This window comes from Salvelinus alpinus, chromosome 6 (assembly GCF_045679555.1).
Source record: "Salvelinus alpinus chromosome 6, SLU_Salpinus.1, whole genome shotgun sequence".
Taxonomy (NCBI): Eukaryota; Metazoa; Chordata; class Actinopteri; order Salmoniformes; family Salmonidae; genus Salvelinus; species Salvelinus alpinus.
The window spans coordinates 40944674-41064007 of record NC_092091.1 but is presented as its reverse complement, the minus strand read 5'-3'; the positions used below and the strand labels follow the sequence as shown (position 1 = coordinate 41064007).

At 43.4% G+C, this 119334-nt stretch overlaps 6 protein-coding genes, 1 non-coding gene and 2 pseudogenes across 12 annotated transcripts; 5 read left to right on the top strand and 4 right to left on the bottom strand.

The window, feature by feature from the left end:
• The first annotated feature begins 6761 nt into the window (after nt 1-6761).
• On the top strand, nt 6762-21068 carry LOC139578699 (fibronectin type III domain-containing protein 7-like). Its single transcript, XM_071406648.1, has 12 exons — nt 6762-7014; nt 7360-7620; nt 8314-8571; nt 8839-9093; nt 9562-9816; nt 10197-10454; nt 10641-10898; nt 11088-11342; nt 11632-11892; nt 12223-12252; nt 12415-12452; nt 18306-21068. The coding sequence occupies exons 1-11, from the start codon at nt 6795-6797 to the stop codon at nt 12444-12446; spliced, it is 2343 nt and encodes a 780-aa protein (XP_071262749.1). The 5' UTR covers nt 6762-6794; the 3' UTR covers nt 12447-12452; nt 18306-21068.
• A 4483-nt stretch (nt 21069-25551) lies between these two features.
• LOC139578698 (coiled-coil domain-containing protein 17-like) lies at nt 25552-40927 on the top strand. Its single transcript, XM_071406647.1, has 13 exons — nt 25552-25957; nt 26024-26161; nt 26289-26484; nt 27608-27752; nt 30779-30886; nt 31152-31288; nt 31536-31658; nt 31853-32061; nt 32157-32233; nt 32399-32614; nt 35353-35575; nt 35829-35939; nt 40601-40927. The coding sequence occupies exons 1-13, from the start codon at nt 25769-25771 to the stop codon at nt 40745-40747; spliced, it is 2019 nt and encodes a 672-aa protein (XP_071262748.1). The 5' UTR covers nt 25552-25768; the 3' UTR covers nt 40748-40927.
• Nucleotides 40928-45983: 5056 nt separating this feature from the next.
• On the bottom strand, nt 45984-55514 carry LOC139578696 (histone-binding protein N1/N2-like). 4 transcript variants are annotated; one of them, XM_071406640.1, is made up of 15 exons: nt 55310-55514; nt 53838-53882; nt 53556-53669; nt 51649-51729; nt 51141-51259; nt 50430-50783; nt 50040-50083; nt 49866-49933; nt 49690-49763; nt 49270-49458; nt 48640-48809; nt 47317-47421; nt 47109-47186; nt 46522-46647; nt 45984-46184 (listed from the first exon to the last, which is right to left on the bottom strand). In XM_071406640.1, the coding sequence occupies exons 1-15, from the start codon at nt 55366-55368 to the stop codon at nt 46146-46148; spliced, it is 1665 nt and encodes a 554-aa protein (XP_071262741.1). In that variant the 5' UTR covers nt 55369-55514; the 3' UTR covers nt 45984-46145. The 4 variants fall into 4 exon arrangements, with proteins under 4 accessions (XP_071262741.1, XP_071262744.1, XP_071262742.1 ...); XM_071406643.1 differs by lacking the exon at nt 55310-55514 and adding an exon at nt 54852-54987; XM_071406641.1 differs by lacking the exon at nt 46522-46647.
• On the bottom strand, nt 48912-49047 carry LOC139579895 (small nucleolar RNA SNORA16B/SNORA16A family). Its single transcript, XR_011675903.1, has one exon. It is a non-coding gene; the product is annotated as a small nucleolar RNA SNORA16B/SNORA16A family (small nucleolar RNA).
• Nucleotides 55515-61951: 6437 nt separating the features above from the next.
• Nucleotides 61952-74394, bottom strand: LOC139578697 (aldo-keto reductase family 1 member A1-B). 2 transcript variants are annotated; one of them, XM_071406645.1, is made up of 9 exons: nt 74250-74394; nt 73076-73177; nt 72795-72914; nt 66244-66395; nt 65792-65987; nt 63646-63845; nt 63016-63088; nt 62604-62690; nt 61952-62298 (listed from the first exon to the last, which is right to left on the bottom strand). In XM_071406645.1, exons 2-9 carry the CDS (start codon nt 73169-73171, stop codon nt 62233-62235), a joined length of 990 nt encoding a protein of 329 aa, XP_071262746.1. In that variant the 5' UTR covers nt 73172-73177; nt 74250-74394; the 3' UTR covers nt 61952-62232. The 2 variants fall into 2 exon arrangements, with proteins under 2 accessions (XP_071262746.1, XP_071262747.1); XM_071406646.1 differs by lacking the exon at nt 74250-74394 and adding an exon at nt 73569-73758.
• Nucleotides 74395-85503: 11109 nt separating this feature from the next.
• Nucleotides 85504-97741, top strand: LOC139578694 (uridine-cytidine kinase 2-A). 2 transcript variants are annotated; one of them, XM_071406638.1, is made up of 8 exons: nt 85539-85696; nt 89903-90062; nt 90640-90736; nt 90817-90959; nt 91164-91261; nt 92716-92811; nt 96791-96839; nt 97305-97741. In XM_071406638.1, the coding sequence occupies exons 1-8, from the start codon at nt 85592-85594 to the stop codon at nt 97439-97441; spliced, it is 885 nt and encodes a 294-aa protein (XP_071262739.1). In that variant the 5' UTR covers nt 85539-85591; the 3' UTR covers nt 97442-97741. The 2 variants fall into 2 exon arrangements, with proteins under 2 accessions (XP_071262740.1, XP_071262739.1); XM_071406639.1 differs by lacking the exon at nt 92716-92811 and having other exon boundaries at nt 85504-85696.
• Nucleotides 97742-105523: 7782 nt separating this feature from the next.
• Nucleotides 105524-108838, top strand: LOC139578693 (protein mago nashi homolog). Its single transcript, XM_071406637.1, has 5 exons — nt 105524-105823; nt 106223-106281; nt 107824-107934; nt 108290-108372; nt 108616-108838. Exons 1-5 carry the CDS (start codon nt 105733-105735, stop codon nt 108713-108715), a joined length of 444 nt encoding a protein of 147 aa, XP_071262738.1. The 5' UTR covers nt 105524-105732; the 3' UTR covers nt 108716-108838.
• A 1554-nt stretch (nt 108839-110392) lies between these two features.
• On the bottom strand, nt 110393-116104 carry LOC139579690 (carnitine O-palmitoyltransferase 2, mitochondrial-like; annotated as a pseudogene).
• Nucleotides 116105-118219: 2115 nt separating this feature from the next.
• On the top strand, nt 118220-119039 carry LOC139579689 (uncharacterized; annotated as a pseudogene).
• The last annotated feature ends 295 nt before the right edge of the window (nt 119040-119334 follow it).

The following is a 119334-nucleotide window of genomic DNA, read 5'->3' as shown; positions in this document are numbered from 1 at the left end:
AGCAGGTAGAAGTAGAGAGGAAGGCGAAGGCAGCAGCTAAAGCGGAGCGGCAACCAACGTTATGAGGGAACACGGCTGGCAAGGAAGCCCGAGAGGCAGCCCCCCCAAAAAAATTGGCGGGGGCCCCCGGGGAGTGTGGCAGAGTCAGGTTGGAGACCTGAGCCAACTCCCCGTGCTTACCGTGGCGGGCGTCGTACTGGTCAGGCACCGTGTTATGCGGTGGAGCGCACAGTGTCTCCAGTACGCGTTCTTAGCCCGGTGCACTACATCCCAGCTCCTTCCTGGACGGATTGTGCCAGCCCTGCTCTCCAGGCCTCCAGTCCGTCTCCTCGGGCCAGGATATCCTGCGCCGGCTCTGCGCACTGTGTCTCCAGTGCGTCTGCACAGCCCAGTGTATCCGGTGCCTCGGCCAAGGACAAGGCCTCCTGTATGTCTCCCCAGCCTGGTGAGTCCTGTGCCTCGGCCAAGAACTAATCCTCCTGTATGTCTCCCCAGCCTGGTGAGTCCTGTGCCTGCTCCCAGAGCCAGGCCTCCTGTGTGTCTCTCCACTCCAGTGATGATCCATGGCAAGAGCCCTCCAGTGATGATCCATGGCAAGAAGCCTCCAGTGATGATCCATGGCACGAAGCCTCCAGTGATGATCCATGGCAAGAAGCCTCCAGTGATGATCCATGGCACGAAGCCTCCAGTGTTGATCCATGGCACGAAAGCCTCCAGTGATGATCCATGGCACGAAGCCTCCAGTGATGATCCATGGCACGAAGCCTCCAGTGATGATCCATGGCAAGAAGCCTCCAGTGATGATCCATGGCATGAAGCCTCCAGTGATGATCCATGGCATGAAGCCTCCAGTGAGGAGTCATGGAACGAAGCCTCCAGTGATGATCCATGGCATGAAGCCTCCAGTGAGGAGTCATGGAACGAAGGCCTCCAGCGACAGCCTCCAGTCCGGAGCCTTCAGCGACGGCCTCCAGTCCGGAGCCTCCAGCGACGGCCTCCAGTCCGGAGCCTCCAGCGACGTTCTCCAGTCCGGAGCCTCCAGCGACGGCCTCCAGTCCGGAGCCTCCAGCGACGTTCTCCAGTCCGGAGCCTCCAGCGACGGCCTCCAGTCCGGAGCCTCCAGCGAGGGTGCCCAGTCCGGGGCCCGCAACGAGGGTGCCCAGTCCGGGGCCCGCAACTAGGGTGCCCAGTCCGGGGCCCGCAACGAGGGTGCCCAGTCCGGGGCCCGCAACGAGGGTGCCCAGTCCGGGGCCCGCAACGAGGGTGCCAAGTCCGGGGCCCGCAACGAGGGTCCCCAGTCCGGGGTCGGCGGCGAGGGTCCCCACACCAGAGGCGCCACCAAAGTGGGGGGAGCCAGAGGCGGAGGGGGGTCTACGTCCCGCACCAGAGCCGCCGCCGTAAAGGAAGCCCACCCGGACCCTCCCCTTTAGAGTCAGGTTTTGCGGCCGGAGTCCGCACCTTTGGGGTGGGTACTGTCACACCCTGGCCATAGAGAGGCTTTTATTCTCTATTTTGGTTAGGCCAGGGTGTGACTAGGGTGGGCATTCTAGTTTCTTTATTTCTATGTTTTCTATTTCTTTGTGTTTGGCCGGGTGTGGTTCTCAATCAGAGGCAGCTTTGGCAGCTTTCTATCGTTGTCTCTGATTGAGAACTATACTTAGGTAGCCCTTTTTTCCACCTGTCTTTGTGGGAAGATTACTTTGTTTAGGGCACATAGCCTGTGAGCTTCACGGTTTGTTTTTGTAATGTTTATTGTTTTGTTCGGTGTCATTTTGATTTATTAAAGAAAATGTACGCTCACCACGCTGCACCTTGGTCCTCTTCTTTAAACGGCCGTGACAGTCTCCTTCAAGGTCACCCAAGTTGAGGTAAACGTCGAAGGTATCAATGTCAACAAAAGCGAATCTTAATCAAACCTAACCTACATGGATAAAAAATATAAACCATGGAAGTAACTGAGACTGTCATTATGCGTAATATACTTTGTAATATTCATGTTATACCAGTGTAGTGGTATATTTTTATATGACCAAATACCGTACCGATGTTAGCATAGCGTTAATTAGCACCGATTTGCACGTGAGCTAGCTAATTGCTCACAATGAGGGAATCATATTTGGACAAATTTGCCTACTTGAGCAGTAAACCTAGGTTTACATGTACAGTTATGTTATTGATTTGATTGTTGATTTTCTGTGTTTCTTCAATGTATGCCTTGTTGTGTTTGGCTGGCTCTAAATGTTTATCGTTGATGCCATTCCCTTAGTTACACAAAAACTTCAAAACATATTTACGAAGAAAGCAAACACATTGCTTTGAAACAGTGTCCAATGAAAGAATTTTGGCATGTATTGATGTGAGAAATGGTGTGTTTGCAGTCAAAAATAAATGTTCTGGTCCAGCAACATCCATACATGTTGTGAAAAATACTTGGGCTAATTCAGTTCCAACAGTGTTCAAAACTGTTATGCATGCTGGAGTATAAAAAGCTGTTGAATTGTACTTTTTCTTTACTTTCACATACACTGTGTTCACAGAAACATTGCTCGGATCTTGTCCCCTGGACCTTGGAGGACTTTTGGTGTGGATGATGTTCAGGTTAGATATTCCTTTAAATTATTCCACTGAACTGTACCATTTGATTGTCATTATTTTATTGAAAATTGTACCTTGTTCACACCACAGGGCCTACCAAGGCAAGGTTTCTCAAACAAATGTGGGGTGTTTGTTTTGATGGTAAGACGCCGGCTATTCAGTATATTATATTAGTCCTATTTTCTGTTATAACATATAAAAAGTTATTATTATTTATGTGCTTGCAGCACGCAAAGCACACTTGTTATTGCTCATAATTTTTCTTGTTTATTATTCTTGACACTTTTTGGGACCTATTTCCTACAGTTTTTTCACTACATACACAATTCATACATCAAACTCCTGCAGAGCTGGATGCTGATGTGACATGCTGTGACTTCTTGGGGGGATGTCTTCTACATCCTGAAATATATTCCTGATATATTCACTGAGGTATGTATAAATTATGAAATTCTCATCACTAGTGGATATAATGGATTTTGGGATACCCATCTGATTGTGTGATTTTCTTTTTCAAAGGAAAACATGCAGCAAATTAGGCAATGGTGGTGCCTAGTTCTCCTGCAGAACTTTCCCATGCCGCAAGTCTTGAACATTATAAAAACGTTTCATTTGCATCCTTAAAGTCACTTGTTAAAATCACTTGTAGAAGTCACCCGAGTCTCTGATCTCTTTACTGGAGCTGGTATAACTTAATGTACAAAGCACATTCAACTTGTCAGTATGTCTATATGGTATAGTCTGTCTCCATTCTCATGATGAAAGTAAATAACACAAATCAGAATAGGTAGTAACTGTATGTATATATATGCTCAATGAAATACTATAATTAGAAAGTTATAACATTTATCAATGCAATTTTAACAGTACATGACATACATAACAAGTCTGTTGTTCACTGCAACAATATCAGTAGCTTGTCTCAAATATAGCATGAAGCAAAAAGTGTTACAACACATCTGCTGTTACCACTTCATATAATATTTCTTAAGATCTTGAAAAATGAAATACGTTTGTATTCAACGTGTGCCTTGCGCAAACGACCTCAGATGGACAAAAAAAATGTAGGCGGGGTCAAACGTGGGCGGAGTCAAACGTTTGACTCCATCCACATTGAGCCCGGCCCCGAATTGCACACTGCAGTCAGGGGTACTTGACAAATACAGCCTCTTACAAGGCACGCCTTCAAATATTTTAATGAGGCAGAGACTCTTTACCCACCAACAAAATTTTCCCACAATGCACCATAATTAATACTGTAAAACACATTTACAGTAGTTTACTGTTCAGTCTACAGTGTTTTACTGTTGAAATTACAGAAAGGTCTTACAGTGTTACTGTAAAACAAATGTATGGTATTTTACTGTGCAATCTACGGTAATCTACTGTGTTCAGTTTATACAGTTGATTAATACAGTAAGTTACTGATAAACTTGCAAAAATGGCTAACAGTGTAGCTACGGGGAAGCAAGAGAGTCACCTGCACAATGTGTATAGTCGGAGGCGGAGGTGGCACCCGTCTACTTGTTTGCACACTCATCGCTTGCTTCCCCGCAACTCACCAGCTGATGTAGGCTGTGTGTGCCGGGTGTGGCATGTCCTTCCCACTGCTGAACAAAGCTGCGCATCTGTACTGCTAATACTAATTGTGCTTATCACTGAAAAGCTCTCAATCTCTCCAAAAACTCTCTAGTCAGATTTTTGTCACAGAGGTAATTTCCTCTCGTCTCGTTTTAGTCAACTGAAATGAAAACTATTTTTGTTTTTAGTTTTCTTTGGGCCTACATAGTCAGTTATAGTCTTCTCAATTGCCACAGAAAAATAGGTGTTTAACGAATATATTTGCCACTATTGTTGTTGACGAAATTAAACACTGCTTTGTAGAGCATGTCTTTGCGATGTGGGAGTTGGCCATATCCCCACATGTGAGATATCAAAACGAATAATTGAAAGAGAACTTAAGGTTACTTGTATAACCCCAGTTCTCTGATATTAGGGGTGAGATATCTCACCGTATTCCCCTGCTCACGAGAGCATGAGGAAGAGAAGCATGCTTGAGAATAACCAGAAGGCGGGAAAATGCCTCCTTTTAAAGGATGTGTGGGACAACCTAATTCACCATTCTACCTGTCTGTCTCCAACAAATGCTTTTGAAAGGTTATTCCCGGGAGTAGGTGATCCTAGCGAATCCCCACATGTGAGATATCGCACTCATAATTAAGTGATAATGCCAGAGAAGCCGGTCTTTGATGGATATACTGTAGCGGCACGTTTTGCCAGGCCCGAGACGAATACAGTATTTTCCAAACACTGACTTCGAGAGCATTATCACTTTTATACAACGGGTTACCAACATATTAAAATAATGATTTACATATTTTCATTAAAAAAAAATTGGGGATGAATTTATTCATACTAATTCATCCTTTCACAAGAAAAAGTCCCGACACGTATCTAGGGTTGCTACCCAAGCCGGGTGGTCGTTCGTTTTCTATCCGTTTGCCAGAGACGCGAACCAGTAGTTCAGTCTTGTTGTTTCGTTTCTTAATGTTCCATTGCCAAACTGGCTGGCAATGTTCTTATCCCTTGCTTGCTAGCTAGCCAACTATGGCTAACTTATAGTCACGTCAAACAGTGCAGCCAGAATAACATCAGTAGCTGCATTTTCAATTGTTTATGCTGTTTTCTTGTGACATTTATTTGGATACATCAATAACAATGAGCCAATGAGGCGCGATTTCGCCTGGCAAGAAAATGTGCTTTCTCGTCAGGACACTGTTGTTCAGAGGAGCTAGCCAACAACATAGCTAACACAATTACTTCAAACTGAAGATGGAAAGACTGCAAACTAGCTGCACTTTGTTTCGTTTTTACCTTTTTTCAATTGACATTTCTTTGTATATATCCATAAAAATGATGCCAGCTGATTCATGATTTCGACTGGCTGCGAAATTCTGCCTGCCTGTCTGTCTCATCCCGACTCCCGACACGTTCATTACTATGGACAGCTGGAGATCAATTTGAATATTGAAACAATGTTGCAAATGTCAGAGAGACATAGTTGGCTAGCTAGCAAGCAAGGGATAAGAACATTGACAGCAAGGTTTATACAAATCTCCGCTGTTGAAAACTAAATGTTAGTCTAAAAGAAATGTGAGCTAATGTCACACCCATATGTTCACACCCATATTGATCAGGCCACACCTCGCCACACCCACCAAACGGGAGCAAACCGGAAACGTACCCGTGCACCGTTTTGGGGGAAATGTGTCGTTCAATACAAACGTAGCAAACGTTGGAGCAAACTGAACACACCACCTGCCTGCAGGTAGCTGTTCTGGCCCTGACAATGATTGGCTGCAGTGGGCGGGGTCACATATAGGTATTTCAGTCAACACAGACCAGAAATGTGTTAAAGAAAATATAAACGTAGAACGTGAAGCAATTCTCAAATAGCTTCTTTCAACTAATCGAGAGAAATCCCAGAGTGCAAAACACAACAGAAAAGGATAACATCAAGAAGAAGAAAACAGAATGGGATTTATTAATTGGATGGTGCTTTTTGCCTTGATAGGCATAAGCTTTCAGGTAAGAAGGATGCTTTTTTATTTTTTACTGTGAAGCTATTTGTGTAGGACATAGCATATATTTCAAATACATTACTATTGCAATAACATCAGAAGAACATGAATAGTCTGTTGGAGGAAAAGGAATGAGCTATCTAGAGAGAACACTGCCTTATTGACTGGCATACCTGTCATCAGGTGTAAGATTAACCTTGAGTAGGGAACATTTTATAAAACTTCTCATGGTATGAACATTGTGTCATGTAATTTTTTTTACATTCCCTTAAATTATTATATATATTTTTCTTCTGTTTTTACTTCCTTATCTGTTTTTACTTCCAGAGTTCGGCTTCATCAGGTAAAACATTTATATTTTTGTCACATTACATGTACATTGCTAAACAGTCTACATTTTTCAACTGCAGAAAATGATGGTCGGATGAAAGTGGATTAAAATATGATTATTATGATTATTACACTGGAATGATCATGTAATTGTAGGTCATGTATGCAATAGTAGTGCTGTAATAGTTTCTAATTTGATCCAGACATTAACCCAGTATTTGACAATGATTCTGTCTCTCACATCATATAGAAATCACAGTGTCGATATTCACCGTAACATCTAAGAGTATGACCGTGCAGTGGAGCAGATGCTCAGGAGCCAGTTCCTACAAGATCACAGCAACCTCCAAGAACTCCCTGGATGCCTCAGCCTTCGCCCAGTTCGGTGCCAACTCTGTGATGGGCTCCATCAACTCTCTAACCCCCAACAACATGTACATCATCAGGGCTGAGGCCATGGATAACAGCCTGAATGTTTTGAGCCAGGCTGAAGTAGAAGAGACCACCGGTAAATCAGTGTCTCCTATGTGACCCTAAGGAGATGATGGTGAAACAATAGGCTATACATTATGTTGTGATCTCGTAACATTCTGTTATTAATCTCCGCTCCAGGGCCAGTTCTGTTTTTCTCTCCCATCAGAGCTATAAGGGAATATAGAAAATCTGTCCTTAGAGCAATGTTAAGGGACAACCTCTCATAAGAAATCTGAAGTATATTATAACAGTTGGCTTATAGTGAAAATTAAAACCAGTTATGATTATTGTGGTGTAACTGGTTACAATCCTTACATTTTCATGTGGGTGTCTCCTTAAGTAAGTTTCAACAATTCCCTCTTCTTGTTTTTTTCTGTAGCTTCTGAGGTGCCCACCATCAACATGGCAACATCAAAACAGAGTGAGAGCATGACCGTGGAGTTCACTCAGGTGTCCGGTGCCACTTCCTACATCCTGCGTGCCGAGACCGCCGACATGTCCTTCTTCTGCGAAACCAAGGTGTCCTCTTCCCCTGGGACCGTGCTCAACCTTCAGGCCTACACCGACTACACTCTCAGTGTCATGTCCGTCAACAGCGGAGGCAGAAGCCAGCCTTCCCTCCCTGTGGTAGCAAAGACAGGTATTGTCCCTTGTACCTCACATTCACATTCACCGTCTGTTGGGGAAAGAAAAAAAACACAAGATTATGAAAGCCTAGTATAAAGAAATGAGTCATTGATAGGGAAAACAGTAACAACCTTTATCTCCAGTGCCCCCACCATAAGTCACTCGATCTCTTTGCTGAAGTAAATGAACCAAAGCCAGGAAGAGGATTGTAGCTACATACCTGACCTTAAAAACCTGATTTCAGATGAGGTATTGCAAATCCGGTACTTTCCTCTATTAGTGAGATGCTCTTGCTGCCCTGAGGAGGGAGGTATCCGCTGTAATTATATCTGACCCCTCTCCATACACAAAGAATAAACCTAACTGGGTTGACAACTGAGAACACTGCGTTGGTTACCCTGGGAGTAGGACCTGAGTTAGTCAGCCTATCGGATATCTTCATGTACCAAAACAAGCCACCAGCAGTTTCATCCTATTGTGTTGTGGTTTGACCTTCTTTAGAAGGCAGCGGAGAGGAAGAGAATTTTGATCGTCTCAAATCTCAGTCATATAGTACATTGTAATGTGATCCCACAGAACAGAAAATACACTTTAGAGCTTTCTGAATGATATCACACAATTAAAAGGCAAACCATGAACACCACCAACACAGACAAACAAATACACTCTCTACATAACATGTCTCATTGCTGTCTCTCTCCTAAAGTGGTTGCTGCGCCCAAGCTCAACTCCACCTCTCCCAGCAATGACACCATTGTGGTGGGGTGGGAGCCTGTGGACCACGTTTTCCTGTACACCATTAGCATCATCATGGAGGGCTCAGACAGCAGGGTGAAGCTCAACACCACTGACACCAGCGTGACCTTCTCTGGCCTGGAGGCTGGGACAACCTATTGCATCAAGGGCAACGCCTGGGACCCCGAGAAAAGACAGGGAGACGACTTCACCGTCTGCCAGATCACACGTAAGGAAGAGAGGGGGATTTTTGGTTAGCAAGTACACTCTTCAGTGTTAGACTGCACTGTTACATTTTCTTCAGAAAATTTACCTTATCTAGCTTTATTTAACTTTCAGTAAATGAGGCTTTTTCAAGACCTGATGGGGATAGGGTGGAGCAAATGGCAAGCAAGAGCACCAATTTGTGCAGTATATTTGTAAGCACGTTTAGGATTCATCTAGGTCTGTACCTAATTGTGTGTGTGCTCATGTTGTTTCTCTCTCCTCCCTCCAGGTCCATGCATCCCTGTGCTCACTGAGTTGGAGGTGAGGATGGTGGGCTCTGAGGCTGGTCTGTCTGTGTCCTGGGCTCCATCTCAGGGGGCAGGGGAGTACCTGGCCTTCAGCTCCGAGGGGCTGAACTGTACCTCTACCACCGGCACCTGCACCCTGGCCCCCGTGGGGTGTGGCCAGAGACACACCGTCACCGTGACAGCCATCAACGAGGGAGGACCCAGCATCCCTTCTGCTCCTGAGGAGTTCATCACCTGTGAGTAGACATATCAATCAATCAGTCAATCAATCAATCAAACAAACAAATCGATTGTTTGTTTTATGGCAGGCTTGTGACATCTAGTAATAGAAGACACAAACCTGCTATGTAAAGCACAGCATATTGATACATTTGAGATCATTCTACTATTTCATCAACACGTGAGATGCATATGTAAGGTACTAACAACACAGGAATTCATTTCTACCAACTGAGCCTGTGTGGCTCAGTTGGTAGAGCATGGCGCTTGCAACGCCAGGGTTGTGGGTTCATTCCCCACGGGGGGACCAGGATGAATATGTATGAACTTTCCAATTTGTAAGTCGCTCTGGATAAGAGCGTCTGCTAAATGACTTAAATGTAAATGTAAATGAATAACTTGACCTTTAGCCACTATTACAGACATGTACTAACCATATAATGAACATCTAATAACTGCACACCCTGCCGTGTGTTTCCCTTCAGTCCCCTGCCCACCAGAGCCTCTGCGTGTGGAGGAGACCAAGGCAGGTAATTGCTCTGTGTTGTGGGACGCCATTCCCTACACCGACACCTACGTGGCCTTCATCAAGAGGGATGATGGTCAGGAGGAGAGGTGCAACACCAGCTCCACCAGCTGTAACTATCACTGCCAGTGTGGATACACCTACCTGATGACTGTGTTCGCCTTCAGCCCGGCTGGATCCAGCCCACCGGGCCCCGTGCTCAACTACACCACCTGTAAGTAGAAGCTTTACCTCTACAGTCTAGCGGTGTGCCGGTTCGAAGCCAGTCATTCACATAACCACACACTCTGCCCAGAGACCCAGCACACATAATGTGCCTCTGAAATCACGCCATTAAAAAAAAAAAAAAACAGCTCACCCAAGTCTCATTCAGCTCATTGAATGGGGGATCTTAATAAATATGAATGCTGATCGATGTTCTTCAGATAGCCCACGTCAGTTCATATTGACAATGATATAAATACTGAAATAAATATATTCCATGTCTCTCTCTCTCTCTCTTTCTTACTCTCTCCCTCTCTCTCTTTCTTTATGTCTTTTTACTCTCTCTCTCCCTCTCTCTCTCTCTCTCTCTCTTTCTCTGTCCGTCCCCAGTACCCTGTTGTCCCGAGGATGTGTTCATCTCCCTGGCCTCCCCCGGCACCCTGGAGATCATGTGGTCAGCAGTGCGCGGGGCTGAGGTGTACGAGACGCGGGCGGTGGAAGGGTCAGAGGTCATCCTGTGTAACGACACGGCACCCGTGTGCGCTCTCTCCGACCTCACCTGTAACAGCCCCTACAGTGTGGTGGTGATCCCCTGTAATGAGATTAGAGGGTGCAACCACACCTGCAGATCACACACCAAGGAGACAGGTAACACAAACATATATATTTTTTTAAATGCCACATAGACAAAGTGTCCGCTAACTAATCACATCATCAGTTTATTTGGATGAATGGGAAAACATGATGTGTGTCATTACACCCACAGGTAAAAGATCACTATGACGCTAACCCTCCCCATGCCACTTCCTCTCTCCTTTACTTTCTCTTTCTCAGCTCCCTGTATGCCAGAGATCCTGAATGTGACCCAGATTAACACCACCAGTGTCAATGTCAGCTTTAGTGCTCCCAACAGAGCAGGTGCCACCTACAAAGTGAGCGTAGTGGCCCAGGACAACAGAAACACCTGCACTTCCAGAGGAACTTCCTGTGAGATACTTGACCTACCCTGTGGCGAGGTCTATGAGGTCAGCGCCATAGCAACCACCACCGTGGGCGACAGTTTTCCCAGCTACAGTGTTCCACTGGAAACAGGTAGGGAACCATGGAAACCATATGGAGAAAGGGAAAGGTTTTGGTTAATTTGTTTGGACTACTGGTATCACTTGTTACTGGTGATGTTGTGGTGAACATTTTATAAAGTTGTTCATTCAGCTATCTGCAGATAGATTAAAAAAAATAAGTATACATTTCTCACAATTGTGCTTTCCATTCGTCCCGTAGCACCCTGTTGCCCGGCAACCCTTAACGTTGAACAGGTGACTCAGGCCATGACCAATGTCACCTGGTCGATGGCGAGAGGCACACACACCTACATGACCTCTCTGACCTCACCGAAAGGCAACGCCCGCTGCCACACCCTGGACACCCACTGCCTGATGGGATGCATCACCTGCGGAACAAACTACACCGTCAGCATGGAGGCCATCAGCCGCACTGGACACATGTCTGAGTGCACCTATCATGGCTTCTCATCCAGTGAGTGACAGATAGATTAATATATCCCAGCTTCTCATCCAATGAGTGAAAGACACAAGCACCTATCATAGCAACAATGGGACCACTGAGTCAGTGGAATGGAAAAATGGAAAACGTTCTAGGTGAATTACTGACTCTAGATGAATTACACACAATTCATTTCTATAGCATTAAGTTACAGAAGAGTGTCAAAGTTTGATCATAGCCAAGTACATTTTAACATCCACATACCATTGCGCCCTGCACAGTTGCCACTCTAGTGCCTTACTGAACCATCTTTCCCTCCCAGGTGCTTGTTGTCCATCGGGCGTGAAGCTGTACAGGATGGCCAACAACACGCTGCGTGTATACTGGCGTTCCACTGGCGGTCTCCATAACTACACGGCCAAGATGGTTGGTAGCCAGTCCAACTACACCTGCACCCCTCCCCCCGGGGGCAACACCTGTGAAGTGCCGGAGATCATGTGTGGGGACGTCTACAACGTAGTGGTGGCCCCTCTCACCCAGGACGGAGCCATGGTCCAGTTCTGCCCCCAGAGGATGTACTCAGGTAGGCTACTCAATACCACAATACCACTTGAAAGATCTACATAGATAATCTAAAAGGAAATTACATTAAAGTCAAGTTCATTTTTCTTTGTTTGTATAGCATGGTTTTACAAAGTCATTGGCATATACCAGATTATTATCCTCTCTAGGTTTCTTCCTAGGTTCTGGCCTTTCTAGGGAGTTTTTCCTAGCTACCGTGCTTCTACACCTGCATTGCTTGCTGTTTGGGGTTTTAGGCTGGGTTTCTGTACAGCACTTTGTGACGACAGCTGATGTAAGAAGGGCTTTACAAATACATTTGATTGATTAACATATTCTTGTCTGATTTCAGTTTCCTGCTCGGGAAGCAATGTTGGAATGGGTATGTTTTTGAGTACTTTTTCATAAATGATCTGTAGCCTAGTATTGGTTTTCACAGACTCAAGCCTATGGTATTTTGTGGGATAAAATGGAGGGGAAATTATGCATCAGTGCAAAATGTATTCACTTCTCTAACATTTCTCAAATATATTCTTTCCCACAGTAATCTATCGAGGAAAGAGAAGTCTGGACTAGCAGATGGTATGTATCATGCAATTTCTCATCAGCTTGAATCAGAGCACCTCTAGTACACAATCCAAACATACACTCATAATAATAGTAAGTCGCTCTGGATAAGAGCGTCTGCTAAATGACTTAAATGTAAATGTAAAATAATACTATAACTACTGCATTTACCATTATCTCCCAAAGTAGCTCCCGTGTCATCCCAGCTGAACACACTCTAGGAATAAATAGCCTTTGAGTGGCGGATCGAATCACAGCAGAGCACAACAGGAAGCATTAAACTGAATTTATGGGTCAATAAAAAACGTCCCCACCATGTCAGAGTGAATAGGGTTTTCAGCCATAGACCTTTATATACAGTATTTATATGTTTTATTGTCACATACACATTTCACTGCACCTATCCAGTGTACCAGGTATGAAGGTAAAACCCAGATGCAGAAGGCGTTGAATTAACAACGGGTTAATAATCCAACAGGTGCAGGCAATAGACAGGTCAAGGCTGGCAGGGGTCAGTAAACCAGAGGTGGGGCAACGGTACCGGACGGCAGGCAGGCAAAGGTCAATAAGGCTCAGAGGCAGGCAGAGTGATCAGGCAGGCGGGCTCAGAGTCAGGACAGGCAAGGGTCAAAACCAGGAGGGTGAGAAAAAGACAGACTGGGAAAAGCAGGCGCAGAGAACAAAAACACTGGTTGACTTGACAGACAGACAAACAGAGAACACAGGTATAAATACACAGGGGATAATGGGGAAGATGGGCGACACCTGGAGGGGGGTGCAGACAATCACAAAGACAGGTGCAAAAGATCAGGGTGTGACAAGGTGTTATTTTACAGAGACCGCCATAGTACAGTTGAAGTAACATAATCGATACAGGGAAAATGAAACTTTCTATGAAATAGATAGTTGATATAAAACACTATTATGAGAATTATAAAAACTGACTCAGATAGCCACCTCCCTACTACAAGTCTCCACCTTACAACAGGAGCAGACTGGCCATCTGGCATTTCGTGCAAATGTTTTGCCCAATGGGCCTGTCTAACTTGTTTTTTTGGGGGGTTAAATTATAATTATCTGGCTAATAACACAGGCCTCAAGGGGAAAAAATGGTCCGGTGTGAGGGCCTTGAGGGGAGAAAATGGTCCAGTGTGGGTGCCTCAAGATAAAAATGGGCTGGTATGTTAGAAATGCCATAGCCAATTTCTGGTCCTGCCTTACAATGACTAATGTGTGTAGGATGGGTGCCCAACAAATATACTCATATCTTTAGAGTGTAAATGTGAGTCCTATGGAGTGCATTGCTGTAATGGTTCTCTCGGGATTAAGAGCAGCAGTTTCCCTCTGTTGATCATACACAGACATTGCAAGGAAGGCAACATTTTCACATTACATTTGAGTTCACAGTGAAATTTTCACTTGACTCATTAAAAGTCAACTGCCCCTTAGAACAGCTCCGTGAAATCAGCAACATCGTGCAAAAAGCTTCAAAATAAAATTCCCTCCTCTACTTGAACACAAGTTCACAAATCGTAGTATATTTTGCCTGTTTTAAAGGGCTAATCAGCACCTGCTACATCCATTTTTGGATATATAAATGAATTGTATGTACCCATTGATACTTGAAGAATATAACTTATAAATGCCTCATAAGTTTAGTTCAAATGTCTTACCCCATCAGAATCCAAAATATAAGCTTTTTTTTACTCCAATGTTAGTAAACAAAGAAAATGTAAACAAATAAAATATAGCCTCAAAACATGGTTAAAACTATAACATTGATATCATTGATGGTCAATCCTTGCATCCATAGCTCTGTCTATGAATTTGAGTGATACAATTTCTCCAGCCCCATACCTCAGCTTTTTACTGAACCAGGGGCGGGGAAGCCGCTTTGCTGTTGTTTCGACTGCTGATTGCTGCTTTAAGATGCGTTCTGTTTCTCTAATCCTACCCTCTACCTTTCATGCTATTTCAGAGCTATTGAGGCTTATTGTTGAGTTCTAGTGGTTATTTGTAAATAGGCGCTCTGCCAAGGTGGGTAAATGAAATAAAATATGCAATCAGTACATGTTCAAAAACGTAATTAACATTAGGTAAATCAGGGGACAACAAAATGTGTATTAAAAAAGCAATGCTAAATATGTTAGTTGAAAAGGAATTAATGATTGGAAGTTCAATAATCTTCATTAAATAATATCTGAGTAATAGTTGAATTTCTATTCCGCTAGATGACACTGTCCCCCATGCTCCTCCCAGTCAGAGGTCTGAGGATTCAGAAACAAAATAGTTTATGCTCTTGAAACGCATCTGTGCATTGGTAGATCAGTTCTGTTACACTGCTATAAACTTATTATTACTGTTACAGAATGTTATGGACACTTTTAACATTAGAAATTGTTATTACATTGTTAAAACGACAGACCTACACTGTGAAAGTCTTTAGATTCTTTCAAATGAATATTTGTTTGAAAAGTTTACATCAATTGGACAGACAGCACTTACACTACCGTTGAAAGAAAAGCAAAACATTTTGTTCATTAAAATACAGTGTAAACATTGTTAATGTTGTAAATGACTATTGTAGCTGGAAACGGATGATTTTTAATGGAATATCTACATAGGTGTACAGAGGCCCATTATCAGCAACCATCACTGCTGTGTTCCAATGGCACGTTGTGTTAGCTAATCCAAGTTTATCATTTGAAAAGGCTAATTGATCATTAGAAAACCCTTTTGCAATTATGTTAGCACAGCTGAAAACTGTAGTGCTGATTATAGAAGCAATAAAACTGGCCTTCTTTAGTTGAGTATCTGGAGCATCAGCATTTGTGGGTTCGATTACAGGCTCAAAATGGCCAGAACCAAAGCCCTTTCTTCTGAAACTCGGCAGTCTATTCTTGTTCTGAGAAATGAAGGCTATTCCATGCAAGAAATTGCCATGAAACTGAAGATCTCATACAACACTGTGTACTACTCCCTTCATAGAACAGCGAAAAACTGCCTCTAACCAGAATAGAAAGAGGAGTGGGAGGCCCCAGTCGAAGGCCTTAAAGACAATTTCAGTATATTCAGAGACAATGATCAGCACTACAACGTTTTTATGGTTATTACTTGGCCTTGGTTATTACCTGACCTTACTGGTAATCTCTGAACATCTTGACTGATGATCTTGCCTTAATGGCCACACGTACTCATGAAATCTTCACCCGGCAAAGCCAGAAGAGGACTTTGCCACCCCTCCAAGCCTGGTTCCTCTCTAGGTTTGTTCTTAGGTTCCTGCCTTCTGGGGAGATTTTCTTAGCCACTGTGCTTCTACATTGCTTGCTCTTTGGGGTTTTTGGCTGAGTATCTGTAAAGCACTGTAAAGAGCTCTATACAATTCATTTGATTGATTGATTGATCTACACGTTTGCTTCTGTACCATTTAAACTAAATAAGTTATAGCACTATACAGCTATTTGCTACTGTATTATTAATTATATACATTTGTTGCCACTAAAGCGGGCGATGTAGAATCTCCAGACACTCTGTTAACAGGATCTGGTGTCATACTATGAAGATTTATGTAATTCGCTCGTTTTTTTGAGGAAAACCTATTGTCAACTGTTCCCAAAACATTTTCATTATAGCAATATACAGCTATTTGCCACTGTATTGTTAATTCTATAGAAGTTGTCTCCAATAAAGGGGGGTGATTTGGAGTCCTCAGACACCCCGCTAATCAGATCTGGTGACAAACTATGAAGATTTGCAATCAGTGATTGATATGGAGGGGGACTGGAAGGCCTTCATGGCAAAATCACTGATATCAAATAATTTGACAAATGCTCCAACATCCTCTTCTATACACGTGAGAGAGAGCAAGAAAGAGAGAAAAGGTTGAAACAGCAGGTCCCAGACAAGGTATCCACTGGGCACAGACGTCAATTCAACATCTATTCCACGTTGGTTCAACGTAATTTCATTGAAATGACATTGAAACAACGTTGATTCAACTAGTGTGTGCCCAGTGGGTAGCATGCCCGGTGAAACAGGTCAGGGGTCCACAGCGGCAGGCAGAACTGGATCCACAGATCACGTGAACATAATGTTTTTAGGTTCTAAGAGGCATTGTGAACCTAACTTCTCTTATTTTAAATGGTTATGAGTCAGAAACATGAATTCTAGTGTCAAAATGTGCTACAAAGTGTTAATAGGATAATTTGGGTCATAAAGTCAGTCTTGTCCAAAACTGAGTTTTGTGAGTTCGTCACCACTTACTGGAGGGTTGGGTATGGATTACGATCATGTCCACTTGCCCAGTGTCCACTAACACAAGAGAAGCAGTTGTGCTGATTGCACTCCATCTAGCCTCTGCTGAGTCTCCAACAACCAGATGTTCCGGCTTTCAGAGGAAGTGGAAAGAGAGCCTGTGACTTGACTTCCGCTTTGGGTAGTGCTAAGCAATTAACCAAAATGTTGGTTATTTTAACTTTTTTAACCAATGTGCATAGGTGCTTGACTTGGACTGAAATAGTTGCCGGTACAATTTTTTGGTGCCAGTACCGTTTATATTAAAGTGCAGGAGCTCCTGCCCAAGTCAAGTACTGTGCTTAGGTAAAAAGACCAATAATGTCCATTTGGAACACAGACAAGTAGACCAAAATCTGATTGGGTGCCCACGCCCCCTGATATTCACCTGCAATTCTACATCATGAGCATTGTAACTGTGGCAGCTACAACAGGGAGCTCCATAATCTTTCTACCACCGCGGCAGAATGAAGTTTATGACTGGTTTAGTAAGGGACCGGGACCAAGGCGATTGGATGCACTTTTGTAAAGAAACGCCCCTCATGATTAAAGGGGAGTGCAGCCACGGCACATTGGACAGGCACAGCATCATTTCTCAAAGTTTGTACAGACAGATTGAATTTCATTATAGAAGAGGTGCATAAAACGCATCCTCCAATTGCAACATCTGCTTATATGCCCACACATCTTGTTAAAAAATACATCTAAAATGTTTAATACCTTGACACCAAGTTAGGCATACCTAATTTCAAAATAGGCCATTGTCACTGTAAATCGTGAATGATAATTCTTCACGTTTTACCGGTGAAATAGCCAAACTGCATGCCAATCATTTGATCTCAATCAGTTTAATGGGAATATTCATTTAGATCTTCTTGAATAACTGTTTCATGAGCAAATTAAAGCGCGTGGAGTTAACAAACTATTACCATTTCTTGTAGGCCTATTTTGTTTCAATCAAAGCCTGCACGCGTTAAGTTTTGGCTACATCAATCCACCAGTTCCATTCATAACCGCGGGAAGTAGGGGTGCTGAGGGTAGGGGTGCTGACCCCTACCCTCAGTAGGCCCCTACCCTAGTTTTACAGCTTGCCGATGATGAAGTTGTAGACATGTTATTGTTCTCAGAAATCAGTCCTGAGCACACAGCCAGACTTTCCCGACTAGATAGAATGCTAAGCAGTTCACTGACCAGTTTTTCATGCACATGTTTTAACTTCAGAAATACTGCACCAAAGACCTTAGCTCGATGTCAAATTGCACTACTAAGACCTCTAAAACGTCTAAATTAGTTACAGATTTTTTGACTGATCTTAAATTAATTCAGACTATTTTAAGGAAATGGCTATGCTGTTGCTATCGTGACTCAGGAGGGACAAACAGAACCTGCCAGGGTACAATATCCAAACATAACACACCCACATCAAACCACACCACCAAACTCTCGTTTGGCTTCAGTTCATCATTACTTGATGAGCAATCTTCAAAACCGGGCCAAATCAGGAAGTGCAGTTGCCCTTTTAACATGCATAATTCATTTGATTGTTTAAAATGTTATTCTTCTCTGCTTTCACAGTTCCCAGTCCCGTAGATATCAGGAGGAGCAGAGACAAGCTTCCCATCCTCATTCCCCCAACATGTCTACCAATCCCCAAGAGGAAGTGAACCTCTCTACAAAATATCCCAGCCTAAATTATAGCTTCGTTTAAGACCTGTTTTTTGGATGTGCAAAACATCTACAGTTACTGATCTGAACAAATATACTGAATTTAACAACAAATTCATCCTGAATAAGTAGCTTTATTTTTATTTTTATCTAACACTTTTTTTATTAAGTGTTTTCATCATTGTTTTTAATAAGAATGAGAAATTAAATGTTTTTATTTGGATAAATGTCAGCAAAATGCAATAAAAAGTACCAACTATTAATGCTACTTAAAAGATAAGTAGTTACCAGACTAAATGTGGATTAAATATATTAAAGTAGATGTGTATTCAGAATGTTCCACATTTAAATCCATGTATTGATTGTACAAAAGTTTACAGAATTGTACATCATGCACAGTAATTGAAATGTTTGATATTAAAACTGAAACTCAAATGGCAACTATCGATCATTAATTGGAAATGTAAAAAACAAAGATGAACAACATTTAATAATTGAAGTAGAGTAGCCTTTCCTGCAGTCAAATGACCAAATCGTCCTCTAATGGCCTCATGGGTGGAATGTTATTAATATTTTTTATTAAAAAATTGAAGTCGAAAATCCAGTGTTTCTATGTCAAACAGTTTCGTTATATTTTTGTCTTCTGTGATGTACAGTGCATTCGGAAAGTATTCAGACCCCTTGACTTTTTCCACATTTTGTTACATTACAGTCTTTTTCTAAAGTGGATTAAATAAAATGTTCCTCATCAATCTACACACAATACTCCATAATGACAAAGCTAAAACAGGTTTTTAGAAATGTTTGCAAATGTATTAAAAATGAAAAAGTATTCAGACCCTTTGCAATGAGACTTGAAATTGAGCTCAGGTACATCCTCCTTCCATTGATCAGCCTTGAGATGTTTCTACAACTTGATTGGAGTCCATCTGTCCATCTTAAATTGATTGGACATGATTTGGAAAGGCACACACCTGTCTATATAAGGTCACACAGTTGACAGTGCATGTCAGAGCAAAAACCAAGCCATGAGAAATTGTCCGTAGAGCTTTGAGACAGAATTGTGTAGAGGCACAGATCTGGGGAAGAGTACCAAAACATTTCTGCAGCATTGAATGTCCCCAAGAACACAGTGTTCCCATCATTCTTAAATGGAAGAAGTTTGGAACCACTCTTCCTAGAGCTGGCCGCCCAGCAAAACTGATCAATCGGGGGAGAAGGGCCTTGGTCAGGGAGGTGACCAAGAACCCGATGGTCACTGATTTAGCTGCAGAGTTCCTCTGTGGAGATGGGAGAACCTTCCAGAAGGACAACCATCTCTGCAGCACTCCACCAATCAAGCCTTTATGGTAGAGTGGCCAGATGGAAGCCACTCCTCAGTAAAAGGCACATGACAGCCTGCTTGGAGTTTGCCAAAAGGCACCTAAAGGACTCTCAGACCATGAGATTGAACTCTTTGGCCTGAATGCCAAGCATCACATCTGGAGGAAACCTGGCACCATCCCTACAGTGAAGCATGGTGGTGGCAGCAGCATGCTGTGGGGATGTTTTTCAGTGGCAGGGTCTGGGAAGACTAGTCAGAATTGAGGGAAATATGAACGGAGCAAAGTACAGAGAGATCCTCGAAGAAAACCTGCTCCAGAGCGCTCAGGACCTCAGACTGGGGCTACGGTTCACCTTCCAACAGGACAACGACCCTAAGCACACAGCCAAGACAATGCAGGAGTGGCTTCCGGACAAGTCTCTGAATGTCCTTGAGTGGCCTAGCCATAGCTCGGACTTGAACCTGATCTAACATCGCTGGAGAGACCTGAAAATAGCTGTGCAGCGATGCTCCCCATCCAACCTGACAGAGCTTGAGAGGATCTGCAAAGAAGAATGGGAGAAACTCCCCAAATACAGGTGTGCCAAGCTTGTAGCATAATACCCATGAAGACTCTAGGCTGTAATCACCTCCAAAGGTGCTTCAACCAAGTACTGAGTAAAGGGTCTGAATACTTATGTAAATGTGATATTTCAGTTAAAATTGTTGTATACATTTTCAAAAATTTCTAAAAACCAGTTTTTGCTTTGTTATTATAGGGTAATGTGTGTAGATTGATGAGGGGAATTGAAAAAAAATCAATTTTAGAATAAGGCTGTAACGTAACAAAATGTGGAAAAAGTGAAGCGGTCTGAATACTTTCCGAATGTACTGTATATAAAATATAATATTGGGATGCAAACTCAAAATTGAATGCATTCCAACTCTTTTTATTAATTTTTTATTATCCCATAACCATGTGAGGTGTATACTTTCATTTCAAAGTAGATTTGTTTAAGACTACCAAGGAATACTCTGTGTGACCCTGATTTAGCCCACTGCAGTAAAAGATTACTCCCAAGTATTCTGCCTCCTGGGTGTATGTTATGGGTGTTGAATTGTGCAAATTAGACAAGAGGAGCAACCCAACAAACACACAACCACGACACAATGTTGCCATAACATTACCTCCATGTTGTGTGGTGGTTGTACACTATTGCATGTTCCACCTGTCTGATTGTAAGCCCTCTCTGAGTTCTGTCATTTATTCCCAGGATGAACCATAAGAATAAAACTGTTTGGAGTATGTATTTTTGGATTGTATAAAACTGTTGCATATTCCTTTCAATAAAACACATTCCTTACATGAATTATTTGTTGTTTAGATATTTGTAATATAATTGGAGAGATTGATAAAAAGAGGTCAGGCTGTTACAGAAAATGACTTTCCAAACCTAACCCCATCATGCTTCACTTCCAGCACCACACTCCTTGATGGACTTGCAGACAATCCAATCACCACTCATTTCCCTTACACTCCCAATCAACCGTGGCTGGACTTCCTCTCACACTTCCTTCAATAAATGCACACATTTCTGAAGGTCCTATGGGTACTCAACTTTGAAGCTCTCGAAACCACAACCTGGCTGCAACCAATTCCAATATGTTCTTGCTGTGTTGTTCTTCATACAGCGTGAAATCTATTTAATTACATAATCAAATGCAAATTAGCATTTCGTACAAACATTAATGCAGTAACTCCTAAGAAAGCGTATTCTGAAGTGATGAAACCTTTTTAACAAATGAATAACGTAATGCATTCATCATCTCTAGGGCCAGTAACCGGAGGGTTATCGGTTCAAATCCCAGGGCTGACGGGGAAATTTGGTGGGAGTGAGCTGGCAACCAGTGGGTTTCTGACATCGGAATCTCAGGTGCCACCTGCTGCCGTTAAGCCTTTGAGCAAGACACTTATAACCCTTAAACTGCTGCTCTGCCGCTGATTTTTTTGCTGCCTCCAGGGCTGTTAAATTACAGGCCAGAAAGGCCAAAGACTCTTCTGTTTTTTGTTTCTACCTCGTAGTTAATTACACTCACCTGGTGTCCCAGATCTGAATTAATCCCTTATTAGAAGGACAGGATGAAAACCCGAAGTGTGTCGGCCCTCCAGGACTGACATTGAATAGCCCTAGAGCCTCTCGTGTGTGCATGCGTGGTGCCTGGGGAATAGCATACATTTCCAATTCACATTGGACAATAAAGTTGTATTCTACATTGAAGTACGCTGGTCACAGAGGAATAGTCCTTTTGTATTCCATTCCAGGAGGAACATGTGCTGCCTATTATCTTTTCAGGGAGTAAGTTTTGATTGGCATGGGTGGTTCCTGTTATGAACCTCATAACTAGCCTACATATATTGTTGCACTCGCTTTGTCTAGGGGTCCTAGGCCTAGTGACATGGTCTGTAACCTAAATGAATGTGTGCTTTTACAGTGAAGTGAAAAAGTATTTGCCCCATTTTTATTTTCTAAATTTTTGATATTGAATGTTATCAGATCTTCAAGCAAAACCTAATATTAGATAAAGGGAACATGAGTTTTCAAATAACAAAAACAAAGTACACTTATTTTATTTAGTTAATTAACAATGTGATAACCCAATTCTGTGGTATCCAATTGGTAGTAGTTACAGTCTTGTCTCATCGCTGCAACTCACGTACGGACTCGGGAGAGGTGAAGGTCGAGAGCCATGCGTCCTCAGAAACACAACCCAACCTAGCCGCACTGCTTCTTGACACAATGCACATCCAACCCGGAAGCCAGCCGCACCAATGTGTCGGAGGAAACACCGTAAACCTGGCGACCTGGTCAGCGTGCACCGCGCCCGGCCCACCACGGGAGTCGCTAGTGCGCGATGAGACAAGGATATCCCTGCCGGCCAAAACCTCCCTACCCGGAAGACGCTGGGCCAACTGTGCGTCGCCCCATGGACCTCCAGGTCGCAGCTGGCTGCGAAAGAGCCTGGGCTCGAACCCAGAATCTCTGGTGGCACAGCTAGCACTTCGATGCAGTGCCTTAGTCCACTGCGCCACCCGGGAGGCCTCGCCCCCATTCTCGCCGACACAGCTGCAGTGGAGCAGGTTGAGAGGTTCAAGTTCCTTGGTGTCCACATCACCAACAAACTAACATGGTCCAAGCACACCAAGACAGTAGTGAAGAGGGCATGACAAAACCTATTCCCCCTCAAGAGACTGAAAAGATTTGGCATGGGTCCTCAGATCCTCAAAAGGTTCTTCAGCTGCACCATCGAGAGCATCCTGACTGGTTGCATCACTGCCTGGTATGGCAACTGCTCGGCATCCGACCGCAAGGCACTACAGAGGGTAGTGCGTACTGCCCAGTACTTCACTGGGGCCAAGCTTCCCGCCATCCAGGACCTCTATACCAGGCGGTGTCAGAGGAAGGCCCTAAAAATTATCAAAGACCCTAGCCACCCCAGTCATAGACTGTTCTCTCTGCTACCACACGGCAAGTGGTACCGCAGGGCCAAGTCTAGGTCCAAAAGGTTCTTAACAGCTTCTACCACCAAGCCATAAGACTCCTGAACATCTAATCAAATGGCTACCCAGACTATTTGCATTGCCCCCCCCCCCCCCCCCCCCCTTTTGCACTGCTGCAACTCTCTGTTATCTATTCATAGTCACAGCCACTTTAATAACTCTACCTACATGTACATATTACCTCAACTAACCAGTGCACCCGCATCATTGACTCTGTACAGGTACCCCGCTGTGCATAGTATCGTTATTGCTATTTTACTGCCGCTCTTGAATTAATTGTTACTTTGATTTCTAATTCTCACTCATATTTTTTTTAAACTGCATTGTTGGTTAGGGGCTCGTAAGTAAGCATTTCACTGTAAAGTCTAAACCTGTTGTATTCGGTGCACGTGACTAATAAAATTTGATTTTGATTTGACATTCCTTACATTAAGCAAATAAGACGCCACAATTTTCTTGTTTTTAATTTACGGATAGCCAGGCCAGATCAGAGGCAGAATGGATGACCAGGGATTCTCTCTTGATAAGTGTGTGAATTTGACCATTTTCCTGTCCTGCTAAGCATTTGAAATGTAACAAGAATTTTTGGTGTCAGGGAAAATGTATGGAGTAAAAAGTACATTTATTTTCTTTATGAATGTAGTGGAGTAAAAGTTCTCAAATACAAATGACAGATACCCCCCAAAAAACTACTTAAGTAGTACTTTAAAGTATTTTTACTTAAGTACTTTACACCACTGCGCCCAAGAGGCAGCCCTGTTCCAAAACTAATATAATCAACTTTCACCCGGTGCAAAACTGTCTGTGTTTTCTAGTTGAAGAGGAACAGGTTTGGCCAGAACGGTGTTCACCTAAAGCCTCTTCTCAAGGGCCTGCCCCTGCTGTTGTCCTTGAAAAACCCTTTAGAGCCTGAATTTAGAAGAGGTTACAGAGACCGAGAGCACCAGTAGCAGCCAGACATCAGATGACGACACAGACACCTAGCGTGGCTTGCACGGATTGCACTCTTCTTGCTCATTCACAAGAGACTGGTCATACAGACACTGGTGTGACAGAGGGTTCAGAGGTGACGCCTTCCTGAGGGCTTTTCTTTCTTTCTGCTTTTTCTTTTCTTTCTTTCGATACGTTTTTGTCTTTTCCCAGGAGCTAAAATGTCAATTGAACACAAAACACATCAGAATTGTTATTTTGTTTTGGCAAATCAACAACGACGATTTAACTGGCAAATTACTTCATCAATCAATAGTTTATTTTGAAAAGTGGCTTTGACACCTGCTCTTGCTGAAACAATTTGTAGCATTTGTGTTGGGGAAACTATCATTGTGAGCAGTTGATATTGACATTGCTTCCAGTCCCCTAAATAACCCTTCTATAAGGATTTAGGTTTGTTTTGGTCAATTTTAAAAGTTGACAAATGTTAATGTCTCTGTCTTATTTGAACAGTGTAAGGCATGCATTTGCTTATCATCATATTTCTCGTAAGCGGTAGAAAAACTGTAATTTGCAGTAAAGGACAAACATTTTATTTGAATACCATACTGATTTGGGGCATAAACAATAAAACAAAAGTTCAGAAGTAATGTCAGTTCCATGTTTAAGTCACACTTAATGTTGGTTATCTCATCGTAGCTGTTGTCTTTTTAATTTTCAGACATGCAAAATGAAAGTTCTTTGGTTGATAGACTGTTAACTTAGTCCCCCAAATCCCCGTACTGCTTGTATTAAGATACAACTTGTTTGCTTTCTTACATGAGGAACTGCTGTTGTAAAATGTATGCGTTTACAGTAGTAGATTTTGAAATTGAAAAACTTTTCCTGGCTGGTAGAATGTTCAGACAGCTTTACCACAAATGTAAGGCTCTTTGTTTTATTTTCTAATTTGGTACCGTTGTGTAAAACATTAATTTATTTTGTTTGCATATTGTTCTTGCAGTCTTTATTCAAGGTGGATTGTAAAAAATATAAAGTGTGAGTTTTGAAAGATTTCAGATGATTTTGATAACATTATTTACAGATTTGGCGTCATGTACTGTACGAGAAAGAAACTACTGCATCTTGGAAAAAGAAAATTGTAATAAATATTTTGCATCAGATTGCCAAAAAGTTGTCTGCTTCTCTGTATCAAATAATTAATCACACAGAAGTGATATGTTTAGTACTAGACTTATCCAGTGACACCTGTAAAAGCAATATGCGTTGTCAGAGACTATAGAGCTGATTTGAGAATTACGTGTTGTTGCCGTCCGTCCTCCACTCCCTCACAACACAGTCGTCGACATGGTGACAGGAACCAACAAACAGGGAAATCACCAGAAGCATATCCAGTCCTGTTACGCACATGAGAAAAGTAACCGCATACCTATCTATGTTTACTTGGTGGGGGGGAAGGGGTAAATAGTCTAATGATTATCTTTGAGCTCATTTAGGAGTACATGTAATGTTTCACACTTGGGACATGTGGTGTTTGCCTTTTGTTGTTACCCTGCGAAATTGACTAAAACGGACGCAGTGATGGAGTCATTGGGAGAGTTCCGTTGTCGGGAGTGTAGTATGGCATTCCGCTCCCTTGGGCTTCTGGAGAAACATAAAGCATTATTCTGTATCGGGAGCAGCATTGGAGACCCTATGGTGCTGAGACAAGAGCAGCCTGAGCGAAAGGGACTCTATCCAAAGCCGGCACGCACCCCTGATCTTATAAGGGTAAGTGTGTTAGCTGTTATAGTGGCTCTTGTAGTGTGTCTGTCTAACATTGATTGTTCCTGGTAGCTGAGAGAGCAGCGGGGTACGCACCTACAGAATATGCAGGCGAGGACCATTGACACAGAACGGAGAGCTGGGAAAGAAGATAAACTACTACGGGGCAGTGTGTCAGAGAGCCCAGCCTTGAGGAACCTTACTAATGAGGTGCCTACCAACGCTTAATCTGAACCATCTAGACATGCAATATAACCTATAGCCACCTTTGTAGTCCCTTTGATATTACATAATATTAATTAACAGACTCGGACAAATGTCATGCTTGAAATTATAGTTTCACAAGCTGAGGATGTCGATTGAGGGGAGTATGCCCAACCTGCCTACTGAGACCGAGGGTCTGGAGGACCAGGTCCAGGTGTTGGGGAGAAAGTGTGCCCACAGGGAGAGCCTGAGAGAGATGGCAGAGCAGCACGACCAGCAGCTGGCAGAGATACAGACCCACAACCACCTCCTGGAGCAACAGAGAGAGGGTAAGGGGCCATAGAGATCCTCCAACACAAAAAGATATGGAGGAATGAATCTCTTATACAGTTTTTCATGTAGAAAAGGTTAAATTGGCTAATGTAATCAGTTACATGTAATCTGATTACAGATACAATAACAAAAAACTAGATTACTGCCTCCCGACTGGCGTAGCCGGTCTAAGGCACTGCATTGCAGTGCTAAAGATGTAACCGATGTGAAATGGCTAGCTAGTTAGCAGTAGTGCGCGCTAATAGCGTTTCAATCGGTGACGTCACTCGCTTTGAGACCTTGAAGTAGTGGTTCCCCTTGCTCTGCAAGGGCCGCAGCTTTTGTGGAGCGATGGGTAACGATGCTTCGTGGGTGACCGTTGTTGATGTGTGCAGAGGGTCCCTGGTTCGTGCCCGGGTCGGGGCGAGGGGACGGACTAAAGTTAAACTGTTACAAAGGCGTCACTACAGACCTAGGTACGATCCAACTGGCTGTGATTGGGAGTCCCATAGGGTGGCGCACAATTGTCCGGGTTAAGGGAGGGTTTGGCCAGGGGGCTTTACTTGGCTCATCGCGCTCTAGCAACTCCTTGTACTGGGCCGGGCGCCTGCAGGCTGACCTCTGTCATCAGGTGAACGGTGTTCCACACATTGGTGCAGCTGGCTTCCGGGTTAAGCGGGCGGGTGTTAAGAAGCACGGTTTGGTCGGTCATGTTTCGGAGGACGCATGACACGACCTTCGCCTCTCGTGCCCGTTGGGGAGTTGCAGCGATGAGACAAGATTGAAATTGGGGAGGAAAAGGGGGGGGATTTAAAAAAAGAGATTACTTCTTGTATCATTTTTTTATTCAGAAAGGATATTTTCAAAAACAAAATACATTATGATACTTTTCTGTTTTCTCAATGACATTCAAGTGAAGTTTATTCCACCTGAGAAAGTCTGACCACAAGTCAGAGACCACTACACCAAATGTGCTTGATGGTACATTTTTGTGTTTTTCTTAAGGGGAAAGTAATCCAAAAGTAACAGTATTCAGATTAAGTAACTGAGTTTGGGTAATCCCAAAATTAAGTTACTGATTACAATTTTGGACAGGTAACTAGTAACTGTAATGGATTACATTTAGTATGTGTATGTCAGACATTGCATGGCAGCTTGGGGCCCTGGCAGGGCAGGGCAGCACGGCCCACCTGGAGACTTTGCTGCTGGAGCTGAGGGATCGGGAGGAGAGAAACGAAGAGGCTCTACAGCAACTCAAAGACCACATCACTACCCTGCAGCCTGGGTGAGTCCACTAGACGGCAGCAAATGACCATCTCACACACTCACAGTACATACAGTCGTGGCCAAAAGTTTTGAGAATGACACAAATATTAATTTCCACAAAGTTTGCTGCTTCAGTGTCTTAAGATATTTTTGTCAGATGTTACTATGGAATACTGAAGTATAATTACAAGCATTTCATAAGTGTCAAAGGCTTTTATTGACAATTACATGAAGTTGATGCAAAGAGTCAATATTTGCAGTGTTGACCCTTCTTTTTCAAGACCTCTGCAATCCGCCCTGGCATGCTGTCAATTAACTTCTGGGCCACATCCTGACTGAAGGCAACCTATTCTTGCATAATCAATGCTTGGAGTTTGTCAGAATTTGAGTGTTTTTGTTTGTCCACCCGCCTCTTGAGGAATGACCACAAGTTCTCAATGGGATCAAGGTCTGGGGAGTTTCCTGGCCATGGACCCAAAATATCGATGTTTTGTTCCCCGAGCCACTTAGTTATCACTTTTGCCTTATGGCAAGGTGCTCCATCATGCTGGAAAAAGCATTGTTCGTCACCAAACTGTTCCTAGATGGTTGGGAGAAGTTTCTCTCAGAGGATGTGTTGGTACGATTCTTTATTCATGGCTGTGTTCTTAGGCAAAATTGTGAGTGAGCCCACTCCCTTGGCTGAGAAGCAACCCCACACATGAATGGTCTCAGGATGCTTTACTGTTGGCATGACACAGGACTGATGGTAGCGCTCACCTTGTCTTCTCCGGACAAGCTTTTTTCCGGATGCCCCAAACAATCGGAAAGGGAATTCATCAGAGAAAATGACTTTACCCCAGTCCTCAGCAGTCCAATCCCTGTACCTTGTGCAGAATATCAGTCTGTCCCTGATGTTTTTCCTGGAGAGAAGTGGCTTCTTTGCTGCCTTTCTTGACACCAGGCCATCCTCCAAAAGTCTTCGCCTCACTGTGCGTGCAGATGCACTCACGCCTGCCTGCTGCCATTCCTGAGCAAGCTCTGTACTGGTGGTGCCCCGATCCCGCAGCTGAATCAACTTTAGGAGACGGTCCTGGTGCTTGCTGGACTTTCTTGGGCGCCCCGAAGCCTTCTTCACAACAATTGAACTGCTCTCCTTGAAGTTCTTGATTATCCGATAAATGGTTGATTTAGGTGCAATTTTACTAGCAGCAATATCCTTGCCTGTGAAGCCCTTTTTGTGCAAACCAAAGATGACGGCACGTGTTTCCTTGCAGGTAACCATGGTTGACAGAGGAAGAACAATGATTCCAAGCACCACCCTCCTTTTGAAGCTTGCAGTCTGTTATTCGAACTCAATCAGCATGACAGAGTGATCTCCAGGCTTGTCCTCGTCAACACTCACAGTTGTGTTAATGAGAGAATCACTGACATGATGTCAGCTGGTCCTTTTGTGGCAGGGCTGAAATGCAGTGGAAATGTTTTTGGGGGATTCAGTTCATTTGCATGGCAAAGAGGGACTTAGCAATTCATATGATCACTCTTCATAACATTCTGTAGTATATGCAAATTGCCATCATACAAACTGAGGCAGCAGACTGTGAAAATGTATATTTGTGTCATTCTCAAAACTTTTGTCCACGACTGTACAGTTGAAGTCGGAAGTTTACATACACCTTAGCCAAATACATTTAAACTACGTTTTTCACAATTGCTGACTTTTAATCCTAGTAAAAATGCCCTGTCTAAGGTCAGTTAGGATCACCACTTTATTTTAAGAATGTGAAATGTCAGAATAATAGCAGAGAGGATGAATTATTTCAGCTTTTATTTCTTTCATCACGTTCCCAGTGGGTCAGAAGTTTACATACACTCAATTAGTATTTGGTAGCATTGCCTTTAAATTGTTTAACTTGGGTCAAATATTTCAGGTAGCCTTCCACAAGCTTCCCACAATAAGTTGGGTGAATTTTGGCCCATTCCTCCTGACAGAGCTGGTGTAACTGAGTCAGGTTTGTAGGCCTCCTTACTCGCACACACTTTTTCAGTTCTGCCCACAAATTTTCTATAGGATTGAGGTCAGGGCTTTATGATGGCCACTCCAATACCTTGACTTTGTTGTCCTTAAGTCGTTTTGCCATAACTTTGGAAGTATCCTTTGGGTCAAAAAGTACGATCTTTGTCCCCACGTGCAGTTGCAAACCGTAGTCTGGCTTTTTTAATGGTGGCTTTTGGAGGGTTAGCTTCTTCCTTGCTGAGCAGCCTTTCAGGTTATGTCGATATAGAACTCGTTTTACTGCGGATATAGATCATTTTGTACCTGTTTCCTCCAGCATCTTCACAAGGTCCTTTGCTGTTGTTTTGGGATTGATTTGCACTTTTCGCACCAAAGTACATTCATCTCTAGGAGACAGAACGTGTCTCCTTTCTGAGTGGTAGGACGGCTGCGTGGTCCCATGGTGTTTATACTTGCGTACTATTGTTTGTACAGATGAACGTGGTACCTTCAGGCGTTTGGAAATTGCTCCCAAGGATGAACCAGACTTGTGGAGGTCTACAATTTTTTTTCTGAGGTCTTGGTTGATTTATTTTCATTTTCCCATGATGTCAAGCAAAGAGGCACTGAGTTTGAAGGTAGGCCTTGAAATAGATCCACAGTGACACCTCCAATTGACTCAAATGATGTCAATTAGCCTATCAGAAGATTCTAAAGCCATGACATAATTTTCTGGAATTTTCCAAGCAGTTTAAAGGCACAGTCAACTTACTGTAAGTAAACTTCTGACCCACTGGAATTGTGATACAGTGAATTATAAGTGAAATAATCTGTCTCTGTTAATAATTGTTGGAAAAAGTACTTGTGTCATGCACAAAGTAGATGTCCTAACCGACTTGCCAAAATGAGTTTGTTAACAAGAAATGTGTGGAGCGGTTGAAAAACAGGTATGTAAACTTCCGACTTCAACTGTAAGTGATGAGTTATAACAAGTTATAAATAGACATGGTTATAAACTAGAAGAAAAAAAGGAACATACAAACAAAGATGTTCTTCTGTGCTTTTCATAGGGTCAAAGAGGTCACGTTTGACTCACCCAACCCTGACCACAGGAAGGGACATAATGTCAACTTTGACCTAATATCCTCTGTGGATGGACTCCTCTCCACCCAAATAAGGTAAGTAATATTTGTATGTCTTAGTGTAGCTACACCTCATAGAACAAAAAGTACACATTATTATTAGCACCATTGTTGGTGATATTAGAAGCTGTAATCATAGAGCAAGTAGCTGGCAGGTCATTATTCAAAAAGAAAATGTGTTCTCAATGACTTACCTGGTTAAATAGTTGCTGTAGTGTTAGTAGTAGCAATGTACGGTATTACTATCCTGCAGCATATCTGTATCTATGTCTGTGTTTGACTGTGTCTGTTGGTGTGACAGAGCTCTGAGGCTGGACTACATGCAGTCAGGTGGTTCTGATCCGGCTGTCCTGGCCCAGATGCATGACATGCAGGCAGAGGCCCACACTATGGAGCAACAGGCCCAATCTGGGGCTGACAACAATGGCAGGAGGAAGAGTGAGTGTCAATCCTGCATGGTCCTTCATTGGGGTATGGAGGATGTCACATTTGGTGCTTTGGTGCCACCTAGAGTGATTTGTTTCTACTGTGCATGTTTATGTCTGTGCCTGCACCTATTTGTCTTTCTGTTGTCTTTAAGAGACAAAGAACTGTATACCGTTTGTTTTTTAAAGAAGAAAGTACTGTATCCTCTTAACTTTGGTGCCTCTCTAACCACCCCTTCTCTCCCGCACTCTCTGCCCAGGGATGAAGCCTCCTCAGCGGGCTGGGAACTCAGAGGTCCTGGCTGTGGAGCAAGAGAACCAGAGACTGGAGGACGAGATCTTCAGAATCCAGTTGGCCAGAGACAAACACCGTCAGGAAGATGGTGGGTTGTCCTCTCCATCTCATCTCTGTGATTAACATGCACATAATTATAGACAAGCAACATTGCTGATAAACAATGGCAGTTAGGAGTAACCACATTCACAGTGACTACTATGGGATGTGTAGAATTAGAATCCATTCCAATGCTTCTAGAATCATTCTAATTCGATGGGATTCTATATTCCTCTGATCCAGTTGCAGTGGGGTCTGAGCTCCATCAGATCCAGAGAGAACACACCCACTACATGGCCAGCATTCAGGCTGAGCTCGAGAGCCTTCGCAGGGAAGTAGAGCGAGCCAGAGAGGGCCCTAGGGACAGGAGGCTGCCCCCACCCCCTCCACCTCTGTTCCCTGCCCCACCAGCCATGCATCCCCTTGCCCAGATATATGCCCCTCCAGCCCTGGTAAAGCTATGATGTTAATATTGCTGTTTATATATCTGGTTTTCTCTGACGACATTAGGCCCATATTGTATATCCCCCATATGTTCTTGTTGCAGACCCAGCCCAGGCCCCATTCCTCGCTCAAGGAAAGGCATGTACTCGACTCCCTTGGGCCTGCGCCCTATGACCCTGCGTGAGTCCATTATGACTAGCACATCTATGTTGGCCATTTCAGTTTCTATATGATTAAAATTAAACATTACCTTCACATACATTATTAGAGACACATGTATGTAACTAACTCAGATGTGCAGGTATGAAGTATCTCTAAACTACTCTAAACCCTGTTGATTTGCAGGGCTGGTTTTGCTGTCTTTTATGACTTGATGCTTGGGGTAGATGCCACACTGAGGGTTCTGCGTCTGGTGGCTGGTCTCTACTCTGGAGGCCAGGAGATGGGGCGCCCCACCCCATTGCCCCCTACACAGTGCCAGCCTGGAGGGGGTCAGCCCTACAGCCAAACTGTGCCCCCTGGGAACTATGCCCTACTGGCAGTCAAACAGCCTATGCCCAAGTAAGCAATGCACCCGGAGAAGAAAAAGTACCTGTGAAACTCATCCATAGCATGTTGGCTGGAGTCTATCGGTGACAGCCCACCTTCCCTGAGATCAAAAGGCAATTGTTGCTCACTGAGTGACAGACTTGTCTCGTGCTCTGTTAGCTAAGGTTTCCTTTGAGTTGTGTGTGGTGTTGTTCAGAAGGTTGCATGTTCACTACAACTTAGGGTGGAATGAAAATGCACTATTTACATTTGTCTAAGACAAAACTCTGCCTCCCGAGTGGCGCAGAGGTCTAAGGCAGTGCATCGCAGTGATAGAGGCGTCACTACAGACCCGGGTTTGATCCCGGGTCTGTAGCCAGCCGCGACCGGGAGACCCATGAGGCGGCTCACAATTGGCCCAGCGTCGTCCGGGTTAAGGGAGGGTTTGGTCTGCCGGGATGGCCATGTCCCATCGCGCTCTAGTGACTCCTTGTGGCGGGCCGGGCACATGCATGCTGACTTTGGACACCAGCTGGATGGTGTTTCCTCCGACACATTGGTGCGGCTGGCTTCTGGGTTAAGCGAGCAGTGTGTCAAGAAGCAGTGCGGCTTGGCAGGGTCATGTTTCAGAGTACGCATGGCTCCCGACCTTCACCTTTCCGAGTCCGTACGGGAGTTGCAGCGATGGGAGAAGACTAACTACCAATTAGATATCACAAAATTGGGAAGAAAAAGGGGTAAAAAAAAATGATATACAGTATATGCATACAGTGGCAAGAAAAAATATGTGAACCCTCTGGATTTCTGCATAAATTGGTCCTAAAATTAGATCCGATCTTCATCTAAGTCACAACAACGGACAAACACAGTCTGCTTAAACTAATAACACACTAATTATTGTATTTATCTTGTCTATATTGAATACATAATTTAAACACTCACAGCGTAGTTTGGAAAAAGCATGTGAACCCTTAGGCTAATGACTTCTCCAAAAGCTAATTGGAGTCAGGAGTCAGCTAACATGGAGTACAACCATTGAGACGAGATTGGAGATGTTGGTTAGAGCTGCCCTGCCCTATAGAACACACTCACAAAATTTGTGTTTGCTGTTCACAAGAAGCATTGCCCGCCTCGAACTCTAGAGATCGAAGACCCAAGATTAAGAATTGTGGACTTGCATAAAGCTGGAAAGGGTTACAAAAGTATCTCTAAAAGCCTTGATGTTCATCAGTGACCTCAAGAGAGCGGTTCCCACCAGACATCCCGAGAATATTGCTGAACTGAAACAGTTTTGTAAAGAGGAATGGTCCAAAATTCCTCCTCCTGACCTACAGAAAATATTTGGTTGAGGTTATTGCTGCCAAAGGAGGGTAAACCAGTTACTGAATGAATGTTTCCACTGTGTGTTCAATAAATACATGAACACGTATAATTGTTTGTGTGTTATTAGTTTAAGCAGACTGTGTTTGTCTATTGTTGTGACTCAGATGAAGATCAGATCAAATTTGATGACCAATTTATGCAGAAGTCCAGGTAATTCCAAAGGGTTCACATAATTTTTCTTGCCACTATATGTACACACACTACCGTTCAAAAGTTTGGGGTCATTTAGAAATGTCCTTGTTTTTGAAAGAAAAGCAAAAAAATGTATCCATTAAAATAACATCAAATTGATCAGAAACAGTATAGACATGGTTAATGTTGTAAATGACTATTGTAGCTGGAAAAGGCTAATTTTTTATGGAATATCTACATATTCATATGTCTAGTTTGAGAAACAGATGCCTCAAGTCCTCAACTGGCAGCTTCCTTAAATAGTATCTGCAAAACACCAGTCTCAACGTCAACAGTGAAGAGGCGACTCCGGGATGCTGTCCTTCTAGGCAGAGTTGCAAAGAAAAAGCCATATCTCAGACTGGCCAATAAAAATACAAGATTAAGATGGGCAAAAGAACAGACACTGGACAGAGGAACTCTGCCTAGAAGGCCAGCATCCTGGAGTGGCCTCCTCACTGTTGACGTTGAGACTAGTGTTTTGCGGGTACTATTTAATGAAGCTGGCACTTGAGGACTTGTGAAGTGTCGTTTTCTCAAACTAGACACTCTAATGTACTTGCCCTCTTGCTCAGTTGTGCACCGGGGCCTCCCACTCCTCTTTCTATTCTGGTTAGAGCCAGTTTGCGCTGTTCTGTGAAGGGAGTAGTACACAGCATTGTACGAGATCTTCAGTTTCTTGGCAACTTCTCACATGGAATAGCCTTCATTTCTCAGAACAAGAATAGACTGACGAGTTTCAGAAGACAGGTCTATGTTTCTGGCCATTTTGAGCCTGTAATCAAACCCACAAATGCTGATGCTCCAGATACTCAACTAGTCTAATGAAGGCCAGTTTTATTTATTCTTTAAGCAGAAAAAAAGTTTTCAGCTGTGCTAACATAATTGCAAAAGCTTTTTCTAATGATCAATTAGCCTTTTAAAATGATAAACTTGAATTAGCTAACACAACGTGCCATTGGAACACAGGAGTGATTGTTGCTGATAATGGGCCTCTGTAGATATTCCATAAAGAAATCATCCGTTTCCAGCTACAATAGTTATTTACAACATTAACAATGTCTCCACTGTATTTCTGATCAATTTGATGTTATTTTAAATGGAGAAAAAGTGCTTTTCTTTCAAAACAAGGACATTTCTAAGTGACCCCAAACTTTTGAACGGTAGTATATATATATATATATAATAATAATAAAGACGAAACACTCTACCTCCAGGATGCAGCCGTCTCCCTCCCTGTCTCTGGTGGTTGAGCTTCAAGCTGCCGGAGGTCTGGACACCTACGGTCAGGAGGTCCAGAGGCTGGTGTCCCGGGGCTGGGCACGGCTGGAGCTCTTCGACCAGCACAACCAGGTCCAGAGCGGATACTGGAGAGTGCCAGTACGTGCCCTCCCCATCCGACCATCCCTCAGTCCAGTCCAGCTCAACTCAGTCCCCCAGGTGAGGGTAGACACCCGTCTGGCTGACTGCTAGTGGTTAGAATGAAGCTGGATTGAATATCCATTATACATGATGTCTTAAAAATGACAATATCAGTTGAGGATGATATACATATACCATTTCTCCCCACAAATAAAATACTGTTATGTGTTAGGAAGTCATGAGGTGTGAAAGCCACGTGGAGATGACATGACACATGATGAAACACACACTAAGGGGTCAGACGTCTAAGTCGTGTGTCTGTGTTCTCTAGGTGGGCAACATGGAGCTGTGTTTACGGGTGGTCAATGCTCGGGACCGGGACGTGCAGTCCCTCGCTAAGATTGACCCAAGCAACACCAGCCACTATAAGTACCCCTCCATGGTACATTTCATTATGTTCTCCAAAAATCACCCTTCTCTGACCACATCATTGTACTGTTTCAACATGACTCTGTTTGCCAGTTGTGTGGTAACTTACAGCGCCTTCGGAAAGTATTCAGACCTCTTGACTTTTTCCACATTTTGTTAGGTTACAGCCATATTCTAAAATGTATTACAATTATTTCCCCCCTCTCAATCTACACACAATACCCCATAATGACAAAGCAAAAACAGGGTTGTAAAAATAAAAAACGGAAATATCACATTTACATAAGTATTCAGACCCTTTACTCAGTACTTTGTTGAAGCACCTTTGGCAGCGATTAGAGCCTAGAGTCTTCGTGGGTATCACGCTACAAGCTTGGCACACCTGTATTTGGGGAGTTTCTCCCATTCTTCTCTGCAGATTCTCTCAAGCTCTGTCAGATTGAATGGGGAGCATTGCTGCACAGCTATTTTCAGGTCTCTCCAGAGATGTTAGATCGGGTTCAAGTCCAGGCTTTGGCTGGGCCACTCAAGGACATTCAGAGACTTGTCCCGAAGCCACTCCTGCGTTGTCTTGGCTGTGTGCTTAGGGTCGCTGTCCTGTTGGAAGGTGAACCGTTGCCCCAGTCAGGTCCGGAGCAGGTTTTCATCGAAGATCTCTCTGTACATCTTTGCCTCGATCCTGACTAGTCTCCCAGTCCCTGCTGCCACCACGCTTCACCGTAGGGATGATGCCTGGTTTCCTTTAGGTGCCAAGCGGGCTGTCATGTGCCTTTTACCGAGGAGTGGCTTCCGTCTGGCCACTCTACCATACAGACCTGATTGGTGAAGTGCTGCAGAGATGGTTGTCCTTATGGACGGTTCTCCCATCTCCACAGACGAACTCTAGAGCTCTGTCAGAGTGACCATCGGGTTCTTGGTCACCACCCCGACCAAGGCCCTTCTCCCCCGATTGCTCAGTTTGGCCGGGTGGACAGCTCTAGGAAGAGTCTCGGTGGTTCCAAACTTCTTCCATTTAAGAATGATGGAGGTCACTGTGTTCTTGGGGACCTTCAATGCTGCAGACATTTGTTGGTACCCTTCCCCAGATCGGTGCCTCGACACAATCCTGTCTCGGCGCTCTACAGACAATTCCTTCGACCTCATGGCTTGATTTTTGCTCTGTCATGTTGCACTGTCAACTGTGTGACCTTATATAGACAGGTGTGTGCCTTTCCAAATCATGTCCAATCAATTGCCTGCAGAGTTCTGTTTTACTATCCAGGTCTGTTCCCAAACAATTTGAACTTCTACTTTTAAAAATCCACCTCTCTAAAAACAAGTCTCTCACCGTTGCCGCCTGCTATAGACCACCCTCTGCCCCCAGCTGTGCTCTGGACACCATATGTGAACTGATTGCCCCTCATCTATCTTCAGAGCTCGTGCTGCTAGGCGACCTAAATTGGAACATGCTTAACACCCCAGCCATCCTACAATCTAAGCTTGATGCCCTCAATCTCACACAAATTATCAATGAACCTACCAGGTACCACCCCAATTCCGTAAACACGGGTACCCTCATAGATATCATCCTAACCAACTTGCCCTCCAAATACACCTCTGCTGTTTTCAACCAAGATCTCAGCGATCACTGCCTCATTGCCTGCATCCGTAATGGGTCAGCGGTCAAACGACCTCCACTCATCACTGTCAAACGCTCCCTGAAACACTTCAGCGAGCAGGCCTTTCTAATCGACCTGGCCGAGGTATCCTGGAAGGATATTGATCTCATCCCGTCAGTAGAGGATGCCTGGATATTTTTTTTAAATGCCTTCCTCACCATCTTGAATAAGCATGCCCCATTCAAGAAATTTAGAACCAGGAACAGATATAGCCCTTGGTTCTCTCCTGACCTGACTGCCCTTAACCAACAGAAAAACATCCTATGGCGTTCTGCATTAGCATCGAACAGCCCCCGTGATATGCAACTTTTCAGGGAAGCTAGAAACCAATATACAGAGGCAGTTAGAAAAGCCAAGGCTAGCTTTTTCAAGCAGACATTTTCTTCCTGCAACACAAACTCAAAAAAGTTCTGGGACACTGTAAAGTCCATGGAGAATAAGAACACCTCCACCCAGCTTCCAACTGCACTGAAGATAGGAAACACTGTCACCACCGACAAATCCACTATAATTGAGAATTTCAATAAGCATTTTTCTACGGCTGGCCATGCTTTCCACCTGGCTACCCCTACCCCGGTCAACAGCACTGCCCTCCCCTCTGCTACTCGCCCACGCCTTCCCCATTTCTCTTTCTCCCAAATACAGTCAGCTGATGTTCTGAAAGAGCTGCAAAATCTGGACCCTTACAAATCAGCCGGGCTAGATAATCTGGACCCTTTCTTTCTAAAACTATCTGCTGAAATTGTTGCCACCCCTATTACCAGCCTTTTCAACCTCTCTTTCGTGTCGTCTGAGATTCCCAAAGATTGGAAAGCAGCTGCGGTTATCCCCCTCTTCAAAGGGGGGGACACTCTTGACCCAAACAGCTACAGACCTATATCTATCCTACCCTGCCTTTCTAAGGTCTTCGAAAGCCAAGTCAACAAACAGATTACCGACCATTTCGAATCACACCATACCTTCTCCGCTATGCAATCTGGTTTCAGAGCTGGTCATGGGTGCACCTCAGCCACGCTCAAGGTAATAAACGATATCTTAACCGCCATCGATAGGAAACAATACTGTGCAGCCATATTCATTGACCTGGCCAAGGCTTTTGACTCTGTCAATCACCACATCCTCATCGGCAGACTCGACAGCCTTGGTTTCTCTAATGATTGCCTCGCCTGGTTCACCAACTACTTCTCTGATCGAGTTCAGTGTGTCAAATCGGAGGGTCTGTTGTCCGGACCTCTGGCAGTCTCTATGGGGGTGCCACAGGGTTCAATTCTTGGACCGACTCTCTTCTCTGTATACATCAATGATGTCGCTCTTGCTGCTGGTGAGTCTCTGATCCACCTCTACGCAGACGACACTATTCTGTATACTTCTGGCCCTTCTTTTGACACTGTGTTAACAACCCTCCAGGCGAGCTTCAATGCCATACAACTCTCCTTCCGTGGCCTCCAATTGCTCTTAAATACAAGTAAAACTAAATGCATGCTCTTCAACCGATCGCTGCCTGCACCTGCCCGCCTGTCCGACATCACTACTCTGGACGGCTCTGACTTAGAATATGTGGACAACTACAAATACCTAGGTGTCTGGTTAGACTGTAAACTCTCCTTCCAGACTCACATCAAACATCTCCAATCCAAAGTTAAATCTAGAATTGGCTTCCTATTCCGCAACAAAGCATCCTTCACTCATGCTGCCAAACATACCCTTGTAAAACTGACCATCCTACCAATCCTCGACTTCGGTGATGTCATTTACAAAATAGCCTCCAAAACCCTACTCAATAAATTGGATGCAGTCTATCACAGTGCCATCCGTTTTGTCACCAAAGCCCCATATACTACCCACCACTGCGACCTGTACACTCTCGTTGGCTGGCCCTCGCTTCATACTCGTCGCCAAACCCACTGGCTCCAGGTCATCTACAAAACCCTGCTAGGTAAAGTCCCCCCTTATCCCAGCTCGCTGGTCACCATAGCAGCACCTACCTGTAGCACGCGCTCCAGCAGGTATATCTCTCTGGTCACCCCCAAAACCAATTCTTCCTTTGGCCGCCTCTCCTTCCAGTTCTCTGCTGCCAATGACTGGAACGAACTACAAAAATCTCTGAAACTGGAAACACTTATCTCCCTCACTAGCTTTAAGCACCAGCTGTCAGAGCAGCTCATAGATTACTGCACCTGTACATAGCCCATCTATAATTTAGCCCAAACAACTACCTCTTTACCTACTGTATTTATTTATTTTGCTCCTTTGCACCCCTTTATTTCTATCTCTACTTTGCACCTTCTTCCACTGCAAACCAACCATTCCAGTGTTTTTTTTTTACTTGCATTATTGTATTTACTTCGCCACCATGGCCTTTTTTTTATTTTTTATTTATATATATATTTTATTTGCCTTCACCTCCCTTATCTCACCTCACTTGCTCACATTGTATATAGACTTATTTTTCACTGTATTATTGACTGTATGTTTGTTTTACTCCATGTGTAACTATGTGTTGTTGTATGTGTCGAACTGCTTTGCTTTATCTTGGCCAGGTCGCAATTGTAAATGAGAACGTGTTCTCAATTTGCCTACCTGGTTAAATAAAGGTGAAATAAAAATAAATAAATAAAATAAATTGAATTTACCACAGGTGGTCTCCAATCAAAATGTAGAAACATCTCAAGGATGATCAATGGAAACAGAATGCACCTGATCTCAATTTCGAGTCTCGTAGCAAAGGGTCTAAATATTTATGTGAATAAGGTTTTTATTTGCAAACATTTCTAAAAACCTGTTTTTGTTTTGTCATTTTGGGGTATTGTGCGTAGATTTTTTTTTGTTTAATACATTTTAGAATAAGGCTGTAACGTAACAAAATGTGGAACAAGTCAAGGGGTCTAAGTACTTTCCGAAGGCACTGTATGCCTTAAAAAAAATGCTGTAGATCCTGACCTGGTGTATTCAGTCCATCATAAAGCTTCAGTTTATTCTATTGATAGTGGTTATTTTGTGTACTCTGTCATTACAGGTGTCCAATATCCCTGCAACTCTTCAAGGAAATAGACCCCTTTCCATGTCAACATTACAGCCCTCCGCTGCCAATCACTTTCTCTCTCTCCTTCCCTACACTGATCACGAAGACCCTCCCCCCATGGAGGAACCCAATCAGAGGTGATTGATGATGATGCTGATGATTTTAGTGCATGGAAATCAATCAAATAATCCCTGTGATTATTTAGGAGAGAGAGAGGTGTACATGTATGTTACTTCATTTGACCTTTTCCATTGATTGTTGTTAGTTGTCTGGATGTGTTGTTCATTTACAATGTGCAAATAAAGACACAAAAGCCCATGACACATTTTTTCATTGTTTTCAATGATGGTATTATGACCAAGACCATTAACATACACTACACAAAAGTATGCGGATTTGGCTATTTCAGCCACACCCGTTGCTGACAGGTGTATAAAATCGAGCACACAGCCATGCAATCTCCATAGCAAAAACATTTGCTTTAGAATGGCCTTACTGAAGAGTTTCAACGTGGCACCGGCATAGGATGCCACCTTTCCAAGTCAGTTTGTCAAAATTCTGCCCCGGTCAACTGTAAGTGCTGTTATTGTGAAGTGGAAACGTCTAGGCTGTGAAGTGGTAGACCACACAAGCTCACAGAACAAGACCGCCAAGTGCTGAAGCGTGTAAAAATGTCTGTCCTCGGTTTTAATACTCACTACTGAGTTCCAAACTGCCTCTGGGAGCAACGTCAGCACAAGAACTGTTCGTCGGGAGCTTCATTAAATGGATTTCCATGGCCGAGCAGCCACACACAAGCCTAAGATCAACATGCACAAAGCCAAGCTTTGGCTGGAGTGGTGTAAAGCTCGCCGCCATTGGTCTCTGGAGTGATGAATCACCATCTGGCAGTCTGACGGACGAAAGTTTGGTGGAGGAGGAATAATGGTCTGGGGCTGTTTTTCATGGTTCAGGCAAGGCCCCTTAGTTCCAGTGAAGGGAACTTTTAATGCTGCAGCATACAATGACATTCCTGGTGGACATTCCTGCAGTCAGCATGCCAATCGCACGCTCCCTCAAAACTTGATACATCTGTGATATTGTGTTGTGACAAAACTGCACATTTTAGAGTGGCCTTTTATTGTCCTGTGCACCTGTGTTATGAACATGCTGTTTAATCAGCTTATTGATATGCCACACCTGTCAGGTGGATGGATTATCTTGGCAAAAGAGAAATGCTAACAGTGATCTAAACAAATTTCTGGTCGAAATGTTTTTTGTGCATATGGAACATTTCTGGGATCTTTTACTTCAGCTCATGAAACATGGGACCAACCCTTTACATATTGCGTTTATATATTTATTCAGTATAATTTAGCTGGAATCTAATATATTTCCACAATACACACCAACCAACCCTGCTCTGTTACTGCACGTGGGTTTCAGTGAGATTGATCCCCTGCTTTTTGGAGGACAAGGAGGTAGAGAAGGGTTGGGTATCCCCTCAGGGAGAAAGAAGCCTTTGACTGATGGGCTACAGCCAAAAGACTAGAAAGGTGAGCGAAGGTGTTTCTGTCTCTTCAGTCTACTAGTCAGACAGTATATCCGTCTATCAGGCAGGCAGTTGTGACTTTCTCTTCCCTCCCTGTTGCCTCACAGATCTGTGGGCTCAGTATTCCACTGCTGCACTTTCACAGCACGCTCCTCCATCACTCATGGCGACTTCATTTTCAGCAATGTGCCAGTACCTACTTTGAATCGCGCTTGGTTGACTGTTTCATACAGAGCTCCTTTCTCCCCCCCCCCCTCAGATTAATTTTGGTGGGCTCTCACCTGGCATGGGCATGGTTCTGATTCTGTGCTTCTACCACTGGCCAGCAGGGAGCAGTGTTTCCTGGAGTGGGATGGTCAAACAAAGAGGCTCCTCCATGGGAGCAGGAGGTACTAGGTTCGGGTCAGGTTGGGGCGCACCTAGTCAGTTGTACAACTGTATGCCTCTTGCATTTAACCCAGGGAACCTGGCCAAGAGGGGGGAGCTCCTAACAGTTTGGGGGGGGGGGGGGTCCAGTGTCCCCATGCCATGGCTCTCACTACTCTGGTAAACCTCTCTCACACATATTGCCCCAGTTAAATATTGTCTGTAAGATGGCCAACCATTCCATGCATAATATTCTAATATTTGGGTGTCTGCATCAGCTTGTTAGCCTGAGGACTGCCTGGGGAATCCCTTTGAGCCCTACAGTGATGCTGTGGCCAAACAGCACAGCTAGTAGAGATGAGGCACCCCCCCCCCCCCTCTCTAAGTGCTGCTTCCAGGTCAGCCTTCTCCACAGTTCCTTGTTTATTTCCATGGTTAATGTCACACTGAGAAGCGATCAATCTATAAATCATAACACAGAGTCTGGTAGACCATCGTTGGGGACTCTGTAGTAGTTGTTACTGTTTTGTGACAGGTGTCTGTGAATGGAGCCTTGAACCTACCAAGGCTTCACCCTGGATCTCTGCTCCCTCAGCCCCCACTACCACAGGTCCCACTTGGTGGCCTGGGCCCCAGCCTGACTGCACCCCAATTGAGACTATTTGTTTGTGGTGGGTTATTCATTTCAGGTGAAGACAAACCTATATCCTCATGTAGAAACCTCTTAAGAATTCAGCCCTTAATATCCTGTGTTTAAGTCTCTACAGGTGGTTGTCCCACCAGCACCATACAGCCATCCAACAAATCCACGCAGTCTCCCCTTCCCCACAGGACCCCAGACTCCCAGAGCAAGGAAGGGCAGAGGGACTACATCTTCACCCTCTTGGGGAGCAGTGCTGGGCAGCAGCAGCACCAGTCCTTACTGAGGGGGCAGTGCCAGACTTCCTACTACCCCTCTACCAGGGCTGGCTCTTACAGGTCAGAGAAGAGGAACGTGCAAGATGGTGAAGATCAATCTACATATGAACATTTAAAAGCTATAGCTGTGTACCTTGAATGCTGTTCTTATTGCATTAGAGAACCTACAACAAATCTGGTGTTTGTCAGAATGCATCAACTATGGCAGTAAGTTGCAGAGCCACCACATTGTTTATTTACTTTAACCACAGGATAGCAACCATATGCTTATCAGTGTTTTTCCTTGTTCCCATGACACCTCTATGGTAGGTGCAGCTCCTGACCTGTGAATCTGCATTTATGTGGGTGGCAGACCGGAACAAGGACCGGGAGATGGCACCGTTGTGAGGCGAAGATGCCAACTCCATACCCTTGACCAACACCTCTTCAAAAGTGATATGGTTAACCCCATAATATATACACATCTACAGTCAATGACAGGTTAATATTAGAGGTCGAACAATTATGATTTTTCAAAGGCGATACCGATTATTGGAGGACCAAAAAAAAAAAAAAAAAAAAAGATTAATATATATATATATATATATATATATATATATATATATAAAATAATGACAATTACAACACTGGTTGAACACTAACTTAATATAATAAATCAAAATCAATTTAGTCTCAAATAAATAATGAAACGTGTTCAATTTGGTTTAAATAATGCAAAAAAAAAGTTTGGGAGAAGTAAAAGTGCAATACGTGCCATGTAAAAAAAGCTAACGTTTAAGTTCCTTGCTCAGAACATGAGAACATATGAAAGCTGGTGGTTCCTTTTAACATGAGTCTTCAATATTCCCAGGTAAGAAGTTTTAGGTTGTAGTTATTATAGGACTATTTCTCTCTATACCATTTGTATTTCATATACAAATGGATGAATATGTATGAACTTTCCAATTTGTAAGTCGCTCTGGATAAGAGCGTCTGCTAAATGACTTAAATGTAAATGTAATATACCTTTGATTATTGATTGTTCTAATAGGTACTTTATTTAGTACTGCCAGCCTAATCTCGGGAGTTGATAGGCTAGAAGTCATAAACAGTGCAATGCTTGAAGGACAGCGAAGAACTGCTGGCAAATGCACGAAAGTGCAGTTTGAATGAATGCTTACGAACCTGCTGCTGTCTACCACCGCTCAGACTGCTCTATCAAATTAGACTTAATTATCATAACACAGAAATACGAGCCTTAGGTCATTAATATGGTCAAATCCGGAAACTATCATTTCGAAAATAAAACATTTATTATTTCAGTGAAATACAGAACTGTTCCGTATTTTATCTAACGGGTGGCATCCATAAGTCTAAATATTGCTGTTACATTGCACAACCTTCAATGGTATCTCATAATTATGTAAAATTCTGGCAAATTAATTACGGTCTTTGTTAGGAAGAAATGGTCTTCTCACAGTTCGCAACGAGCCAGGCGGCCCAAACTGCTGCATAGACCCTGACTCTGCTTGCACAGAACGCAAGAAAAGTGACACAATTTCCCTAGTTAAAATAAATTCATGTTAGCAGGCAATATTAACTAAATATGCCCGTTTAAAAAATATATACTTGTGTATTGATTTTAAGAAAGGCATTGATGTTTATGTTTAGGTACATTGGTGCAACAACAGTGCTATTCTTTTGCAAATGTGCTTGTTAAATCACCCGTTTGGCGAAGTAGGCTGTGATTCAATGACATATTAACAGGCACTGCATCGATTATATGCAATGCAGGACAAGCTAGATAAACTAGTAATATCAACCATTATGTTAAGATTTATCATAAAAAAACAATCAGTTTAATGCTAGCTAGCACCTTGGCTCCTTGCTGCACTCGCATAACTAGTAGTCAGACTGCCACGCAGTCTCCTCGTGGAGTGCAATGTAATCGGCCATAAATCGGTGTCCAAAAATGCCGATTACCGATTGTTATGAAAACTTGAAATCGGCCATTCCGATTAAAAATCGGTCAACCTCTAGTTAATATGAATCATTGGTTAACCTTTTCTTATCTACCTTACTGGAACGCAGACCAATTCTAGTTACCCATTGACTATCTGGACTGCTACAGCCCCAAGCTAGCTCGTGACAGCCCAGCTATTGGCTCGGCTAATACACACCACCACCTCAATGCAGTCTTTCAACCGGTCTCCTCACAGTACATACAGGAGTGTTTCATTTACAGCAAATTCTGAATAAAAGTGAGTTGAGCTAAAATAAATAAAATCACAGAAGCTCTGACAAAGGCCAATACGTAAGCTAAAGTGATACTGGCAAGAGCAGTGCACGAGTTTGTCTTGTGCTTTTTTAAATTAAGATCAGCAAGAACATTACTCTCTTCCCCCCAATAGGCAGTGTATCAGACCCTGGGAGAAACAGACTAAAACTGATGGGTACACCACAAATCAGTAGGCAATGTCACTTTAACACTACCCAGACAAATTAGTAACCACTTTGTACTTCAACGGGTTCAAATTATACTGCAAGCGAAATAAAAGTGGTATGAATTACAAAGACAAGTGATTCACATTTGCAAATACTCTAATGAACTTTTATTACAACAAGTATACAAAAACTAGACAAACAAATGTGAAAAATTGTCATATTTACAGAAACAAAAGTGTAAATGGGCATAAGGGCCAGGCCTGCTCTGCTGGCTGGAAGATCAGGAAGAGGAAGCTTACATCACACCGAGGATTCCACAGAGGCGGACAGCTTGCCGGGCTATACAAATAAATAACGGGGGAAAAAGTCATCCAATCTGACAGCAGAAGTAGATCAGAATGTTAAATGCCTGGACTCTGCTTTAATCCACAGATACAAACCTGCCATTCTTATCAGGTGTCCATTAACACTGTAGAGATTAATCAGTTTGAGGACTTATGCCCCCTGTATGAGTCTTGGTCAAATATGTCATAGGACTCTAGTCTGTTCAAATTTTTTAAAAGGACACTATCCAAGGTGGGGGGGGGGCGGTCCCCTTTCACATGATGCCACCAATACCAACTTCCTCTGCTGCACCTAACCCTTCTGAGAATGAGTTATAAACCTATCAACTCGCCTCCTGCGCCCCTTTCTCCTGGACTCCATTGCTGCCAGAGCCGGAATCGCCGCTGCCATTAACTGTAGTTTCCTGCTTGGTCTTTTTAGCATCAGTGTCCTTTACGGGGCTCTCCTCAGTTTTCCTCTGTTCAGGAATACAAACCAAAGTCACTTCTCAACATGACCTCCCTCACCTCTACTGCAATCTACTCTAACATTACCACACAATCACAAAAGCCAAACGTCACCGCTACACAATCACAACTATACACACACAGCCATCAGAATTCAAGCCGATCAAAACACCTACTAAACATGCATAACGCTCAACCACAAAAGGGGAGATTGGAATGGAAGGCAAAGTAGTCAAACACCATTAAAAAGAGGAGTCACCCTCGCAACTAAGAGCAAGCAAGAAATTCATGCAACATGAGCATACTAGGAATGGGGGCATGGACCAATTTGACAAAGGAGGGGTCTACTACAAGCAGAGCACAGTAATGTACAGCATGATGCATAGACCAGGGTATGAGCAGCCCCGCCACCTGTTGCCCCAGGCTGGGATTGGGTGTAGTAGCACGCGGCGGTGGTGAGGAGGGATCTCACCTTTTTCCTGACCAGGTGGGAAATGTCTGATGCAGATTTGGAGGAGGATGCGCCATCGGCTGCCGATCTGACAGGGATCTAAAACACAGGACAAGAGAATTGGTCATTAGAGCCGCTGCTTACTGAAGTTAATGACATCCAAGTCATTTGTTTGAATTAACACAAGGTTTCATTCCAGGTGAAAGAAAAAAGTACAGCCTGTAGTTACCTGACTGGTTCCGAATGCTGATGAACAGGAAGATGAAGGTCCACCGCTTTCTGCAAACGCTGATGAGGAAGAGGATGGGAATGCTGACAAAGTAGAAGCTCCAGCCTGGAAGAGATCAGACATGATCAGTAGAAGACAGTACATCCACAGATCAATGGCATAAACAAGCTGACTAAATCCTCATGTCAACTTTTCTTCTCATTAGCAATTGAGAAGTGGACTGAACTTGTTCCTTGCTTGGTGATAAACATTTAGTAGACCTGCTATATTAAGTCATTCATTAGAACACGTATCAAAACACTTTACAACAGTAAATTAACCCTCCTGCTGTGTTCCGGTCAAATTGGACCGATTTACAAGTTCTCTGAAAAATGTAGTTCATTTAATCTGATTGTCATAAGGTTCAATGACTTTGTCCACACAGGGGCATCTGAACACACAAAATACATTTTGATGATTTATTACATTTTGGGTGTTTTATTTAACTTTTATACACCTGTGGTGTTCCCGGTCAAAAATGACCGGTCATTAGAAATGAATGGGTGAGACTACAATTAGAGTATAACATTGAGTTCAGGCACATTCCCATTCATCAGATGGACACACTTCCTATTCCAGACCCCTACATGCGTGTGTGTTTGAGCACACACACACACACACAACGCACTCCCCTTCTTGGCTTCCATGGGAACCTATCCCCAATAGAATCTTTCCCACACGGGAACCACAACTGTTGGCAATCTCACAAACAATCGCAACATTATTGAAACAATATATAGAACTTTTCTCGCAGCTCTGGTATATAAAGCTTTTTTGAGGCCTTGCTCACAATTCATTCTGTGGCAGCACAATGACCAAACAATATACTGTATGTGAGGCTCTTGATCATGACACTGGTGAGGAGTCCTTGTCAAACTTTGACACAAAGTAGCCTGCGATAAATAGCAAAGGTTCATCGGAGTATTTGTTACAGTGAAAACAATCCATACACTATGCTTTCTTTAAACAAAAACGAGTTGTATGAGCTCAGGTCAATGAGGCCTAGAGGCCATAAATAGAAGTTCAAAACTCAATGTTCACAAGAACTTAAGTTGATAAAAAGACCTAACACAACATTAGGTGATAACATGTATTATTATGGATATAGAATCAGCTATAATGGGGTGGTCATTTTGGACCGGGAACACAGAATTAATTAACATGAAACGAACACAACAGGAGGGTTAAAAGGAGCATTTACTGGACAAGTTCCTGCCAGTTTCAGTCTGTTTGGTGACTAATGAACACAACCCTGAGACGAGCCAGTATCCCACAGGGACTCACCAGGGTCTGCTGTATGGCCACAGAGGCTGATCCTGCCATACTCTGGCTCTCCTTGGCATCTTCTACCTTCTCAGCGACGTCAGGCAGCAGCTGCTTCAGCTCCTCCAGCTCGGTCTTCTCTTTGGCTCCGTCTTCACCTTCCGCCTTGTCTATCACCTCCTGGAGCATGGCTAGAAACCAGAAACAAGGTCTGTAAGTGACAGGTCAGAGGTTGACAAGTCATACCTAGTGTAGTAGTGACTGCACAGGTAGCTTCGAATCAAGTGCAAAAAGTTTGTTCTTTCCCAAATTGTTGCTGATAAGCTACAAGAGATCTGAATAGCGGTAGTCTGTAAAAGATGCGTATTGCTCCTTTGTTGACCGACTCCGCTGAGAGAGTATGCCAAATTGGCTTCGATGAGGGCCGGTCAGTTCCTTAGAACTTAGGGAGAATCTCAATTGGATACTCGTCACGTCCTCTCTCCTCCTTAAAACCCATTGGAGAAGGTCAGAGAGGAGTCCCCTAGAACGCGCTCCCGCCATCCATCCTGTATGGCCAAATAGGTAATAGGGCACTAGCAACGGCTAGGTTTGAGGTTCAAATACTAAAATGCATAGATATGTGGCATGTAACATATTTATCCACCTTACCCAGGCGGCTCTCGATGACTTTGACAGAGCTGCTGTAGTGCTGGATGGCCTGGCTGTATTGGCCTGTGATGCAGTAGGTCATGCCAAGCTGGTAGTGGGTCTCGGCCACCAGGCGGCTGTGGGGGGGCAAGTGCTTCAGCTGCAGGGACAGGCAGTCCTGGAAGTCTTCCACAGCTGCAGGGTAGTTACCTAGAAGAGGGAAGGCCACGTGAATATGAAACAAACATCTGGAGTATGTGGTGCAAGGGTCTAACACCTGAGGGAGGGGGAAGGGCAAGGTGATCAGAAATGGGATGGAGTATAAAATCAACATAACTACATGTGTGTTCAGTAGGGCAAGCCGTAGCAAAACATTTTGCATAGAGCAAAAAAAAAAAGTGCAAGAAACAGCACATGGCGATCCCAGATACCAGATCATACCAGATTCTGCTCCAACTTCTCCTAGCTTCAGATAGGCCTGAGCAGCCATCAACTGGTCCTCCTTGTTCTCCTTTCTGTTTGTATAAGGAGAGGGAAACAGGTGAAACGTAGTCCATTGGAATAATGTATACCCAAAACAAAGTTTGTGATGGTAGCTTTCTACAGAGAGCGTTTACCTTTTGTAGATGACCTTGGCGACCTCCAGCATTTCCCAAGCCAGCTGCAGGTTACCCACTTCCTCCTCCTACAAGAGATGGGAAGAAGCAAACAAAAGGTTAGAAGTTTGTGTAATATTTTCATACGAAATAAGTACATTGTGACAAAGGGACATTGTTTAAAGGACAACTTACTTTGTCTTCAGCAGTGCCTTCCCCTTCATCATCGTCGTCGTCATCTAAGAGTGGAGGCCAAGAGAATACAGTAAGCCTAAGCTGCAGCAGTTCTACACTTCAGGAAAACCAATGACCAACTGTACAAAACCAGAGTATGATAGTTCACTAGGAAAGACAAGTGGAAGAGGAAGAGCTTGTGATTCCAGTAATAATGTGACAGCGGCCGTTCCCAACAGTGCAGCTTAAACTTCCATTAGCAAGAGAAGTGAGACTTCAGTTACAATCCCTTTACAGCCCCACTGCAGGTTCAACAACAATTTGTGTAACAGCCATTCTTATGGCCCTTTAGTCCCAATCCACTTGGTGCACCCGAACAGATTCCTACACAGGACATAAGTTTAACTTCACCCTCTTCCTCCATAGTCTCCTCTTCATTCCCATTCTGCTCTTCAGAAGCCTTCATAGCTTCCTCTTGCCCAGCTTCCTTATCTTTTCTAGCTTCATCTTCAGGAGCAAAAAGAGTCTCCTCCACCCCATCCACAGGAGGCTTAGACTTCTCATCACGCCCGTTCTTGGCAGGAGACTTGGCAGCGCCCTCTTCCTTTGCTTCCGTTTCCATGGTTTCTTTCTTCCCCTCTGCCACTGCCTCAGATTCACTTTTCCCTTCCTCCTTTGGCTCAGCTTTGCCATCCTCCCCATTACTTGTTTTGTTCTCTGCCATCGCATCATAAACCTGCATTCGAAGCTCGTCCCTTGTTTTGTCTACACCAGAGATACATGGGGCATGAAAACTTAAGTTATATTGTTCTCCCCCAAAAGAGTACATGTCAAAATAAATTCTCAATCTGTGACCATAGCATGAACTAGCTTTTTTCCTCGCTGAACAGAGCTGACTGGGATGAATGTGTCATTCCCTCTTCCCCTGTCAGATAAGCCCATTGACAGGGGGCATGTCTTCAACATGATATCAAGAAATGACACCTACTACTAATGCCAATGAATAAAATAAACAATTGTTAGTTTTTTCTCCAGCAAAAGTCAATTGTCCTAGCTAGCTAGGAGTTAAGTGTCAAGCAGCCATAAACAGTGATGGTCAGGTTAAGATGGGCTACTACTTACCTTCCAAGTTGTCAGCGCTCTCAAACTTTGAGTTGTCCGGCGTCTCTCCCTCTCCTTCCTCCTCAGAGGACTCCTCAGGGACTCCCTCAAGAGCATTACCAAGGACAGTGTTCTCCACCCTGAAACACCACACTGCCATTTAATTCAAATATTCAAAACTCAGAGCTTGGTGCTGGCAAGGAGCAGGCTTGTAGGTTTGATTCCCACATGGTCTACAATTATTATTATTTATTTTTTTAATTTAACCTTTAACTAGGTAAGTCAATTAATTAAAAACAAATTCTTATTTACAATGACGGCCTACACCGGCCAAACCCGGACATAGCCCATGTATACTGAATACACAAGTCACTCATTCTCAACAGTTCTTCCAGTCCTTTTGGATAAAAGTCTGTTAAATGACCATACCATTATAAAAGCAATTATTCTAAAGTTTAACTGCAACCTGAACAGGTACAGAATGTGTCAAAAAAGACCCATACAGTAACAGTATCATACTTCCACTTACCTGGCAAGCTCCAGTAGAGACTTCCCACACAGGAAGAAGGCCTCTCCACACTCATCTGCAGTGTCCCCATACCGCGCAGCCCTGACAGACAAGAGATGTCAGATTAGCAGTACTGGTAGAGGTCAGGTAAAGAATAAATGAAATGCTCCTTGTAACATTAGAAATCCACAATCAATACAATACATAACCCTCATAGCATGACAAATCCACAGTCAATCCGAGCATGGACGTCACCAGGACCTGGCTTTCGAGGGCATTAGCCCCGAATAATTTTGGGTCAGGCCCAAATCTTTAGCGCTGCTGCAATGGTGTAAATAAATTGTAGTCAACTGAATGTGCCACTTAGTTCATAGAGCTGTGGTTACATGAAACTCCCGAAGTCATCCAACCATTATAATCAGGGATGTAGTGCTGCCGGTGCACAGTGGAGCGATGCTTCGCCACGTCTCAGAATGGAGCCGTGTCTCGCAAGATCACTTCATGATGAATTAGTATCCTACATAACAAACCGAATACAATAGCGTGATCAGGCTACTGTTATACCAAAATCACCATGTAATTATTATGACAATTTAGGATGATTGTGCTGAAATGTTGCATTTCTTCCCCATCATGATGTGGCTGTGATTAACTCCATCTGCTCTAAAAAGTGGATTAGTTCAGCTGGTTAGCCACCCTTACATCATTCAAGAAGATCGGAATGCATATTCCCATTGTTGGATTTGGGGTAAACTTTGAACATTGAGATATCAAAGACATGACAGATCAGACGCATAGTGTATAAGGAGCGAAAGAGACTGGGTTTTATGTCAGAAGGTAATGGGTCTCTGTAGAAAGACAGATGGCTTTGAAATGTGTTGGGTGGACAGGAGGAGGTCCCAGGATTGCTATAGGGGAAGCGGATGGACATTTCAGTCAGTTAGCCTACTGATGCAAATACACATTTGTACACTTACCATAAGCTATTCAAGTCATTTGATATGTTTGCATTGTTCAAAAAGGCCTACATCGTTTCAATAACAATATAACTGAAACCACTATTGGCTTCATTGACTTACTGAATTAATTCTCATAATTGTAGGCTAGGCTACTTGCTGATAGATTATTTTAACAGTAGGCCTACCTACACAATAACCTCATATGGGGTTAATGACCACAATCGATTTAATTAATAAGTGTTGATTAACTTATTTGGCCTTAATTCAAAACATGGAAGAAAACAGTGTTGCAGAAAGGGGTGCTGGAAGTGCTGGAGATAAATTGAAATACATTTGCAAAATTATAAAATTAGGCTACTCCTGTCTATTAAATCATTGAAAATACTACACCAGCATAAGAGACACTGAGGATCAATAGCTTATTTTTTTTAATTGCTGTAGATTGTGTTGTCACATTATGAGCACATAGGCCTAGTCTACAGTCAGGAATCCCGCAATTAGGCAGCCTGCGTGGGAAATATAAAACAGCTGATTGACAGCCACAACTCAATGAACAGCAGGCAGTGGCTAGAAGCTGTTTGGCAATATTTCAAAATACAATTGTGGGAAAAATCTGTTTGAACAGGTGAGTGCCACTGGAAAGTTGGTGGACTATAATTTCCTCCTCATATTATAGGCCTAACATCAGTGTATCCACTATTTTCATTGGCCCATGCTATTGGCTACATTTAAGGCATGGGTCATTTATTGATTTCAGTATGCAAAAGTCAGGAGGAGCTTGTCATTTTGATAATTTGCATGGTATAAAAACAAAATATATATTGTAAAATGACAGATTGCAGGAAATTATTTTAGAAAAGGCCATTTTTTCCTCAGACCCACAAACCCCTGGTCTTCAGGACTGGCCTACGAATGTTATGAAACTCGAGTGACTGCCCTGGATCCAAGCCATTTGTTCTCAGTACTCACAGCATGCCACAAGCCTCCTGGAACACATGGACTGCAGAAACGACATCTCCCATCACCAGGTGCCTGTTCCCAGCGCCGATCAGCTTCTTTGCCTCCGCCATCACATCGACAGAGCTGTGGTACAGACAAGACAGCCACAATACATACGTTGTACTTCACTCAAACAAACCTATTGCATGATAAAATCACTGTGGAGTTGAGACTAAAAACGGTACAAGAGGAACCCAGTCATAAAATCTGTATAAATTCAAACCAACAAAATCAAAAAGTGCAGTTCCTCACCTGTCTGCTGCCATAGCACTTGATGACCCAGGCTTTTCATCCATGCTGAAACAGTGACACGTGCAGTCAATTAGACTCAAGACTACAAAATATTGTCTGGTCAAGTACGTTTAAGCAAATGTACATTAGTGTGAACGCTAAATAGTTTAGCAGAGGCCACGAGGTTAGGGTTAAACCTTTCCCGGTGCAGGAGGGGTTAAAATGTCCTTCGAGCAACGTAACTTTATTATTTTACAGTCAGCAGACACCCCGCCCCCCGGTAATTTCAGTATGCCAGTGACTATTATTCTACCCTGTTTCGAACGGAAGTGTTGCTTCTAGGAGGTAGGAGCAATCCAGGTAACGTTAGTGTTCGGGGAAGAAGAAAAAAAACACGTTTTGCAAGTTGACACAGGCATATTTGAATTGAACTGGTGAGCTGGATAGCTAAAAAAAATAATAATAAAAAAAAAAAAAAAAAAAGTGGCGTTCGTTGTTCAGCTATAGAAAGCTTTGGGAAATGTTCCTCGTTAGCATCATAGCTATGTCACGCCAGCATGCACGTGCATTTCTTGAGTACCAGGCAGTAGGCGAATTGCTTCATGCTTTACTAGTTAGTTCACTGGCCAATTAGCTAACAATTTCGGGCTAACTAGTTAGCTCTAACTTGGCGAAGAAAATAAACATTAGCTAGCAAGTGCAACAGAGCGTCGCGTCCAATTCGAGGTAGCTAGCTAATAATAGTTAGCTAGAGGATAGTGTAACGCAGTTAACGACAATTAGCTAGCTAAGGTTAACCACCCACGAATAGCATCAATTGGGCTAACTAAGGGTGTGTTCGTAAATTCAATCTGGAGTGCGCTGTGGGCGTTCGTAAATTCAGAACATTGTCAGATTGTCCGTTCGTAAAATTCACAGCGTTTCGTTATTGGAGCGCACACTGGACGCTCTAGCCGAGGAGTAGGGGTTGATCCGAGCTTTTCTGACCTCAACGGCAGTCAAGCTAACGTTGACTCACTGACCGTCTTTACTCACCCTAGCAGAGCTGGTTCCATGTTATCTAGAGTGTTGGCGACTAACTGTGTTGCTGGCAGCAATTTAATTACGCTTTGACGACTTTTTCTGACACCGGGTATATTCAACGGGTGTTGAGCGTTCGTAAATTCATCAGTTATTCGGCGCTCTGTCTGGCACTTACGAGACTGTTCCGAAATTGGAGTATAGCTAGAGCAAATTTACGAACGCAACTTAAGTAGCTGGTTGGGTGTTGGAGCGGAACTTATTGTTAGCTTGCTATATATTGCATTATTGAATGGGAACATGAACAAGTTTCGGCTAACTAGCTAGTACACAACGGCTTAAAGACACTGGTGATTAGCTAGATACTGCAGGTAGTTATCAAAACAAGTGAGCTAGCTTCTAGCTAACACACCAGAGGGATAGGCGAGACGTAGGCGAATGCACACAAACAAATGTCCTACAAAATGTCTCACCTTCCTGAGCTTGAAGCAACTGCTGTTTCCTCTGTCATGTTACGTGACTGACTCAGCATACAACGTAGTGTAAACTGTGTAGCTAACTAAATTAACAGATTCTCCAGGAAAATGTTAGGTTCTTTATTTCACTGACACTATTCTTTGTTGGCGCGTTTGCTGTCAACGTGCACACTTCCGCTGAACTTTCAACTTGATTAAACGCGGGAGAAAATATTAAAGGGAAAGTAACATGATACAATTTTTTAATTTTTTAGTTAACCAGGCAAGTCAGTTAAGAACACATTCTTATTTACAATGACTTTCTATGAACAGTGGGTTAACTGCCTTGTTCAGGGGCATAACGACAGATTTTTACCTTGTAAACTCGGGCATTCGATCTAGCAACCTTTCGTTTTACTGGCCCAATGCTCTATCCACTAGGCTACCTGCGAATGTAACGTTCTTAAATTATCTGAAAGAATGCCGTTCAACTGGTAATTTAAAAAAATAGAAATCAATCCATTGCATGTAGAGGACTTTGTTTAAAAAGGGTGAATTTCTTCCCCTGTATGGGACTTTTACAGGGCTATGTGAAGGATATGTCATACATTGTAAATTATTATAATCCATCCGCGGTATCATGTTGCACAGACGATGAGCATTAAGGATACGTAAGTATTCCTGAGGCCTCTAACCGTTTCCCCCGGAGAGTGGTGGTGTAGGTTATGGGGTCAGACTTTGTAACAGTATTGCTTCCGTCCCTCTCCTCGCTTGAACCAGGGACCCTCTAAACACATCGAAAAGTCACCCTCGAAGCATCGTTACCCATCGCTCCAGAAAAGACGCGGCCCTTGCAGAGTAGGGAAACACCTTTTTTTATTATTGTTATTATTTAAATCAATACAGGAAGTACCTGTGGGAACACAAGTATATATGAATAATAGACAATGGACAATTGGGCTATGGGGTACAATATCACATTACACAAGGACCTTAAGGGACATACATACACTTATAATTCTAACAGCTTTTTTGTTCGTAGAGTATTTAATTGTCTTAAAATATAGTTCAATTTTTTTTGTAAGGTAAGAAAATTTGTTTTTTGTTTGTAAATTTACATTTGTGAATATGAAATTTGGCCAAAAGAATAATGAAATTAATTACATCAAAATGTTTCATTGTATTTCTATCATAGGTCAAGATTCCAAACAGTACATCTCTCCACAATAGTGTAAGATCTTCATAAATGTGTTCAATTATACATCTACTGATGTCTTGCCACAGTTTTCTTACATGAATACAATGCCAAAAAAGATGCAACACTGTTTCTGGGTGGACATTACAAAAGGAGCAATTTGAGTTGATGTTTTCCTTAAACTTCTTCATATAGTGGTTGGCAGGATAATATTTATGAATACTTTTAAAGGAAACTTCCTTAATTTTGTTAACAAGTAGGTATGTGTGTGGCAACATCCAAACTTTTTCCCAACAGATATTATCAATAAATCCATTCCAATAAGGCATGATATAAGGTATAGATACAACATCCTGCTGAAACAAGGTTCGTATTGCTCTGTTGTTGAATGGACCAAAAGAGAAACAAATCTTTCCTACTGATGAGTCAACAGGGTCAATGGAAGGTAGGCTCTGAGGGTCTGGTCTTGACACGTTTCTGAATAATAAAGCAACACCTGAGGGAATGGCATCTAAAACAATTGCAAAATCTTTAGGTGTTACAGGGACCTTGTAAAGTGATACGAATTCCTTATAACTGAGTAAAAGACCCTCTGCATTTACCAGTTGGCTCACCAATAGGATATTATTTCGGAACCAATATTCTAAAAACAAAGAAGAATTTTTAAATTACATTTACATTTAAGTCATTTAGCAGACGCTCTTATCCAGAGCGACTTACAAATTGGTGCATTCACCTTATGATATCCAGTGGAACAACCACTTTACAATAGTGCATCTAACTCTTTTAAGGGGGGGGGGTTAGAAGGATTACTTTATCCTATCCTAGGTATTCCTTAAAGAGGTGGGGTTTCAGGTGTCTCCGGAAGGTGGTGATTGACTCCGCTGACCTGGCGTCGTGAGGGAGTTTGTTCCACCATTGGGGTGCCAGAGCAGCGAACAGTTTTGACTGGGCTGAGCGGGAACTGTACTTCCTCAGAGGTAGGGAGGCGAGCAGGCCAGAGGTGGATGAACGCAGTGCCCTTGTTTGGGTGTAGGGCCTGATCAGAGCCTGAAGGTACGGAGGTGCCGTTCCCCTCACAGCTCCGTAGGCAAGCACCATGGTCTTGTAGCGGATGCGAGCTTCAACTGGAAGCCAGTGGAGAGAGCGGAGGAGTGGGGTGACGTGAGAGAACTTGGGAAAGTTGAACACCAGACGGGCTGCGGCGTTCTGGATGAGTTGTAGGGGTTTAATGGCACAGGCAGGGAGCCCAGCCAACAGCGAGTTGCAGTAATCCAGACGGGAGATGACAAGTGCCTGGATTAGGACCTGCGCCGCTTCCTGCGTGAGGCAGGGTCGTACTCTGCGAATGTTGTAGAGCATGAACCTACAGGAACGGGTCACCGCCTTGATGTTAGTTGAGAACGACAGGGTGTTGTCCAGGATCATGCCAAGGTTCTTAGCACTCTGGGAGGAGGACACAATGGAGTTGTCAACCGTGATGGCGAGATCATGGAACGGGCAGTCCTTCCCCGGGAGGAAGAGCAGCTCCGTCTTGCCGAGGTTCAGCTTGAGGTGGTGATCCGTCATCCACACTGATATGTCTGCCAGACATGCAGAGATGCGATTCACCACCTGGTTATCAGAGGGGGGAAAGGAGAAGATTAATTGTGTGTCGTCTGCATAGCAATGATAGGAGAGACCATGTGAGGATATGACAGAGCCAAGTGACTTGGTGTATAGCGAGAATAGGAGAGGGCCTAGAACAGAGCCCTGGGGGACACCAGTGGTGAGAGCACGTGGTGCGGAGACAGATTCTCGCCACGCCACCTGGTAGGAGCGACCTGTCAGGTAGGACGCAATCCAAGCGTGGGCCGCGCCGGAGATGCCCAGCTCGGAGAGGGTGGAGAGGAGGATCTGATGGTTCACAGTATCAAAGGCAGCCGATAGGTCTAGAAGGATGAGAGCAGAGGAGAGAGAGTTAGCTCTAGCAGTGCGGAGCGCCTCCGTGACACAGAGAAGAGCAGTCTCAGTTGAATGACTAGTCTTGAAACCTGACTGATTTGGATCAGAACTTTTATACAATATATCCCGATTATTTCATATATAATCTGTGTGGAGAAAAATGATGCTTATAAATTAAGGACCATGACAAGAAAACCTGCCGATGAAAAGCAGAAAGTTTCACTGGAACTTTGTCAATATTATAATTGCAAACCAACATGAAGTTAAGGCCACCAAAGGTAGAGAAGACATGATGAGGAATAGAATTCCACACAGAAGTGGGTCTTCTTAGGAATTGTTTTATCCAATTGATCTTAAAAGTAATTTTTAAGGTAGTAAAGTCCAGAAAATCCAGACCACCATTCTCATAAGTGTTCATTACAACAGTTTTCCTAATGTAATGTGTACGGTTTCTCCACAGAAAGTTGAAAAGCATCTGGTCTATCTCCTTGCTTATTTTACTGTCAAGATATAAAGGTAGATGTTAGTCTAGAGATACCTTCAGCCTTGGTTATTAGGACTCTTCCTTTTAAAGTCCCTCTGTAGCCATTGATTTAGCTTCTTCTGGGGGTTTTTAATAAGAGGGTTAAAATTGAGTAAGCCTCTAGACTTCTGATATTTTGTAATGGTTATGTTTAAATATGTAAGTTCTTCTTTTACTGGAATACCATAATATGAAGGTGTCACACAATCTTTGACAGCCTGAGTTCACATTTATTAATGTTAAGATATAGACCAGATGCTTTGGAAATGGATTCTATCACATTGATCAATATGGGAATTTGGTTAGCATCTTTCAGAAAAAGTGTAGTATCGTCAGCCAGCTGGCTTATAATAATTTCTTTACCAGCTATGGAAATACCTTGTTGGGTGATTAATAAAAACAGGTACGGAGAGATAGGACAACCTTGCCTAATTCCTCTCTTTAACTCAAATCTAGGTGAGGTGCCATATTTCAATTTGATAGAGCTGTTACTATTTGCATAGAGTCTTAATAGCGTTACAGAAAAAATCCCCAAAGCCAAGTCTCTCAAGAGAGTGGAAGAGGAACTGATGCTCTACTGTGTCAAATGCTTTCTAAAAATCTAAAAATAATATGAAGCTATCCTCGGTTATTAAGTCTGAGTAGTCAAGTATGTCTAATACTAGTCTGACATTGTTAGAAATATGTATGTTCCTCATAAAGCCAGACTGTTTCATCAATGATTGCATCCAGGACTTCTTAATTTTTTTTTGCAAGTAGTAAGGCTAATATCTTATAGTCATTATTAAGCAGACAAATTGTAAGGCAGTTATCGATGAGCAGCACTTCTTTTTTATGCTTAGTTATCAGTGTTATTAGGAGGGAGAACATTGTTTTTAATACTCTCTAAAAAGACTTCAAATAGGAAGGGAGCTACTTGTTCAGAAAATAAAATGTCAAATTCTGATGTAATTCCATCAACACCTGGTGATTTATTGTTCTTTAGATGTTTGATAGACTCTATAATCTCTTCAACTTTGATGGGTTCATCACACTGTTTAGATTCTATATCACTGATAGGGTGAACATTATTCAGTGAATCAAAAAACATATCTGTGGATTCCTGACAGTACGTAGAGCTATACAATTTTCTGTAAAAATTGCTAAAGTATTTAGCAATACATTTTTGGTCATCTGTAATAACACCATCAATGTTTAACTTCTTATGGCTGAAGGGGCAGTATTGAGTAGCTTGGATGAAAGGTGCCCAGAGTAAACGGCCTGCTCCTATGTCATAGTTGCTAATATATGCATATTATTAGTAGTATTGGATAGAAAACACTCTGAAGTTTCTAAAACTGTTTGAATTATGTCTGAGTATAACAGAATTCATATGGCAGGCAAAAATCTCTCATTGAAAATACAGAGAGATATGGATGGGTTTTCACTTCCTATGGCTTCCACTAGATGTCAACAGTCAATAGAACTTCGTCTGATGACTCTAATGTGAAGGGGGCCGAAGGAGACAGGAATGAGTAATCACTTCCACGAGCTGATCACGCATTCACCATGCGCCTTCACATGAGTAGGACGTCCGTTCCATCTCAACTGAAGTCAATGTAGTTCTCAGGTTGGAACGTTATTCAAGATGTATGTTAACTTATGGATAGTGTTATTTTTAGAGTGAAATTTCTGAAGTCTAAAGAAATAGGATGAATTCTGTTCTCCCTCAATCCATTTTTTCCTAGATCTAAATAAAGGCTCCTTCTGCTTTTAATCCTAATGATCACCTTTTCCTCCTCAGCTCTTCTGGTCTTAGCAAGATTACTACCTTATTTAAGGTATTTGGACACCTCAAATTTAAAGAGCTCCCAGTTCTTGCAATAAGATTTTTCTTCACAAGCCCTTTCCCAAAAGTGTGAAAGCAGATCTTTAACCTCAAACTTAACTATATCATTATTTAATAGTATGGAAACGTCTACTTCCAAGGGCTCAGAGCGAGTGACGTCACCGATTGAAACGCTATTGGCGCGCACAGCCAAGTACCCCTGACTGCAATGTGCAATTCACGCTGCTAACTAGCTAGACATTTCACACCGGTTACACTCACCCCCTTCTTTCCGCAGCAACCAGTGATCCGGGTCAACAGCATCAACTTTTTTTATACGACTATTCGTGAGAACCACTTTTTTAAACTACAAATCGCTTTCTACCGTGATAATTTTTTTCTATGTGTGAGAACTTCTGATCTAGGCGTATGTCTTTTTCTTGTCAAATTCCTGCCAAAAGTTAGGGGACCTAAGCGCTTCCAAATATGGAAATGCAGGTTTGCCATATGTCATGTTTGCACAGATCTCGCCTATGTGCATATCTTTATGGCATTCATTTTACTTAAGGCCCTCGATATACAAATCAAAAGGTGTTTGTGGATAGTGAATTGCGTGTGGATAGCGATTTAACATTTGGCATGATATTGATCCAATATTGGCACCCCCTGACAACGTAATTTTACACGGCTGACTACGGATCATTAGATTGTAGGTTCGACTCCTGGCTATCTCATACATTTTTCACTTCCCAACTGGTCTTTAGTTAGATAGGAATAATCAAAATGTACTTTTGAACGTGCAACATTTATATAAAAAGCTCCCCACCTAGCACGATTAATAAAATAAACCAAAACAACTCAATCAGAATCATTCTTTCCGTCCGGGTTTGTGGTGTGCAACAAGAAGTTCCCAACAGGATATCTGTCTGTCTAGCTGGGATATCTTCTGTCTGGGTCAAGAGCATAAAACTGCTGCAGCTGTATACTAGTCTCTACATATACATTGTTATTTACATATGTTGAGTTGGTGGGATGTAGGTACTGGGCTTGGTGAAAGATGGGATAAATACATTACAAAACACAACTAAAATGGTTTATAACACTGCATTTCCATAATTTCCACTATTGTTTAGACTAGTTTTCCCTCCAAGTAAAGATGCATTTTAATTACCAATCAGTCGAAGCAAATAATTCAAGGGCAGTAACAAAACATTTTTATTACGAAGAACACAGATGCTATGTCCTAATACACTCTAAAGCACTCTTTCTCCGCCACCATGACAACTGATCTGACAGGAGTTGGACTTTCTACCAACCTTCTTTCCCCTAAAAAAAATACTTCAAATCAGTTGTCACGCAGGAGGATTATGACGAAAGGAAGCCATTTAATTGAATTGGGACACAGCCTAGGATGGGGTTGAGGAAGGAGAGGGGGTTCCCAAGGCACAAGTGGGCAGCAGTTAGGGATTTACTCAGTATGGGTCAATGAAAGGGTAGTGTGGATGTCCTGCATCCCTGGGGACGGGCTTCCCATCAACCTGCAACAATTGGAAAAAGGTCACGAGCTAGCCAGGAGTCGGAAATAGAATCTTCTGATCCGTAGTCAGACGCGTAATCCATTGCCCCAATAGCCCACTGCTATGGTAGAATATCAACAGAGACACTACATTTTGGTTGCTTAATTCAACCAACTGATTACATACAGCATATATAGTATTAGCTCTCTGAAACATTTAACCATTGTGAGCTGGCTATCACATAACCCATAGAACTTCAATAACATTCTCTGGTCTCACATCCATTGTACACATATACCAGTAGAGGGAGCTCTAATGTCACTCACTGTGATGGTTGGTACAATGTAGCGCCAGCCTTTGTTCAATGCTGTTATACACTTCATCTCTTCTGCTTCAAGGGTAAAGTCAAACACCTGATGATACACATGCATTTTAGATTACGAGTCCACTCAGTAGTCAAATAATTACATGGGACATATGAAAACAGTTTTGATGGGTAGAAATAGTAGTAATAGAGCTTTGGTTTCTTGCAGTAGTAGACTGAATTGTGCAGCAATTTACAATTATCAAATCAAAGTTTGTCACGTGCGCCAAATACAACAGGTGTAGACCTTAGTGAAATGCTTACTTACAGGCTCTAACCAATGGTGCGGGGAAAAAAGGTGTGTGTGTAGGTAAGTAAAGAAATAAAACAACAGTAAAAAGACTTAAATTATAGATCGTCAAACAATAACCCACCTGGATATTCTCTTTGATCCGAGCCTCTGTCACACTTTTAGGGATCGTCACCACTCCTCGCTGCGTCTGCCATCTAGAAAAGAGACAAGATGTACATGGTTTGGTTTGAGAGACCAAATAGGTTACATGAAAAGCAAGATCTGATCACTAGACTGAGTGTTTTCTAAATTTATTTTATGAATTATTGTGCTAAAAATCAGGAGGTCTTGATATATCGTACTGATACATTTATCTTGCCTACCTAAAGAGAAATTGGGATATTATTGAAAAAAGTAACGATTTAAACAGGAGTCGAATCTATAATCTTCTGATCCGTAATCAGACACGTTGTTATCCATTGTGCCACTAGCCCGCAGATTGGGTCAAGGCAAGGTGTGTGTTTTTGTTTGTTTGTGTATTTATGTTACACCTGTTTCACTGTACAGACGCAAGAGGATGGGTTCATCACCTCTAAGTTGTGGAAAACATGGCATCACTATCTTGCTGATAGGCTCATGGCCTAATATCAGTTTATATTCCATACATAATCAATGTATTACTGGTGTCTTTATTTCTGGCATTTGTTATGACATGGGGATGCTGGGTTATTGAGTAGAGTACTAGGCTAGAACATTATATAACATTACTCACCTAATGATAATTTGTGCTGGGGACTTGTTGTACTTCTTGGCCAGGGTGCCGATGGCTGGTTCATCCAGGAGGACGGGCTCGTCAGGATGCTTCCATGCCCGATCCGGTGACCCCAGTGGGCTGTACGCTGTCATCACCAGGCCCCTGTCCCGGCAGTGTTGCAGCAACTCCACCTGAGCCAGATACGGATGGCCTTCCACCTGAATAACAGAAACAGAAACCACAACTGTCAGCGGGCTAGCAATGGATGACTACGGATCAGAATATTCTAGGTTTGACTCCTGTCTAGCTCTTAAACTTTTTCAATATTTTACCAACTGATCTTTAGGTAAGGAGGAATAATGTACACACAGCACATGCCACAAAGACCTCCCTACCTAGCAAAACTCAAAACAAACAAAAAACTCATATGTTCTAATATTTAACTGTCAACAAACACTTGCTGTATTTCTGACAGGGACACGAAGAGACAGTAGGGGGAGAGTTGTATGTAAGGATATTGGAGGAGCGATGGACTGTGAGAAGACTGGTTGTGGTAGTGACAAACACCACCCCTTTCAGCGGGCTAGTGGCGCAATGGATAACGCGCCTGACTACGGATTAGAACATTCTAGGTTTGACTCCTTGCTCCCGAGTGACACAGCAGTCTAAGGCACTGTATCGCAGTGCTAGAGGTGTCACTACAGACCCTGGTTCGATCCCGGGCTGTATCACAACTGGCCGTGATCGGGAGACCCATAGGGCGGCGCACAATTGGCCCAGCGTCGTCCGGGTTAGGGGAGGGTTTAGCCAGGTTAGGCCGTCATTGTAAATAAGAATTTGTTCTTAACTGAAATTCTGAACTGACTTGCCTAGTTAAATAAACGTAAAAATAGTTTCTCAACTGATCTTCAGGTAGGTAGCTAGCAGGGTTTCCGTTAGCTGATAACAGCCGGCTTTTAGCCGTTTTATGCTTTTTAGCCTGTTCATTGATTGGAACACCAGTTGATGGAAATACATTTGACCGGTCATGCTTATCGGTCTATGGGTTAATTTGCATAATTTAGTGGAATGTTTATTCGTTATGCATCTTATTTATCTCATGCACAGCATACAGATACGGAGCCTTCAAGCAGAAAATCTGTCCGACATTGTTTTAAGCGCAACAATTCTAATTGCAATTGTGTGTTAAAAATAGCTAATATTTGTATTTCTCAACCGGTAATTGAGGCATTCTTCCCATTCGCCACTCAAATGCGTAGTCAACGGAAGGCAGGCTTCATCAGCGCATCACACCTCTTTGGATGAGCTGGTGGCAGTATGCATTTTTAAAACATATAGCTTACTAAATTGTTTGAAACCTGAACGTTTTACAAAATATTATGAGGCATGTTTTACCTTGCTTCAAAGTAGCCTAGGCAAAATCTTAACATATCCGTGGAGGCAATTATTTTATATAGACTTCCATATACCATTGAAACCAGTTGCCTATTTCTCTCATGTTCTTTTGTTTTTAATTTCTCTTTGATTGTCCGGTAGCCAGACAGTTTGGAAAGTAAATGGCTATTGCTGTAAAGAGGAGACAATGAAAAGACAATTTTTATTACTAAAAGACATATCAACTTAACTGAGCGAACAACAGTAGGCCTATAGCCCATCTTATTGGCACCAACTGAGAGCATCGGCTATATCCCCAGTGAGTGTGCACTGCGCATACTCACTCTTTATCATTGTTGTGTCAGTGCCACTTAAAAGTTTCTGGACAATAATTTCCTCCTCCAGTTTAGATGGACGAAAAATTGCTTCCCCAAACTTGAAAGTTGTGCGCCGCCTATGCATACAGTAGGCTAGTGATTTTTCTGTTTGTTACTCATCTTGTTGGCTGACGAAAAGTAAATATGGACAGTTATACTATCTTCAAAATGTGCAGTAAGGACACACCTCATTGCATCCTCGACTTGCATGTTCTGTTAAGATAAATTACCATATTATAAAACGTGATTTCTATCATTCTGAGCACCGTGGGTGGAAACTCTAATCAGGTTACGCACCCAATGTATATGGGTCTGGTACATTTCTCAACTGTCCGGTAAATTAAAATGCATTTTCATAACGAAAATCCTGGTAGCTAGGTATAATGTACACAGTCAACACATCTTCTTCTTACCTGAAGCACAGTGGGTTTGATGTTGGCTACAGACAGCACGTCGTCTATCTGTCTGCTGTTGAAGTTGGACAGGCCGATAGCCCTGATCATGCCCTTCCCCACCAGCTTCTCCATGGCAGCCCAAGTCAGCTTGTAGTCGATGTCGTCATACAGCAGGGTGCCGTCCTCTGACTTAGGGAAAGGAGCGTCACCTTGTCTGTGGGAAAGGTAAGGGGAAGTACGGGCACAATGTTACCACTGGACATTATAGGATGCCCATACAGTTTGTGTAGTTACACAACCCCTGTAATGTGAATTGATCATTGTAAAAAATTATAGCAAGTTTAATACCCAGATTGAAATTATTTAAAAAAAGGAAATTATGCTAGTGTCTGGCAATCCTATAAATGTTTTGCTGTATCATGTTGAGTGAGGCTAGTGCCTCTCCAGAACCCATGATGGAGGCTACTCACTGGAAAGCGTAGGGCCAGTGGATGAGGTAGAGATCCAGGTACTCCAGCCTCAGCTCCTTCAGTGTCTTAAGCAGAGCGGGCTCAACATCCTCTGGGTGATGCTGTGTGTTCCACAGCTTAGAGGTGATAAACACATCCTCTCGCCTCAGGGCCTGTATACAGAGAAACACACACTTTTACTTGACCCCATCATCGGGCTAGTGGCACAATGGATAACTTGTGACAAGTCCCAAAAAATAAATATACATACATATAGTTGAAGTCAGAAATGTACATACACTTAGGTTGGAGTCATTAAAACATTTTTCAACCACTCCACAAATTTCTTGTTAACAAACTATAGTTTTGGCAAGTCGGTTAGGACATCTACTTTGAGCATGACAAGTACTTTTTCCAACAATTGTTTACAGACAGATTATTACACTTATAATTCATTGTATCACAATTCCAGTGGGTCAGAAGTTTACATACACTAAGTTGACTGTGCCTTTAAACAGCTTGGAAAATTCCAGAAAATTATGTCATGGCTTTAGAAAATGTTGATATGCTAATTGACATAATTTGAGTCCATTGGATGTGTACCTGTGGATGTATTTCAAGGCCTAGCTTCAAACTCAGTGCCTCTTTGCTTGACATCATGGGAAAATCAAAATAAATCAGCCAATACCTCAGAAAAATAATTGTAGACCTCCACAAGTCTGGTTCATCCTTGGAAGCAATTTCCAAATGCCTGAAGGTACCATGTTCATCTGTACAAACAATAGTACGCAAGTATAAACACCATCGGCCCACGCAGCCATCATACCGCTCAGGAAGGAGAGGTGTTCTGTCTCCTAGAGATGAACGTATTTTGGTGCGAAAAGTGCAAATCAATCCCAGAACAACAGCAAAGGACCTTGTGAAGATGCTGGAGGAAACAGGTACAAAAGTATCTATATCCACAGTAAAACGAGTCCTATATCGACATAACCTGAAAGGCCACTCAGCAAGGAAAAAGCCACTGCTATAAAAACGCCAGACTACAGTTTGCAACTGCACATGGGGACAAAGATCATACTTTTTGGAGAAATGTCCTCAAGTCTGATGAAACAACATTAGAACTGTTTGGCCATAATGATCATCTTTATGTTTGGAGGAAAAAGGGGGAGGCTTGCAAGCCGAAGAACACCATCCCAACCGTGAAGCACGGGGGTGGCAGCATCATGTTGTGGGGGTGCTTTGCTGCAGGAGGGACTGGTGCACTTCACAAAATACATGGCATCATGAGGTTGGACAATTGTGTGGATATATTGATGCAACATCTCAAGATATCAGTCAGGAAGTTAAAGCTTGGTCGCAAATGGGTCTTCCAAATGGACAATGACCCAAATCATACTTCCAAAGTTGTGGCAAAATGGCTTAAGGACAACAAAGTCAAGGTATTGGAGTGGCCATCACAAAGCCCTGACCTCAATCCTATAGAAAACTTGTGGGCAGAACAGAAGCACGTGCGAGCAAGTGTAACCGATGTGAAATGGCTAGCTAGTTAGCGGGGTGCGCGCTAATAGCGTTTCATTCGGTGACGTCACTCACTCCGAGACCTTAAAGTTGTTGTTCCCTTTGCTCTGCAAGGGCCGCGGCTTTTGTGGAGTTTAACGATGCTTCGAGGATGGCTGTTGTCGATGTGTGCAGAGGGTCCCTGGTTCGAGCCCAGGTAGGGGCGAGGGATGGAAGCTATACTGTTACAGAAGGAGGCCTACAAACCTGACTCAGTTACACCAGCTCTGTCAGGAGGAATAGGCCAAAATTCCCCAAACTTAGTGGGAATCTTGTGGAAGGCTACCCGAAACGTTTGACCCAAGTTAAACAATTTAAAGGCAATGCTAGCAAATACTAATTGAGTGTATGTAAACTTCTGACCCACTGGGAATGTGAAGAAAGAAATAAAAGCTGAAATAAATCATTCTCTCTACTATTATTCTGACATTTCACATTCTTAAAATAAAGTGGTGATCCTAACTGACCTAAGACAGGGAATTTTTACTAGGATTAAATGTCAGGAATTGTGAAACACCTTAGCCAAATACATTTAAACTCAGTTTATGTAAACTTTGACTTCAACTGTACATACAAACATGTATATTTTTGTTATGTAACATGTAAAAAAGTGTTGGTCCCATGTTTCATGAGCTGAAATAAGATCAGACAATTTCCATACGCACAAAAAAAATCTGTGGCATATCAAGAAACTGATAAAACAGCATGATCATTACACAAGTGCACCTTGTGCTGGGGACAATAAGAGGCCATTAAAATGTGCTGTTGTCACAACACAGTGCCACAGATGTCTCAAGTTAAGAGCGTGCAATTGTCATGCTGACGGCAGGAATATCCACCAGAGCACTTGCCAGAGAATTTAAATGTTAATTTCTCTACCACAAGCCGCCTTCAATGCCGTTTTAGAGAATTTGGCAGTACATCCAAACGGCCTCAACTGCAGACCACGTGTCAGCATGCCAGCCCAAGACCTCCACATCTGGCTTCTTCACCTGCGGGATTGTCTAAGATCAACCACCTGGACAACTGATGAAACTGTGGGTTTGCACAAATGAAGAATTTCTGCACAAACTGTCAGAAACCATTTCAGGGAAGCTCATCTGCGTGCTCGTCGTCCTCCCCAGGGTCTTGAACTGACTGCAGTTGGTGTCGTAATCAACTTCCGTGGGCAAATGCTCACCTTCAATGGCCACTGGCACGCATCTTCACGGATGAATCCCAGTTGCAACTGAACCGGGCAGACGGCGTGTAGGGAGTCCTGTGAGTAAGGGGTTTGCTGATGTCAACGATTTTTACGCGCTTCAGAACTCGGCGTTCCAGTTCTGTGAGCTTGTGGCCTACCACTTTGTGGCTGAGCCGTTGTTGCTCCAAGACGTTTCCACTTCGCAATAACAGCACTTACAGTAGCCCGGGGCAGCTCTAGCAGGGCACTACTTTGATGAACTGACTTGTTGGAAAGGTGGCATCCTATGACAGTGCCACGTTAAAAGGCACTGAACTCAATTTTATACACCTGTCAGCAACTGCAATAGCCGAATCAACACATTTTGAAGGGGTGTCCACATACTTCGGTACACACGTCTGTGTGTGTGTGTGTGTGGAAGCAGCAGCGCGCTGACAATATATATATATACACACACACATACATACATACAGTGGGGCAAAAAAGTATTTAGTCAGCCACCAATTGTGCAAGTTCTCCCACTTAAAAAGATGAGGCCTGTAATTTTCATCATAGGTAAACTTCAACTATGTCAGACAAAATGAGAAAAAAAAATCCAGAAAATCACATTGTAGGATTTTTAATGAATTTATTTGCAAATTATGGTGGAAAATAAGTATTTGGTCACCTACAAACAAGCAAGATTTCTGGCTCTCACAGACCTGTAACAACTTCTTTAAGAGGCTCCTCTGTCCTCCACTCGTTACCTGTATTAATGGCACCTGTTTGAACTTATCAGTATAAAAGACACCTGTCCACAACCTAAAACAGTCACACTCCAAACTCCACTATGGCCAAGACCAAAGAGCTGTCAAAGGACACCAGAAACAAAATTGTAGACCTGCACCAAGCTGGGAAGACTGAATCTGCAATAGGTAAGCAGCTTGGTTTGAAGAAATCAACTGTCGGAGCAATTATTAGGAAATGGAAGACATACAAGACCACTGATAATCTCCCTCGATCTGGGGCTCCACGCAAGATCTCACCCCGTGGGGTCAAAATGATCACAAGAACGGTGAGCAAAAATCCCAGAACCACACGGGGGGACCTAGTGAATGACCTGCAGAGAGCTGGGACCAAAGTAACAAAGCCTACCATCAGTAACACACTACGCCGCCAGGGACTCAAATCCTGCAGTGCCAGACGTGTCCCCCTGCTTAAGCCAGTACATGTCGAGGCCCGTCTGAAGTTTGCTAGAGAGCATTTGGATGATCCAGAAGAAGATTGGGAGAATGTCATATGGTCAGATGAAGCCAAAATATAACTTTTTTGGTAAAAACTCAACTCGTCGTGTTTGGAGGACAAAGAATGCTGAGTTGCATCCAAAGAACACCATACCTACTGAAGCATGGGGGTGGAAACATCATGCTTTGGGGCTGTTTTTCTGCAAAGGGACCAGGACGACTGATCCGTGTAAAGGAAAGAATGAATGGGGCCATGTATCGTGAGATTTTGAGTGAAAACCTCCATCAGCAAGGGCATTGAAGATGAAACGTGGCTGGGTCTTTCAGCATGACAATGATCCCAAACACACCGCCCGGGCAACGAAGGAGTGGCTTCGTAAGAAGCATTTCAAGGTCCTGGAGTGGCCTAGCCAGTCTCCAGATCTCAACCCCATAGAAAATCTTTGGAGGGAGTTGAAAGTCCGTGTTGCCCAGCAACAGCCCCAAAACGTCACTGCTCTAGAGATCTGCATGGAGGAATGGGCCAAAATACCAGCAACGGTGTGTGAAAACCTTGTGAAGACTTACAGAAAACGTTTGACCTCTGTCATTGCCAACAAAGGGTATATAACAAAGTATTGAGATAAACTTTTGTTATTGACCAAATACTTATTTTCCACCATAATTTGCAAATAAATTCATAAAAAATCCTACAATGTGATTTTCTGGATTTTTTTTTCTCATTTTGTCTGACATAGTTGAAGTTTACCTATGATGAAAATTACAGGCCTCATCTTTTTAAGTGGGAGAACTTGCACAATTGTTGACTTACTAAATACTTTTTTGCCCCACTATATATATATATATATATATATATATATATATATATATATATATATATATATATATATGACTACAGCTCAGCGTTCAACACCATAGTGCCCTCAAAGCTCATCAATAAGCTAAGGAGTCTGGGACTAAACACCTCCCTCTGCAACTGGATCCTGGACTTCCTGACGGGCCGCCACCAGGTGGTAAGGTTAGGTAACAACACATCCACCACGCTGATCCTCAACACGGGTTCCTCAGGGGTACGTGCTCAGTCCCCTCCTGTACTCCCTGTTCATGCATGACTGCACGGCCAGGCACGACTCCAACACATCATTAAATTTGCCGATGACACAACAGTGGTAGGCCTGATCACTGACAACGATGAGACAGCCTATAGGGAGGAGGTCAGAGAACTGGCCGTGTGGTGCCAGGACAACAACCTCTCCCTCAACGTGATCAAGACAAAGGAGATGATTGTGGACGACAGGAAAAAGAGGACCGAGCACGCCCCCATTCTCATCGACAGGGCTGCAGTGGAGCAGGTTGAGAGCTTCAAGTTCCTTGGTGTCCACATTACCAACATGGGCCAAGCATACCAAGACAGCCGTGAAGAGGGCACGACAAAACCTATTCCCCCTCAGGAGACTGAAAAGATTTGGCATGGGTGCTCAGATCCTCAAAAGGTTCAACAGCTGCACCATCGAGAGCATCCTGACTGGTTGCATCGCTGCCTGATATGGCAACTGCTCGGCCTCCGACCGCAAGGCACTACAGAGGGTAATGTGAACGACCCAGTACATCACTGGGGCCAAGCTTCCTGCTATCCAGTACCTCTATACCAGGCGGTGTCAGAGGAAGGCCCTAAAAATTGACTCCAGACACCCTAGTCATAGACTGTTCTCTCTGCTACCACACAGAAAGCGGTACCGGAGTGCCAAGTCTAGGTCCAAGAGGCTTCTAAACAGCTTCTACCCCCAAGCCATAAGACTCCTGAACATCTAGTCAAATGGCTACCCAGACTATTTGCAGTGCCCCCCCTCACACCACTGCTACTCTCTGTTGTCATCTATGCAGTCACTTTAACAACATGTACATACTAACTCAAATAACCGGTGCCCCCGCACATTGACTCTGTATCGGTACACCCCTGTATATAATCTCGCTATTGTTATTTCACTGCTGCTCTTTAATTACTTGTAACTTTTATCTCTTATTCTTATCTGTACTTTTTGAAACTGCATTGTTGGTTAGGGGCTCGTAAGTAAGCATTTCACTGTAATGTCTACACCTGTTGTATTCGGCGCATGTGACTAATACAATTTGATATGTACAGTGCCTTCAGAAAGTATTCAGACCCCTTGACATTTCCAAATTTTGTTACATTACAGCCTTATTCTGAAATGGATTAAATAAATAAAATTCTCAGCAATATACACACAATACCCCATAATGACAAAGCAAAAACAAATTTGTGCAAATGTATAAAAAATAATAATATACCTTATTTACATAAGTATTCAGATCCTTTGCTTATGAGACTCAATTGAGCTAAGGTGCATCCTGGGAGAAAAAAACAAATCCATTTTAGAATAAGACTAACATAACAAAATGTGGAAAAATTCAAGGGGTCTGAATACTGTTCATTCTAAATAGTATAATCTAATCTGTTCAAAATAGTGGCTCTGGGCCAGGGTGTTAAGTGTTTGCTTGAGCCTTCAACGACCATTGAATAAGAAGACAACTCAAGCCGCATGTAACGCCCTGGATCAGAGCTACCATGTTCCTTGGTGTTGGCTTACTTTGTCAGGGCCAAGCGTCTCCTGCAGAGCCTCGCCAATCTCCACCTCGTTGCCATAGATGGCAGCACAGTCGATGTGACGGTAGCCAGCCTGCAAAGCCCACACCACTGCCTGTTTCACCTGGAATACAGCACAAACCAAGAAGACAACCATTGTTACAAAGACCCCAACAGCAAGCCCATATTGATAGTACACTCCATTTTGATACAAACCTGAATTAGTCGGGATAAATATTTGATCCAAAAGATGAATGGTTAATCAATCACGTGTGAGGCACCTACCTTGCCAGGTTCGCTCTTCCATGTTCCTAGCCCGAGGAGAGGCATTTTCCGCCCGGTGTTGAGAACTGCAAAGTCATTTTTACCTGCCACTGCCATGTGTACCTGAAAGACAGGGCAGAAGACAGATGCCACAGCCGTTGGGATATTCACATTGAGCATCTCAATAGTGTTAAGTAGGTATTATTGTGTCCTCTCCATAATCATGTTGAAAACCTAACCAGTACCTTCACCTGCTGGTGGTAAAGAAAAGGAGACAATGAAAGTAACCAAATATCCTGCCCAGCACTCCCCCTGGCCTGATCCTCCTGCCTCTGGTTCATAGAACTTCTGACTGTCAGCTAATTTCGATTAACCAGAACTAAAGGCTTGCGTAATTGGCCAGCTGCTTAATTACAGTTCTATGGTACCAGTTATGTTTACATAGATCTGTCCACAAGAGAGTAACTATCAGCGAGCTGCTGTTTCCACAGATGCACAAGATTTGAGTCCACACCTGGACCGTCTCAGTCACTGGTCTAGAACTACTTCCTTCGCCATGCAGTTGAGTTTAGTCAGCTAGAATCACTGGCTACAATAGGCTAGCCTATTGCACCTTTTCTTAGCTAATACTCCATACTCGAAATAAGACCAGTTTCTAATAGATGGAACTAAAGTCACAGTGAAATTAGTCCAATAATCGCTCCACTTACCCAGTAGAAATGGTGACTTAAAAATCAAGGTGTGCAATCAGAAGCCAACTGCAGTCAAACAAAGCCTGTTTGCAATCAACTTGCAATTAACGGGGTAGGGTGGACAACTGTATAACTGTTGCGGTCTGTCAGATTTACAATGCCAGTTATTAGGCAATCCTCCAACAAACGGACACGCAATGGCACTGCATCGTGCAATAATCATGAATACTGGAATAAGCAACCCAAATGTCAGTACATGATGATGTTTTCGATGTCATTTAAGTTCACTGACATTCCCTTCGCCTACATTACGTTTAACGTAATGTATCTCTAATCAGCTCACATATTTCACATTACATTTTACACGATTGTGAACAGAATCTATTCCAAGGATATTTTATTTGCAGATTTTTTGCCCAGTTCCACCTACAGTAATTTAAATCAAAACAATACACTGCCCTAACAAAACGACAAGCAGCTGTATTCAAACAGTTCCCACTTACTGTTACAGGTATCAATCTGCAAAACAACCTATATATTCTTCAACGGCCCGGTCACAAATATAAAATGATTAGCTGTTTAAAATATCCGAATTCATTTTGCTAAGATTTCCGTTTCCGGCGTTTGATCGCATTTTTCTACTGACGCAGAGTTATAATGCTGCGTTCAAAACAACTGGGAATTCGCAAAAAGCGAGCACTGACTGGGAACATTTATTTGAACGGTCATCCAACTCGAGAACTCGGGCCTCTTTCTAGAGCTCCGATTTTCCAACCTGAAGATCACTGATTTGAACTCGGGAAAAACGAGGTCAAATCATGACGTCAGTGACCTTCATGTCGGAAAGTTGGAGGTCTAGAAAGAGGCCAGAGTTCCCGACTTGGAATTCCGAGTTGTATGACCATTAAAACGATTTTACCAGTTTGAGCTAGTTTTTTTTTTTTTTTCGAGTTCCCAGTTGATTTGAATGTGGCATAAAGAACGATCTTAGACCGTCCACAGATAGGGCTCATTTGTCTCCGCTGTGCAAGGAACAGGAAGTGGTCATGGGTAGACGGGATCCAACTTTTGTCTTGGCTAGAAGGGATCCAATATTTGTCAAATTAAGGTCAGATTTGACTTTTCGTATTACGCTTCGAACACACCGGTTGTGTCATTGCGTTTCGATACACCAGAAGTCCCTTCATTTCCAATGGAACGCTGCGTTTGCCTTGCAGCATTGCGTTGCAGAGGCAGTTGTTGTGCGTTCTGTGTGGTGCATACGTTCGATTTATCGAGCTATGCATCAAATTGTATGCGTAGATTTACTTGACAGAAAGTAGCAAAATGTGAATGTTTATTTTTTGTTGCACACATATCCAGTAAAACAAATGTGGGATTACATAATAAAAACAGTTTGACTGGAGAATTTCTTTACATTTTTTATTAATTTATTTGCCAAGTATATTATTTATTCGATGACATCCACAAATTAATTGTGAGAGCCTATAATATAATTTCCCTCAAATGCAGTTTTGGAGCGAAATGCAATAATAGTCAAGATAGCAGCGTAGGCTCTTTCAACAATGAGACCAACTTTGAGAAAGGTGGTCTTGGTCGCGCTGTTGGACCGGGACCAGCCCCGCCGTAAGCGCAGGTCTGTGTGGTTCCAGAGATGGTTCAAGTCCCGAACGCAGGCAGGGAAGTTCCGCCGTCTCATTCAAGAGCTTCGAATGTTTGGAGAGTAATTCCGAAGTTACTTTCGTCTGGACCGAAGCCAGTTCGATCACCTGCTCCAGATGGTTGGAGCCAGGATCGCCCGGATGGATACCAACTACCGGGAGTCCATCAGCCCAGTTGAACGCCTGGCGATTTGTCTCCGGTAAACTACATTCTAGTACATTTTTAAAGCCTTTGATACCATAATTGATTGATACATTGTTTTTATGTGCAACCTAGCTAGCTAAAGGGCTCTCTAGTTAATAGTCCCTATTTGATATCAGATTTACTTTTACAGAATGTTCATTAGGACTCTAACTTTTCCCAAAGTTGGTTTATAATCCTTTTTTAATTATGCAATGTTACCAAATGAAAATAAAGTTGAGGTGCCTTCTGCCCTGATGAAGGTAGGCTAGTCTTCTCCAGGACCCATTGTTGTTCAAGACAGTTAGTCATTCATTACATTCTTATTGGATTCACATACACTCTTAGAGAAAAAGGTTCCAAAAGTGTCCTTCTGCTTTCCCCATAGGATAACCTTTTTTGGTTCCAGGTATAACCCTTTGGTGAAAATGTTATACATGGAACCCAATAGGGTTCTACATGGAACCAAAAGGGGTACTACCTGGAACCAAAAAAGGATCTCCTTTGGGGACAGCCGGAGAACCCTTTTAAGTAGATAGTACCATTCTTTCTAAGAGTAGAGTTGGCCTGGGCTACAGTTTATTGATATAGTCATAGACTGAATTGTAGTGTTTCAAGGAATTGTTAATGATGGTTGATGAGTTTTACAATATAATTAGTAGAGCATAATAAACTGTAATGAGGTAGATATATGAGTAGATATAATATGTGGGTGGAATTCAAATTACATGCAATATTGATAATTATTTTGAATTATATTTTAGATTCTTGGCGACAGGGGACTCCTACAGGACCATTGGATTCAGCTTCCGAGTTGGACGGTCCACGGTGGCAGGCATTTTCCCCTCTGTAGCACAAGCCATTTGGGACTGTCTGGTTGGTGAATACATGCCTGTCCCCAAGGAGGAAGACTGGAGGGCCATCGCTGCCGGGTTCCTGGAGAGGTGGAATTTCCCCAACTGTCTTGGCTCCATTGACGGGAAACATGTAGTAATCCAGGCTCCACCGTGCTCAGGTTCGCAATTCTACAACTACAAGGGTACATATTCAGTTGTACTCTTGGCTGTAGTAGATGCCATCTACTGTTTCCGTGTTGTCAATGTTGGTGCTTACGGCAAGGGAAGTGATGGCGGGACCCTCCGGGACTCTGCCTTCGGCCAGGCACTTCAGGATGGCACCCTGGAGATTCCACCACCTGCATCACTCCCTGGAGCTGAAGACCTGGGACCTGTTCCCCACATCTTCGTCGGCGACGAGGCCTTCACTTTAAGACCCAACCTCATGAGGCCCTACGCTGGACGCCAGCTGCCATTGCCAAAGCCTGTAAGGATCTTTAACAAACGATTGTCCAGGGCAAGGTTAGTTGTTGAATGCGCCTTTGGGATTCTGGCAGCCCGGTGGAGAATGTATTGGAGAGTGCTTGGTCTCAGCCCCTCAAATGTCGATGCCTGCGTGAAGGCCACATGTGTTCTCTATAACTACCTGCGGAGGTCATTCCAGGAGCCGCTCCGGATGGAGATGGGCACGCCAAATGGTCACCTACCTGATGTCACCAGGGCAGGTGCCAACAACGCCCCCAGACAGGCACTCCAGGTGAGGGAGAAGCTGACCACCTACTTCTCATCGCCAGCAGGTGAAGTCCTATGGCAGTATGCCGTGAAGTGAAACTGCTCTTTTAAGAGCCCCCTAACACAAAGGTTATTTTAAGAACCATCCACCGTTGTCCATAAAATTGCATGTTACATTGGTGTCGGAATGCAATCATGGTTACATTGTGACACCGTGGAGCCGGCGCGAGATATTTGTCGGAAAACATACCTCAATGCAGGGATGGGATATGCCACTATACTCCAAATTTGATGGTGTCTTAATGTAACCATGATTGCGTTCCGACCCCAGTGCAGCTCAGTGTAAACAAGCATAACGGTAGAGTTGGTATCTTCTGGCAAGGCCAGTGGTTTCTATCTGTGGTGAAGTTTTCCATAAATCAATGCTTATGACAAATCCAGCTCTAGAGCCAGCCATAGATCAAGCTGGCTAATCTTTGGAATATGGTGTAGTAAAAGAAAACAAGCAACAACAGATAACTAGCTAGATAAGGTTAGCCAGATAAGGTTAGCAAGATACCTAACTAGATAAGGTTAATGCTAGCTCGCTACAGTGATAGCTGTCAGTGCCCTACTTGATGTTTATCAACTCCATGTGGAAATTCCCACACCCAATTTGTGAATATGTATACGTAGCAGTGGAGGCTGCTGAGGGGAGGATGGCTCATAATAAAGGCTGGAACAGAGCAAATGGAATGGCATCAAACCATGTGCTTGATGTATTTGATACCATTCCACTAATTCCGCTCCAGTCAATACCACGAGCCCGCCTATACCAATTAAGATCCACAAACCTGTGAAGTAACCTTCATCATTCTTCCGAAGTCATAAAAAGTCAGTCATAAACCATAACCTTAAATTAAGACCAAAAAGCGAATTTTTGTTTGGATACATTTTGACGATATAGCCCATTTTTACTTTATGCTTGTGGTAACCTCATTCTTCGGAGGTGGAACCTAAACGTGCATTTCCTCTCTAGTACAGGAAACTACATCGAAATAGTGGCGGCAACTTACTCTGGTCATGGCTAGAAGGGATCCCGATTTTGCCTAATTAAAGATGCACTATGCAGAAATCGCTAATTTCCTGGTTGCTAAAATTCTAATAGTTCGCTTAATTTCAATTTATGTGACATAACAAGCATCGAGACTGTAGAGAATCATTGTACCATCTCAACCACTGTGAAATATACTTTCAATAAACCCCAAATATTGTATTTTCAGCTGTTTGAAGCTGGTGTCCAAAACTGAAAGTAAAAGATGCAAAAACGAAACGTAAGACTGGGAAGCAAAGAAATAGTGCACATAGAACATATCTACTGCTTCTTAGACTTGCTTTCAACGAGAATTACAGATTTATAACTCACATGTCTATGTGAATTTAGTCGGGTTGCTCAAAAAGTTACATATTGCAGATTTGAAGTCAAAAGTTGAAATGTTTTGCATTTTAGCAAACCTAACCATTTTCACAAGCCTAATTATTCTAACCTGCTACATGAATTATTTTAACCTGCTCCGTAAATTCTCCTAACACTTCGAACACACCGACTGCGTCATTGCATCACTGCTGCATAACATTTTGCACCTTCTTCACCACACTGTTTGTGTGGGTGGACCATTTCAGTTTGTCCGTGATGTGTACGCCGAGGAACTTAAATGTGGATGGGGGGTGCTCCCTCTGCTGTTTGCTGAAGTCCACGATCATCTCCTTTGTTTTGTTGACGTTGAGTGGGAGGTTGTTTTCCTGACACTACACTCCGAGTGCCCTCACCTATAACTACACTGTTTGTTTTCGGCCATATTCCCAGTCACCTTGCCATGGTTGAATGCGGTGGTTCGTCCTTTCAGTTTTGCGCAAATGCTGCCATCTATCCACGGTTTCTGGTTAGGGTAGGTTTTAATAGTCACAGTGCGTACAACATCTCCTATACACTTCCTGATAAACTCAGCCACCGTATCAATGTATTCGTCAATGTTATTCTGCATTGTTCAGGACCCCGGAGATATGTGCTGCTCTCAGCGATGCCAAGCAGGTCTGAGGCCACGGCAAGAGGTCTCGAGCCATCGGAGCAGGACATGCTGTCCTGCCAGGTAGGACTGGAACTGTTGAAGTGATAGGCGACCCACCCTGAGTTCCAGCACATTGTTGTGTTGATCACTCCATGGGAGGCTCCAGCGGCCGCTGCCCGCCATGCCTCTGAACATTGCACCTCAACCCGTCAGAGGCGTCAGCGCACACCAGCTCTCTGCGGTGGACTCTGATCAGGCTCACCCCCTTTAACAGGGAGTGGGATATCCACACCGATAGGGTCCTCAAACATGCACTCACCACCAACAGTTGACGGTTTCTGTTGTTTTGGGTGCCGATCTTTGGAGTTGAACCATCGCTGGAGTGACCTGCGGGAGAATGCCCTGGGGCTGAGTAGCTGTTGGCACTCTAACACCGACATGGCTCATCCGAGCCAGAAACAGTTGAGGTAGGATAGGATTTTGTTACCTACCTTAGGGAGACGTGCCCTCATGAAAGTTGAGTCTATGGACATCCCAAGTTAGCTCACCTTCTGTGAGAGGGTCTCCTCGTTTAGGGTGAGGCCCAGAACTCGAATGTGGTTCAAGTGGGTCCTTGTGACCTTTGTGGCCTGTTCCCTGGATTGGGCAGACTGCTCTTAAACTGCTCTTAAATGCAAGTAAAACTAAATGCATGCTCTTCAACTGATCGCTGCCTGCACCTGCCTGCCCGTCCAGCATCACTACTCTGGACAGTTCTGACTTAGAATATGTGGACAACTATAAATACCTAGGTGTCTGGCTAGACTGTAAACTCTCCTTCCAGACTCACATTAAGCATCTCCAATCCAAAATTAAATCTAGAATCGGCTTCCTATTTCGCAACAAAACATCCTTCACTCATGTTTCCAAACATACCCTCATAAAACTGACCATCCTACCAATCCACGACTTTGGCGATGTCATTTACAAAATAGCCTCCAACACTCTACTCAACAAATTGAAGCAGTCTATCACAGTGCCATCCGTTTTGTCACCAGTTAGCCCCCTAGTTCACCTACCCACCACTGCGACCTGTACGCTCTCGCTCTCGTCTCATTTGTTCCAAAGTATTCACACACATAATAGAGAGAACCATGTGATCGTATACAAATGTAAGCAAGGTTTGAAATTATTATGTTTTAGTCAGACATTATTGTGAGGACAGACGAGAAGCAAGTACAGGGAGTGAACATTTAATGAATAACGGACATGAAAAGAAACAAGGACAGCATCTGGACAGGGTGAACAAATCAACATTAACGCTTACATGGGGATCAAACTGAGGAATAGACAGATATAGAAGAGGCAATCAACAAAGTGACGGAGTCCAGGTGAGTCCAATGAAGCGCTGATGCACGTAATGATAGTGACAGGTGTGCGTAATGATGGGTCGTCTGGGACAGTACCCCCCCCCCTCCCCCTCTAGGGGCATCACTTGGGCGAGCCTGATGGGCCGGCTGAGGCGTGGGAGCTCGACGAGCCGGCTGAGGCATGGGATGGGAGCATGATGAGCCAACCGAAGCAAAAAAAAATATTGAGCCAGCTAAGGCCTGAAAGCCTGACGAGCCAGCTGAGGCACCCCCGGTTCCTTCGGCAGCGGCACCTGGACCCGACGTCACCAACCGCCCAAAAAAAGAAAACTCCCTGATGCTTCCAATATTGGTGTCTGCATTCTGTGAGGACAGACGCTGGCATACAAGAAGCAAGTACAGGGAGTGAACATTTTAATGAATAACGGACATTAAACGAAACACGGACTGCGTCTGGACAGGGGGAACAAAACAATATTAATGCTGACACGGGGATCAAACTGAGGATAAGACAGATTTAGAGGAGACAATCAACAAAGTGAAGGAGTCCAGGTGAGTCCAATGGAGAGCTGGTGCGCGTAATTATGGTAACAGGTGTGCGTAATGATGGCCCACCTGGTGCCCTCGAGCACCAGAGAGGGGGAGCGGGAGCAGGCGTGACAATTATATCTGTTTGGGCTTCTTGTAGTCAATTTGTTGTCTACAATTATTTGTAATTATGTCTTGGCCCCCCGACCATCCGGTCAATAAAAAATTGTCCCGCAGCTGAATCTATATATAACAAAAATATAAACTCAACATGCAACAATTTCAACGATTTTACTGAGTTACAATTCATATAAGGAAATCAGTCAATTTAAATAAATAAATTTGGCCCAAATCTATGGATTTCACATGACTAGGCAGGGGCGCAGCCATGGGTGGTTTAAGTGTCAAGTTGATGGGCATGTTGCAGCAGTGTGTATGAGGGAGATGCCTAGATATGAGAAGTGTGCAGGAGGGCATGAAACAAAAATGTGTTATATTGGTGGCGAAAGTTATGTGTGCCAGTTGTGGCGGTGCCCATGGGGCTGGAGATTGGAGGTGTCCGGTGAGAGAAAGGCAGACCGAGGTTGCCGGATTAGAGTAGTATAGAAAGTGTTGTATGCTGAAGCAGTGAAGAGAGTGGCAGAGGAAGGTGGGTACAGGGTGAGGGATCCTGAGAGGACTCCTGTGAGTAGGCAGAGACCAAGAAAGAGTGATGGGATGAATATGTGCTTCTGTAAGGTAGGCTTTTTAGCATTTATAGCCATGGTTGTCAATTGATCTGCAGAAATGGATCGAAAGTAACAGAAAATAGAGCTTGTAGTGGCAGAGAAGTACTTGGGATTGCAAGGATTTACAGCAGAACAGCTGCAGGAGGTGTTGAATGATAGTGTTATGTCCTCTCAGACCGTTGGTTAAATGGCGAAATGTGGTGTTAGTTTTTTTAGAGAGGGCTAATAGTTCTTAATTTTGAATTATTGTTTCAAATAATTTAATGTAGGTAGGCTGTGAATGGCCTCACACACCAGTATAGTAGGTGGCGATGTATGCACCTAAACTGATCTCAATACATTTTTATGTTCCCAAAACTAGAATATGTTACAAAGACAGTGCACATAAATTAAATAAAGTCTTTATATAAAGACTTGATGCTTTGCCAAAGTTTCCTAGAAGGAGTGCAAGGTTGAATTGAATATCTGCACACCCGCAATTCACAGATGAGGCGGTCCCTAACGGAAATATGCAAATAAAACATATGCACAAAACATACATTTCATTATTCAAATAATTGTAGCTGAGGCCGATTTGTTTTCCATCACTCACAGCTGAAGATATTAACATTTTATATTCATACAATGTCTGCCATGTTTTTGAATGACGTGTTGATGTCGCCGCTGCTCCCTGTGTGCTTGTGCGCATGTGATGTTGGTCCATATAAACCAGATGTAACCCGGATATAGACGGTCCGTGAATCGGCATATGTGAATGTTAGTAGATTACCTCGAAAACAATGGTCAGACATCTTGGACGCAGTCTCCAGTTTTTATTATACCTCAGTGATGTCGACTGCATATTTCTTTACCTACCTATTGTTCACCTAATACCTTTTTTGCACTATTGGTTAGAGCCTGTAAGTAAGCATTTCACTGTAAGGTCTACACCTGTTGTATTCGGCGCACGTGACAAATAAACTTTGATTTGATTTGTATGACCAATGATCCAGGGTTCCGGTCTAGAAGCATGGTTTCGACTGCTCCTACAGTTTTGCTTCGGTACTCCAGTTTAACTGACACCTGGCCCAGAAAAACAATTTCCATACATGGCCACATAGAGAAGACAGATTTGAAACTTCATAATAAGATACTTTAGTCATTACCTTTATGCACAAAACATCCATCGAATTATTAAAATAATTGTCTCTAAGGCCAATTTGTTTTTCATCACTGACAGCTGAAGATATTACCATTTTAATTTCATCCGCCATGTTTTTGGATGACGTGATGAAGTCCTTAATGATTTTCTTAAATTGTATGTGGAGGCGTCACCAGCTGGAGCGCCATTATGTATTATAATTTATTTAATTGTCTAATCAATTCAATCAATACATTTTTATTTAAAAAACATCACTAATTTACAAAAAAAGGTAGATTTGTTCCGTATTTCAGTCAGGCTCGTGTCTGTTTTGCAGAGAGGATAAGGGGTGAAGCGAGAGGTTTCACTCACCAAAATCTGTTCAAAATAAGCCCAATGCGTTTCTTTTAGCTGATTTTGGACCAAAAGTTTTCGCCTGCCTTCCCGCTTGTGGGATAACGACTCCCATTGTTAAAGCGGAGACATGAGCATTTCGTCATTTTATACAGATCTCCGTTTACGGTCACGTTGCTCTTTTGAAAAGATATACATCATACGGATGTGGTACTGGTGATGTTAAACACTTCCCCAATCGTTGTTGAGATCTGATATTCTGCCAAGCGATACAACTAAAACCAATCAACCAATCACATTTGTAAAATCCTTTCCGTCTAAATTCCAGCTAAACTTGGAGAGGACAGTTAAAAAAGCATGCTTCTGAGGAAGAGCTACAAAAGTAAATAAATAGCTGTATTAGACTGAAAAAATATATAATGTGATTAAACTGAAAAGATATGGTGGATTTCGTCAAACTTGTGAGGCTCTCCATGCTCATTCGTTGCTAATTTAACATATTTTCTGCTACTTCACTCAATCTGGTTTTCAAAGACTCCCTTCCTAACTGTTTTACATTCCCTGAGAACAACCAGAACTGTTTCCTTGGACAAGTATTACTCCTATATTTCCTGCATGACCGCATTTTTCGCGAGGCAAAGGAGTTGCCTGTAGGCGCGCTTCCATTAGCTTGTTCAGTGCAGTTTGTCTTTGTCTGGGATGGGGGGTGCTTCCCCCCAAAAAATATTAATGTAGGCTACACTGTCCAGTGAATGTCCCGCAAAATCATCCCGTTGTCCCGCATTTGGGTATTTTAAATGTTGTCACCCTCGATCAAAGGTCATGAAGTTTCGACTGCAGTCGACTGGAAATTTCTGCTGTTGCTCCTCACCAACTGCAACTTGAAGTCGGGGGCCAAAGCATTGTGGGAGACAACCTTATTCTGTTTTCTTGGAAGCAAAGGGCACTAACTACATGCTCATAAATGGTTGATGTGGCCACCTATCATTGGTTATTATCAATGCATGTTAACTGTTTTGGGTGGATGACTATTTAGAGCTTAAATGCATATTTATCCTTACATCCTTATCTAATTACATAGGCCTACATGTGATCCACATTTCTAACATAAATAAATGAAATATCCTACTTTTGACAATATACTGTATCTAATGTATTTATCTAGATGTTACTGTAATGTTGTATCCCATGCTATAGTCTACAATTTGTCTTGTCTGTAATATTGCTGTCACAAAACAAATTCAAATTTGTTGGTTGTCTGTTACGTGTGAATAAAACTGAGTACTTATTGTAGGCACATGGATTATTGTTGGGTATTTCTATGCTAGCTAGCTATAATCTATACACATTTGGGCTAGCTAACATTTGCTAGCTACCCAGCAAGCTAACCAGTACATTTAACAGAAAGGGTCTTGCTATATGGTAACATTTAGCTAACCAGAATTACCATAGCTGTATTATTTTCATGTGGTAGTTATCCACGTTTTGGTTAGTTAGCTAGCTGCCACAGCATCAATGACTGTAGATAGCTAGCTAGCTATAGCCTATAGTTTTATTCTAGGGAAGCAATAGCTATTTCTGCTAAGTTTATTAGCTAGCCAACTTATACATGTGTTGTGTCATCCAATAATTTATTATCAACTCAAAACTTTAGCTAGCTAGTATTGGCTGTTTGAACTGCAGCCACAACATCAGATTGATTGGGAATTCACTGACTGGCTATAGCTAGCTAACTAGCCAGATCTCATTATCTGCATATGAGTGATCGTTGTTGACATACATGTATTTTCCCCAGATGTACAAGTGTCTTCTCACATCATGTCAGTATAATTTGTTTCATTTTTGATCCAGAAAAGGGCTCACAAAAGCTATGTCTGTAGCTTGTGTTGCTTGCAGTAAGGGCATTGTTCTTTCTTTTTGCCTAATAATGATGTCATCCTTGCATTTTATGCCCAGAAAATGACATCTTCACCAAAAACTAGAAATGAAAGCCAAAATGTTGTGATACACAAAAATGCTGTTGAGGACTTTTTAATGAAGCCTGCATGAGCATTGTTATTAAGTGTTAAGGTATTTATGGAGACCTTTGCCTGTCACCTTTAAGATCCTGGAGTGGATCTTTAACGATAATTGAATTGCAATAACACATAACCTGATGTGAAGGTTCTGCATTTCAAGTAGTTTACAAAAGACCGGATTGATATCCAGGCATACTCATAGCATCAAAGCAAACGCACAACTGAAAAGAGGGGAGGAGCTCAATTGGAGCAAAACCACCTCCGTGCTTCTGTATGCGTTTATAGCAAGCATGGCAGGCGACAGCGAGACAAGGGTGGACAGTCAAGCCGAAAACGAGAATGCTATTCGGCAACCTTTCATCATCGGGGTAGCCGGAGGGACTGCCAGCGGCAAGGTTGGCATTGTGATTTTTTATTAATTAGAAATGTCATGTTTTTATTTGAAACACTGAATTGTCAACGTGGTTGAAAGATGAGAACTCCCTGACCGCGTGGCTCCTGTCATGACAGACCAATGAATTAATTTGTTCCATTAAAGCTAGTTTGTTCTTTAATAATTTCTGGAAAAACATTGACATTTTTAAAGCGTGTATAGGAATAGGCCCTGTTTGGCAATAATTTAACCCACTTATGTGGCTGTAGAGAACTGACCTTAATCCAACTTGCATTCATGTCTTTGTCTATAACATCTATAGCCCTATCAATTCGTGTACAAATAATTAAATATTAACACAAACCTATATGAAACAAGGATTTTGAGAGGAATCTACTCCTGTGGTTTATTAAATTCAGAAAGGGCATTTATGACAATCGACAGAACCGAAAAGCAATACTTTGCTTAGCCAACTAAACTCAACGATTTACGATGGAGTTAAGCGGCGACCAGTGTGGGCGGACTGGAGCTAAAACATCATATACAATTTTAGTTTATCAAAAACTACTGATTTCAGAACGGGTGCTGAAATCATTTGATTTCTTATTCATTAAGAAAAAGTGGCGTTGAGCTCCAGTCCGCCCACTGTTAATATTCACTTTCTAATGCGTCGACAGGACCAGCTGATTACATCTGGCGAGCAGTGAAAACTGCCTATGCGCCATAATTCGCGGCACAGTAAAATAAATAAAAATTCTAAACCGAGGCGCAACATCGAACGCTTGCCAAACAGACTAGGTCAGGGTTTGGGGCTTGAAAAATCAATGAGAAGTAAAATAAAATCTTCCTTAGTAGTTCATTTTCTAGAAACCAAAAGGCACGAGGTAGATTCGAGGTAATGTCTTTAGTATTTGAACATGTTATTACTCCAAAGTGACAAACTGAAATGTTTCATTTTTGTCAAACAGCTTTAGTCCGGAGTGTCTGAGTTGATGGCTTGCACATGCGCGATACGACCGTTAGACCAGATGACGTCTTACTACGCATGAGTTTAGCTATCCAGCGTCGCCATGACATCGCCTATACGTGTGATCTGGAATTTCGATTGGAAAAGCAGTTTTAGCCCATCTTCTCACTGTAGCCTACTGTCTTGCGTAATATGTGTCACATCTTACCTCATAACGTGTAAGGAGGTGAGCCTCAGTCTACGTCAATCTGTTGCGGCTTTTTCCATGTAGGCTACTGTTCATCATGGTACAGTAAATAATAAGTGTTCTTTACAGAATCAAGAATTCAACCATGCCAAAGTCATATTGTGAATAATACAGACGTCACTTTATAATCTAGCACACTTATATTTCCAATTGTCTGTCTGGTTAGGTAAACAGGTAGTCTAAACATATGGCCTTTCAAATGCACCTCCCCCCACCCCTCTGAAGAAAGTGACTGTTATCTCTTGTTTTTCTGTTTTTGTTTTTCACTGTCTACCTGAGACAGTCCTAAACAGTCCCCTGAAATGGCCGATGGCCTTGCAGCTATGTCCTCTGCTGTATTGTGTAGTCTGCTGTCTCTCAAAGATTTGAATGAGTATCCCTCTATCTTTTTCGAAGGTTGCATATGTTGTTTTTTTTTATCGTGTTTTGAATATGATTTAATAAGACAAGGGAGGATTTATTATGGTCAAACCCATTTCTTGTCACGAGTCATATTGTGGAACTGTGTACACTATAGGCCTACTGAGCCGGGGAGAGCTTCACTCTGCTAGCCTGGTTATGCATCCACCATATTTCCTGAAATATCCAAGCCAGCACAATAGCCTACGGTTCGGGTTAGCACAGTAGGCCTTAGGGCTGAGAATTGCCTGGGACCTCATCGCGATACTTAGGTGCCGATACATTATGTATTGCAATACCATATATAGCAATTCGATTCTGTAATTCTATTGCGATTCGATGTTCCAAACATATTGCTCACCATATGTCTACTGCAGAGTGACGAGAGAAATAAAAGTTCTGAAAACAAATGGGCTCCCTATTTAAAAATTAGATGGAGTACAATCTATGAAGGAGAAATACTGGAGTACAGTAAACCAACGCAAAAATAATATTGCAATATGGTCAAAATGATACTTTATGTCATCAAAAATAATAATCCCCCATCACTAGTAGGCCTACTGTCAGTCAGGCACAATTTTACTGTTCCTTCCCAGCGATGTTTACTTGACCTTCAGCTGTGTTTTGTCATAACAGCCAGTGAGCTGACCATGTAAGAAAAAGAAAAAAATATGTTTTTCCTTTTACAGTACAGATTGCTATACCCACTGTAACTGATCATGACATAGCTTGTCAATTGTCTTTATGTACCTCTGACGTAGGATTGCAGGGTAAACTGCAGTTTAGCTTTTTTGGGAGACAATAGAATTTTGAACTGGGGCAGGGGAATGTTTAGTCAGCGTGGGCAATAGAAGAGGCAGACTTTGAAGGTATGTCTGACTGACCCATCCCTGGGTAAGAGACCTGGCCTGGTCTTTTGTGACCAAGAGCAGTTTCGGCAATCACTGTTTTATTAAGGGCTTGAAAGAAATGTGAAATGACAAAGGGGTCTGGTATTGGGAGAGTTGGAGCTCTCAGAAACCTCACAAGCACTAACCTGACAATCATCTCCCTAACATTTGTTTGCTTTGTAATTTTTTGTAGATTCATTTCGTAGAAGGTTTGTGAAGAAAATAAATGCAGATAAGAAATTGAGTAATTCACATCCTCTATGAAAGGCTGTTCTAGAGCATGAATTGTGGTCCACTTGACGTTCCTTTGCGTGTAATATTTCTTGGTATCATACCCCACAACAAACGAAAGAGAGAAACGACCAGTAGAGCCACCTGTTTATCCAACAGTGTTTTTTTCTTCTTCTGACAAACTTTTCTGGGAAGTCTGGAGAGACAATGCAGTTTCACTTTAGGTTGTGTGTATGAAGTCTGTAGGGCCCAGGCCCAACTTGCGGATTATTAGTTAAATGGATTGAGAGTGTGACCCGGACTGGTGACTAAGTACAGTGAGTCCCATCAAATAACATATTGTGGCTGCATGAATCTTGTAATGCCCCTTATTTGACATCCTTGAACTATTCCCTCTTAATCTAGACTCATTTATAAACGACTCATTTATAAATGTGGATTGACTCCAGACAAATATATTCTGCTTCATCATCTTGTATTATCTTTGCCCTGTCTGAGCTCTTTTCATGGAGACACTAATGTATTTTTCACTGATTGCTAGCATGCATTTTCCTCTTCTGCTGCAATACATTTTCCCTTCTCTAACAACAAGTTCAACTTGACCCTAATGTCTGTTGCCAGTCATCTCTTATTCTGTTCTCTATTAGGCCTGGAGCAAGCAGTTAGATTATCATGGCTGGTGACACGTGTAGGTGCAGTGGTCTAAGAATAGCACCTCGATATTGACTGACCGACATCCTGTCTACTGTGGTGTGCCACAGACTTGGTCTGTAGCAGCTTTACTGTTCTCAATGACACAAGTCTGGTTTGGACGTCATGTGTTAAATAATGTTACAAGACTTTATGTGTTGAATTTTTTTTTTGAAAGTGATTTCAGCCAAGTAATTTCTTCCAAGGTTCCATCCAACAGTGTTGTGATAATGTGAGATCCTCATTACTGATCTAATTATCCTATTTGCTGTAGGCCCACTCTCCTCTTCCTTGAATTGGCTAATGAACCATAGAGACATGTCCTTTGGGCTGTACTGCGAGATCAGTAGGGATGGGGTAGTTCCCTTTTGGAATTATTCATATTAGTATATTTTCCAATGTAAAAGAATGCTGCACTTCCTAAACGAACAAGGAGGAAGTGACAGAGGTTAGCCACGCGTGATGTAGTCAACTAGAAGCCAGCAAGGTGACCACACCCAGGGGCCCTAAGTCATAGAGAGGCCCTATGAGTGAATGAGGATTCTAGTTGTAAAATAGGTCAGAGTATTGCAAACATCTAAGAACATTTTAAATGAGAGCTATTGCACATTGCTGCAGATTTGGCTTCTTCTGTACTGTCTGTAAATCTATGTAATAGTCTGGTACCAATATATTCAATATCTCCATAGCTCAGTGAACACAACTCCACTCTTACATCTTTATGGGTCACAATTTACTTCAGATAGTGTTATCTATCTGACAGAATTAACTGTCACTCTCGCTCCTCCCTCTGCCCATGGCCAGTCGTCTGTCTGCGGTAAGATCATGGAGCTGCTTGGCCAGAACAAGATTGACCATCACCAGCGCCAGGTGGCCATTCTCAGCCAAGACAGCTTCTACAGGGTCCTCACACCGGACCAGAAGGCCAAAGCACTGAAGGGACAGTTCAACTTCGACCACCCAGGTATTTATCTAATCTATTTATTTATCTGGATACTGTGTCAATCGCTAAATCGTAGTCGTATGGTATATGTTAACAACTGGCAACTGTAGCTTTATCCCTTGCTTGCTTTCCAGTGTAAAAAAATGTACGAATAGTTTCTCAAATCCCTTTGCTCTCTCATTGAAGATAAATAGTTGCGTTGTTGAGTTGATACTCAAAGGATACTTCTGTTGGGCTTTTCCCCCTAGTTCTTAGAAATAGAATTACCATAATTCCTGGAGAGAACTAAAGGTTTCTACATGTCCTGCCTTGGGGCCAATGACTGCTGTATTGAAAATCTGTCTCATTCAGAGTACATACTTAGCAGCAGTGCCCCTGGTAGAATGTGTAGCAGAGTCTGTCTCAGACAGTGTGGTAGATAATGTTTGGGCCCTGGTCAAAAGTAGTTCACTAAATAGGTTGCATATCAGCACCGATGCTATCCCCATAGCAACATGCCACCTTGTGGGATTAGATCTAGATCCTATGGCCTGGCACAGTGGCACCAGCAGAAACATAGACATTGTTCTGAGTGCCTTTGCTCTCTCTCTCTTCTCAGATGCATTTGACAATGAGCTCATCGTCAAAACGTTGTGGGACATTTTGGAGGGCCAAACAGTGCAGATCCCAGTGTATGACTTTGTCACCCATTCCAGGTCAGTGGTTAGGACACTCACTCCACTCACTCACTCATCTCATCTCATACACATTGTCCTCTCTCTGGTGTGTGTGTCAGGAAGGAAGAGGCGGTGACGGTGTACCCAGCAGATGTGGTGCTGTTCGAGGGCATCCTGATGTTCTACTCCCAGGAGATCCGGGACCTGTTCCAGATGAAGCTGTTTGTGGACACAGACGCAGACACACGGCTCTCACGCAGGGGTGAAACCTTAGACATATATATTCACTATTTCATTGGATGAAACGCATCAAACTTGTGAGTTGTACAAAAACACCAGGGGGCTTCCAATACAGGGCCTGGAGGGCATGAATGGGAACCGGGTGTAGAAGTCTACTAGTTTTGTAAGAATCTTTTCTGTGAAATCATACTGAAAGCTCCACTCCTGTTCTGTGTTCCCTCCCCAGTGCTCCGAGACATCAGCGAGCGAGGAAGGGACCTGGAGCAGGTGCTAACGCAATACATAACCTTTGTTAAGCCAGCCTTTGAAGAGTTCTGTCTGCCAGTGAGTACCTAGCTATGATACTGCCACAACACGTATTCTAAGAGCCTTGGATCAATCAAATTATATCAATAGCTAGGTTTCCATCCACTTGTCGACAGATTTTCATGCGAATATTCTCAAATCTGCATTTTCCTGCAAGATATGTTTCCATTACATTGACTTGTTGTGGATAAAGGCTGTGCGTGATGTAGTGCACATAAAAATTACTTTTGCGGTTAAATTCCCATGTACCAAATAAAAAATACAAGTTAAATGGGTTTCCATCGCATTTTCAACTCTACTGATGGTTTTGTCGCTACAAAACTTGTTATTTAGCGAATATACCCACTCTTGTCTTGGCACGTGCGCTTTAGCCAACAGCTCTCAGATACAGTGCAGGTATAGCCTACATGATGAGATTATTATGGATTAAAAAAAGTACGATTATTTTTATTTGTCAAACGGCAGCCAAGACTCGATCGTGTCAGCAGAATAAGACGCTCGATATTTATTGGAAAGAAGCATCAAGCTGCATTTTCACCACCCTGTGAAGTTCATCGTAACTTATTTAATCTGTAGCCTAATAAACTGCAAGCTTTCCTGAGTCATAGTGGGAGGACCACACAACATATCATTGCGTGACTCCAAGTTTATCATATAAAATATGATGGTTATTATATCAATATTTGCTCATAGTTTCCATCACCGTTTCTCACAATACATTTTACAGACATGAAAAGATCCCACCTTTTCAAGTGTATTTTGTTGACAGTTGGAAAGTTTACAGACATTTGTTGTTTCCATCTGGCCTGTAGTGACAAAAAAAAAAATCTGACATGTACTATACTCGCATAAAAAAGTTGGCTAGAAACCTGGTTATTGTCAGTCGTCTCTGACCTCCTCTTGAATGGTATTGAACACCCTGGCCCTGATTCTTAAAAGAAAAATATATATATATATTTCACCTTTATTTAACCAGTTAGGCCGGTTGAGAACAAGTTCTCATTTACAACTGCTACCTGTCCAAGATGAAGCAAAGCAGTGTGACAAAAACAACACAGTTACACATGGGATAACAAACGTACAGTCTACAACACGATAGAAAAATCTGTATACAGTGTGTGCAAATGAGGTAAGGCAATAAATAGGCCATAGTGGCGAAGTAGTTACAATTTAGCAATTAACACTGGAGTGATATGTGCAGATGAGGATGTGCAAGTAGAAATACTGGTGTGCAGAAAAACAAATATGGGGTAGGTGGTTGGTTGGATGGGCTATTTACAGATGGGCTGTGTACAGCTTCAGCAATCAGTAAGCTGCTCTGACAACTGATGCTTAAAGTTAGTGAGGGAGATATAAGTCTCCAACTTCAGTGAATTTATTTTTTTATTATTATTTAAAAATATATATATATATATATAATAAATATTTGTTATTATTTTTATTATTATATATTTTTTTGCAATTTGTTCCAGGCATTGGCAGCAAAGAACTGGAAGGAAAGGTGGCCAATGGAGGTGTTGGCTTTGTGGATGACCAGTGAAATATACTTGCTGGAGTGCGTGCTACGGGTGGGTGTTGCTATGGAGACCAGTGAGCTGAGATAAGGCGGCGCTTTACCTAGCAAAGACTTACAGATGACCTGGAGCCAGTGGGTTTGGTGACGAATATGTAGCGAGGACCAGCCAACGAGAGGATACAGGTCGCAGTGGTGTGTAGTATATGGGGCTTTGGTGACAAAACGGATGGCACTGTGATAGACTGCATCCAATTTGCAGAGTAGAGTGTTGGAGGCTATTTTGTAAATGACACAGCCGAAGTCGAGGATCGGTAGGATAGTCAGTTTTACGAGGGTATGTTTGGCAGCATGAGTGAAGGATGCTTTGTTGTGAAATAGGAAGCCGATTCTAGATTTAATTTTGGATTGGAGATGCTTAATGTGAGTCTGGAAGGAGAGTTTACGGTCTAACCAGACACCTAGGTTTTTGTAGTTGTCCACATATTCTAAGTCAGAACCGTCCAGAGTAGTGATGCTAGTTGTGCGGGCAGCGATCGGTTGAAGAGCATGCATTTAGTTTTACTAGCATTTAAAACCGTTGGAGGCCACGGAAGGAGTGTTGTATGGCATTGAGGCTCGTTTGGAGGTTTGTTAACAGTGTCCAAAGAAGGGTCAGAAGTATATAGAATGGTGTCGTCTGCGTAGAGGTGGATCAGAGAATCACCCGCAGCAACAGCGACGTCACTGATATATACAGAGAAAAGAGTCGGCCCGAGAATTGAACCCTGTGGCACCCCATAGAGACTGCCAGAGGTCCGGACAATAGGCCCTCCGATTTGACACACTGAACTCTATCTGAGAAGTAGTTGGTGAACCAGGCCAGGCAGTCATTTGAGAAACCAAGTCTGCCGATAAGAATACGGTGATTGACAGAGTCGAAAGCCTTGGCCATGTCGACGAATACAGCTGCACAGTACTGTCTTTTATCGATGGCGGTTATGATGTCGTTTAGACTTTGAGTGTGGCTGAGGTGCACCCGTGACCAGCTCGGAAACCGGATTGCATAGCGGAAATGGTACGGTGGGATTCGAAATGGTCAGTTATCTGTTTATTGACTTGGCTTTCAAAGACTTTAGAAAGGCAGGGCAGGATGGATATAGATCTGTAACAGTTTGGGTCTAAAGTGTATCACCCTTTGAAGAGGGGGATGACCGCGGCCCCTTTCCAATCTTTAGGAATCTCAGACGATACGAAAGCGGTTGAACAGACCAGTAATAGGGGTTGCAACAATGGCGGCAGATAATTTTAGGAAGAGAGGGTCCAGATTGTCTAGCCCAGCTGATTTGTAGGAATCCAGATTTTGCCGCTCTATCAGAACATCAGTTGTCTGGATTTGGGTGAAGGAGAATTGGGGGAGGCTTGGGCCAGTTGCTGCGGGGGGTGCAGAGCTGTTGGCCGGGGTTGGGGTAGCCAGGTGGAAAGCATGGCCAGCCGTAGAGAAATGCTTATTGAAATTCTCAATTGTTGTGGATTTATCGGTAGTGACATTGTTTCCTAGCCTCGGTGCAGCTGGGAGGTGCTGCTCTTATTCTCCATGCTTTAGTGTCCCAAAACTTTTTGGAATTAGTACTGCAGGATGCAAATTTCTGTTAGGAAAGCAAAGGCTAGCTTTTTCAAACTAACTGAATATTGGTTCCTGACTTCCCTGAAAAGTTGCATATCGCGGGGACTATTCGATGCTAGTGCAGTACGCCACAGGATGTTTTTGTGCTGGTCAAGGGCAGTCAAGTCTGGAGTGAACCAAGGGCTTTATTTGTTCTTAGTTCTGCATTTTTTGAAAGGGGCATGCTTATTTAAGATGGTGAGGAAAGCCCTTTTAAAGAACAACCAGGCATCCTCTATTGACGGGATGAGGTCAGAAAGGCCTGTTCGCAGAAGTGTTTTAGGGATCGTTTGACAGTGATGAGGGGTGGTCCTTTGACTGCAGACCCATAACGGACGCAGGCAATGAGGCAGTGATCACTGAGATCCTGGTTGAAGATAGCAGAGGTGTGTTTAGAGGGCAGGTTGGTCAGGATGATACCTACGAGAGTGCCCATGTTTACGAATTTGGGGTTGTACCTGGTAGGTTCCTTGATCATTTGTGTGAGATTGAGGGCATCTAGCTTAGATTGTAGGACGGCCGGGGTGTTAAGCATATCCCAGTTTAGGTCGCCTACCAGTACGAACTCTGACGATAGATAGGGGGCAATCAATTCACTTATGGTGTCCAGGGCACAGCTGGGGGCTGAGGGGGGTCTATAACAAGCAGCAACAGTGAGGGACTTATTTCTGGAGAGAGAGCTTTTTTAAAGTAGAAGCTCGAACTGTTTGAGCATAGACCTGGATAGTATGACAGAACTCTGCAGACTATCTCTGCAGTAGATTGCAACTCTGCCCCCTTTAGCAGTTCTATCTTGACGGAAAATGTTGTAATTGGGGATGAAAATTTCTGACTTTTCGGTGGCCTTCCTAAGCCAGGATTCAGTCACGGCTAGGACATCAGGGTTGGCGGAGTGTGCTAAAGTAGTGAATAAAGCAAACTTAGGGAGCAGGCTTCTGATGTTAACATGCATGAACCCAAGGCATTTACGGTTACAGAAGTCAACAAGTGAGAGCGCCTGGGAACACACAGGGCCTGGGTTAACCTCTACATCACCAGATGAGGAGGATGAGGGTACTGCTAAAGGCTATAAGAACTGGTCGTCTAGTGCATTGGGAACAGCGTAATAAAGTAGCTGATTTCTGGGCATAGTAGGATAGATTCAGGGCATAATGTACAGACAAGGGTATGGTAAGGTGTGAGTACAGTGTAGGTAAACCCAGGCATTGAGTGACGATGAGAGCGGTTGCATCCCTGGAGGCGCCAGTTAAGCTAGGTGTGGTCTCTGCGTGTGTGTGGGGTGGGGCAAAGGAACTATCTGAGGCATGTTGAGCGGGACTAGGGGCTCCGCAGTAAAATAAAACAGTGAGAGCTACCCTAAACAACAGTATACAAGGCATATTGACATTCGAAAGAGTCATAAAGCAATCGCAGGTGTTGAGTGGGAGAGCTCAGACAATGGGTAATATAACAACAACTGGTAAATGGCGATGACTGGGCAGAGGGTCAGTTAGCTACACACAGGACCTGAGTTCGGGGCTGGGGCCAACAGATAAACAAAATGAAGTACCGTGTTAATGAACAGTCCAGCAGGCATCAGCTGTGTAGCCGAGTGATCATAGGGTCCAATGAGCAGCAATAGATGAAACGGGGAGCCGTTCGGTAGTCGTTACTACACTAGGCGAGCGGGAGACGCGGCGTTCAGGAAGCTAGCGGACCGGGGCTAGCAGAAGGGTCTTCACCGACATCCACGACGCAGAGGCCGGTTGAGAGCACATCGGCCGAAATACGTCAGCAGACCAGTCGTGATGGAACGGCAGGGCTCTGTGTCGACAAAGGGTCCAGGCCAATTGGCAAGAGTTATTGTAGTTGGTGTACTTCGTTTGCTAGCTGGGAGATGGGCCTAGCTCGAGGCTAACTGGTGCTTGCTTCTGGACAAGGGCATTAGCCACAATAACCACTCGGTAGGGTGATCCGGTGTAATGGTCCAGAGCTTGCGGCAGGAATCCGGTGATGTAGTGGGAAAAAGCAGTCCAATATTCTCAGGGCTGATATCGCGCTGTGCAGACTGGCAGGTGTTGTGGTGTGCAGACTGGCAGGGCTAAAGCGGCTGGTGTCTGCACTAAAGGCTAACAATGACTAAATAGCTAGTAGCTAATTAGCTGACTAGCCTCTGATGGAGGTTCCAGTTATAAGGTCTCAAAAATAGCAGATCCTTACCACATTGGGTGAGGCCGGAAGGTATATTTAATTCGAAAATGGAAAAAGAGATTGAATGTGTACAAAAAAAATGAAAAAATAGGAATATTTACACGGGACAAAAACAAACACGTCTTACTGCTACGCCATCTTGGTTAAGATGTGATTCAGATCGTATTGCTAAACATGTTTATTTCTTCACCCCCTGTAGACCAAGAAGTGTGCTGACGTGATCATTCCCAGAGGAGCAGATAATCTTGGTGAGTTTCTGGCTGTTTGTTTCTCAAGATTGCTGCCTTATGTAAGCAAGCAGGTTGTTATGTGACAAACTTCACTGACTCATTCTTGGACACATCTCCCCATAGAGAGTCTGTCATTGACATTGTTAATCAGTCCAGTCTCTTACCCTGCGATGGTAAACTTACTAAAGGCGGATGTGAATGTGATGGCTGTTTTGTTTATTCTACTGTCTTGAGATAGCTGTTGTGATTGGTGAGACCTATACATGGGAAGCAGACTAGATTAGCTGTTTTGTCCTGGGAATGTTTCAGACTCTCTGTTTTGGAATGGCAAGGTCAATTGTAGATTTTTCAAAACAACATGTGGTGTTATTAAACTCTGGAACTTGTTCTGCTTAAATTTTATCTGAATAAAAGAGGAATGGAACACCGTTACAGATTATCCTTCAATGTCCTCTGAATGTGCCCCCTCTCTCTCCTTAACAGTTGCTATAAACCTTATAGTTCAGCACATCCAGGACATTCTGAACGGTGGTCTGACCAAACGCCTGAACGGCAGCCTTAACGGTTACGGAACTCCCCGGAAACGGCAGGTGTCAGAGTCCAGCAGTCGGCCCCACTAACCGCACCGGCCCTCTCTGAACACCAGGGAGCTAGGGATCGATGGAGGAGGGCTCCTCTGTACATACCTACCACCTGCTACACTGTATTAAAAAAAAAAAAAAAACTTTCTCTAGCAAGAATATGCAAGGCCTTCATTTGATTTTTTTTTTTTTGACTGGATGATGAAATGTTTTGTAAGGGAGGAAGGAACTGTTTCAGTTCAAAGGTGAAGCAGTTATTTTATTTATGTATTTTTATTTGATATTCTGGCCCCTTTTTGAGCTTGCAGATGTTAATAAATGAGGATGAAGTTGGGTTGAGCTTGAGCCCTTGCTCTGCGTTCAGTGGTCAGTGCATTTTGATTGGTCATGTTGTCTGTCTTTCTGTACTGTTGGTTTGGAATGGAAGGAAGGACGTGTGACAGATTTTATTTGTTACTGAGGGAACTCAGAGACAAACACACACTACATGATCTTGGAAACTATCCAAGAACCGAGATGCAAAACTGGATGCAATTCGCCTCTGTAGATTCCAAATGAGCAATTATTTGATTAACTGACGTACATGTACCTTAGAGCACTAATCATGTTTGACATGGTATAGGATACCACTTCTCACATTCCTTTACTCTGCTACCACCCTTTATCCTTTGCCTCAGTGTTACAAGCCTACTCTTGAGCTAGTGAAAGGGAAAATTCTCAGGCCCTACACAGATTATCTGCCTTTGCTCACCGATTCAATGGGTCAAAGCAACTTAATGTTTTCTCCATCTGGGAAAAAAAACGGAACTACTTGACTTCACAAATCAAAGCAGTGTTCTTAGTTTGTACATAGTGTAGTATTATTTACCCTCTTGATGTTGCTCTTTTTCAATCATTTTTCAGTGTTCACGGTATTTGCTTGTTACCATGCATCTTGGAACAAACATCCTAAATTTGAGAACGTAACTGAGATTAATTTGTCTTTTTCAATCTTTACCTCGACCGGTTTTGTGTATAGTGGCTGACAACCCCACCAAATAAATAAACTGCCTGAAACCCTTACATGGTAGTTTGTAATGCCCCCATGTCAATTGAATTCTTTCGGGGTTCCAACTTGTAACTTTTTAGTTTTTTGAAGCTCATGCTCTTGAAGGATGAGATCACTAGAACTGCCTCTGTCTGAACATCAGTGAAGTACATATTCTTTACATAATGTTCTTTCATTGCCAGGGTTAATTTGATAGAGGTGTTTTAAGCCTACAAATATTGTAGGTTGTCTTGAACTGCAGGATCATTTGAGGTAAATTTGCACGAAAAAATATGGAGATTGTCCACGTTAGTAACAATTGACTCAACAAGCATTAATATATTTAATTAACAGTGTATTTCATCAATGTACAACTGTGCTTTGTTTTTTTCCTATTATTTTGTACAATTTTGCATCACCAAAACATTTTCCTTTAGGTGGAGGCTCTCGGGTCATTAATATACTTTAATTCCACATCAAATTGCCCACCATATATTGTTTGATTTGAATACATCACTGATAAATTAATCAAAATATACTGCAATATTCCCAGACTGATATAAAAAGTGAGATTATGGTCTTGTTAACATTCACTCACTGAATTGTGCTAGTAGTGTTATACTAAAGATTGTACTGTATTGAAAGGGGTAGTCTACGATTACAATAGATTGTTTTTGCTTTCAGAAATATAGATATTTAAAAAAAATCCTGACTGCTGTGATGTTTCCTACCTCAAAATATTTGATACCTGTATGCAAAGTGTATACTGTGTTTTTGTTTTTTTCACATTTCCAGGGCCAATGATGGGCATGTCACAATGTTGTTGTCCATCAGTGCATCCAATACTTTTATTATTAGCTTCAAATTGATTGATCATTGAAATGAGAAATGGTTTCTAAAGTACTGTGTTCACTCCATGATTTAGCTATCTAATTTGTGAGATGTAGAACTAGAGAAAGTGAACTTATTGATTCACATTCACACAGCACAGGAACTTGAGATTTTGCCTTTGAAGAAAAAGAGAAGACTATGAATATAACCTTAAACACTAGTAATACGATGCCTCACTTAAGTGTGGAGGAAATGGCCTAACTTTAATTTGATGTACATTACCTTTCATTTCAAAGGCCTTCAAAAAGTCAGTCAAGTAGTATCTATCATAGGCAGCCATCTTGCAGACGTTCAGTAACAAATGAATTCCCTTGCTCAAATATATTATGGTCCGAAAGGCTGTGGATGTAGATTGTCTGTATTTATGTCAATCATTCAAATGTTGGTTTGTGTATTATTGCATACATTTAGCTTCAATGCTGGTGATGAAATCTGCTGTAAATGTCTGCTCATTTAACTCAATGACATGATACCATATGTGCTACTTGCTTGCAAGAGCTAGTTAGCTATTGTACTGTATTTGTTCCATGATCAGGGTGTAAAAGTGAATCAATGAGACAGTAATGTCACCTGCCCCAGTGTGAACACTAACTGTATGTATGTTAGAATCAAACACATTGAAAATAGTAATGTGCTATACAGCAGTGGTGGAAAAAGTACCCCATCCCTTCTGCCTCTGATCTGGTGCACACTACTGACACTCAGACATAATTTACAAAAGATGCATTTGTGTTTAGTGAGTCCCCCAGATCAGAGGCAGATCTTGATAACTGTGTGAATTGGACCATTTTTCTGTCCTGCTAAGCATTTAAAATGTAATGAGTACTTCTGGGTGTTAGGTATGGTATGGAGTAAAAGGTACATTATTTTCTTTAGGAATGTAGTGAAGTAAAAGTTGTCAAAAATATAAATAGTAAAGTACAGATACCTCAAAAAACGACTTAAGTAATACTTTAAAGTATTTTTACTTAAGTACTTTACACCACTGCTATACAGTATGTGAAGAATGAGGCCTTTGACACATAGCTCAGGCATTGTTGTACATAGCTCTAGCATGGAAGAGAACTGTGAGAGGAATAAATAGTATGACTATAACCAAAACTGTTACCAGACCAACAAGTAAAACAGAAAAACAGGTTACCTATCAAGTTGGGATGACAATTGACTTAACTGGTTTACCTGAAAGTTGGAATTATTCAACAGTAAAAAGTAGAGATAGATTTTCTGATTGACACACCTGGATATGACTACATGAATACAAGAGCATTCATAACTGTATTATAATGTATTATCAAACAGGTTGTGTATCGAGAAACTGCAATCAAATAATGAAATAAAGTTTTTGTACTATGTATGCTATGTGTATGTGCTTTCTTTACAAGATTCAGAGATGGAGAAAACAATAGAATTGGGTTGCCAGTAATATGGAATATGCAGAATAGAATAATATAAAAGATCAGTGAAACCCAATCTTTGGGACCCAATCATGAAATGACGGTGTTTTAGTCATAGAAAGATCGATCTATTACTTTGGTTTAAGTGACATCCGCTGGTTAAAATCAGATCGTTTTGAGGAGATGGAGAAACTCCAAGTTGCCACGCGTCGTTAATGGGCTGCGCGCTGCATTCTGGGAGATTACGGGACAAGGAGTGCACTCCTTCAAGCAGTAAATGGGAGTCAATTAGGCGCTTGCGCAAAAACATAACATTAGCATGAATTACGTCAACAAGAAATACAATATTACGAATATTTTCCAAGATGTGAGATAATGAACTTGTTTTCTGTAAAATAATATAGCTTTAACATCGTGACATTGCGTACTTTCGAGGAAAATAGGCAGGTTTTCGACTCATACCCTGACTTTTAGAAGGAATTGCGTGACGATTCTTTTAGCAACCGCATGACACAGCATAACCACGTGAACGCGATTGGTTAACAGTCGGCTGGGTGGGGCGTAATACGTCTCAATTCATCGGCTGGTGGGATTCATATTTCCTCCTTTCAAAGTATCTCTGTTAAAATCCACATGCTGCGTTCAAAACAACTGGGAACTTGGAAATCTCTGACTTCCGACCTCAGTTCGGTCAAAACAACTGGGAACTTGGAATAAAACTAGCTCCGAGTCAGAAAAATTGTTTTGAACTCGGAATTCCAACTCGGGCATCTTTCTAGAGCTCGGACTTTCCGACCAGAAGATCACTGACGTCATGATTTGACCTCATATTTTTCCAAGTTCCCAGTTGTTTTGAACACGGCAACACTACAGCACACACGGCTGATCCTGACATCATTGCAGAAATATTGGAGGTGGTAGGTGTGGTGAAGTTCTCGGAGCTGGAGGCTTGCACCGAGGGTCAGGATAAAGATGAGTCTGTGGCAGTAGGAGTGACGTTTTTGGAAAAAGTGTACCCTTGCCTTTTGAATGATACATTCAGGTAAGTTACAGGTAAGTTGACTGAGAACACGTTCTCATTTACAGCAATGATCTGGGGAATAGTTACAGGGATGAATGAGCCAATTGTAAACTGGGGATGATTAGATGACCATGATGGTATGAGGGACAGCATGGGAATTTAGCCAGGACACCAGGGTTAACACCCCTACAATAAGTGCCATGGGATCTTTAATCACCTCAGAGAGTCAGGACACCGTTTAACATCCCATCAGAAAGACAGCACCCTACACAGGGCAGTGTCCCCAATCACTGCCCTGGGGAATTGGGATATGTTTTAGACCAGAGGAAAGAGTGCCTCCTACTGGCCCTCCAACACCACTTCCAGCAGCATCTGGTCTTCCATCCAGGGACTGACCAGGACCAACCCTGCTTAACTTCAGAAGCAAGCCAGCAGTGGGATGCAAGGTGGTATGCTGCTGGAATACCACCCTGTGGTTTCAGGGTGGGTGAAAACAGAGTTGAGTGCTGTGGAATCGGTGAAGGTAACCAGAAGTGGTGTTGTAATAATTGTTTGTGTTTTTGCTGGTCAGACGGAGCAGGCGCTCTGTGTTCAACGAATGGGGGCAAGAGATGTGAATTCTTTTGCTCTCAAGAAAAGTGCGCCATTGAAAGGAGTGATTACTGGGGTAGCGGTAAATGTGAAAGCTGACCAACTAAAGGGGAAGATTCCCAGTGCTTGTGATGCTCGTTGTTTGGTGCGACGCAGACAGTGTGGCATGAGTGGAGAAACAGAAGTCATTATCTAACACTCCAGTGTTAATGCTAAATTGTAATTATTTCGCCACTATGGCCTATTTATTGCATTACCTCCCTAATCTTACTACATTTACACATACTGTATATAGATTATTTTTATATTGTGTTATTGACTGTACATTTGTTTATCCCATGTGTAACTGTGTTGTTGTTTCTGTCAAACTGCTTTGCTTTATCTTGGCCAGGTCGCAGTTGTAAATGAAAACTTGTTCTCAACTGGCCTACCTGGTTAAATTAAAGTGAAATTAAAAAAAAAGATTCTTTTGAGTTTTGATGTTGAGTCTTTGCCCGACAAAGTGATGATAGGATATATAAGTTATCCTGTACGAGCTTTTGTGCCTAATACATTAGGTTGTTACAGGTGTCAAGCTTATGGGCATGTGGCAGCAGTGTGTAGGAGGGAGGTTCCTAGGTGTGAGAAGTGTGCAGAAGGTTATGAGACAAAGGAATGTATAGCATTGGGGAAATAAGTGGTATGTGTTAATTGTAGGGGTGCCCATGGGGCTGGGATTCAGAAATGTCCTGTGCGAGAGAGGCAGGCTGAGGTTTCCAGGGTTAGAGTAGTGCAGGAGGTGTCATATGCTGAGGTGGTGAAGAAAGTAGAGGAGGATGGGTTAAGGGGGAGTGATCCTGAGAAGGGTGGTGTGAGTAGTAGATCTATACCTGTACAAAGGGATAAACCAACAAGTTATATATGTTTCAGTAAGATTGGATTTTTGGCATTTATAGCAATGGTTACCGGCTCCGACGCTCGTCGGATGTGGCAGGGCTTGCAAACTATTACAGACTACAAAGGGAAGCACAGCCGCGAGCTGCCCAGTGACACGAGCCTACCAGACGAGCTAAATCACTTCTATGCTCGCTTCGAGGCAAGCAACACTGAGGCATGCATGAGAGCATCAGCTGTTCCGGATGACTGTGTGATCACGCTCTCCGTAGCCGACGTGAGTAAGACCTTTAAACAGGTCAACATACACAAGGCTGCGGGGCCAGACGGATTACCAGGATGTGTGCTCCGGGCATGTGCTGACCAACTGGCAGGTGTCTTCACTGACATTTTCAACATGTCCTTGATTGAGTCTGTAATACCAACATGTTTCAAGCAGACCACCAAAGTCCCTGTGCCCAAGAACACAAAGGCAACCTGTCTAATTGACTACAGACTCGTAGCACTCACGTCCGTAGCCATGAAGTGCTTTGAAAGGCTGGTAATGGCTCACATCAACACCATCATCCCAGAAACCCTAGACCAACTACAATTTGCATACTGCCCAAACAGATCCACAGATGATGCAATCTCTATTGCACTCCACACTGCCCTTTCCCACCTGGACAAAAGGAACACCTATGTGAGAATGCTATTCATTGACTACAGCTCAGCGTTCAACACCATAGTACCCTCAAAGCTCATCACTAAGCTAAGGAACCTGGGAATAAACACCTCCCTCTGCAACTGAATCCTGGAATTCCTGACGGAACACATCTGCCACGCTGATCCTCAACACTGGAGCTCCCCAGGGGTGCGTGCTCAGTCCCCTCCTGTACTCCCTGTTCACCCACGACTGCATGGCCAGGCACGACTCCAACACCATCATTAAGTTTGCAGACGACACAACAGTGGTAGGCCTGATCACCGACAATGACGAGACAGCCTATAGGGAGGAGGTCAGCGACCTGGCCAGGTGGTGCCAGAATAACAACCTATCCCTCAACGTAACCAAGAGTTAAGGAGATGATTGTGGACTACAGAAAAAGGATCACCGAGCACGCCCCCATTCTCATCAACGGAGCTGTAGTGGAGCAGGTTGAGAGCTTCAAGTTCCTTGGTGTCCACATCAACAACAAACTAGAATGGTCCAAGCACACCAAGACAGTCGTGAAGAGGGCACGACAAAGCCTATTCCCCCTCAGGAAACTAAAAAGATTTGGCATGGGTCCTGAGATGCTCAAAAGGTTATACAGCTGCAACATCGAGAGCATCCTGACCGGATGCATCACTGCCTGGTACGGCAATTGCTCGGTCTCCGACCCCAAGGCACTTCAGATGGTAGTACATCACTGGGGCAAAGCTGCCTGCCATCCACGACCTCTACACCAGGCGGTGTCAGAGGAAGGCCCTAAAAATTGTCAAAGACCCCAGCCACCCCAGTCACAGACTGTTCTCTCTACTATCGCATGGAAAACGGTACCGGAGTGCCAAGTCTAGGACAAAAAGGCTTCTCAACAGTTTTTAACCCCAAGCCATAAGACTCCTGAACAGGTAACCAAATGGTTACCCGGACTATTTGCATTGTGAGCCCCCCACCCCTCTTTTTACGCTGCTGCTACTCTTTGTTTATCAAATATGCATAGTCACTTTAACTATACATTCATGTACATACTACCTCAATTGGCCCGACCAACCAGTGCTCCCGCACATTGGCTAACTGGGCTATCTGCATTGTGTCCCACCACCCGCCAGCCCCTCTTTTTACGCTACTGCTACTCTCTGTTCATGATATATGCATAGTCACTTTAACCATACCTACATGTACATACTACCTCAATAAACCTGACTAACCGTGTCTGTATATAGCCTTGCTACTGTTATTTTCAAATGTCTTTTTACTGTTGTTTTATTTCTTTACTTACCTACACACACACACACACCTTTTTTGTCGCACTATTGGTTAGTAAGTAAGCATTTCACTGTAAGGTCTACATCTGTTGTATTCGGTGCACGTGACTAATAAACTTTGATTTGATTTATCAACTGTACTGCAGGGTTGTACCGTAAGTCACAGACAATAGAGGTTGTGGTGGCAGCTGCAGAGAGGTATTTGGGTGTGCAAGACTTGACATCAGAAGAGTTACAGGGTGTGTTAATTAAGTGGTGGTCCCATCCTTTCAGGCTGTAGGCCTTAGATGGTAGGGTATTTGTTGTATTCATTCGTTTTTTTGTTCATTTTTTTTTTCAAACAAAGTATAAGGGAGTTATACTCCAGTCTAGTAGGTGGCGGTAATGCAACATTTATTGGATGCCAACCTCTGTTAAACCTCATCGAAGAAGATGACATCATTGCAATGCGACAACTCGTATGAGATCACAGAGAAGCGCCACAGCACGCATGCGTGTTCAGATTTTCTAAAATACCACTAAGAAAGCAGTGTGCTTTCGTTGATTCTCAAGGACCGCGCAAACTCTGAATTTGCTGTTTATAATGTCAACGAGTGACTTTTATTTGAGATATTATGTCGGGCACAAGGGCAAGTTTGGACACGAGTTCTTGGAATTTGAGTTTAGACCAGACGGTAAGTTAAGCGGTAATTTGACTAATTAGCAACATTAGCCAGCTAACGTTAGCTAAGCATGCAAACGACTGCTTGCTAGCGGCATTTCCTGCGTTTCCTAATTTCTTTTAGCACAATTAGCTAGTTTTTGTAGTCGTGTGTTAAGTTATAACATGATCTCAGAAATACTTCAATTGCATAGTTAACCATAACCTCACTCATTTATTGTATCCAGCTAGCTATGTAGCTAGTTAGCAAACTAATGTATCCAAAATGCTTGATTAGTTTACAGGCGGTTTAAAAACGTCTGTGAACTAACGTTAACTAGTTATAAACAAATAACTACTCCTCAACAATAGCAGTGTATCAGCATTCACAACAAACGTGACGATAAGGCAATAAATGTAACTATCTTTTCAGGTAAGCTGAGATACGCGAACAACAGCAACTACAAGAATGATGTCATGATCAGGAAAGAGGTAACTTATAAAACTTACACTGAACAAAGAATTAAACGCAACATGAAACAATTTAAAATATTTTACTGAGTTAGAGTTCATTCACATTGCTGGGAATACAGATTTGTATCGTTCACAGAAACCTTAAAAAGAAAGGTAGAGGCATGGTTCAGAACTATGTCAGTAGCTGATGTAACCGCCATTTACAGCGCGATACATCTCCTTCGCATAGAGTTGATCAGGCTGTTGATTGTGGCCTGTGGAATGTTGTCCCACTCTTCAATCGCTGTGCGAAGTTGCTGGATATTGGTGGGGACTGGACCATGCTGTCGTACATGTTGATCCAGAGCATCCCAAACATGCTCAATAGGTGACATGTCTGGCGAGTATGCAGGCCATGGAAGAACTGGGACATGTTCATCTTCCAGGAATTGTGTACAGATCCTTGCGACATGGGGCCGTTCGTTATCATGGTGAAACATGAGGTGATTGTGTCAGATGAATGGCACGACAATGGGCCTCAAGATCTCATCACGGTATCTCTGTGCATTGAAATTGCCATTGATAAAATGCAATTGTGTTCATTGTCTGTAGTTTATGCCTGCCCATACCATAACCCCATCGCCACCATAGGGCACTCTGTTCATAAAGTTGACATCAGCAAAACGCATGCCCACACAACGCCATATATGCTGTCTGCCATCTGCCCGGTACAGTTGAAACCGGGATTCATCCGTGAAGCGCAACACTTCTCCAGCATGACAGTTGACATCGAAGGTGAGCATTTGCCCACTGAAGTTGGTTATGACACCGAACTGCAGTCAGCTCAAGGCCCTGGTGAAGACAACAAGTACGCACATGAGCTTCTCTGAGACGGTTTCAGACCGTTTCTGCAGAAATTCTTCGGTAGTGCAAACCCAGTTTCATCAGCTGTCAGTGGCTGGTCTCAGACAATCCTGCAGGTGTAGAAGTTGGATTTCGAGGTCCTGGGCTTGTGTGGTTACACGTGGTCCGCGGTTGTCAGGCTGGTTGGACCTACAGACATTTTTCTAAAATGACAAAGGAGGTGGTTTATGGTTGAGAAATGCACATTAAATTCTCTGCAACAGTTCTGGTGGACATTCCTGCCGTCCATTTGCATGCTCCCTCAACTTGAGACATCTGTGGCATTGTGTTGTGACAACTGCACATTTTAGTGGTATTTTATTATTCCCCGCACAAGGTGCATCTGTGTAATGATCATGCTTTTTGATATGCCACACCTGTCAGGTGGATGGATTATCTTGGCAAATGAGAAATGCTCACTAAGAGATGCAAACAAATTTGTGCACAGCATTTGAGAAATAAGCTTTTTGTGCCTTTGGAAAGTTTCTTGAATCTTTTATTTCAAATAATGAAACATGGGACTAACACTATACATGTAGCTTTTTTTCTTTAGTGTTTAAAGGATTTCTTGGTTACATTGATCAGTGTATGGCCCATCAATCCAATTTCTATGTGTGATGCTGCGTAAAACTATTGAATATGCCATCAAAACCTTATTGTGATTGTTCTCCACTACAGGCGTACGTACACAAAAGTGTGATGGAGGAACTGAAGAGGATCATAGATGACAGTGAGATCACCAAGGAAGATGATGCACTGTGGCCACCCCCAGACAGAGTGGGCAGACAGGTCTGTCCATTCACTCACACATACCTAAATAAATACTGATGCTTGTACAAGCATGGAGTATGTTGAGGAAAGCAGAGCGTCTCCTACTTATTGTGCTCTTGGCAATGTCTAGCCAAGCCTGTTTACTTAGTTATTTTAGCCCTCCTGGGGTTGTGACCTCGGTCCCGTCCTCATCAAACTTAAACAAATCTGTCCAACAAAATACATTTAACCGGTGTTCAATTCTGACCCTTTCAGCACAAGATGGGACCTGGGCATAACCCCAGAAAGTTACAATGATTTAGTAAAAGTTATTTTATTCGTTGCTTGAATTACTAATCGTGTCTGGGGAGAGTTAACTTTTCCGAACCCTTAGGAGCTGGAGATCGTCATTGGGGATGAGCACATTTCCTTCACAACTTCCAAGATTGGTTCCTTGATTGATGTCAACCAGTCGAAGTAAGTAATAATACTACCTCAAATGATCTGGGAACTCTTGGAAGGATATATTCCTCCAATTTCCAAATTGACCCCTAGCCTCTATTTAGTAGTCACTGGTTGAGAACTGAGGATTTCATAGATGTAAGCAGAATAGTGTAAATTATACCTAGCTTACACCTATGTAATGCTCTCAGTTCTGCATAGCGGGGTTGATGTGGAATTGGGGGCCAGCTTCTTTTAAAAAAGTACTGTGTTTTCCAGGGACCCAGAAGGCCTCCGCGTGTTCTACTACCTGGTCCAGGATCTGAAATGTCTTGTCTTCAGTCTCATCGGGCTACACTTCAAGATCAAGCCCATCTAAGAGGAGTGGATGGTTTTTTCTCTGTTGGAAAATGTTTTATGTTTGCGCCGATTACAACATTTGTACATTTGCTTTTGATCGACTTGTTCTTTTTTTAATTTTAAATAAATGATTGGAAAAATGCCATGTTTTAATAGCCTTGGTTATCTATACATTTTTTAAGTTACTTACTGGAAGTCATAGCTGTGGTTTGGTCGATCTTGGTAGTATGAAAAACAGGTTGGAGAATTGCACACTATACTCTGTTGCTCTTGCCATACAGAGGTCAGTTTATTTCAGTATTTAGCTGAGCACACATGAACAGGAAGTTGTTAAAGGTGGGCTGAACTTCCTGATTTAGCCTCTGTTTCAATTCTCATTAGGAAATGGGACTGAGAATGAGATTTTGCGTTCTTTGGTCTGGGTGTTTCTTGAATGTGTGTGTGTTCAAATATGGGACGCGTTTGTATTTTCACTGCCGAAACAGTACACAGTCAGTCACCCTTCTAGATAACTTGAAACTGTCTGACCAGGTCTTGTCTGGTAGTAGCCTAGACCAGGGTTTCCCAAACTCGGTCCTGGGTGTACGTTCTGGTTTTTGCCCTAGCACTACACAGCTGGGGGTGGGGGGCGAGTTTGGGAAATCCTGGCCTAGATTTGCTAGCCAACTTCTTTCGCCAATTAGACTTTGAATAGCCTATCTGTGGAGCTAGTTAAGGACCGTCAATAAATAATGCAATGTAAATGAGACTTCATGTTGTACACCTTTGTCTCATTAAATGCGTTTAATATTTGTATATGACTTACTACCATTTATAGTTGGTTTGAGGTTAAGTCATTGACATTTGGAGCTATTGACATAAAAAAAAAAAAAAAAGTAATTTATTGATCTCTATTTAGCTCCATAGGGATATCGAATGTCAAATCTAATTGACCATGGGTATTACGATCGGGTCACGTGCAGCTGCGCACTGAATTGATGATTACTTGGGTGCTGCCAGCTGTGGGCAGGGTTGAAATAAACCCAACCAAAGGAAAACTGTTACGGTACCCTTCATTTCATGACAAACCATATTTTCCTAATTGTCTTGCAGATTTCCGTTTTGGACGAGACTGATTTTCTGACAAATTATTCTATTTACACGTTGTAGTACATTTTGACACTGGAATAAATGTTTGACTCATCGATGCCACAGGCCGTTTTAAAAATTAGAAGTTGCTTATTACGTAGAAAACAATGCGGTCACCCCGCTTCTGTTTTGGTACAAAGCTGAGAGATGAGCCTGGAGAAATTAATAGACAGAGCTATGGATGCAAGGATGACCATCCATGGTATCAAAATGACCATGTTTTTAGGCTATACGGTATGTTTCAATTTACATGTTTAACAAACATAGCAGTAAAACAAGCTTGTATTTTAGATTATGGTGGGGTACGTATGACCGTTGAACTAAGCTCATGAGGCATTTATAAGTTATATTCAAGAATCAATGGGTATATTCATTCACAAGTCCAAAAATGTATGTAAAAATTAAGAATTCCAGCTTTAATTAGTCTACTCAAAATTTATAATGAGAAAATATGCATATACATCTGTTATTTTGTAAAAAAAAAAATTTACACTACCCCAGTAAAGTTGTATGTAATACATTACCAGTGAACATTCCATAAGGCATAGAAGGAAATACATCTGCCTCTTAATAGCAAAGGTCTAAGGTATTGCTTTAAAATGTTTTTCACATCACAAATCAAAGTAGAGATTATAAATTGTCATACAAATCATGTGACAAAGCTTGCTACACAGCAAAAAGGGTTTCAAGAACAAAGTGCTACTCTGAATATCATACATTATCGATATATTACTAGATTTATTTTCCATATCAAACTAAAGGTCTTTACATGAGGTCATTCATTTAAACGTATTGGCCTCCAATATAAAAGTTAGTATGTATAAGGCTCTTGATAGATACATTGCAATGCCAGTTAGAAAGGGAAGACACATTGGTTCGAACACACTTGGAGATTTCATTGTTCTTCTTTCAGAATGTATTTGATGGGTATTTTCTTGGGCATCTATTATGAATTTGATAATGGACAGAACATTCATAGTTATCTGCCTGACAGTATAGGAATATGCCCTCTACTGACCTATGCAGAGCTTGTGTTCGGTATCCCCTCTTATTAATTCATACCATCACTTCCAACCCACACTCTACGCTTGAAGGAAAGTACCTTTAAAACCTGACATTCACCCCAATGTACTATACAACTGCAGTCAATCATCCCGTGGCGAATCCCAACTTCCACTACAGTCTAATTTTCACTTGATGTGAATGGGTGACTGGGTTAAAATTCTACTGAAGTGGAAGTTAGAATTTGCATTTGTAGTGGAGGTAAAAGTCAGATGGACTTTTCTTTAGCTGAGAGGCTTTCCTTCAATAACAGAGAAAATGTCCTCTAGAGACTTATGAACACACTGCAGGAACTCGTGAACATTACGCTCTGGGTAACTAGACACATTACAGCAGATCCACTCATCATGGACGCCATAGCCCACCCCAAAGCCGTTAGGCACCACGGGCCTATGTAGGCTGGGTCCTGGTACAAGCTGTGTAGGGCCTGGCCCTTGGAGTTGGCTAAGTACTTCATGGCAAACAGATGCCGGTCGAAGCCTTGGGCTGGTGGCGAAAATGCAGAGAAACAGGGACAATATGTGGAAATGACATTGGTCAAATAAAAGTCAAATTGGTAACATTTGAGACCATAAGCTAATTTACATGAAGCCCTCTGGTTTATTTTCTTACCTTGACCAATTCTGTTTCACTTCAAATCAAGTTTATTTTATATAGCCCTTCGTACATCAGCTAATATCTCGAAGTGCTGTACAGAAACCCAGCCTAAAACCCCAAACAGCAAGCAATGCAGGTGTAGAAGCACGGCGGCTAGGAAAAACTCCCTAGAAAGGCCAAAACCTAGGAAGAAACCTAGAGAGGAACCAGGCTATGAGGGGTGGCCAGTCCTCTTCTGGCTGTGCCGGGTGGAGATTATAACAGAACATGGCCAAGATGTTCAAATGTTCATAAAATGACCAGCATGGTCAAATAATAATCAGGAGTAAATGTCAGTTGGCTTTTCATAGCTGATCATTAAGAGTATCTCTACCGCTCCTGCGGTCTCTAGAGAGTTGAAAACAGCAGGTCTGGGACAGGTAGCACGTCCGGTGGACAGGTCAGGGTTCCATAGCCGCATGCAGAACAGTTGAAACTGGAACAGCAGCAAGGCCAGGTGGACTGGGGACAGCAAGGAGTCATCATGCCCGGTAGTCCTGACGCATGGTCCTAGGGCTCAGGTCCTCCGAGAGAGAGAAAGAAAGAGAGAAGGAGAGAATTAGAGAGAGCATACTTACATTCACACAGGACACCGGATAAGACAGGAGAAGTACTCCAGATATAACCAACTGGCCCTAGCCCCCCGACACATAAACTACTGCAGCATAAATACCGGAGGCTGAGACAGGAGGGGTCAGGAGACACTGTGGCCCCATCCGATGATACCCCCGGACAGGGCCAAACAGGAAGGATATAACCCCACCCACTTTGCCAAAGCACAGCCCCCACACCACTAGAGGGATAACTTCAACCACCAACTTACCATCCTGAGACAAGGTCGAGTATAGCCCACAAAGATCTCCACCACAGCACAAACCAAGGGGGGGCGCCAACCCAGACAGGAAGATCACGTCAGTAACTCAACCCACTCAAGTGACGCACCCCTCCTAGGGATGGCATGAAAGAGCACCAGTAAGCCAGTGACTCAGCCCCTGTAATAGGGTTAGAGGCAGAGAATCCCAGTGGAGAGAGGGGAACCGGCCAGGCAGAGACAGCAAGGGCGGTTCGTTGCTCCAGAGCCTTTCCGTTCACCTTCACACTCCTGGGCCAGACTACACTCAATCATATGACCTACTGAAGAGTTGAGTCTTCAGTAAAGACTTAAAGGTTGAGACCGAGTCTGCGTCTCTCACATGGGTAGGCAGACTATTCCATAAAAATGGAGATCTATAGGAGAAAGCCCTGCCTCCAGCTGTTTGCTTAGAAATTCTAGGGACAATTAGGAGGCCTGCGTCTTGTGACCATAGCGTACGTGTAGGTATGTACGGCAGGACCAACTCGGAAAGATAGGTAGGAGCAAGCCCATGTAACGCTTTATAGGTTAACAGTAAAATTTTGAAATCAGCCCTTGCCTTAACAGGAAGCCAGTGTAGGGAAGCTAGCACTGGAGTAATATGATCAAATTTCTTGGTTCTAGTCAGGATTCTAGCAGCCGTATTTAGCACTAACTGAAGTTTATTTAGTGCTTTATCCGGGTATCCGGAAAGAAGAGCATTGCAGTAGTCTAACCTAGAAGTAACAAAAGCATGGATAAATTTTTCTGCATCATTTTTGGACAGAAAATTTCTGATTTTTGCAATGTTACGTAGATGGAAAAAAGCTGTCCTTGAAACAATCTTGATATGTTCGTCAAAAGAGAGACCAGGGTCCAGAGTAACGCCGAGGTCCTTCACAGTTTTATTTGAGACAACTTTACAACCATCAAGATTAATTGTCAGATTTAACAGAATATCTCTTTGTTTCTTGGGACCTAGAACAAGCATCTCTGTTTTGTCCGAGTTTAGAAGTAGAAAGTTTTCAGCCATCCACTTCCTTATGTCTGAAACACAGGCTTCTAGCGAGGGCAATTTTGGGGCTTCACCATGTTTCATTGAAATGTACAGCTGTGTGTCATCCGCATAGCAGTGAAAGTTAACATTATGTTTTCGAATGACATCCCCACTTCACATGTTTTTCTTTTTTTGTTACCTCTGTTTTTTTTAATGTGTGAATAAATAGTCAACAGTATATTAATGGTGTAATGAATTTACCCCATAGTCAATCAAAAATCTGAAGAAAAATGTAGTGCACTCACCCATGGCTGCCTCTTTGGTGAGCTGCCAGGGATATTTGGAGCATTTGCCCGAGCATGCCTATCAGTTGGTCAATGCTGTGTTTTCCTGGTAGTTGCACAAAGGCCTGAGCACAGCGCTGTGTGTGTATTGTAGCAGGCCGGATGGTCTCTGTACAACCGTGTCTAAACGCTGCAGTGCTACAGGACTCATAGGTGGCCACTGTCTGTCCATACTGCCTAAGGAAGCCCATCTGGAACGCCAGCTGAGCAATGGCGTCCGGACTCAGCTTCTTCTTCTTCAGCTGTTCCTTCCCGCCCTTCAATTGATAGATATAGATACTTGTTTTATTAATCCCCAAGGGGGAATTGATTTGTCAGCAGCACTAATAAGTTAAAAACATACAAAGGACAGGGGACAGCAACAATACACATTAAAGTGCAAAACAGTTGCATTAAGTTTTAACAATGGTCAGGTTAAGTGCTACAACAAACAACCGATCCATCTACTGCACCTTCATGAACTGCATGGCGTCAATGGTGAGTTTAGAAACAGCAGCATGGAAGTTCTCTTTGGCCCCATTCTCCAGCTCTGCGTCCAGGTTGAACTAGAGTCTCCTCATGGCGGAGGCTGAGTCCACGGCTGCAGGCTGGGAGCCAGTATTCACCAGAGAGTTCTCCGTAGAGTCCTTGAACACCTCGTTCTGGAAGCGCAGCACAGCCATGCCGTCGCCCCACGAGTGCTCAAAGTTGATGGCGGCGTTTCCGCATTTGGTCATGATGATGCTGAATGACTTGTCATAACAGCGGTTGGTGCCGTCCCCGTGCAGCATGTTGTGGGTGACGTGGATGTGGTCCTTCATGCTCTCGTCATCTAGACAGACAGAAGAGGGCGCTGTCTACAAGACCCAGCACCTGAATTGAATTGACATTTTTTTATTTAAAAAATAACACATACATTAACAAGATGTGCATCTGATCCCAGAGGATATAACTTGATCCTCAATAGTAAAACAAATATTATCTAATGATAAAAGACAAGACAAAAAGTTACAAAACACAAACATTGAACTTGAAGGATAACAAAATATTAACCTCCCCATTCCCAGCGGCCAGGAGCTTCTCCCTCAGTCCTGCCCATGTGTCCCTGTTCTCACTGGTCAGCAGCCCCAGTGGGTGGGCTGCAGCCGGGGTCGGGTCTGACTGGATGTACTTCAGGTGGGCCTGGATCTCCGCTGGCTTCACCAGGTTCCAATCGCGGTCCATCATGTCAAACACATACATGTTGCCTTGACTCATCACCAGAAGGTGACGTCCTTTCGGGTCTGTGAAGAGCTCATCTTTCACTTGCTTAGGGGTGCGAGTGGCACTGAAGAGGCGGAAGTACTGAGACATGTCCAGAGGGTAGGCGTTCACCATGAAAGCGCCATACCTATAAATTAAAGAACATCAAGAATGTAACCACTTGTGAACAGTTTTTTTGAATGTTGTTTCTTTTGAATAGTTACTTGTTATGTTTCACTATATTGGATCACTCCAATATATTGGTATCACTCCGCGGCGGAGGGATACATCCGAGGTGAAGATTTACAGATTCACTCCTGTGTACACCTGTGTCACGGCTGGGGTCCGCCCCTATATGTAGACCCCATGGCCGCGACACACGTTCTCTTTCATTTTCTCGGCGGACGTCCGTATGGTTTGAGATACAAACTTTCTGAAGTTCACTTGGTAAGTTACTGGTAAGTGTAATATCTTGCGTGGAAGTATACTCACTGGCTGTTTGCAGCCTGGAGCAGCTGGCCACACGGTCAGCCCCTCCTCTTGAGTGCTCCACTCGCTGCGAGCGGTTGATCTGTATCTTTCGCCCGTAGTTTGTTTTTACTTGTGTTTCATTAGCGTTACACTACGACTCCGTGTGCATCCATTAGTATGGTGTCTCTTGCTGCCACAAACTGTACCTTACACAACTTGCCGACTGGCTTGTTCTATGTGTGTGTTGCGAATGACTTTAACATGCTGCTTCCCACGCCGTAGGTTCTCTGATAATTATCCTGCAGGGCTTTCCCCTGCAGAGTAAGAGTATCGTGGTGGGCTTTCCACTACGTTGTGACATTAACTTTGGAGTTCCTTAATGGAGTTACTCCATATTGTGCTGTTTTTACTGCTTGGATATTAAACCGGCTAGGTAATATTGCAGTTGGCGTAAAACAAAAACACAAATAAATCAAATCCGTTACCTGGTTGCTGTTTTTGTATCTGCCTGTTTTTCCTACAAGTGTCTTCCCCTGTGTTTGCAGAGGTACTGGGTAATTTATCCCTCACTGGGTTCCTATTCCTCTAAGGGTCACGACATAGCTCTCCCAGGGCGTCGGACCCCTGCTCCGTGGCCTTGTTGGCTTGGCTGATCTTATGGCTTCCCTTTTTGACAGGTGTGATGGTGGCATCCCCCTGGGGATCCACATACCTCATGTATGCACTGCCTGGGTTTGAGCCACGCGGAGAGGGCAGTGGAGCGCCGTACTGGATGCCTATTTGGTGTTCTCAGAACGCCTGTACCTGGCGCGATTGGAGGTCATGCGCGAGTGGGTCGGCCAGGCTTGGGCTCAGGCTGGGGACGAGCTCCCTCCCTCAGGAGTGGTGCGGCAGCGAGCTGTTAGTCCCTCTACTGGGCCCAGTACCCCTCCCAGGAAGCATGGCCGGAGCCACCGCAGGCAGAGCCCATCTGCTGCCAATCCTGGACGGGGGCATGAGTCGGACCGCTGGGACCACCTTGAACGGAGGGCGCATGCCCTGCGTCAGGAGGTTGATCGCGTCGATGGGGACGACAGCTGTTCCCTGTTGGCCAGTGATAGGCTGTTCCTGGGGGGGCGATGCTGGCACTGGTCACCACCGTGAGCGGAGCTACCAAGCTGACAGGCCATCAGAAGCCGCCAGCGGGGCTTTATCGCCCTCCAGCGTCTCGAGAGGCTATGAGGAGTCTACTCACTTGGCTAGCCACTGCACTGGACATCAACTGGTGGACAGTGATGACTCTCCATCTGTTCCCATCTCTGCCGAGTTCCACGAGGCCTTGCAGGAGGGCCGGGCCTCTGCCAGCGTAGAACCCAGAACTGAAGGCGGGACCCCCCAGAGTCTTTGATGCGGATTTGAAAGTCACATATGGGTCCTTCTGCTCTCTTGTTCGCCTTACCAATGCAGCCATGCTGCTGCAGAACTACCTGCAGATTCTGTTTTCCTGGCTGCAGGAGGGCACATAGGAGCTCTTCCGGGAAGTGATGGTGGTGTCTCGACTGCTTTCACTGCCCTATAGGGATGTGTCCGGCACCAACGGACGGGCCATGGTGCAGGTGGTTACCTCCCGGCTCCATCTCTGGCTGGCCCAATTCCGTCTGCCAGCTGCTCTCCAGAGCACATTTACCACTCACCCCATCACCCCAGGGCTGGCGTTTTGGCCCAGGGGTTGATAACATTCTAGAGCAGACCGATAAGGTTCATAGGGACCGGGAGACCCTGAGACGGTTCATGCCGCCTCCTCAGGCCCCGGGTCCAAGGCAGACGGACCGTCGCCACCCACCTGCACCCGAACGACGGTGGGGTCCCTCTCCTGCCCCATCGCCCATTGCCTCGTGCTAAGGGACGACAGCGGGGAGGGGTACAGCGTGAGGTAAAGCAGCCTGTTCTTCCCCACACGGGTCTTCCCCGTTTTTTTGCAGAGGTACTGGGTAATTTATCCCTCACCGGGTTCCTATTCCTCCAAGCAGGTCACGACATAAGCTCTCCCAGGGTACCAGAACGGCTAGGTGGAACGGCTAATTGGGTTCTACTCCACTTATTTTGTGGTCCTAAAAAGAGACGGAAGGTTTTGACCGATTCTGGACCTCTGCAACCTCAATGGGTACTTGAAGGTACTGAGGGTCCACATGCTATCCTCAGCCGCGTGTTGCAGGCCATGTCCAGGGACCAGGGGCTTGTGACGCTGGACCTGAGGGATGCGTACTTCCATGTTCCTGTTCACCCAGCTCATTGTCAGTACCTCCGATTCACATTCGAAGGGACAGCTTACGAATTCATGGTTCTTCCCCTCGGCCTCTCCTTGGCACCCTGCACTTTCACAAAGTGCATGGATGCTGTCCTGGCACCTCTCACATCCCGAGGATTGTTGATCATAAATTACGTGGACGATTGGCTGATTTGTGCTCCGACCAGGACCCAGGTCCTGTCAGACAGAGATATGCTCCTGACCTACATCGGCGGGCTGGGCATTACTATAAACGACAAGAAGAGTCATCTGAAGCCCTCCCAGAGGGTGGCCTTCATTGGCATGGAACTGGACTCAGTCCTCATGAGAGCACGCCTGCCCACCAGAAGGGTTCAGGCTATCTTATCTTGCCTGTTGGGCTTGCTGACGGCGGCCTCATTGCTGATTCCCCTCGGCCTGCTCCATCTCTGGCCTCTTCAATGGTGATACAACTCCCACCGGCTGCACCTGAAGCGCCACCGTCACGACAGCTTCGGGTGACCGCACAGGGCCTCAGGGCATTGTTGAGATGGTGCTGTCGCTCCTTTTTCTCGGGGGGGTTGGAGATGCTGAGGATGTGCCGCCGGGAGCTGGTCAGCACAGACACCTCCCAGATCGGCGTGACCAAGGGCAAGGCGGCCAGTGGCTTTTGGCTACCCCCTTGGAGTGGCAGGTACATCAATACACTAGAGCTCTGAGCTGTACTGCTGGCCCTGCGGCCTTTCCTTCCACATCTGAAAGGAAGACATGTCCTGGTGAGAACAGACAACACCACAGTGGTGGCTTACATCCACCATCAGGGTGGACTGAGATCCCACCGCCTCAATCTTATAGCACGGGAGCTCCTTCTCTGGGCTTAGGGATGTCTAGCGTCTCTACGTGCAACGCATGTACCTGACATCCTGAATGTGGCAGCGGATATGCTCTCGAGGCAGGGCCCGCCACCTTGGGACTGGAGCCTACATCCCCAGGTGGTGCAGCACCTGTGGAACAAGTTTGGGAGGGTGCAGATGGACCTGTTTGACTCCCTGGGCAATGCACACTGCCCCCTGTGGTACTCCATGTTGGAGCCACCAGGGCCTCTAGGCTTGGATGCTCTGGCTCATGATTGGCCAGGACTGGAGCTTACGCACCCCCCCTTTTCCCCTGATCCAGGCTGTGCTGAACAGGACCAGGTTTGCGGAGCATTGTCTGCTGCTGGTGACCCCATACTGGCCCAGATGACCCTGGTTCAGCCTTCTCCTGTCCCTGTTGTCTGGGACACCTTGGCAACTGCCCCTGAGACCCGACCTGCTGTTTCAGGCCGGGGGAACACTGTGGCATCTGAGCCCGCACCGCCTCAGTCTGTTGGCTTGGCCGCTGAACGGCACCAATGGTCCATGTTAGGACTACAGGAGGGCGTAAGGAACACCATGCAGAATACAAGGTGACCGGCTACAACCACAGCATATCAGTTGCGCTGGTGGTTGTTCTGCACTTGGTGCACTGGTATTGAGGTTGTGCCCGAATCATGCAGGGTGCAGTATGTCCTCCAATACCTGCAATCTTGCTTGGATGAGGGTTTGGCAGCCTCTAGTACACTGAGAGGGTATTTGGCCACTATATCTGCCTTTCATGTGGGGTGGATTGGTCTCCAGGTTTATGAAGGGGGTTTGTTGCCTGCGTCCAGCTAGGACCCGCT

What these genes read in the sequence shown, in the direction of transcription:
- LOC139578699 (XM_071406648.1), top strand. Translation starts at nt 6,795, where the DNA reads ATGACCGTGCAGTGGAGCAGATGCTCAGGAGCCAGTTCCTACAAGATC. An exon ending in ATCACACACCAAGGAGACAG is followed by an intron (nt 10,455 to 10,640) that starts GTAACACAAACA and finishes TCTCTTTCTCAG; the next exon opens with CTCCCTGTATGCCAGAGATC. An exon ending in CTATCATGGCTTCTCATCCA is followed by an intron (nt 11,343 to 11,631) that starts GTGAGTGACAGA and finishes TTTCCCTCCCAG; the next exon opens with GTGCTTGTTGTCCATCGGGC.
- LOC139578693 (XM_071406637.1), top strand. Translation starts at nt 105,733, where the DNA reads ATGTCAACGAGTGACTTTTATTTGAGATATTATGTCGGGCACAAGGGC. An exon ending in ATTTGAGTTTAGACCAGACG is followed by an intron (nt 105,824 to 106,222) that starts GTAAGTTAAGCG and finishes CTATCTTTTCAG; the next exon opens with GTAAGCTGAGATACGCGAAC. An exon ending in ATGTCATGATCAGGAAAGAG is followed by an intron (nt 106,282 to 107,823) that starts GTAACTTATAAA and finishes TCTCCACTACAG; the next exon opens with GCGTACGTACACAAAAGTGT.
- LOC139578697 (XM_071406645.1), bottom strand. Translation starts at nt 73,171, where the DNA reads ATGGCAGTGGCAGGTAAAAATGACTTTGCAGTTCTCAACACCGGGCGG. An exon ending in CACTGGCCCTACGCTTTCCA is followed by an intron (nt 65,988 to 66,243) that starts GTGAGTAGCCTC and finishes CCTTTCCCACAG; the next exon opens with ACAAGGTGACGCTCCTTTCC. An exon ending in ACATTGTACCAACCATCACA is followed by an intron (nt 62,299 to 62,603) that starts GTGAGTGACATT and finishes CAATTGTTGCAG; the next exon opens with GTTGATGGGAAGCCCGTCCC.
- LOC139578694 (XM_071406638.1), top strand. Translation starts at nt 85,592, where the DNA reads ATGGCAGGCGACAGCGAGACAAGGGTGGACAGTCAAGCCGAAAACGAG. An exon ending in TTGAAGAGTTCTGTCTGCCA is followed by an intron (nt 91,262 to 92,715) that starts GTGAGTACCTAG and finishes AATTTGTTCCAG; the next exon opens with GCATTGGCAGCAAAGAACTG. An exon ending in TGCTGGAGTGCGTGCTACGG is followed by an intron (nt 92,812 to 96,790) that starts GTGGGTGTTGCT and finishes CACCCCCTGTAG; the next exon opens with ACCAAGAAGTGTGCTGACGT.
- LOC139578696 (XM_071406640.1), bottom strand. Translation starts at nt 55,368, where the DNA reads ATGCTGAGTCAGTCACGTAACATGACAGAGGAAACAGCAGTTGCTTCA. An exon ending in AGAAGTTGGAGCAGAATCTG is followed by an intron (nt 49,459 to 49,689) that starts GTATGATCTGGT and finishes TCCCTCTTCTAG; the next exon opens with GTAACTACCCTGCAGCTGTG. An exon ending in CCCACCTGGTCAGGAAAAAG is followed by an intron (nt 46,648 to 47,108) that starts GTGAGATCCCTC and finishes ATTCCTGAACAG; the next exon opens with AGGAAAACTGAGGAGAGCCC.
- LOC139578698 (XM_071406647.1), top strand. Translation starts at nt 25,769, where the DNA reads ATGGAGTCATTGGGAGAGTTCCGTTGTCGGGAGTGTAGTATGGCATTC. An exon ending in CCTGGAGCAACAGAGAGAGG is followed by an intron (nt 26,485 to 27,607) that starts GTAAGGGGCCAT and finishes TGTGTATGTCAG; the next exon opens with ACATTGCATGGCAGCTTGGG. An exon ending in AGCTCAACTCAGTCCCCCAG is followed by an intron (nt 35,576 to 35,828) that starts GTGAGGGTAGAC and finishes TGTGTTCTCTAG; the next exon opens with GTGGGCAACATGGAGCTGTG.